Source organism: Maylandia zebra, linkage group LG14 (genome assembly GCF_041146795.1).
Source record: "Maylandia zebra isolate NMK-2024a linkage group LG14, Mzebra_GT3a, whole genome shotgun sequence".
Taxonomy (NCBI): domain Eukaryota; kingdom Metazoa; phylum Chordata; class Actinopteri; order Cichliformes; family Cichlidae; genus Maylandia; species Maylandia zebra.
The window spans coordinates 34,633,396-34,777,574 of record NC_135180.1 but is presented as its reverse complement, the minus strand read 5'-3'; the positions used below and the strand labels follow the sequence as shown (position 1 = coordinate 34,777,574).

The following is a 144,179-nucleotide window of genomic DNA, read 5'->3' as shown; positions in this document are numbered from 1 at the left end:
ATGATTCTGGACTGAGCTGACAGCTACTGTCATATATACAAACACAGGAGAGTGCTATGCTAGGACATTTCCACAGTGACACGATTAAAAAAAGCTATGTTTAGGAAACATTGATTTTGATAAGGTGACCACAACTGGGCCACAGCTCTGCCCTAATCTGTTGTCAAACACACACGTTCGTTGCAGAGATAATTACTCATCACTCTTGTGGTAAATTGTCATTTTTTATGTTCTAAAATGTCAAAGGTGTGTCAGCTGATAGATGAATGTTTCATGTTTCTGCTCGTTTTTAATATTTTCTGCTATTTTTGTTAATTCCATAAGAGAGAAACTAACCCCTGTAACCCCGGTGAAAGACAAAGCTTGGCATTTTAAGGAAATGAGCTATAGGTGATACAGGAAGAGGAGATGATGTGCCAGTTATGCAACACATTTTTTGGTTCATTCCTCAGTAGCTGTGAGCACACCCACTGTACTTTGATAAGATAAGATAAGATAAGATAACTCTTTATTGTCATTGCACAGTCATACATAGTACAGTAGTACAATGAAATTGGAAAAACTGTCCTACGTCGGCACTACATATAACACAACACGACACGATATGACACATCGCAACGCAACAAACAACACAACACAGTATATTAACTTAGTATAAAAAAGAAGAATAAGTGTATGTGTATTGCACACTGTTATTATTGCACATTAATTATTATTGCACCTTGTTATAAATATAAATATTATTGTTATCGTTTTAAACATTGTTACCTCCCCCTAAAAAGTCCAGGGAGGTATCCAGTCAGGTCAGCTATTTACATTGATCAGGGCTATTGCCCTGTTGTAAAAGCTGTCCTTGAGTCTATTTGTTCGGGACCTCAGCAGCCTGAACCTCCTGCCAGACGGCAGCAGCTTAAACACCCGGTGTCCTGGGTGTGTGCAGTCCCGTAGGATGCTGCGTGCCCTCTTGAGACAGCGAGTGCTGTACAGGTCCTTCAGGGAGGGAAGAGGATGTCCAATGATTTTTTGGGCCATGTTGATGACCCTCTGGAGTGCCTTTCTGTGTGCTGTGGTGCAGCTGGAGAACCACACACCGATGCAATATGTCAGCACACTTTCAATGGAGCAGCGGTAGAAGACGGTCAGCAGCTCCTTCTTCAGGTCCATTTTTCTGAGGATTCTCAGAAAGTGGAGACGCTGTTGGGCCTTCTTTAAGACCGCAGAGGTGTTAGAGCTCCATTGGAGGTCTGTGTCTATGTGCACACCCAGAAACTTGAAACTGGAGACCCTTTCCACGCACTCCCCGTTGATGCTGACAGGCTGCAGCTCGGACTTCCTCCTTCTGAAGTCAACTACCAGTTCTTTTGTTTTGGTGGTATTGAGGTCCAGGTTGTTGTCTGCACACCAATCTGACAGCCTCTGAACTTCAGCTCTGTATGCAGTCTCATCTCCCCCTGAGATGAGCCCCACCACGGTGGTATCATCTGCAAACTTGATGACTGTGTTGTCTGGGTGGGAACTAACACAGTCATGTGTGTACAGAGTGTACAGTAGGGGACTCAGTACACAGCCTTGTGGAGAGCCAGTGTTGAGGCTGAGGGCTGAGGAAAGATGAGGCCCCACTCTAACTCTCTGTACACGGTCTGAGAGGAAGTCTCTGATCCAGCGGCAGGTGGTGGAAGGAAGTCCAATTTCCAGCAGTTTATCTATTAGTCTGTCCGGGAGTATCGTATTGAAAGCAGAGCTAAAGTCAACAAAGAGCAGCCTGGCGTAACGGCCCTGCACTTCCAGGTGAGAGATGGTGGTGTGGAGCGTTGTAGCAATGGCATCTTCAGTTGATCTGTTAGCTCTGTATGCAAACTGGAGCGGGTCGAGTGTGGGTGGCAGGCAGGACATGATGTGACGTCGGACCAGTTTCTCAAAGCACTTCATTATAACAGGTGTTAGAGCAACTGGTCGGTAGTCGTTGAGGCTGCTAATGTTAGTACGCTTTGGCAGTGGGACAATTGTGGCTGACTTTAGGCACGGCGGGATGCAGGACTGGGACAGTGAAGTGTTGAAGATCTTAGTGAAGACCCCAGCCAGCTGGTCTGCACACTCTTTTAGGACCTTTGCGGTTACCCCATCTGGTCCGGTGGCCTTCCTGGGGTTCACTGCCCTCAGTGTGCGCCTCACCTCATATTCCTGCACTATGAGGCTTGGGCTGCTGCTGTCCGATGTTTTTGCTGCTGCTGCCTCTGGTCCCTTCACCTCAAAGCGTGCGAAGAAGTGGTTCAGCTCCTCTGCAAGCTCCGCGTTACCCTCAGTCAACGTGGTATTGCCAGGTTTGTAGTTGGTTAAGTGCTGAACTCCCTGCCATACCTGTCGTGAGTTGTTGGTGGTGAAGTGGTCTTCGATCCTTCTCTTGTACGCTGCCTTGGCCTCTCTGATGCCTCTTTTCAACTGAGATCTGGCTGCACTGTACTGCATACCATCACCGGATCTAAAAGCGGCGTCACGTTGCTTCAGCAGGACCTGGACCTCTTTAGTCATCCAGGGTTTCTGGTTGGAATACACCCGGAGATGTTTGTCCACAGTGACACTGTTGACACAGAAGTTAATATATGAGAGCACTGATGTTGTGTGCTCTTCAAGGTCCTGATGTTCGAACACGCTCCAGTCCGTGTTTTCAAAACAGTCCTGCAGCTGATGTGATGCACCTTCTGGCCAGGTTTTCACAGTTTTTGTGACTGGGGGGGCTCTTCTCCTAATGGGAGTGTATGCAGGGATCAACAGCATGGACATGTGGTCTGACAAACCTAGATGTGGTAGAGGGGTTGCTCTGTAGCCTTTTTGGATGTTGCTGTAGGCTTTATCCAATGTGTTTTTCCCCCTCGTTGCACATTTAATATGCTGTTCAAATCTGGGGAATACTGACCTTAAATCAGCATGGTTGAAGTCCCCAGCTATAATGTGCACTGCGTTTGGATGGGAGTTCTGCTGGTTGCTTATTGTCTTGTGCAGCTCCTCCATGGCAGAGTTAGCATTAGCATCGGGTGGTACATACACGGCCGTTACCATGACAACAGTAAACTCGCGAGGTATGTAGACGGGTCATTTGCATTAGCTAAATGTGTGACCTTTTGTGGCCTCCGTAGGTAATTCCGTTTTTACGTTCTTTGGCAAATTGCACCATTTGGTCAGAAGCTGCTGGTGTCACGGAAATATGTACAAGGTGATGTGATGGTACTATTCCAGAAAGCAAACACTCGAGTGACATACGGAGGCAGGAAAGGTGGAAGTGGCATAAATTACCAGACTGTCAACTAGAAGAACATCCTGTTTGAGAGCCTCCCTTTGTTCTGTTAGTTTGACTTTTAATTGCTGTTTCCTTTCACCTTCTTAGCTAGTGATAGGAAAATATATTGCACTTTATCAACTGTTGAGATTTCCCGGTGTGTTAAAATCTAACCTCAAAGGGTCTCGATGAAACACTATGACACTTCTCCTACAGCAACAGTGCCGAAGGGCATCTTGTGCATATCTGTGAGATACAGTATCTGTGACAAAATGGCAATATTTGACACCCTGGGAATAGGAATGGACACCTGTATTGGATAATTATTAAAATTCTATTGTGTCAGGCTTACAATAGAAGAGCAAAGCCCTGCAGTGATTATATTAGATGTCTAATTATAAATAAAGAATCTCTAAGACTCTCCTGTCCAGCTGGGAGGGTTTTTTTTATTTTCAATAAATGGAAAGAAACATGAGGAGGAAAGAAGCAAGACGAGAAAGGAAGGAAATACAAACGAAGAGGTTTGGGGGGTGCAAAAAAGAAAAGAAAAAAGTCAAGAAGAAATGCAAAAGTGTAAATGAAGAAGAAAGAAAACATCAACACTAAAAGACTTTTTACCTTGCATTCCTGAAGATGAATATTTATAATATGAAAGACAGTTTAGATGCGATCCCACTGAGCCGTTGTCTTGAAGACTCTCTTTCACAGCTGAGTTCACAGCACTCGACAATCAAAGGACTGTGATCACATCTGTCCCCACTGAGCACAGATGAAAGACTTCACTTCCTCATTAGATAACAGCAGGGCCACATGTCAGTGACAAAACCTTCACGTCTTAAACTCCCATCACAGAGCGCAGGGTTAGTACTCAAATCAAACTATGGAATCAAAGGGTAAGAAACTAAGTTAATGTAACATAAAGACTGTCCAGCAGCCACAGTGGAGTAACTGGAGGATCAAGTCTTGCTCACGGACATGCTGTCAGTCCTTATTTACAGAAGTAAAATAAACCAGAGTGACATGGGCTTATTTTCCAGCACGTCTCCGTTCTGTTATCTTTCTCCACTCAGTCACCACAACTATGGTTTGTAATATCAGCTGCAGATATTTATCATGCTTCATTTCCATGTGAGTGATGCACATGCATGTGCTTTCTGAGAAATGTATGCACACATTTAAGCCACCTGTCAGCAGTCAGAAGTTCTTCTTTCTGATGCAAAGTCAACACTCATCTCCAGTCACTGTGAACATGTTGCATTAACCAACAGAGCGTATTGACAAACACTGTTTTATTCTTTTAGATTTAAGATTTTGAACTAGTTAATTGTCCTATTGCTGCTGCTCATGTCATAATTTACAGTGTCAACATAAATGTTCGAATAGGTCCTGAACGTTAATAGTGCGTGGTTGGTTTTAATGAGCGAGTCCCTCTTTGTTTGCAATGTTCACAAAATGTGGGATGCATGATTCAACTTTCACAGTGTTTCACTAATACACATTTGGTGATAACATTTAAAAACCTTGCACAATCAGCGACCAATGTGATTAAAAAACTGATAGCATGCAAGCGTGGAGGCAACACAGTGGTGCAATGGTTGCCCAGCAAACGCAGTTGAAACAGTGGCGTTATCTCCTTGCTCAAAGCTGATTGCAGTATGAGGGCAGAAGCCGGACTATGTAAAAGGGCAACGCTGACGTTGTTCCCAAGTACAATAGAGGTCCGATGAGATGGTCTCTTACAACACAAGAAATATATTCCATGTTGTTGCAATGAAGAAAGGGGATGCGTACATCTAACATCTTCTTTCACAGTACCCCTAGCAACTTCTACATGTCCTCCTTCATTACATCCATGAACCTCTGTGAGGTCTTCCTGTTTTCCACCTTCTCAGTTCCATCTTCAACATCCTTCCTTCAGTATATCCACTATCCCTCCCTCCATTTCAACCTCGAATCTCTAACTTTGTCTCCAAGCCACTCAACCCGAGCACTCCTTCTGATCCTTCTGTCACAAATCACCCCTGACACTTATCTCCACCCTGCCTACACTCTTTTCTTCACTCGTCTTGTGCAATGGATGCAACAAATTGTGAGCAATGAATTGCACAAAAATCCCATTGAAGATGGCATGGTTGCCAGTGTCAGACAGGGTTCAGAAAATGCTGATCTACTGGGATTTGCCACTGGGATCATCTGTAGGATTTACAGAGATTGGCCTGAAAAGGGGGAAAATATTCAGTGAGCGGTGGTTTTCTGGGCAAGAATGCTGTGTTGATGCCAGAGGTCAGAAAATAATGGTCAGAAAATAACTGCTCTGCGCTGATAGTTAAGCAACAATAACTCGAATAGGAGTTAAGTGTAAAGGCTGAGCTCCCAGTTTACATGGGCTTGTTTAACTTAAACAAAAGCCTTCCAAGTGTGGCGCTGTCGCTTTTATAAACATCCAAACTTGGATTCCTATTAAAATGTAAATCTGCAGATTAGGAAGAAGCTTCACCTCACTGTGTCTGTTTATCTGTTCAGTGCACATTTAAATAGATATGATAAGTGCTGGCAAATATAGAAACTGAAAAAAATACCTCTCAGACAAATTCTTTGATGTCATTACCAGAGGGAGGGTGAGTTGTTTGTAGCTTCTGTTAATGTAGAGATAAATAAATAATAAAACAAACAAAAGTTTTTTGTAGTTTTAATAAATTCTCATTTCAGTTTTACACATGGTCTAGAAATACAGCTTTCTTTCATCCAGATAGCATCTTTATTTTCCCTTTCTTTCTTTTTCTTCCCTGCTGTTAGGCTCTCTGTGCAGTCCCAGTTGTATTAAAAAAAACTTATTTTTAAAAACGCCTAACATTCCTATGAAAAAATATTGCATAAGGTACAGTTATGCAGAGATGTTATGTGAAAGAAGATTTGAGGCCACAGGCTCAACAGGTTTATTAGTAATAAGGAATTAGAAATGTGTGTGCATGTATGAACAATGAAGGCCTCTTTCGACCTGTTTGGGGCAGTAGAGTAAAACACAGCAGTGTCTGATCTGCTGCCAGAGGAGATTAGGTCAAGGCAGCACTGGCAGCAGCACAATTACAATGTCGTGTTCCCAAGACTTACAAGGACATTACTGTGATTTTCAATCATTTCAAGGATACTAACTCCAAACCTTCGCCTTAATTAGTCATTGCCTAAACTAATTTTCCCTCCAAATGTAACCTCAGTCTAACCTCAGCATGTCTACAGCTTAAATATTATTGTTTCTCTTTATGAGGATTTGCTTTTTATCCCCATAAAGGAGAAAAGTCCCCATAATGTGCCTTAGTAAACAGATTTAAGTCCCCACGACACATCCCCACATGCTGCAACGAATCAAAGTGCCTCTCATTGTGCACCTGTGTTGTAGCCACCTCTGGCGTTTGTGGTTTTTCTCTAGGTAACCAACTCTTAATATGTCACAAAGCAACATTCAGCAGGATAACATGAAATGTAACATACTTTATTTTCATACTTTAGCGCACCCATACAAGTCAAAGCTTTTTACATCATTATAAAGTCAGTAGCAGCGAGTTGAAGTCATGTGATCAGTGTACTTTGTCACCACTTAATAAGATAATATATTAATATGTTCCTACTGCTTATGTAGGATGTTCTATGTTAGAAGACTACATAGTGAGCTCATCAGCAAAACCTGTAGTACGCTACTTTTGTTATAAGATATTCTGAGTGCATTAGATATGATACAGTAATATTGATTATACATTCAGATGTACAAAATAGCAAATTCTCTTTATAATCCTCAATATCCGTTTCAGTCTAATTTCATTTTCTATGATGTTTATACAGTTGTTCAGTGTTTATAATCTCATATTACAGTAGCTATTTTACTGGTAAGGTGTATGTATGTATTTCTTAACACTGATATTTATGTGACCATCGGTTGTTCTGTATTTTGGTTTGTAAACATATTAAAGAAAGAATATGGCCACAAAGTCATTTTTTCAGAAAATCTTTAAAACACTTTCATCTTTGCATAACAGAACCCCCCCCCCCCCCCCCCCCATTAATCTCAGCCTAAACAGGAAACTTAAAAAAGTTGGTTATAAATCTGTATTTGTGCTCCAAAGCATGAAGTGTGGTGAGCAAAACATGCCTTTAAGATAAGTCTAGGTTAGTTAATAGTTCATCTATCCATCCATTCTCTTCCAATTCAGGGATGCGTGGGGGTTGGAGCATTTCCCAGCTACCACAGGGCGAGAGGCAGTGTACAGCCTGGACAGGTCGCCAGTCTGTCACAGGGACAACGCATAGAGACAGACATCTATTCACACTCACATTCACACCTCCGGGCAGCTTAGATTCCAATTAACCTAACCCCACTAACTGCATGTCTTTGGACTGTGGGAGGAAGCCAGAGTGCTCGGAGAGAATCGACCCAAACACGGGGAGAACAGTGGCTTATAAATAAGTCAGATAGAAGAATTGAACTCGGGTCCTTCTTGCTGTGAGGCAATCGTCCTAACCACTGTTCCACCATGGTTAGCAGCAGTAATATAACCCTTTATTTATTCTTTCTTTAGTCTAGTGTCTGCGCCGTAATACGAGACAGTGGAGCATCTAGACACAAGATCCTGACCTGTGTCTGAGAAAAGGTCGGAGTCACGTGTGTGTGACTTTGTCTGAACTGTAAATCTAACCTTGAGAACAAAGATGATTTTGGAATGTGAGCTCCGCTTCTCACTTGTAAAAGTGCTGTTAAGAATAGATCTGAGATCTGGAAACAAGTTGAAAATGTTAAAACAAAGCCTCATTGCCAAGTGTATCATAACCGGTGGTAACAAAATATCATTATCCTGCTATGCAAAAGAAATCTGGATGCATACAATTGTTTCCACAATGAACTGCAATTAAACAGGTTTTTGCTTTAAGCATGCAAAGTAGATCTGAGTTTTGGATAGTGTTAGATTAGGAGGAATGTAAAAGATGAATGTAAAGTGTGTGTGTGTGGGTCAGTACTGAGGCACTAGGTGGCTGTTTGCCAAACATTCCTGTTGACAGTCAAACAGCGGAAACAGGAAGACAGTAACGCAACACTATCAGCCGTGCTGAAACACCTTGCACACTTCACAAAACAACTTGGCCTCTTCCAGGACACAAGCATGCACGCATATGCATACACAAACGCTCATAAAAAATCATCTAAACCACACAATGGCAATCTTCCGCAGGTACAAGCAGTTTTCCTGTGAGGCCTGTTCATTTTGTTAAAAACCGAGCACCCTAAGTTCACAGGGGAGGCTAAATTTGTGTTACACCAGCTTATTAGCACAGTTCATATGAATAATACTTTAAAGCTGTGTTTTATTTTCAGCTTCTTCACAAACCCTCATCAGTATCGGTGATATGTGAAGGTCAGCATCAGCGTGCTGTCACACCTTCTTTGTTTTCTTGTTCTTAAACCAGAGTGAAAAATGCCGTCTTTACTGTACACACTGTCGGGTTATAAATACATCCGATTACGATACGAGTTGCCAGGAGTCACAGCTAACTTGTTCAGTGGAAGTGCAGCCTTGTTATGTGCCAAATTGCAGTTCTGGCAATAAAATGAAATAAAACAAAGTCAGATGGTTCATCATCATTACTGGACACGCTGAACGTGTCAGTGATGATCTCAACAGTCTAGTTTAGCTGAGGAAAGAAGGAAGCCATGATAAAGTCTTTAAATATAAAAACAAACTTAAAGAATACTGAATAACATTTAGGTGAACACTTACACTCAGTTTACTGGTTATTAAAAACAAAACAGGTAGAATCCACAGCTCCCTTTGTATTATTTTGGAGACGTGTTATGTAGTGGAAATGGAGAGAGAAGTAGGAAATTAACCACTAGACATCCCAGAGCATCTTAGTGAACAACAGAGTCAGAACTGCTGAGAAACGCGTGCACTCAGGATAATCACAGTCAATATTTCTAATGGCTTACTGCTTAATTATTTCTCAAGCGAACTTTACATGAAAGACTCAGACATAAGCTGCAGTTGTTACTGTTAACAAACTGACAGCACAGCTACAATCTATGATAATGAAGTTAACTGTTTGGTGAAATTGGATTTACCACCCTCTAAAATTCTTATTTCACGGTGCATTTGCCAAATACTTTCACTCACCCTGGCTTTTCAAAAACTCGAGCTCAATGACAAATAATAAGGACAAGAAAAGAACTTGGGCTGCAGCCAAGTGGTGACAGAGAACCGGACACCTGATGACAGCAGAGTCACCGTGGCCCCTTGTTCTCGGTTTAGGCCCACCCATGTTCCCATGTTTCTGACATCAACTTCCCAACATTTATAACATTTTTGATAGTTTTAGAAGAGCTAGAGTTCAGCAAGTTCAATATCGTCACTCTTATTTTAGACATTCTTACACTGTTGTGTGGGCAGCTTGTTGATGGTGTGTCTGCACGCTGCTCTGTGGGACACAGATGATGTTAAACTGTATTTATTAGTATTTCCCATTAACTGTGAGTAAAATGCTCACTGTATTATCACTTCAACGTGATAACGCCACGAAAGATGAGCTCATTCCTTGTAGATTTTTAGCGTCCAGGATTATGAAATTTCAAGAAATTACAGTTCCTGAATCAAACGAGAGGACACAGACCCCAACCCCACCACCAACTATTATAACATGTACAGTACAGACATTTTTTATATTTATTTTTTACATTTTATATTTATAATTATCTGTTATGTTTAAATTATCATTTGAAAAAAAATGAAGGTTGTCACTTGTCACATACAAGTGTCCCCGGACCATCTAAATCACATCATAAGTAGGCACAATGCCCATTCTCCTTCTGGCTTCCTCACTCATCCCTTGTAATATATTTTAAATATGTTGAATTGTATTATTCTCACTTACATCATTTGGGGTTCTCTTCCATTTTTTGTCAGGTCCTGTCAATTCAAACAACCGCTAAGCTTACCTGACATTTATCTCGTACAAAGATACTGAAACGGCTTACCTGCTATGGCAGTATTCCTACACGAGCAGGGAAGACTTATCATTGAAAATGTTATTCCACTGGTACTCAGACAGGAAGTTCATTCTTCTCAGGCATTTTTTTAAAGGATAAAAGAACAAGATCTTGGGAACATTTGAGGGGGACTTTAAAGGTCTAGTGGGAACTGCAAGAAGCTTTGTACAAAAACAAAGACTAGATTGTATGAGCCACTCCTAAAGCATCACATTTCCATCCTACGCAGAAACCTTTACTCTATATAGTATTGTAACGCAGTGACAGCAGTGGTACGTAAGATTTTGACAAAGTTTGTGTTCTCCATTCTTTAAGCACCCCCATATGGAAAAGAAATAGTAAAAACTTATATGTGATTACTCATGAAAGTGGCCACTTTCTCATTACTTTCATACATTGTTTTAGTAAGTATCCAAAACATACAAGTTTCATTATATAATTTTTCAAGGGATCTTATATCTGTTTTCACTCTTATATGCTTTTCATACAAGTTTCACACAAGACAGATACAAACTTTATAAGATTTATATATATCTTTTCCATATGGGCCAATTCGAGCACCGTTTCAAAAGTACCGGTTTGGCACTGGTATCAAACCTAAACGATACCCATCCCTAGTCCTGAGCAGACACATTTTGCACATTTTTTACATTTTGGAGTGAATATTGACAGTCTGGCTGGCCCACATCCTTTTTTCTTTATGCTCATTCCAAATATGTCTACACACACATTATTAACAATCATATTAGTGATATTAATAAAGCTTTTCTATGTGTTTTTCCCTTCATCCCCCTCATCATCCCCCTCCTCATGTGCTAAGCTCACCCTTGGGATAAAGTAACAAAGCACAATAGGAGACTAGCAGAACAAGTTCTAAGGACCTGATCCTCACTTAATTCGGTCTCATGTACACTTGTTTTAACTTGTGTTAAACTTGAGGAAGGCTGGTACCCATTTGAATTCCCAAATACATTAAAACCCATATTTTTATTCTGAACTGTGAAGATTGAAATAAAGCCCCTCCTTCCCAAACTTTAAACCACCTCTTTACCGAGTGACAGTTTTGTAATGACTATTAGCAGGGCAACATTAACTTATCTTACTTAGCTTACCATGAACTGAAAGGCTGGGTGTAATTAGGCTCATGTAAGGAAAGAATACTGAGTTTATATTTTTTCCACAAAACATATTTAAACATCCTGTCTATCATGTAGTGACATATATCCTACAGCGTCTACTTCTAATACTAAATTATGTGTGTCTTACACTTGTAGCTTTATTGATTTTAATTTGCACACACCAAAAAAACGAAACAAAACACCAAACCACATCCGAGAGCATAGCAGTGACCAGCTCTGGTGTAAACAATGCTGGCGTCCTGCAGCTGCTGCTATTGTATTGGCTACACAGCCAGTGTTTATAGACATGGAGTAAGTCCGGACAATATCTATTACATTACTGGCAGGATGCCTCACTGATTGTATCAGTCCGTCCAATGAAATTTGAGCAGAGTCTATCACCAGTAATTGGAGTTTTATCTGCTGCTATTTTTATTCAGTTAATCATATGAGTTAAATAAGTAATGATTGATGTTAAATTGCACTTACAACATAAACAGACTGAGTCAGGGTGTTTCAGTCAGTATAGCTCCAGGTATGTCCAGGTATGTCACATGGTGACACACAAGCACACAAAGACATACACGGCCACACAATTCAATTCCATTCTTTTATATTTTTAAAATTTTAAACTACGTTAACAGTCACCTCGAGGCACTTTCTATTTTAAGATAAAGACCCGACAGTGACAGAGACAATCTAATGGCCCCCTTTGAGCGAGCACTTTGTAACAGTAGGAAGGAAAAACTCCCTTTTAACAGGAAGAAACCTCTTGCAGAACCAGGGAGGGGCACCAATCTACTGCAACTGGTTGGTGGTGAGGGGGCGGAAGATGGGACAAAAGACACAATGTGGAAGAGAGCCAGAGATCCTCGCACACACGCACTCACATACCTACACACACACACACACACACACACACACCCTCCTGGAATTGCCACATCTATCACAACTGCTGTCTTCGGCTCCTTGTCAACAACCAGTTTATCTGGTTGGTAGACCAACAACCGCTTGTCTGTCTGGAATTTAAAGTCCCACAGGACCTTTGTCCTGTTTTTCTTAATGGTGAGAGAGACAGACAGACAGACAGACAGACAGACAGATGGGCCTTCCTCGCTTACAGCCTTGACTGTGTGGCTGCAGTGAACATATCATTGAGATCCTTTACATACAAAGCCAAAGGTTTAAAACACTGCCTGAAGCATTGTAGTAAATGGGCACTCTGCACTCAGCTGCAACTGGGAGTCAGAATTGTGTTGCAATGGATCCAACAATCCTTGTTGATTGTTACGTCCCCGTTCAGGGAGATATTCATGCTTCATTGAAACTGTTTAAAGAAGGAGATTTGTCCAGTTCTATGGTTAATCTAAGATTCTGTTGAATTGCATTGTGTTACACTCAGAGATGGGCAGTAACGCGTTACAAGTAACGCGTTACTGTAATCTGATTACTTTTTTCAAGTAACGAGTAAAGTAAGGGATTACTATTGCAAAATCGGTAATTAGATTACCGTTACTTTCCCGTAGGAACGCTGCGTTACTGCGTTACTAAAACCGTGATTTTTTTTGCGAGAATGTCTCATGACAGTGACGTAAGCAAGTGCGACGTTGGTGACAGCAGCTGTGTGCAGATCAACAATGGATAATATATCGAGTGCGGGAGAGAGTATGAGCGTGCAGCGTTTAAAGTGTGGAAGTACTGACCTTACTTTGAGTTTGATTCCATAAAAAGTGACAAAAACATTAGCGTCCATCGTGCGTGGGAAGAAAACTTCTTTTTACAGCGAAAAAAACCCCTAAACTTCCGAGCAAGCACCGAGTAGCTACGACGTGATGGGAAACTCACAGAGACACTCACGCGGATTCTTCAACTGACCGCAGCACACCTACACCAGGGTAACCCTCCGCCTACCCTGCTCCTGCTTTACAGGTGAAAATAGAGCAAAAGGACCGCTGAGTCTTTGACTTTATTTATTTTCTGCTGTGTTTTACTTGCATCTGTTTGAAAGAGTGAGTGAAAACACAAAAAATATTTTATTTTATGTGCTGGAATGTGTAGAAAATAGGTTTAAATGTTAAACTAATTTATTCAAGTCAGAGAATGTTGCATATAATTAAATGTTTTGCTTGATGCATAAAGTTAAAAGATTAAAACTGATAAAACAAGTTAAAAAAAGAGACTTTTCCATTTGATTACATTTTGTATGATGGATTATGTAGAAAAAGTAGAATTGGGCTGAAAGATCTATCACTTTATCACCTCTTCAGGTTGTAAATCGTGTTTTTAAAAAGTAACTAAGTAACTAAGTAACTAAGTAATTAATTACTTTTGAAAATAAGTAATCAGTAAAGTAACGGGATTACTTTTTGGGGGGAGTAATCAGTAATTAGTTACTGATTACTTTTTTCAAGTAACTTGACCAACACTGGTTACACTAATGGTGTTCACAACACAAATATAGTCATAGTTTATGTAGAAGAACATTACTTTGAATTTTTTCCACAATTTGTATAATTGTAGAATTCCAGGTGAACCTCTGCACTTCTTTTTAAGCCCAATCATGTTGCTGATCCGCCAAATTAGTTGCAAATGTTTTTGAATCTTTCTTTTTGGGACAGCTTACTTTTCCAGTCTTTTGCTTCCTCCATGCCAACTTTTTTGTAAAGTCCTGCTTTTGTTGAATTCAAAATGAGCTAATATTTTTCTTATAATGGTGCAATTTCTCAGTTCAGACATGTGAAAAAAGGTCTATATTCTATTATATATAACATATGGATTCACAATATTTGCAAATCATTGCATTCTATTTTAATTTACAGAAACTTTGCTTTTACAGGATTATTACCAAAAATGATGCAAATAAACTTGCTAAGAGCTGATTGGATATAGTCTGAAGATTATAACTCCAGAAACATTTGCTAGTATATAAAATAACTCTATTACTTGTTCCATCGCATTTCAGCTTGCTGCCTTCATGGCATTTTTCATAAATCACATTACCTATATTTTAAACAGCAGAGACAAATAGAAGGAACAAAAATACAAAAACAACCAGCTTGATGCATCTATATACATACTCGTCAATGGAGCCCCCAATGAAGGTGGTCATTTAGCTTAAAGCCTGGCGTTCTTTACCAGGGATCAAGGACATGTAGGTTTACGTCTAGCTCTGCTGAAAACGCTGCGAGGGCAGCATGAAAATCAATAGCATCATTTTTTTCAAGCTTTGCATTTCTTCCAATTTATTAAAAGCTATTTACTGAGTAGTTCCTATCTTAGAAAATAGCCTGTCATCTTCTGCCTCTGTCCTTTTTGATATGTGTGATTATCTCTGTGGCTTTTGATGGAAGTAGCTCCAGGCAACAGAACACAATAAACTGGCTTGACATTAAAATGTATGGAACTGCCAATCAAATTTGTTTACTTGCAGGAACGCTTTTCTGTATATTTCCTCTTTGATCTTGCAAACCTACCTGACTTCCATGTTGGCATTTTGTTCATGAGATTCGAGGCTATAGCACTCAGGACTACCAACCGCATCAGACAAGACACTTGGGCTGCATCTCCAAGCTCATGGGTCTGAGTTTGAGACGGGTGTCCCAGAGGGGTCTTATTGTCATAATGAATTGTAAACACAAGGGAGGACAGTTCAGTGTCAGCTCCCATAAGTGTGGTGGGAAAGTCCCGGCATCACTCTCATGAACCCCGCAACAATAAGCACAGCAGGACGAGAGGAGAGAGAGCAGAGGAGGTTTGTTGTGAAGATCTTGACTTATCAGCGCCATGACAGCTAGTGCAGACACAGCGACTGGGTCAAGATGAACTGCCTGTGTTTCTTTTTGTGTATTTGTTGTCCTTTTGTAGGACGCTGGAGTTCAGCCTTCAAGAGAAGAGATATTTTTGAGAAGTGCAGACATCTTGTCAAGCAGTAAAGGGATGATGAGTTAGAGTTTCTGATTTGAGCAAATTATTTGCTACATGAAAAGATGGATACAGTCTTATGACTCTGTTTCCTCTAATCTCTGAAAATGATTTTCTTTTTCATATATTGTTTTTATTTTTTTCATGTTCTATACATGTGCAATACCATCTTTATTTTTATTTTATTCGACTACTGTGTAACAGACAGTTGGACTACAGGCTTTTTAAACATGGTCCCGTTATTATTATGATTTTCTTGTTTTCTATGTACATTTTTGTTCAGCATGTGTCATGTATCAACTGTGTGACAATAAAGGAATCTGAATCTTAAAAAAAGACTCAGTCATATTAAATTCATGGAATTTTTATATGGCAAGTACCTTGGCATTAACATAAGCTTAGAAATTGAGAAATGGATTTTGTTCGTGAAACACAGCAATAGTGTAACTGCTTTGATCGCTTTGAAGATCTATGACTACTCACAATTAGTTGCCATCTTCAAAAGGACTTTGTTGCATGACGGTGGCAACAAAGTGGTCTTTTAAAAAAAGGGGTCGAGTGTGGGGTCAGCCAATTTGTGATAATTAACTGTAAATAACTGGTAACCCACATAATAGAAATTGTAAATAATTGAAAACCCACAGTTGACAACCACTTGTTGAGTCCCCTGTTATATCGTCACAGAACAGTTGTTCACATTTGCACAGACTGGCAATAGACATGGGAACTAACTAATAACAAAGTTATTAAATTACTTTCACATTTCTTTGTAAAATGACCTGAAATGCATTGTTTCATAGTTGCCAGTTAACAAAATATAAACGTGAGGCTACAATCCCACACACCAACACAAATTCCTATCCTAATATGATTGTTCTTAATATTTAGGTATGGAGTTTAGGTATAAAACACCCAGCACGCCCCTGCGGGCGGTTTATCCTTCAAGCTCGGGTCCTCTACCAGAGGCCTGGGAGCTTGAGGGTCCTGCGCAGTATCTTAGCTGTTCCCAGGACTGCGCTCTTCTGGACAGAGATCTCCGATGTTGTTCCCGGGATCTGCTGGAGCCACTCGCCTAGCTTGGGAGTCACCGCACCTAGTGCTCCGATTACCACGGGGACCACCGTTACCTTCACCCTCCACATCCTCTCGAGCTCTTCTCTGAGCCCTTGGTATTTCTCCAGCTTCTCGTGTTCCTTCTTCCTGATATTGCTGTCATTGGGAACCGCTACATCGATCACTACGGCCGTCTTCTTCTGTTTGTCTACCACCACTATGTCCGGTTGGTTAGCCACCACCATTTTGTCCGTCTGTATCTGGAAGTCCCACAGGATCTTAGCTCGGTCATTCTCCACCACCCTTGGGGGCATCTCCCATTTTGACCTCGGGACTTCCAGGTTATACTCGGCACAGATGTTCCTGTACACTATGCCGGCCACTTGGTTATGGCGTTCCATGTATGCCTTGCCTGCTAGCATCTTGCACCCTGCTGTTATGTGCTGGATTGTCTCTGGGGCATCTTTACACAGCCTGCACCTGGGGTCTTGCCTGGTGTGATAGATCCCAGCCTCTATGGATCTTGTACTCAGAGCTTGTTCTTGTGCTGCCATGATTAGTGCCTCTGTGCTGTCTTTCAGTCCAGCTTTGTCCAGCCACTGGTAGGATTTCTGGATATCAGCCACCTCCTCTATCTGCCGGTGGTATATACCGTGCAGGGGCCTGTCCTTCCATGATGGTTCCTCGTCTCCCTCCTCTTTCTTGGGTTTCTGCTGCCTGAGGTATTCACTGAGCACTCGGTCAGTTGGGGCCATCTTCCCAATGTATTCTTGGATGTTCGTTGTCTCATCCTGGACTGTGGTGCTGACACTCACCAGTCCCCGGCCCCCTTCCTTCCGCTTAGCGTACAGCCTCAGGGTGCTGGACTTGGGGTGAAACCCTCCATGCATGGTCAGGAGCTTTCTTGTCTTTATGTCAGTGGCTTCTATCTCCTCCTTTGGCCAGCTTATTACCCCAGCAGGGTACCTGATCACGGGCAGGGCGTATGTGTTGATGGCCCGGATCTTGTTCTTACCATTCAGCTGACTCCTCAGGACTTGCCTGACCCTCTGCAGGTACTTGGTGGTTGCAGCCTTTCTAGCAGCCTCTTCATGGTTCCCATTTGCCTGCGGGATCCCCAGGTACTTGTAACTGTCCTCTATGTCTGCAATGTTGCCTTCTGGTAGTTCAATCCCCTCAGTTCTGACTACCTTCCAAGGACCCCAAGAAGGGACCGGTCCCCTCCAACTACCGACCAATAACCTGCCTCAGTACTACATGGAAGCTCCTGTCAGGCATCATATCGGCTAAGATGAACAGGCACATGGGTCAATACATGAGCGGGACACAGAAAGGAATTGGCAAGAATACCAGAGGTGCAAAACACCAGCTACTGGTAGACAGAACAATCAGCCGAGACTGCAAGACCAGACTGACCAACCTGTGCACTGCCTGGATTGATTACAAGAAGGCCTATGACTCAATGCCCCACAGCTGGATACTGGAATGCCTAGAATTGTACAAGATCAATGGGACCCTAAGAGCCTTCATCAGGAACTCAATGGGGATGTGGCGTACAACACTAGAGGCCAACTCCAAGCCCATAGCACAAGTTACCATCAAGTGCGGGATCTACCAAGGAGATGCTCTGTCCCCACTGCTGTTCTGCATAGGCCTGAACCCCTCAGTATATATATATATATATATATATATATATATATATATATATATATTAGGGGTGCAACAATACATGTATCGATATTGAACCGTTCGATACAGTGCTTTCGGTTCGGTACGCATATGTATCGAACAATACAATATTTTTAATTTATTTTATCAACTTTTCTTCTGACGATGCTGTCTGTGTTGAGAGCTCAGTGGATCTGCGTTCGACTACTCCGCCTAGGCTGCACTGTCGAGTGTAGATCCACTGAGCGCAGCACAAGCTAGCAAGACAGAAGCTAAGCTTGTTGCAACATGGCAAATTGAACCTCCCCCACCCTCATTCAGATCTGGCCTTTGGAACTATCTTGGTTTTCATGTGAAGCATGACCCTGATGGTAAGCGCGTCATGGACAAAAGTAAAACAGTATGTCGGATGTGCCGTCCGGCCCCACGCACGGGGCGATCCGCGGTAACTTGTTAACGGAGATTTGCCGTGTTGTGGCGTTAACATCATTTTAACGAGATTAACACTGACAGCACTAGTGGGAACAAAATGAATATGACTGCACATTTACGCCGACATCATCCTAGTGCAAAGACAAGTGGAAGCAGACAAAAACAACAAGCACGCATGCTACAAACTTTAGCCGAGTCATTTAGACAGTCGTTAGCACAGGATTCTCCTTATGGGGACCTGATATGTTTAATATGCTGCTGAGAATATAGCCCAGAAGAAGCGTATAGTATAGCTTTTATTTTGGAAAGAGTCATTTCTCTGTAATAAACTCTCTTTTCCAAAGATGAGGGATTCCTCAATCAGATAGATTTATTTTTTTTCAATTATTTTGTTGTTTCAGCAACATTAAATTTAAAAACTGTACTTTTGAGTTAAAATATATATTTATAATTTTAATAAATGACAAATTAAAAAGCCATGAACATTTTTTTGTATCGAAAAAATATCAAACACCAAAGTATCGAACCGAACTGTGAATTTTGTGTATCATTGCACCCCTAATATATAGTTAAATAATGAACACATATTAGCTTTTGCTCCTTGTTGCTGTCAGTGGCTGCTTTGGGCTGGATGTTTCATTTCTACTGGCCATCCAGACAGTCATTGCAGCACATAGCAGTCAAACTTTCAATCTGTCCAACTTTGCCTGCAGTGACCACTCTCTGCACTATAAAACGTACACAATATACAGCACAGACAACAGTGCAGGACGTGTGCATCACTGTTTTGGCTCATTGGAAAGTGGCTCCAAGCACAAGCCACTCTGAATTGCTGGCTAAGAGATGCAGGTTATGTAGTACCAGTTTTCTGGATAGAAAACATTTAACGTGTGGTCACTTGGGAATGGATCTGCTCTCCTCCATCTTAATACGTCCTAGCTATTAGACAAATGTTTTCATATGGTGCAAACAAGGCTAGTATGGAATTACCACAGCAGGTTTCTTAATCATCATTTACTTCCTTCCATATTTAGTGACAGATAATGTGAATGAACTGAGACAGGTTACACTTTATCCAGCAAAAGGAAACTACCAGGATATTTTTTTACAATAATCTTTAGACCCTCTGAAGTAACTGATCTTTTCAGATGAACCAAACAATTCTGAATAAAGCACGTTATTCAATTAAAAACAATGCAAAGATAAAAATGCAGAAAACGGATATTTGCTCCAAATAGAAAGAGGAAGGCAAACAGGAAGTCACTGCTTAAAAATGATTAATCAAAGCAGAAGACGCAAATGCAGGATGTAATAAGAAAATGGGAGAATGAAAAAAGGCGAAAAGACGAGTGAGGAGAAGAGAGATGAAGGAGAGGGAAGCATAAAATGGAAAAAGATCAAGCGGCAAGAGGAAAAATGATGACTGAGAGGCAAAATGGAGAAGTTTTTTTCTTTTAAGCCTCTGTTATAGACAGAAAACAATAAAGCATCCGAGTTTTATTTACAAGTGACAAGAAAGACAGAGGAAAAGGAAACAAAATGTTATGTGCACAAACAGGAAATACTGAGTTTCACATCGTGTGTCTATGTTTGGCACACAGATTACATGTAAATGAATGCTCAGTGAGCCAAGAAATGTGCCCCTCCCTGTGGAATGTGATCATTCAAAAAATGAATGCACATCTCAGTGTGATGTTTCAGCTGCGAGGAAAGAAACCAAGTGAGGAAAAAGAATACCCAGACAATCACAGACACTGAAAATAACCTTTCTGGTGAAAGAGAATGAGAGCAAACTGAGACATCTTACAAATGACTCGAGTTTCATTGTAACTGTAAACGCACAATGAATTTCCTGAGATTTAAAGGGTATTTTCACACCTGTAGTTCATTTCGTCTGGGCTGCATCAGTTGATGACTTTGTAAATTTGTAGCTTTTTTTCTGTGGCAGTGGCTTCTTTCACACACAGTGAACTTCAGGCTAACCACATAGTGTCACTACAAACCACGAGAGAACATTCTGCTTGCTTGTTGGCCAGATGTGTCTGAGGCGGAGGCAACAACAAAAAGTAGAAGAAGTAGAAGAAGTTTCCGTGTTGTGGTCTGCTGGACAACGTCTGGGCAATTTTATTAATTTTACTCTGTACTCTGCACGTCTATGCTATGCCACATCTGAGAATGCAAAGCATACCTGTTTACAGGAAGGTGTTTAATTCAGACTTGCTGCGTATGGTAGTTGTGTCAGATCAAGGTTGGGTCGCATTCTCGCCAGAAACAAAGTGATCTGTTTGTTTGAAACTAGTCTGAGACCACCTCATGCTGAGTTCAAGGATCTCTGGATTTTTCTATTCCTAGTCATTTGTGAAATGGACACAACTTTTGATCTGCTGTTTTGTGTTTCTGAGTTATTTGTTTGTTTGTTTTTCATATTCCTTGATATGAATCCTCCACCCATGTTATTTGTGACTCTTTAGCTGGCCACTCTAGAGAGACCACAAGTCCTTTAGTTACACATCCTGCTTTAGTGTCTTCACAACATACGTGCTGCAGGAATGTGCTTCCTATGTTTCAAACTCGTGCTAAATGTCACAAAAAAAGGAAAAAATGTCCATGGACACTAACAAATAAATTGTGTTTTCGTGATTATTTACAAACTGATCATTTGGCTCATCATTTTTTTCGCTGCTTTATCTTTCAAGTGAAATTTAGTAATATCTTTATCTGACGGTCACAGCAAAAACAGGTGAGAAATTACGCCCAAAACCACAGAAAGAGACAAAGAAAAGCTCATAGAAAATAGTGTCAGTGGTTGAGTTCTGCTCCAGTTGGTGAAACCACAGTGTAACTGTTCATTCAGGCTCAGCAGCCTCCAGATGGCTGAAATATTTTATTGTCTTCCTGCAGGGCTTATGGGACTTTACACTGCCTGGATGGCTTCCTATTGTAATTCCCTTAAGCGCCATTACTGCAAAAGAAAACTTTACCCACTAATAAACACATACAATAGCAATCCATTGTGGAACTGTTACTGTCTTTTGTTGTCGCATTAAATCATGCTTTGAAAGAGGTGCCATTTGGCTCTGTTCCAGTGATGCTTCTACAAATGGGCTGCAACTCAGTTTCTGTGAAGCACAGTTACACAATGCATGATAGTAGGAGTCAAATGCACATTTTGATCCAGCACGGCACCTGACAGGTAGTGAAAACTAAAAGTTTTGCCTGAAAAATTGAATTCAATGTCTTCTCCTTAATTTTTCAAATTGTAAAACAGGCAAAATCTGTGCACAAAGTGATTAAGCATGTATCTAAAAAGCACGGTGCTTATCTCTCCAAAAACAAGGGCATGAGTAGAAAAACAGTCTTTGGGGGGCATGAAGGGAGTTGTGGAAGCGGCTGACTGAGAACATGCGTGGAAGAAAACTGCCAGAAAACAGGAGGAACTGCAGAAAACTAACTTAAGTTTAAGACAGTCCTTAAATATCTCCCATCAGTTTGTGTGGGTTCTGTTTGCTTCCTTTCACAGGCAGCTTGCCTCGGGGCTGATAGAAAGATGTTCCTGTGATAGTCACACGGTTGGCTTGCAGCATGCACACATACATCTGCTCGGCCACGTGGAACCAGTTCAGAATGGGTGGAAAACTTGAAAATGTTGCAGTTACATAGAGTTTTCTACTAAAAAAAAAAAACATTAAAAAAACAAACACCCATCAGAGGCTAGAGTGAACATGAGTGAACCCATAATTAGTTTTATCATCCTGGAGTTCAGTTTCTTTTTTATTAAATTTAGTTTGATTCTTGCCTTTTGTTCAGTTTTCACCTTTATGTTGACAGATTTATATTTGGTTAACAGTTTATTGTTTATCTTTTTTCATCTTGTATCTCTCCAGTATTTTGGCTGCTGGATTATGGTGCGTTGAGTTTTCTTTATTTTGTATTTTGTTAATTTCGTCTTGATTATACTCTCAGTTTAATGTTTAAATTTTCTAGATGTAGTTTTCTGCTTCCCTCGTGTTCCTTGTATTTTGCATTAGGGGTCCTGGTTTTGTTACCTGTTTAATTTTGTTAGTTTTGTGACTTGTTTCTGTATTTAGTTTGACTTTTCCTTTAGTCTTGTTTCCTCGACTGTTCTGCACCTGTGCGTTCACCTTCCCCGATTAGCTCTGTGTGTGTTTATACGTTTAGTTTGTTCTGTTGGTTGTCACATCACACTGTTGCCCACTGATGTTTCCTATGCTCGTGTTGTTATCTGCGGTGTGGCTTCTGTTTTCACGGTTTTCTTCTGCTTTCTGAATTATTCCTACCTCACCTAGAATAACGGTCTATTCTTATTTGATGCTTGCTTGTGAGTTTTGTATTTGGGTCCTTGTTTACCATAAACTTGACAATTAATTCCATTGTAATTAAGACACAAGTGAAGAGGGAACACAGTTGATGTTACACAGCCACAGTCCACATAGGAAGGAGCCTGAACGGGTTGACAAATTGACAGAACTGTGGACTTAAACTCAAGAGACCACTCTTTGTTTCCGGTTTCAACTGAGAAAAAAATGTAAGTATTGTCCAGCTCTGATTATAATTACAACAAGAAGGACCAAAGTTCAAGTCAATATTTCTGTTAAACACTGTTAAGTAGAGTTAAATATCCTTATAAACATGAAGGCCAACGTCTTATTGTCTGACCCTAAACACACATGAAAAATATCTGTGCTATCTTCGCTGCTGCTCGTATCAATCATTAGATAGAAAGAGACAAATAAGCAATATTGTTGATCACATTGGATGACTTCTTGTATTTATGTTAGGATAAGTATCTGCAACTGTACAGTGACGCATGCTCTCAGCATCGTTAGTACTAAAATCACGCTGGTCCAAACAAAACTTTAAGTACCACTTTGACTGAAGATGTAAACACTGTAATAACAACACCAGCACAGCCTCTCTTCCTTCCTCATTTCCTCTACTGAATGCATATATGTGCCTAAACACAAAAGAGCAGCTAGCAATGATCTACATCTGCTCTTAGACGTGTTCTGTAGTATGGAACTGAAGGCACAGTTTTAAAGGTCAGGGGACCCGGCCTGTAAATTCTCTGCTTCTGTATACAGTGAGTCTGGTTTAACGATGAGCAGGTTACAGCTCTAAGGGTTCTCTTTTTGAAAATGTTTACCCATCAAGTGTTATATTACATGTTGATATATTACATTAGCATTTACTACAAGTTAACACTGTGGTAGTCCACTAATGTGACTGGACAGTGGTGTAAGTAACTTGAAACATTTAGTCGTTTGCTTGTCTATATTTTGTATTTTGTAAGTGCCGTGTATCATTCATTTATTTGTAATGGTTTAATTTATTTTGCAGTTTCTATCGACATACTGTGTTGTCTATTAGAGATAAGCTATTCAGCAGCATGTAGTATTTAAGATCATGTTCAGCTGCAAAAGTCGTGTACACATTAATGCATCAATCCGGTCTTTAAGGCTACGTCCACACGTACACGGGTATTTTTGAAAACGGAGATTTTCCGTTTTCGTTTTAAAAAATAATCCCGTCCACACATAAAGGCAGAAATGAAGGAAAACGCTGCTATGAACATGCCAAAGCAGCAGGTGGCGCTAGATTCCTAACCGTGTAGAAATGTTGGCCAATCAGAAGTCTAGAAGCCTCGGTGGGAAATAGTAAACAAAGCTGGGGCATAGAAGCAGAACCGAGTCGTATGTGTGGAGGGACAGTAACTGTGTGTATATGTAAGCATTTAAACACTGCAGAGAGTAGAATTAACAGTAACAGTATTGTAGAAATTCATTTCACCGAAACAATAACGTGGCGCACAGTGTGACATCAAAAAAGGCGCACACCTTTGACGCTGCGTTTTCTCCGTTTTTCTCGTCCACACGTAAATGCAAAAACGGAGTTTTCGAAAATATCCACCCCGGCAGGCGTTTTTAGAAATCTCTGTTTTCAGTGACCGAAAACGCCGTTTACGTTTGGACGAAAGGTGCAAACGCATAGAAAAATCTGCCCGGGTACGTGTGGACGTAGCCTAAGTCTGACGTCATTAACTGTTTCCAAACTCCGCTTCAGGTCCCAAAGCCAAACGAACACTGAGACATCACTAAGTTACAAACACAACAGCCTTTAAAAACACAGAGTATTTTGGAAGCAGGGTTCATATGTCATCACTTAAAGACCGGTTAATTATTCATTGATCCAATAATTGAATCTATTTGATTCTGAAGATGGCCATTCTAGAAGGAGTGGACATTTTATTAATATTTATTATTATGTATTTAGCGTGATTGTTATATGTTATATGTTAATATACATTATTACATTACACAATCTTTTGTATATTTTCTAAATGTTTATATTTTATTTTTTGTAGTGAAGCTTTTCATCGCTGGGGTAATAAGAATTTTAAAACATAATAACTGGATCAGGTGTTGAAGAGACAAACTTCCAACGTACACATTATTTTATTTGTGTTCCTATTAGTATAGTGTTCGGGTGATAATATGCACAACAATCTCCATGAGCTACCTATCAACTTGTTTAAATCTTCTCTTACAGGAAGTGCTGACAGACTGTTGTCACCAGCAGTGCAGCCGCCTACGGTCATAGTTATTACAACAATCCATCAAAGGCCTAATCCGTTTACAGGTGAGTCACAACAGACAGTGACTTCAGATGAGATTACAGCAAAGATGATTGGGTATATCTGGACCAACAAGCCAGACTGTGTTATTAGAAAGGCTCAGTCTTCAGCAAGGTAATCAGTTTTTGTTATATCTTTGGAGTAAAATGCACTACTATGGCATCTGACCCTGCAAGGCGTGAGTCAGCACAGTGCAGCAGTCATCCTATGTCATCAACACAGACCAGAACATGTCTGCTGTACAGTCTCGCATGTGCTAAATTTGTAAAGCTCAGCAAGAAGTTGTTGCACATTGTGCGTCACATCGGCCTGCACTGGTCCCACCAAGAAGAGTGTAATGTGTCAGGATCAGATGTGTGTGTGTGCATGCATGTGTGTGTAATGCTGTTGGCTCACCTTTGTGATTGTCCTCTCATTTTGATGCATGAAATGAACTGTCCGAATATTTGAATCCGGTTTTTAAAACTAAAACTGCACAAACTTCAAAACTTCTAATCTAAATTTCAACTTTGTAAATGCTACCTACCCATGAGTCGTTGGACCCTCGAATACATTTAAATATATAATTTTGTCTATAAACAGTAACTGTAAAATACAGACTTTTTTAATGTTTGAAAATCAGTATGGCATATTGTGTCACCAAAGCCAAATGGGTGTTGGAAAGTGACTATGAGCAGCATGTTTCTGGAAAAACTGCAAATCAAATCAGAGACGTTTTTTCGATATTTACCTCGAAGATTTATTGACTGTCCTTTCTGACTAATTTAGTGCTTATAGCCAGAGGCAAGGACACAACTGAGCTGAAAGTAAACTCAATGCACTTCCATACAGCAACTGTGCCTTGAATAAATGAACGATGAGGGAACAAAGTCTGGATTTTGTAATCATGTTACCGTGACGGCCCCTCCAAATTGGTCTATTAATTCAGCTGCTAAGGACGTGATCAGAGCAGAGCCATACTGTGATGGAAATAAAGAGGGACATTAAGTTTAATAGACTGTTAAAATGTCTTTAAGAAACAATGTGGTCAGTGCCATAAATAGCAGGTAGCCAAAGGAACGTGTCGGTCAGAAACTGAGCAGGAGAACATTAGCATACTAAAGGTGATCACAGAAGCTGGTGATACTCTGTCGGGCATAAAACGTATATTAGAGGAGTTTGCTATGACACTGGATAGCAAACTTTTAAAGGTTTACTAAGACATATAGTAACTCTTGGCTTTGCAAACCTTGATAATGATACACATCGTCACACACTTTGCGTTAGATTTATCGAACAACATCCAATTTGCATTACAGTTATTTGGTTTATGTGATCAATTGATCAGTCCCAGGGGGAGACAGAAACTCCTTTGGGTTTGCACCATGAAGGGCATCCTGCAAAATCTGCAAAATCAAATATGCAGAGTTTTCTGCGAAAACTGTGAATAAGGGAGCTTTATTTATGTACTTAATTTATTTTAGTTGTTTTTGCACTATATTTCAAGCAAAATCACTTTGATTAAAGCATAACAGCCTAACAAGCTCATTAAAGTTGCCACATTAATCATACTGGGCACAAAAAACAGCCCTGTCACCATTTATACCAGCACTGAGGGCATGGGTATTCAGTGCAGTCCAGTATTCTCCAAATTGTCAGTGAAGGTAAAGGAGTAGAAAGCATAGATTTTTTTTAATAGATTTCCCCAGGAAGTCTTATATTTTTATGCTGTTGCAGTATCATCCATATAATTTGGGAGTCTGAGTCTGCTCTAGTACATCTTTGTAGTAAAAATCGAAACAGTGGCACACTTGTGTCTTCAGCTAGGGCGTACGAGGTGTGGAACCTACACAAGGTTCCAAGAATTGGGAGGTGCACAACGTATCAAAATGGCACCAAGGTATACCTTGCACCATCAGATATAATGTCACTTTGGCATGCGCTGCCATTCTGAGGCCAACAATTGCGGGTGTAATGGGCCCTTAAATGTGGGACAGCAGAGTCGTGGGATGGTTAGCAATTGCTTCGCTGTGAAAAGAATGTGGTTGGACACCAGCCCGGGCCCTGCTGAATGAATTTTGCATGTCCTTTGGGTGCTCTGGGTTTTTCTTACAGTGACACATGTAAGGTTAATTAGTGATAGTACACTGGTACTAGGTCTTAATGGTTGTTTCTCACTGTGTTAGCCCTATGATGAAATGGCAACATATCCAGGCCTCCTGCCTAACCTCAACTGGTGTAACTTTTAGTCCTCCTCCAAAAACAGTTAAACAGTTAAGAAAATTTAAGTTAAAATATTCCTCATACTGCTGTGTATCTATGTATATAATTGATAAAACAAGTCTGGATTACTTTCACCTAAGTAGAAGATCAAGAATTTGCATGTGTGTATGGTTCTTGAAGGAGGCCCAGTGATCAGGAAGCCACGCAGACAGTAATTATTATGTGAAAAAGTTGTTTTCTGGGAAAAAAATAAAACATTTATTACAACAGGAAGCGATGCATCAAATTGGGATAAACAGAAGGAGGACTGCATTGGTAGGAATTAGTGGTGAGAGCCACACAAGTATCCTCCTTCATCTACATAAATCAATAGTGCTAATAATTCTACCTGCATTGTGCAACTAATAAGTAGTTTATAAAGTATGTAAAATAAACTCAATTCATAGTGCCAATGCTGAGGAAGAAATCCTAATAATCCTACATGTTACTATCCTGACTCTTGTTGATAGAAACCGGAACAACAAAAAAACAAATGAAACTCTCAATGAGTCAGTTTTTTCCACAACAGATCATCAATGAGACTCATAACGACTACATATGAGCAAACACAACTACATTATGAGAGAAAACAATAATCAGAACAGGATGTGCTGCTGTTATGGCACGTTCTGAACATGGCGTCTGTCACCACAATACATGTTAGATAAGATGACAGCGCTGCTGAGAGCTACAAAGAACAACAACCAGGAACAACCACATGATAACAGCTTCTAGCCCGTCATCAGTTGCCGTGCTGAGTCATTAGACTGAAGCCTGAAGGCCCGCGCTCCTCGTCATGTGGCCGTCTCACCTGGTTAACTATGCTCATATGTAATGTGTTTGAGAGAGCAAGAAACAGAAGGGCAGTGAGTTTTGTCAATTTCTCTCACAGGCATTGTCAAGTAAAACAAGAATACCTCTCTATGTATGCAGAAAAAACAACAACACTTACACACAGATGTTAAAAGAACAACAAAGATTAAATGAATGAAAGAAAAACAGAGCAAAGTATTCACAGCAGAGAAAGAAACATCCCATGTGTCTGAAGCACAAGTCTGTGATGTTTCAAACTGCAGTGTTTGAACTGACTCTAATTAAAAAGACATGAACAAGCTGCGTGTTTTGTTCTTACCAAAGACACAAAAATACAGGCCAGTACATAAATGGTTTTGATAGCTATGAATTGTTTACTCCATTGTAACAACCCTGTATGGGCTTTATCACTGACATGTGTGCTGGAGGTACAGAGGGGGTGTAGCTGGTAGCTGTCCGCTAGGCCTCGGTCTCAACTTCGATAATTTGAGTCAAACACTGTATAAGAAGTTTGTGCTTAAAATTTGGTGAATTCAATGATATTATTTAAGTCTTATATAGTACTACAGTTTTGTATTTAACACTAATTACAAGGTAGATATGTGCTGTATGTCTGTCTGTGTACTGCACCTGTATAGTTAGCTAAGCATGTTAGCATAAGCTAGCACAATATCGCGCCACCCTTAGCTCTAAATATACTCAATTTTGGCTGCAAAATAACCAACATGGCCAAAACGCTAATGTTGACACAATAGCTACATCCATCTTTTACAGTGCTATGACAAAGTATTTGCCAATTTCCTGATTTAGGTTCCACTTATGTGTTTTAAAAGATTTAATAAATGTTAATATTAGATAACCCAAATATAAGATAGCCCAAGTAAATACAAGTGTGTGACAAAGTAATTGCTCCCTAAACCTAATAACTGCTTGTGCCACCTTTAGCAGTAGGAACTACCGTCAAGTATTAGTGGTAACTGGCAATGAGCCTCTTATATCTCTGTGAAGGAATGTGGGTCCACTTTTCAGTGCAGAATTTGGGTTTTTTAGCCACATTTGAAGGTTTTTGAGTATGAATGGCCGGTTTAAGGTCGGGCTAAAGCATTTCAACTGGCTTTACAACATACTTGTTGGTATGGTATTTTTTTCCATTAAATGCTGTGTTTTTTATGCTAGATTAATGGGATCCAATCCTTCCAAAAAGTTCCGCTTTTGTCTTGTCATTTCACCCAAAATTTTCCCAGAAGTCTTGGTGATGATTGAGATGCTTTTTGTCAAATATAAGACAAACCTTGGTTTACTTCTTGGTCTTTGAACTCTTCTTTTTGTTTAGGCCAGCCTCCTTCTTATTGTTCAGTCACATTGACATTAACTCAGGCAAGTGAAGCCTGCATTTTATTAGATGTTGTTCTGGATTCTTTTGTGACCTCCTTGATGAGTCGTTAATGCACTCCTGGGAGTAATTTTGGTATGCCGGCCACTCCTGGGATGCATCACCACTGTTGCAATTTTTCTCCATTTGTGGATATTGACTCTTATTGTGGTTTGCTGGAGTCCCAAGCCTTAGCAATGACTTTATAATCCTTTTAAGATAGATTCCATTAACTCCGTTCATCTGTTGTTTGAGGTTTTTTTGGATCAATTGTTTATGATATGTTGCTTTTTGAGTTTATGATTTACCAAGAGGTGGAATTACTTTTTCACGTAGGGCAAGGTAGTGTTCGTTTGAATAGTTTTCTTTCCCTAAATAAAGCTAATCATCATTTAAAAAATTACATTTTATGTTTACTTGTGTTGTGTTTGAATAATATTAAAATTTGTTTAATAATATAAAACATTTAAATGAGACAAGTACACAAAAAAGAGAAAAAATGAGGAGGGGGCAAATTCTTCTTCAAAGCACTATATATGCAGTCTATGGGGAATCAGCCCTTGGGCTTCATGAACCATACTGAAATATGGATCCAGCCTTTCCTGGTGACTCCACAGTCTCCATCGCTAGTTTAAAGTCTTATTAAGTACAGTGGGATGTTCATTTTGTAAATTATGGTTTAAGAGTCAAACTCATTACCATAACAGCATGCATTATCTCTCGGTTTTGGTCAAAGGATTCTACACTATGCGAATACTGTTATTGTATGTACAGTATGTTTATATCACACTTATTCAATAACTAACAATTAAGGGGCGTGGCTACTGAAACAGGCTTGTTTTTTTCTCTAATGTAGAGCTCAGAACTTGTTCTGTACCCACAGGTTTCACTTCCTGTTTCTATGTGAGGCTCCAGGAAGCCTAAAAACTCAATCCACAGCCTTCTGCTGACCAGCAGCCTGTTTACAGCAACACCGAGCTATAAAATCAAACAAAGAGATATTCATCGAAGGTGAACTGGATACAAAAACAGAACAATCCTCTAGAAACCTTTTCCATATTTTCTCTTAGTGCTTTCACTGACTCATTTATTTGACCCTTCATAAACTTTTACTGTAATGGAAGTAGGAGTTAGTAGTGAAGTGAGGCTTCTTCGTTGGTTCTGTTAAAGTGGAACAACAACTAGAAACCAAAAAATGTTTGAGATTCTGCTGAAAAACACAAACTTTTAGACAGGACATCTATCCTGCCTAATGTACGATGCTACTTGACAAAAATGGTAGAGAATGCTCTCTGGTTCACACCATGAGAAAGTGAACTTGTAAACTTTGTTGTATTACAAATGCAAAACTGCCCTGGTGTATCTGGATGATTTATTGACTCATGGAGGAAACCAAATGTCTCTCTCTTGATAAAAGTGGGTTTGTATTTGTCCATACACAAACACAACACACTGAGTGGGGAATTTAAGTTTTGCATTTATGAATTACATCATGCCAACATAGATAACTCAAGAGAAATCAACACATCTAGTAGAGCAAGTGTTTAATTTGTGCATCTAGAGGAGAAATATTCATTTTTGACAACAATGACAACAAACTTTCACCCTATGATAGCTAGGACATGCTCCAAAGTTCCTTAACATGGTTGAGATGGATGGATTGGCAATAACCAAGATTAACCCATCGAAAATGGTTAGGCTAAATAGTTTATGATATTTTTTCTTTATTACATCACATATTCCCACATTCCTCTTTTTCAACTAAACAGAACACAAAGCTTCCAACTTTTTGATGCACAAACCTGATCACCCAAAATTGCTTTAAGGGGAAATACTTCTCAAAACCATTAATTTACTAATGTTTTAATATAGACAATGCAGCTAGCACATGTGGCACATTTGCTCAATATCCTCACCTTGCAGGAGGAAAAGAACTGAATGTGCACATTCAGGAGGAAAAGAAGGAGACAGGAATGAAGAAAAGCAGAAACTAGTAAAAAGAAATGCAGTCCAGACCCTGAAGCAGTCAGAGAGAAAGTTGAAGGCTGCAGGTAGTTAATCTTGGCTATTCATTTCATGCTTGAGTGCTCATGTAGCCATCAATGTGTCAGAGCCTTCGTAGGCTTGACTTGACACCCTGCAGGGAAAATTAATGACTTCATTAAAAGTGCCATGTTTTCCCGTGATCCCTCCCGCATCGAGCCTTATTGGACAAATTTGGCTTTGATCAGATGACCAGAGCTTGTTAATTTGTTTTCAGACATGCAGTAAGTGTTTTGTGTGTCTGCATGAATACACAAATAATTAACATGAGACTACATCCAATACATGAGGTAAGATGAATTACGTGTGTCTCTAAGGCTGAACACTTGTAGTCTATCGGCTTATCAATCAGGATCAGAAGGCTTTTAATGATACCCATGCTTATTGATATCGAAACTCCTCAGTAATGCTATTTGCACCATTCACACTATTTTGGTGTTGAGACAAAACAGTGTCAATGGTTACTTCTGACACACTGGCACACATACACTTAGATGCATCGGGGATAATTGTAGAGACATTTCCATTGATTAACTGCCATCTGAATTAGCAGATGTGCTTTTATACTGGTAAAAAAATATTTCTGCCACAACAGTATGGAAACAGGCACCTAATAATGAGATTCACATTGTTTTCTACACAGCAGTATGTTGCAGTATGCTGGGAGTGTTTTGCACTGTGCTGGTGTGACATGATGATTTGTAAACTAAGTCCTTCACTGCTCAGTGCACCTCAGACAAATGATATTCCAGTGGAGGTCTGGATGTGGAGGTGTCAGCAGTTTTAATAACAGGCTGCAGAAAACCTGCACTCATTTCTGAGGCAGCCTGTCAGACTAATCCCACTGAGGCCTGGTGTGTGTGTGTGTGTGTGTGTGTGTGTGTGTGTGTGTGTGTGTGTGTGTGTGTGTGTGTGTGTGTGTGTGTGTATGTACGGGGTTGAAGGCATTTTTCACGCTCAAAATGTAGTTTTAGTTTCAGAGTTACAATTAGGTTATGGTTAGATTTAGGGTAAGGGTTAGGGTTAGGCATTTATTTTTGATGGTTAGGGTTAGGGTAAGCGACTAGGGAAAGCATTATGTCAATGGGATGTCCCCACGAGGATAGCAAGGCAGACATGTGTGTGTGTGTGTGTGTGTGTGTGTTTGTCAAGTACACACTCACAAATGTAAGACTGTCTGAATTTCTGTTGAGTCGAGAGTATGTGTGGGTGTGTAAATGAGTGAGTATGTGAGTGATGACAGATATGGCTGGCTTACAATACACAGACACACACACACACACACACACACACAAAGGGGCCTTAGTTTGGAATCCATGCCTCTCTATGTAAACAAAACTTTTAAATAAAGTCATATAGAGGACATAAACTACTAAATATATGCATATAGAAATAAATTATTTGCAATAAGCATTATCAACCAGACACTTTGTAAATCCCAAACTTTACCCGACAGATTCAGCCAACTTTAAATCTTTAAACTATATCAAGATTTTGTTTCATTTGCATATTACGAGCACCAAGGTTTTAGACATAGAGAATGAAGACACATTGGCCTGTGTCACAGTGGTAAACTGATATTCAAATAGGTTAATAGAAGTTGGCTAAAAGTTGTTTAGCGAGTGTTTGGGGAAAGCGTAATGTCAGTGAAGGTCTACACTAGTTTCGATATCTATGTGTTTGCCAACATTGGTGGGCTGCGAGGACGCGGTTATTTCCTGAGGCACTTCCTGTTGTGCCTCATCTCATCTGATTGGTTAATTCTATTGAAGTTCATGGTGTTGAGTGATATGTAGAAGTCTTAAAAAGCTTTTTTTCCCCTCAGATCTAAGTACATGACATAAAATTAGACATCCTGCTGCCAAAGACGTAAGGTTTATGTCATGTATGGTTATTTACTAAATAATATATAAGTGCAGTTTAAAAATAAACTTGTTTTACAGTTACAACAAGTCGTGAGTTACTTGTTGATGCTCTAGCTGACTCAGATCAGCTAACTGTTGTTATTGTACTGTTCTAAACACGTAGTTTTTAATGATGGACAAACAACGCAGGATCAACTCTCATAACATGGTTGAAACGTGTTTCTCTAATCTCTTTCTTACTTTTTAATTTTTCACTTACTGGCCGTTATAAATGTCATATCTAAATATCTAGAAAGCTAATGACGGCCAATATATTGGTTGGAGTCAATTAAAAAATGAACTGAAACGCTGGGAAAGATGTCTATACCAAGTCAATAATGAAGCATAGGGACATAAGGGTAAAAAGTAACTTACTATTATATAAATTTACAACCACCTTTAAGTTATTAATATAACTGAAGATCCCTTCATGAAGATTACCCAGATTTGGTTCTTACTACAATAAAAGCCTGAGCTTAAAAGCTCCATCCACTGACAATATAAAAGATATACATATAGAAATAGCTAGTATGACTTCACTCACTGGTTTATAAAGTCTTTGTATCATAACCTTGGTGTTTTAAACCAGATATAATGAAAAGGGGTGCATTTACTATGGCATCACATGTTCTTGTTGTGATTTGACAAATCATTTGCCAGCAGACATATCATCGATAATCCTCCTTTATGATGCTTAGAATGGATGGTATTCCAACAGGGCAAGCAAGGCAAGCCCTGCTTGTTGTGTTACATCCGGTGAAATCTAACACAAGCATCTGCCATGTTGTTGCTGGAGTTGCTAAGGTAAACTCTCAGGATTTCTGACTGGCTAAAGCATTGCCCTGATGCCCCAATGGTCATTGTTTGGCCAGACAAACATGGAATTGTATTTGGCCTTGAAAATGTATTTATTTACCCATGCTGGCCCTTTGTTTACCCAATGCAGGGTTAGAGTTAGGGGTTAGGGTTACAGCTAAGTTATCATTTCTCAAACATTGGCCTTTCTGAACAGGTTTTTCAAACTAGCTATGTCAAAGTGCTGTGTTCTGTTAATCATTCTCTAAGAACCACACGTTCTTGTGATTGACAAATCATTTGCCAGCAGACATATCATCGATAATCCTCCTTTATGATGCTTAGAATGGATGGTATTCCAACAGGGCAAGCAAGGCAAGCCTTGTTTGTAGTGTTATATCCAGTGAAATCTAACACAAGCATCTGCCATCTTGTTGCTGGAGTAGCCTGTTGTTTCTCTGCTTGCCTTCATGCACATTGTGAATGAATCCCTGGTCTTTGTCAGGAACTGTTTGGAGACCAGAATGCTGGAACAGCTACTCCTAGCTATTGCTTTCATTGCTCTGAGATCAGTTGTGATCTGAGCGTTTCTGGAAATAGAGCTAGTGATAGCAAGTAAGTGAGCACTCTGTAATTGATCATTATTGTTCCGTCCTCAAGACTAAAGCTACGGGATGAGAGGAGGAACAATGGTATGATCAGGAAAAGACGAAGCCAAACAGAGCAAATTGTTTAATTAAGATTTTTATTAAAAAGAATAACGATACGGGAACACCACTATTTCAACTAAACAAAAGCCATCCACAAACTAAAATATCCTAACGATAGGCAAAAGAGATGGTTAACCAAATTAAAAGGTATGCTTCTGCTGCCAGCAAATACCTGCTACTCACTAGCAGCCCAAAGAAACCTCCAAGCTTAGTAAAAATAAGCAGAATATGCCATTAAAAGTCACCAGCCAAGACTAGTCCGAACACTGACTGAGAAGCTCTTCACAAGGTTATATACTGCTGTGTGGCTGATTGCTGCATGAAGCCAGCTGTCCACTGGCTCCTCGGGACACACCTACACAACGCGAAACCTGCTAGAGTTGTAACAATTAGGGTTGCCAAAAATCAATTCTCAGATACTAATCAATCCAAAATTTTGTTCAATTTATATATTAAAAAATACACTATTAACTAAACATTTAAAATCAAAGTATTAAGAGGCACCTGCATTTTGCATTCATATTGTATAACAAAATGAGAGCATGCTCATGCACAAGCCTTCCTCCCACAAAATATAAACCTAAACCTGTCCATATAGGCACATCATTCATCCATTATGTCTTCTATTTTGATCTCTGGGCCTCTTTCTGTTTTTGTAAACTGGCTACAGTCTACTTTCTTTCCTCAGGTATCATTAGAGTTTCATCTGATCATCTTTGGTAATCTATTATTAAAACAATCAATAGCCACAGACCTGATGAGGAACCTTGGAGAGACAGGGGAATATGAGAAAGAAACAAAGTGACTCAGAGAGGGATAGCTTCTCCTTTCCTGCACTTTAATTTTTCTGACATCATCAGATTGTCTAAGTCAGGATCATATGAGTTACTGAAATTAAGAAACATGAAGACAAAGTAGAAGAATGGGTAAGAAGAAAACTATTGATGAACAGAAAATGAAAGACAAATAGATGAATAAACTGGAAGAGGAGACAGGAGAAGTGGAAAAAGATAAAGAGATACTATGAGAGATAGAAAGTGTGTACGGCTAAATGGTTAGAAAAGGAGTTTTTGGTAATGTTATCTGGACAAACGATAGAGATAGAGCAATAGAAGAGATGCAGGAGACTGAAGATGAACAAGAAGAAAGAGCGGAAAAAGTTAACCTGGGAGGAAAAAAGGAGATAAACACAATGGAGGAGAAATAGAGGTGGCATTGATATTGTAGAAGTGGAGAGAGCTCAACATTTAATGGGGAAAAAAAAAACCGGCGTGATGGTTAGATGGTTATCGACCATCTGAAACTGCTCTAATGGTTGCCACAGGTGCTGCTGTCTCCTCAGTGGAAACATTAGTATGTGTGTGAAGGTGTGTGTGTGTCTGCCTAACAGGGCTAACAGTGTTTACTGACAGACAGCAGTGACCTCAGCACAACCTGGTTCATTTACAAGTGTCGTCAGACACAAACACACATTTAAACTCTGTGTCTGTGTGTCCCTCCTTCGTTTCCCTTTGTCCTCTCCTGTTTAAATTTCCCTCTCGGTCGACACACAGAGATGCGCTCCATTGCATTACGTTACTAAACTCACACAGCAATGTTCCAGGAAGGCCTTCAAAATATGTACATGCCAGGGTGTCTTTTTTTCCATTTAAAAAAAAGGAGCCACAAACTTGAACTGCCACTCAGTAACGCGTGATCAGGAACAACCTCACTTAGTGGAAGTGGCTGGAGACACAACACAACACCACAAAACACAACACAATTTTAAACAGGACAGTGGTTTGTGTGTGGTGGTCTTTTGTTTGAGGTGCTGGCAGATAAAATTATTATCATTTGCACAACAGTCAAGACACTGCCATTCTGCTAAAATCCTTTGCATGTCAGAGATATCCACAGTACTGTAACACAGGTCTAATCCCATTCTTATCACTTATGTACACTATGTATCCCTTAGTTCCTTTTGGTCTGTAATGTAGAAGCTAGCATCACTTTTAAACATGCAGCATAAAAAAAAGCCAAACCCTGATCTTTCCCAAACCCTAACCAAGCAGCTAAAGCGAAAGCAAACAGCATTTATTCACAAAGCAAATCAGGACAGATACTAAAGACAGCTTGAGGTTATCTGAGATGCCAGTAGCTTCTGATGAAATGTAACAGGAACCAGGAAATCCAGTCTAAATAGTAATAATGCATTTTAAGGCCTAAAAAAGTTTAAATAACAGCATGTTCTTCTATAACTGCAACAGCACTCTCTGGACTTTTGACTGGCCAAAGCATTGCCCTGATGGCCTGATGGTCATTGTTTGGCCAGACAAACATGAAATTGTATGAGGCCTTGAAAATGTATTTATTTATCCAATTTGTTTACCCAATGCACGGTTAGCGTTAGGGGTTAGGGTTATGGGTAAGTTATCATTACTCAAACATTGGCCTTCCCGAACAGGTTTTTCAAACTAGCTATGTCAGAGTGTTGTGTTGTTATTCTTGCCTTTTTGTTTGTTTGTTTTTTGTTTGCTCTATGTGTTCAAATTTTTGTAACCTGCACAAGGGATGGGTTTGCAAGCTGGTCTGTCTCTGCAATTTATAAATGCAGGGACCCAAAATGATTGCCAAATGGCACAAATGGAAATTATTGCAACACATGGAAAAGATTAGGTATTCTGCAGAGTACTAAAAACTCTATGAAACACTTCTTGTTTCCAAAAAGACTGTACTTGTGAGTTGTGACACTGTGTTGATTTCACAAGTCATACAAGCAGTGACCATTGCATCAACCATAACCAGAGTTTAGTGTGGAAAAAGTGGGGATCTGCATTTATAATGTAAAAAATACGAACACTATAGGGCCTATAATAAGTCTCATTTGTGTGGATTTCAACTGCGGTGCATGGGAAAACTGCATTTTTATTCATACAACATGGATTCCTCACTTAACCACCTTCTAACAACAAATGTTTTGTTATGCAGATGCAAGTCATGCAATATTCCCTGGTACTGTTCTTAAAGCAACTGAAAACACACCAGGCCAGTCACACAAGGTTTAACCTCAGTGGTTATTCGAGTTATTCATATTTTCCCAGGGCAAGACCAGTCTCACCACAGACAGGGTTTAAAAGAACAAGACAGCACGAATAAGAACGGCAAATAAAGTTTTATCTCGTTTTCCTTTGTCTTTTTGTTGTTGTTGCTGCATAGATTTCCAAAACAATGAAATTCTGTAACTAACACAAAACTTTATAACCATATTAATTCTTGTCCAACATCTAATTAAGGGTTATTACATTTTTTGCCCTTATCTTCATAATTAGAAAATAATAGGCTTCATCTAATTCATCTCACTCAGTTGATGAAGTAATGAGGCAGTAAAATGGCAAACCACTAATGTTGGACCAGCTAATATTTAAAATATTGTTCAATAAATGACTAACGCAAGTTACAAACCTTCTATTGCTTAAAGATATATTGATATTTCCGATACGCTGTGGAAAAAAACAGACAAATAATTATCTTGACAACCAACAAAGCATAAATTAGTCATAGGTGTTGTTGCTCCTGCAAATGAGCTCTTGACTACAGGAAAGCAAAAGCAAGCACAGCAAATTGCACTGGCCAAAAACAAAACTCTGCACAGGGACTTCCAATTAAACAAGTAGCTACACGTGGCACCGGACCAGTCTCAGCGTGGGTGAGAGTGGGTGGATTTATAGGTGTGACACAAAGCACTACTACGCACACTCGTTTATGAGTCACCCCCCTAATTAAAAACCAGGACTGTGGCACATGCCATCTCCAGAACAATCGTCCAATTAGGCACGCTGTGAACCCACAGGTTGCTATCTATCTACCGAAAATGTTCAGTCTGTACATCGTGGCCAGTAAACAAACTCACATGTTATTGTCTGTATTCTAAAAAGTTTTTGATTGTCTGTATAATAATGTTGGTTTAAGTGTTGATCAAACAGCACAAAATGCATCACTTATACTTTAGTTGTAGGTTTATTCTGTCAGGGAACAGGCACAAAAATTGATCTCATGGGAGAAAAGATGCTGTGTAACCAATTTAGGTACTTCCTGAATTGCATCTGCACACCATGGGCAGATACACGGAGCATTAAAACAGCTAACAAAGGCATAAAATACAAAAATATCCAAGTATTAGCGTAAGAGAGAGTACAAGAGAGCTCACTCTCTGGGCAGTATTTACTTTAGCCTAGCATGACACATTTATTTTGATTACACAAACATTATGTAGAGTAGGTAATGGATCATCTGTATTGATTGTGTTTATTATATAATACATTCAGAACATTTTTAACTAATAGGCAGCTCAGTCATTTTCTCTTGGCAAGACTTTCTTTAAAGATATTGGCCTTGAAGGAGAGGTCAGAGGTCACATGTGACACATTTTAAATCTTTATACAGTCCTTTCAATGTGTTGACAATGCACACCACACTTGTAAGAAACATAGTCTCTAAGTTATAAGGCTTTTTGTCAATTTTCAACCAATAAATCAGAATATCTTGGTGGACGTCAGCCGAATTTTAATGGACTGTTAACATTGATTTATTCAAAGCTATCGTGTTTACAAACATGTACACAAACGCTACCAGAAACATCGCCTCCTTGGTTGATGTAAACATAGTATAAAAGCCATCCTGCCCAACTCTCACTCACAAAGCACATAAACACTGTAAAACTTTGCATGCACACATTCCCCCGATTCAATAACTAGATCATCAGCATCAATATATAAGCCTACATAAAACAATCAGGTTAATTGTCAGGGTTTGCTGTGTCTAGGACCTCAACACAGGACTCGGAGAGAGAATAATTAACTAAAAGCAGCAGCTTTCTTGCAGGGGAACATTCAAATATGAAATACAGGAAAGCTAAACTAGAAACACAAAACTTAAACTGGAAAACTGAGAAACTAGAAAACAAAACCAGGAAACAGAGAACCAGAACGTTACCAGAAGCACAGAGGAAAAACACAACATGATGAGGGCAATGAGAGGATGGGGAACAGGTGGTAACACAACTGGGACAAATCAGACCCAACGAGACAAGGGAAGCAAAACCAGGCACACTGCACACAGGACAGGGACTATCAAAATAAAACAGGAAAAACACGACAGGCATGGACCTGACACTCAACAGATTGAACACGGAGCACAGAGACATGAGTGACAAACTCCGACATGACACACGACTGACCGGGGAGCAAGAAAATAAACATGAAGACAGAACTAAACCTGCACTAAACATGAGGGCCACAGGAACAAAACCCAAGAACTAGAAAACACAAAACAAAAAAGAACTCTAGAGCTAGAAATACTGAACCATAAACAAAAATGATGAACCATGATGAAATCTAAGATTAACAATAACACAAAACACTGGGTCACCGACACAGGACCGTGACATTAGTAGAGGGTAAAAAATCTTGACCTTTCTGATTTCTAAATAGCAAGACACATCTTTTACCTCATTTTAGTATGTCAGCTGCACACTGACTCTATTAACAGTTTTCATGTGATGTTGTATCATTAAAGGAAACGCCCACCATTAGAGGAATAAAGTAAGGCTTTATTCCACTGCCTGCCAGTTAATTTTACCCCATTTGTAAAAACAACCAACACATAACTGGCCCATAATGGTGGGTAGTTGTTCAGTTGGATGCGCTAAAAGCTATTCACAGGATAATGGCACTGCATGGAAACACACTTCTAATCTGCCACACAAGCACTGCAGACAAATGTTGTCAAATGCTGGTGGAGCAGAACAAACTTCCTCCTCTGTGCATGTGTGAAAAAGCAGTAAGTGTGGGGCCAAAGGAACCAGAGAAGATGTTGTACCAAGATAGTTAACACATAATATGCAAATATAAAATGAAGTGTGAAGCAATGACCAAGCAATTCTGTGATGAGCCACAAACTCAGATAAATAAGAGTTCTGATGTAAAGCTGCATTTAAATCCTCACTTCAGATCCACGCAGGATCTGAAGTGAGGATCTGAAGTCTAAGTCTTTTCAGAAAATTGCAAAAAACTGGAGAGGAAACCACACCACAACACTGTTATGTTTCAATATAATGTGATAATTTACCACGGTGGGTGGCGATCCTACAGTCAGGCTACTTGTTAGTGTCGTTCTCCAGCGCTGTAGCCGTTAATCACAGTGATTACTTAACCACAAAGGCTCTTAAGTGCTGCTTATCAGAGCTCCTCTGGAGACCAATTACACCTTCACTGCTATCTCGTTCACATTAACCCACCTCTGAAGTTCTTTTTTTATCCTCCAGTCCTCATCCTAACATCCATCTTCCACTTTCCACTCCCTTTGACCTCACCTACTTTAATCTCAGTTTTGTTTCTCCTGTCCTTTAAAAACTCTGTCCTGTCTACTCATTTCTCAGCTCTTCGTCCCACATCACCTTTACTTGAATCACATTTCTTAATCCAATTTTCTTAATCCTCTTTGACGTTTTACACAGATGAGTGAAAGCTGTGACTTGCTAGAGTTGTTGGAAAAGTGAAGAATAGCCCATACTCTAAACCCTAAAAGCACCAAACACTGTGTTTGTGCCAATCTTAATCCATCCAGTGAACTAAATATTGTTGGCAATCATAAAAACTATGGCACACGTGCACTGACAGGTGTGCCATATATGCTTTTTTTTTTTAATTTGTAAAAGATATTCACAAGATGAGTTAGACGGTTGTTTTTCAGCTGTGTTTTAACCTCACAAACAACCTGAAAATAAGATCAGTAAACTCTACTGAGCCACATAGAGTCCACTGATAGTGTTACTGTGGTTACGTTTTTGGTGTTTTTTACTTTAGTCTCTTCAGCTTCAGCGCTGACTAAACAATGTTAGTTTGCTGCTTTAATGGAGACTGATGGAATTTGGGGCTGAGATGACAGAGTTGGATAAGTTAAGACAGAATGACAACACAAACGCCCATCACAGCGTGAAAAGGGGGTCAAAACCTGGGTGTCATGTTTCTATCATTGCTGATCTGAGCTGGAACCGCTAATAACTGTGACAGCTGCAGAGTCATTTGACCCGGACTGAATCCCTATTATACAATTTCACACTGAAGACAAAAGTCAGATGTAAGTGGGTTTTTGTTCAGTGTTCAGGGTTTTTTAAAGGTCACATCAAAATCTGACTTCTAAGGGAAACCTTGAACCTTGAAGAAGGAAGGAGAGGAGAGATTCATCTGGACTAAGGGTGAAAGGAGAGGGCGTGAAGTGGTGGAAAAAGGAACTTCAGGTAAGTAAAGCTGGCGCTCGGCTAACCACAGTCATCCATCTGCCTTGAAGGTCGGAGCTAAACCTGCACAGATTATCTTTCCGGTGAGGTGACAGGGGTCAAGAATGAGGAGGGGATGTTTACTTGCAATGTTTTAAATCATGCACCAATACAGAAATGAGGGAGAATTGCATTTAAATTTAATGGATCATTTAAAAATAAATGTAATTTCCCCCTCACTGCTTTGTAATACACTTTAGGTTAATGAGCCAGTGAAGCAGGAAACCAGGAAAGGAAAAAGAGGGAAAGATGAAATACGTGAAAGAGAGGGACAGACTGACTGTATCCATCTTCACCGAGGAAAGAGAAAACAGGGGAGGGGGGGCGGTGCAGACACAGGGGAGAAGAAGATGAGATCCTATTGATTTTAACATTACAACTGTAGAAGTAGAAAACAGGAATTCTTCAGGAGGAACAGAGGATTCATGGTTTCAATTTTTGACTAAAAAAGACCATTAAGGTCCATCGAAACATCTCCCCGCATCCTAGTGAAGCATGACATTTTCTCCGAGATCGCTGTCCCTGTGTCTCTCTCTCCCTCTCTCTGCCTGAGGTGGCTCAGCTGCTCGAGTGTCTAATGAAAGTGCAGAAGTCATTGTAGATTTTCATACACAGATATTTTTGTAAATGCATATAATTGATCTCAAAATGTTCAGTTAAAAACAAAGTATCGATACCTTTCAGGAACTGAGAGCAAGAAAATCACTTCTGCATGTGAAGATCATTCATCACGCTTAGCATAAATCAATAATTCATCATTGGTCATTCATCCTCATAGTTTTCATAGCTTCTTGTTCTTTTTAAGATACACTACAATAAGTGGAAGATTATTGATTAGTGAATAAATCCTCAAATTCTTCTTTTAAATGATAAGAATTACAAGCAGTGAATTTCAGACTGACACACACAACACTCAGAGGTGAACCTACAGCACGCTGTGCTCAGATCACCTCTGACTCTGACACTTATGTTTTATTTTCTTTTGTTATCATCTGCATGTGACAGATTCAATTGAGTTTAATTCAAGTTTATTTATATAACACAGTAGTCGCCTCAACACACTTTTTTCCTGTAAAGATCCTAAGTAGGCCGAAGAATGCATGAATTAAGGACCAATCTACTGTTTTCTCTGCTAGAAGCAGTCTGTTTGCATTAGATGTAACCTCTGTGTGATATTTGTCATTTGAACAGCAGACTTTGGTACTGTAATACTAACTAATGCACACTCTCCATTGTCCTTTTTAAAGTGAAAAAGGACAATATTATTATTCATTTATGCACAACTGAGACATTTTCTGCTAGGGGTGATAAATGAGCTACGGGCTTTACTAGTACAGGCATCCCCCTTTAAAGTTCATAAACTCATTACAGAACGCTCCCAGTCTGCTTCAGCACACAATAAACTGCACTCAGAACGGTTCTTGACAGTGCCCAAGCTGGTTCTGCAACATCACAAACAGTGCATGGTCGCTCCCAGTTGAATATGGAGCTGGAGGGATTCAGTGACACAAGCAGCCAATTTAATCGTTCAATCTGATAATTTATTAATTGTCTGCTCTCATTACCCCTGGAGCTGTGGCAGGGACACTAGTGCCTGCTGTACCGCAATGTCAGTGGTGCCAGCTCAGCTGATTTCCCGCTGCTACAGGTTAATGGGATCACAAAAAATAACACCCAGAGTGGATGGGATGTTGGGAAGTTGACAATAAAAAGGAAACAGCAAAAACCGTGAATATGAATAGTAAAATCTCCCTTTATTTTATTTCTGTGCATCAAGAATTCTAGTTTTTTATATCACTATTTAATGCAGACGCTAAACTTTGTCGCGATGTCTGTGTTACAGGATGTGAAAACGGTGATCTAATGATCTATCAGGAAAAATCCTCAACGACCGAGCTCAGTTCTAGTTTTCTGTTGTAGAAGACAGTTTCACTTGCATTTAAAGCAAAGCGCAAATAGAGCGGTAAAGACGCTTGTCATTAAACGATGCGATGCTGTACTCACGTTTAGGTTCCTGGAGTCTTGGAGTCAGTTCCCAAAAAAGGAGACTATCCAGATAGGGGGACGAAAACTCGTTTAGTTTCATTCAACCTCCGCGAAAAATGCTCGGACAGATGGCACAGTGGCTGTGAAAGTACCAAACAGTGTGAGCACAGCGACAACAGCCGGCAGACTGAGACACACACACAGCCAAACACACACATGCACACACAGACGGAGTGAGAGGGAGAGAGTGAGCCAGAGAGAGAGTAACCGTCACTAAGTGAGACTCTAAGTTCCGCCTCCCTCCCTCTCTTCTTGTACTCTGTTACGTCGCTTCAATGCGCCTTTACATGAAACATTTAAATAAGTAATATTGTCGAGCAAAATATAATTTAGACAATAGTCCACAGAAAATTGAGATCTTAAAATTATAGATTCATACATTAATTGTTTGTGCGTGTGTGTGTGTGTGTGTGTGTGTGTGTGTGTGTGTGTGTGTGTGTGTGTGTGTGTGTGTGTGTGCGCGGATGTGCCTGCATGCCTGTGTTGTTGTGTGTCATTCCCGGTCCCTAAGGTTGTGGCATATGTTGATATATATAAAAAGCAGCAACTTATGACCTTTCACCTTGCTATATATAAACTTTGGAGTGTGTCTGCTTTTTTTTTTTTTTTACCTCTGTCTGTCTGTCTAATGCTTTTTTCACACATGCTGCTGCCCTGACCTTTTCTGAACATCACCGAGCAGAAGGGCATGTGAGATCGCACGCCCACTTCAGCTGTGTCTGAAATTAGCCAGTTTTTTAACTTAGCGGTCCCTTAGTACAAAGTTTGCAGGATGTGTAGCCCATGGTTTTGAATAATATCACTAATAAACTCACACATACTTCCACCTGCATTTTCTATCCTCTGTCTGAAGAACGCCTTTCCCCCCCATTTGGAAACAGTCAACAGTGTAAAATATGACGGTGTGATTTTTCTGAAATTTACCAATGTTTGGGCTTGAGTATGGCTTAACGTTCCCAGTATTAAAACTAGAAAAAGTTGCATTTCCTGCAAAAATGCAGTGTGAATGCTGTGTAGTGGAATCTGAAAACAGCAGAAGGAGAACTCCGCTGAAAACACTGTGTAGAAGCTGAACTCCGCTGAAAACGTCTTTATTTGAAAGACTACACTGAAGAGAGTCAAGAAAGAAAGACGTGAATTAGCAGAATTTCTGCTGAAAAGAGGTAAAGAAGCTGAAGTTTGCAGTGAAAACAGCTAAAGAAGCAGGAATTTGTGCTGGAAAGTATTGAAAAATGGAAAATTCTGCTGAAAAGAGGTGAAAAAGCTGAAATTTGTGTTGAAAAGAGTTTAAAAAAAAAAGTTGAACTGTTTACTGCAATTTTTTTTGTCATAAGCGGGATTTGCCAAAAAATGGCATAAAAAAGCTTAATATCTCAAAAAGTATGAAAGGTATGAGCACCAAAAGAGCTGGCATTAGCATGGAGCAGAACAGATTAAAGTTTAAATGTGGAAATCGGCTGAAAACTGAGGGAGTAGTTGACCAGCAAAGGTCGGAGCAACTAGAATAAGGTAGAATAAAGTTTAAAGAGAAACAGGATCTCAATAGTGTGAATGCCTTGAGGACTGCAGATCCCCATGCACTAATGAGAGGTGAATGAATTGAAAAAGGGGGCTGGGATGGGGCATAAAACGAAAACAAACAGCTTGCAGTGCAGGGGGCTCATATATAGACAGAGAATGTGTGCGGTGTTGTCCCACTCATGAAATCCAGTTAAATGATCTTCAATTCAAAGGATCTTGGAGTAAAAAAAGAAAAAGTCTCACTTGTCAGTTTGGCACACCTGTCTGCCACAGATATGATGCAATGTGAAACAATATGAGATAACATAGTGCAATACTGTAAGATGCCTCACAATGAGACACATTACCATGTAACAGAATGAAATATGATGCAATGTCATATGACAACATATCATACTATACCAGGGGTGGGCAACTCCAGGCCTCGAGTGCCGGTGTCCTGCAGGTTTTCGATGTGTCCTTGATCCAACACAGCTGATTCAAATGGCTAAATTACCTCCTCAACATGTCTTGAAGTTCTCCAGAAGCCTGGTAATGAACTAATCATTTGATTCAGGTGTGTTGACCCAGTGTGAGATCTAAAACCTGCAGGACGCCGGCCCTCGAGGCCTGGAAATGCCCACCCCTGTACTATACAGCAGCGGTCCCCAACCCCCGGGCCTCGGACCGGTACCGGTCCGTGAGTTGTTTGGTACCGGGCCGCGAGAGTTGAGGCTCAGGTGTGAAATGTATGGTTTCGTCACGGTCCTGGGTCAGTGACCCAGTGTTTTGAGTTTCTTGTGCCTCTGAGTTTTCTGTATTATGTTCTTAGTTCTCTTTGTTGTCCCAGCTTATTCTTTAGTGTAGTGTCTTAGTTTGGTTTTCTTGTATTCTGTTTAGTTCTCTGAGTATTTAGTAGCTGCCCTCTGTGTTTCTTAGTTGCTCTGTCTCCCTTGGCTAGTTTGCATCTGTGCTAATTCCTGTTTTACTTTGAAGGTCTGTGTCTCATGTGAGTGTATCCTACTTTGCTCCCTTGTCTCGTCAGTTCTGATTTCTCCCAGCTGTGCTCTCCTTCTGTGTCTCATTCCCCTCGTTACTTCCCAGTGTATTTAAACCCTTGTGTTTCTCTGAGTCAGTGTCGCGTCGTCCCTCATGCTGTGTGGATCTCCCTGTGTTTTAGTTCATTGTTTCCCAGTTTAGCCTATTTTACTTTGTATGCTCGTTTTTCTGTGATCAGCAAAAAAAGGCTGTGATTTTGAGTTCATCCCCTGAGTCTGAGTCCTGCACTTTGAGTCCTCATCTCCTGCCTGCCACACAGCGTTTCATGACAGGTTTTCAGGGTTTTTATCGGTTTTGAGCGTTATTTTGTTATCGTTTTTATCGTTAACTCGGTTTTCCTGGGTCTTTTCACGTGTGTTATGAATAAATCTTCTTTTTTACGGTACCGGTACTAGTTTTATTTTGTTGCATTTATCCGCAACACTTTAAAGGCTGGTCCGTGAAAATATTGTCAGGCATGAACCGGTCCGTGGCGCGAAAAAGGTTGGGGACCGCTGCTCTACAGTGCAATATGACCTAATGTGATACAATATGATGTGATGTCATAGACTAGGATATGATGATATGATACCACACAATACGATACAATGCAATACAATTTGATACGATACATTCAAAATGTCAAACCATAGAGAATTGTCGTGTCAGTTTAACTGAAACTCTTATGTGTTTTACTGACAGCTCCATTAAATAGTCCCGATCAGGACTCACAAATCTCAGCATATTCCTGGAAGGAGATTGATAAATCTACCGGAATGGATGTGCACAAATATGTCTGCAGCCCCCCAAAACAAACTAACCACAACAAAGAGTGGGCATCCACTCCAAGGGGAAAAAAAGCCCTGGCATTATATTTTTTTTCTCCTGTGTCTCGTGGGACACATAAAAACACCTGGACGTGACCACAAGGTAATTAAAACAAAATGCACCAACACAAGCATAAATGCTACAACGTCAGCTGTTTACGTGGGATAAAAAGCCGGGACTTTTTCCCCTCTCAATCCCGGCTCTTTGTTGTGGTCAGTTTTGGGGGGGTTTTCGGGGCCAATCACATTTGTGTATTCTGATAGTTTCTGCAGTAATATGCTGGCATTTGTGAGTCCTTACACTGATGCTATGATTAATATTCCTATAGTGAGATGATGATTGTTACCGTCACTGATAACTTCAAAAACTGCAGCACTAGAAACACACAGGACAAATTGACAACACTGAACAGACCAATCACATTAGATGCAGACTGCATTAATATGACGTGTAATTAAATTTGTAGTGAGATGCACGTCAGGTTACGGCGTGGGGTTTCAGAGGAGCTACATGGTAGATTTCCTGCCGATCCATAAACTCCCAATTAGTGCTCTACAAAGATTCACTGCAGGAGTCTGTATCAGACAGCTGTTTGGAGTTCTGCTTAAAGAAAAGCTGATTTTTTTTTATTGGCTCATTATAACAGAGAATCTTTTGTCTTCATGCCTCTTGAGTTACTTTCGGCAATCTCCAAGTGGGCTGTCATATGTCATTTACTCAAGAGTGGCTTTCATCTAGCCAAACCACCATGCAGGTCTGACGAAGTGCTGCTGTGATTGTTCTTGCATCTGTTTAAGGTTTGTGCTGAACAAGACTGAAGCACTGCTCTTGTTCTTGTTTACAAGTTTTTTACAAAGAGACGATTTTATGAAGAGCGCTGGTGATCCTCAGTTTATTTTACGTTACAGTCACAGAAGCTTTTATTTGTGTGTGTGTGTGGAGGTAGGAAATTTTTACTGCAGGCTGTGTCATTTTGTGCAATAACAGGACTGTTCTCTGGACATGACGGTCTCTTATAACAGGCACTTTCGTGTCGCTTCTACAGTCTGGAGATGGGGGACGATTGTGTGGTTTCTGTGGGAAATCACAAACTGATGTCTGTGTGTTGCTACGTGGGCTTCCATGTATTTTGTGTTTGATGATTAACATGTGTGAAAGATGTGGGAGGATGTCTCTGTGCACCCTCACTCCTTCTGCAGTGCCTGTCAAATGCTTATCAAGCGTGTCAACATCAAATCTACTTTTTGGGTGAAACACCACGAACACGGTGGAGGACATTCTTGTTATTCTAACCCTGTAAAGGTGTAAACAGGAATAATCTGGTGCTTCAGTACTAAAATGATTTCCTGTGGGGAACTCTTTAGAGTATTTTGAATCTTTATGAGAAATGATGTACCGCATGGTGAGAAAATTAATGACATCTAACTGCTGTCAAAAAGTAAATCATTTGTGATTGAACTGTTTTCTGGAAACATGGCCTCATTTCTGGTTCAATTGACTTATCGGGCAGGAGTAAATAAAAGATAAAACATGCCACCCTTTGATTGGTGCAGCTGATTTAACTTTGCACAAATAAGCAATTAAAATTTTAAATAGACTCTAAAGCTCTTTGTTTGGGTTTCATATAAAAGATTACAGGTGCTAATAAGCATCATGCATCGGAATTATATTCATTAGGGAAAGGTGACTTAAAACACTAAAAGCACAACTTTGACTTTCGGTGTAAGACATACAATCTAATTTCTTGTGAAGATGTAAAACGTCTCCCACCAGTCAACTCTGTTTATTTACATGGTTGATCGCACTGTTTTTCCCGTTATCTGTTGCTATAAACATTGCAAGATGCTCCCAGACCTTTATAACATCTTTGTTTATCTACTTAAGTATAATGAAGCAGTGTACACGCTCGCTCCAAAGTCAGAAGACAACAAAAGGCAATCACAGATTTTTAAAATATTGAATGCATCAAAAAGGCAAAAATTATATTTGGTTACAGGGAAAATTGGTGAAATGAAAAAAACATTCTGTAAAGTTCAAGCACCAAAAAAAAGAGCTTATAGTTAAGCTGAGGGAAGATATTATTATTCACTGTTTGCCTTCAAACATCAACATCATCACAGTGTATCTGCTAGCTAAAGGTCCAGCTGCTGTAGTTCCCAAGCAGACAAAAGAATGAGAGCTTCTTCTCTCAGAGAGGGAGAAAGATGTAAGAAAGACCGGACACGAGCAGTTATATTTAAAGGTAGGGACTGCTTAGAGGAAATTTAAAGCTTACATGTAATATCCCAGTTCTTTAAATCAAAGATTGGTGAAACATCCTGCAAAACAAACTAAGGTATATGAACTTTGTGTTATTCAAAGGTTGCATCAGAATACAGTTTAGTGCTGTACTGTGGCAAATTTAGAGAAATGCACTGCATTTGACTGGTAAATGGTAAATGGACTTGTTCTTATACATTGCTTTTCTACTCTGAGTACTCAAAGTACTTCATACAACTTGCCTCATTCACCCATTCACACTCTGATGGATTCATCGGAGAACAACCTGGAGGATTAGTATCTTGCCCAGCCTTCTGATTGGTAGATGGCCAGCTCTAACTCCTGAACCACAGCCATTCTGTTGAGCAGCTGTGGTGTTCATGGTCAGTGTTAGGGTAAATCCAGCAGCGATTAATTTGAATTTAAGGTGATGATGCTTAGCTTCATTCACTGAATTCAGCCTTTATACCAACTGTATACTGTCTTGTATAAAAACAGTATAAACAGCATACTAAATAAGTCAGCTTTTGCACAAGCATTGTAATAGTCATAGTTTATTATATAAATAATAAACATTTCTAATAAACATTTACATAAACTGTTGACGGCAATATTATCTACCCAGGTGTAGAGGGTTATTTTCAACAACCTTCGTTCCAGTCTTCTTCCAGTTTGTAATGTTAAAAGTGTTATTAATCACATTAGCAGGGGCTGAAAATTGTAACAATTTTAGAAGTAACAATTTTAAATAATGTATTTTCCGCACTATAAGGCGCACCTAAAATCCTTTAATTTTCTCAAAAATCGACAGTGCGCCTTATAATCCGGTGCACTTTATGTATGAATTCTGGTTGTGCTTACTGACCTCGAACCGATTTTATGTGGTACACAGCACTCAAAAATAGATCAAAAAATGTTTTAGTACGACTTTGGTAAGCTATGAAGCCGCACCGCTTCATGGGTTGTCAGAGCATTACAGCTACGGTAGTCAAGAGCCTCGCGGGTCCAAAACTCCGTCCGCTTCAGGTCCCAAAGTCAAACAAGCACTGTGGCATCACTGAGAGTTAAAAACTGTCTAAATTCTTTCATCTTTAATAAAATGATCAGCATTGCTGCTTTATCAGGTGTAACAATTGTGTTTAACATCCAGGCATCCATGAAAACAGAATTTATTAAATTTAACGGAGTTAGACATTAGCAGGAAGTTAGCTCGCTAGTTTCCACCTAAACATGATATAGCATGTTCTGACTGAGAGATTTCTGAAAAAAATAAAACGTACATCTCTGCTATCACTTCTAACATGAATGAAGACAGAAAACTAAACAGCAGTGACTTTTGTAGGGTTACTGAAGTTGTGCTAGCTGGTATATAACGTTATCCTACGTGATCGCTAGCAACACAGCTATGTTAGCATAACATAAACACAGTGAAGCTGGAGGATTAATGCTAACCTTTTTCCACTCGATAAAAGTTAACATGAGGGTTCCCAATGGTTAGGGACAAATGCAATCACATGGCAGGATGCTGTAAAGAGACCAAACCTCAGTCAGGAGAACAACTGAGATAATCCATCCACGATACGAGGTTACTCATTAATATACTGCAACAACATGGGGATAGAGCAGCTGCTAGAGAATTCAACATTAATGAATCAATGGTACGGAAGTAGAAGAGGCAAGAAGAATGAGTTGAGTAAAGTTTGACTTATCTGACTGTTTTGCTTGATTTAATGCGCCTTATAATCCAGGGTACCCTATGTATAAAAACAGACCCGTTCATCAAAGTGCGTCTTATAATCTGGTGCCCCTTATGGTCCGAAAAATATGGCAGCTGACTGTGGATAAAAATGACTAAAAACTGAAGATTTCATGCAACAGTGTACTACTTCCTTCACAATCTAGCAGAATATGGCTCTTATGGATTGCATTTATATAATGAAGCTGGCAGCGGAGGAACTGTGAGATGTCTATTCCTCAAACTGAGAGTCTGATGGACTTTCCTTCTTGGTCAGAGGTACACTGCAGCTTTCCACCTCTGTGCTGTTCTGTGAATTTAGGCAGTTTTAAAACTATTCTGGCAATTCCCCTGATATAACAGCGTTTTGTTTTTGAAAAGAGGTTTTTTTGTTTCCTTTTTTTGGCAACTTTAATCAAACTGATGCTCCAGATACTCAACTAGTCAAATGTATTATCTCAAATGTAATCCAACGATTTTCTTTAAAAAGCATGGCTCTTTTCTAGTGACCTCTGACTTTCGAGCAGTGGGGTGGATGTCACAGCTGGAAAAATACAGGTATGAGCAGCTAAATGAGAAATCTTGCTGTGCTTGAATGATGTGCATCTTTAGTGAAGTGACCAGCATTTCACTTAGTTGAGTCATCACTGGTGATGTTACGTGGCCACTGTTTTCTCAGTCTGACCCCAATAAGCAGCTGTTTCATCCACTGTAAAAATGTTAAATAATCACTATTGTTGAATCGTGTTTTCACATAAACTGCATCTTGAAACTGAGAAGGCCAAAAAATCTTTTGGACAATGTTTGCAGCTTTTATTTCGTTTTATTTATAACGTCACAAGATTAGTGACGTTGCAGATTAATAAGAGGACTGAATCTTTTCTCCACAACTATCTTCCATTGTATGAGTAATGTAAACTGTGCCGGTTGAACATTCCCTTCCCAACTTTGTGTGCTTTTGTCGTGGCATTATGTTATCTAAAGTGCTCACATCAGCATGTACTTTAGTTTCTCCACATGTGTCACACCCTTGAGCAGTACCAGCTCTGTTGAGACAGGTGGAGTCTCCCAAACACTGGAGTGGATCCAGATCACCATGAAACACAGACAAAATAAACACCCTGCAGAGATTAAAGCTTCCTCTTCATCTGGGGCCAGTCCACAGCATTTTTCAGGAAAACCTGGTGTATTTTCAGTGAGGTGGGTGAGCCTGGAACAAAACTCTTCTGTAATACAGCATATTCATCTGCAGCCCTGGAATAGCCATATATTTGAGTGGGAAATTTGAGTCTACCACTTTGGCCCATGTTACATATAGAGGAAATGGAGTCAGTTGACTGATCATGGCAAACTTTGACCTGACTGAAAATATCTTAATGAGATGGAGTGGCATGAAATGTGACAGACATTTTTGAGGCTTCTATAGTCTGGAACCTTAACCAAAAGAAAGTGTGAGTGCCACATTCTGGTTTGACTGTGTCGTCGTGCTATCTACAGCACTTTTTGAACCCTAAACATCTGACCACTTATTATTCTAAATTCCTGCAGTGAAGATGCCAGCTTAAAATGCATTACCGCTAACAGCAAAACAAAGATGATGTGTGGTTTTACCTGAAATGTCTTAAAAAAATTTGTCTGTTAGCTACACAATGAATCACAATGAGGCCCTATCCACATCATTGTCATCATGGTGACAATTGAGGGCATGAATGCATTTATGGAAGAACAGGACTTGACAGACAGCATGTGAGCATATTAACATGCAATGTTTGTATTAATTATAATGCAAAACTCAGTACCAAAGCTGCACAGTAAGTCTGGATCTCTTTGAAGCTTTAAGGCTTCGTGCAAAATAAATGTAAATGCATTGCTGGAAAATGCTAACTATGTTTTTTTGTGTGTGTTTAGTCTTGTTTAGGTTCACACAGCTCAAGCTCAAGCAGACCTGACCTCCAAACTCCTGCTTTGACTAACATATTACATCCTATTGAAAAGTATTTGATGTTTTGGAGCTATTTTCATGTCAAAGCCGCCTGTGCTCTGTGCTCTGTGCTCTGTTTGCCTTTCACAACAACAAAGTACTGAAAAAAATCTACTAATTCTACATGACAACAAAATGGTATCGATCGAGGATTACGTGCAATCTGTTCCTGCAGCCATAAAGCTGTACAGATGCTTACAGTACATAGTAGTTAGAATAGAAGACAAGTGCTGCGTGACTCTTTTATGCAGCCACTTGAATCCTACAGTACATAAAATGACTCCTGGCGGTTTTTTCCGCTCTGTGGGTTGACCAGCAGACAGACTGCTGTTATTAAGCAACACCCCATACATCAACACACTGCTCAACAGGCTGTCGGCAGCAGCTCAGACACCCCGGTGGTAAAGAATGGAGAGCTCAATATGCTCTGCATTATCAGCCTTCTCCATGAGCTCTTCCTCTTCCCAGCTCCATTATGTCTTCTCCTCTTCGCTCCTTAGATTTACCCCTCTGCCTCTTTCAAACACAACTACCTGCTCTCCGTCCTTGTGAAGAACAGTTTCTTGAGGTAAAGATGGGTAGCGTTGCTCCTCCTAAACGATGCAGTAAACAAATTGAAAGAGCATGTCAGTATTTGAACACACACCAACATTTCATGCACTAATTTTATGACATATTATGTCACTTTTATCATGTTTTGATTATCTGACACCCTCCTGCTCAGTCTGTGTCCGTTATTGTTTTGTGTCTGGAATATTAATTGATGTTTTGATAAGGCCAAACACAGCATCTTGGCAGACCCTCCAGTGACTAAACCGGAACAGATCCACGGATGGTAAACAGTCGAGCGGTGCAAGAGTTCAGCGTGTAAGCGGCTAAAAAGCTTCCAGTAAGTGATATGTGATTTAGTACTTACAGTTTCATGCAAAAAAATCAAAATATTTTTAGAATTCCTTGGAATGTTTTTAGTCAACTTCCACCCACATTGTCTTGACTCCCCCCGATAATCACATGAAGTAAATGCAGATTTTACTCTGTAATGACTATAGGAAACGAATACTATAAGAATGCGTCTCTCCAAGCGTTTAATTCTGGCATAAATTGTGAAATCTCCCAGTAAAAACATGTGCAACTAAAACAGGAAGAGGACACGAAAGAAGAAATAACATGGAGGTGATGATCTATTTAGGGTTTGTGTAAGTGATCGGGAACTGTGAGTCAGTGTAGTTTTAATGAAATGGTCTGCATGTGTGTCTGTATGTGTGCAAGTGTTGTAGCCTCAGGGTTGTATCATTTGCGGATGAGACCCCAGACTGTCAGAATCTTCCATCCTGTGTCATTTTGTAGGGTCTCTGAGAACGGCTCCGTCTATTCTCTGTTCTCACGACTTGTTTCCCATCAGAAAAGTGTCACATTTTTCATGTTTTTGTGTGACTTATTTCTTCTAAGTAACTCCTTCACAGTTGTCCCTCAGACCCAACAGTGTGGGTGCAAAGTGGTGCAAAACGTACATTTTGTTTGGATGAATTAGTTTTGTGATGTCAGATGATTAAGTGATTGTTGGTTTCTGCAGTTTTGTCTCGAGGTCAGTCTGCTCCGCTTTTTTGTCCTAATTTAAGTATATTGTTGCTCTGTTGGTCCCAGCAGACAGACACCAGTGGTATAGTTGGATTAAACCCCACTCTCCAGTCAACCTCTCCGTTGTTCTGCTGTCACAGTGAAGAAAAGGCCAACCAGACCAGACTGAAAATCAATAAATTGCAGCCCATGTCTTCCCTGATTTGCATTAAATCTGCTAATATAGTTGTGCTAGTCTCTCAGTGTTTGTCACGAGACACAGATGGCTCTGTCTCCTACGGCTAAACTGCAGCCATGCAATACGATCATTTTCCTAATTTCCTTAAATATTTTATCCAACTGCGGTCACAGAGGGTGTGTGCCTATCTGTTTGGGTGAGTTACACCCTCAACATGTTGTCATTCTGTGACTGGGCAACAGAGATAACCATTCACACTCACATCTTCTGCCACTTTAAGAAAACAGGAAGCAGCTGCCAACCAACTCCAGTTTTCAGCCCTTACCTCAAAGGACACCAGAGGACACAAACCAAAGGTGACCTTAAGGAAGACATTGAGACCTAACCTTATTTTGTGCTCATGAACTGAATCGGCCTTTTAAGGAAATTAATGACTCAAGTTTCACTGAAGCAGAGAAGGCCCCTGGAGTTTATTTGTGTGCAGTCTGTCATTTTCTATTTTTGATGTCAACAATTTCACTGCACATTTTCCAGTACAGGGCACCTACACAGGATCAATTCTGTTTCGCAAACCAAAATTTGGACCATTCAATATGCTCACCCCAGGTTTGAAACCCAAATGGTAAACAGGCTGGTTCTTATGCAGTGCTTTTCTATTCTACAAGAGCGTTATTCAGGCATTCACACTTGCTGATAACTCCATCTAAAGAAACTCAAGGCTCAGACTATTTTGGCCAGCCAGAGAACGAACCACCAACCTTGCAGTTAGTAGATGACCTGCTCTACCTCCTGTGTCACAGATGAGGTGTCAGTGGGAAACACAATCAGCACGAGTGTCTTGAAGCATGCGCATTGATTAAGAATGTACATACAGGGAGTGCAGAATTATTAGGCAAGTTGTATTTTTGAGGAATAATTTTATTATTGAACAACAACCATGTTCTCAATGAACCCAAAAAACTCATTAATATCAAAGCTGAATGTTTTTGGAAGTAGTTTTTAGTTTGTTTTTAGTTTTAGCTATTTTAGGGGGATATCTGTGTGTGCAGGTGACTATTACTGTGCATAATTATTAGGCAACTTAACAAAAAACAAATATATACCCATTTCAATTATTTATTTTTACCAGTGACACCAATATAACATCTCCACATTCACAAATATACATTTCTGACATTCAAAAACAAAACAAAAACAAATCAGCGACCAATATAGCCACCTTTCTTTGCAAGGACACTCAAAAGCCTGCCATCCATGGATTCTGTCAGTGTTTTGATCTGTTCACCATCAACATTGCGTGCAGCAGCAACCACAGCCTCCCAGACACTGTTCAGAGAGGTGTACTGTTTTCCCTCCTTGTAAATCTCACATTTGATGATGGACCACAGGTTCTCAATGGGGTTCAGATCAGGTGAACAAGGTGGCCATGTCATTAGTTTTTCTTCTTTTATACCCTTTCTTGCCAGCCACGCTGTGGAGTACTTGGACGCGTGTGATGGAGCATTGTCCTGCATGAAAATCATGTTTTTCTTGAAGGATGCAGACTTCTTCCTGTACCACTGCTTGAAGAAGGTGTCTTCCAGAAACTGGCAGTAGGACTGGGAGTTGAGCTTGACTCCATCCTCAACCCGAAAAGGCCCCACAAGCTCATCTTTGATGATACCAGCCCAAACCAGTACTCCACCTCCACCTTGCTGGCGTCTGAGTCGGACTGGAGCTCTCTGCCCTTTACCAATCCAGCCACGGGCCCATCCATCTGGCCCATCAAGACTCACTCTCATTTCATCAGTCCATAAAACCTTAGAAAAACCAGTCTTGAGATATTTCTTGGCCCAGTCTTGACGTTTCAACTTGTGTGTCTTGTTCAGTGGTGGTCGTCTTTCAGCCTTTCTTACCTTGGCCATGTCTCTGAGTATTGCACACCTTGTGCTTTTGGGCACTCCAGTGATGTTGCAGCTCTGAAATATGGCCAAACTGGTGGCAAGTGGCATGTTGGCAGCTGCACGCTTGACTTTTCTCAGTTCATGGGCAGTTATTTTGCGCCTTGGTTTTTCCACACGCTTCTTGCGACCCTGTTGACTATTTTGAATGAAACGTTTGATTGTTCGATGATCACGCTTCAGAAGCTTTGCAATTTTGAGACTGCTGCATCCCTCTGCAAGATATCTCACTATTTTTGACTTTTCTGAGCCTGTCAAGTCCTTCTTTTGACCCATTTTGCCAAAGGAAAGGACGTTGCCTAATAATTATGCACACCTGATATAGGGTGTTGATGTCATTAGACCACACCCCTTCTCATTACAGAGATGCACATCACCTAATATGCTTAATTGGTAGTAGGCTTTCGGGCCTATACAGCTTGGAGTAAGACAACATGCACGAAGAGGATGATGTGGACAAAATACTCATTTGCCTAATAATTCTGCACTCCCTGTATAACCCTCATCTCTGTTTGTCTCTTTCATCCACAAGAGCTGAACATCTTCAGACCCTTACATCAGAGTGTGTCTAAGATGAAACTGATGTTGGTCACAGCCAGTCTCTGTATAGCACATCTGGGTCCAGCTTTCTCGCTCTCTAAACCTCTGGAGGACATGTGGTATGTATAAAATGACATTGGCTGTGTATCCCACACAAATGACTTTGGGATGAAATCCACATCCAGAGCACTTTGCAGCTTTGAGTCTGTCAGATGCTGCTGCTGCACATAAAACACATGAACCCTCCACAGGTGGGCCAAGTGATAAGATTGATGTATTACTAAAAATAATTATTTTAATCAGTAAGACACATTTGAAAGACAGTGCAGTTCATCTGTGAATTATTTACACTCACATACATCAGCCAGTTCATAGTAATGTGCCGTGAAAGCATAATGAATCAGTTAATGGGCAAACATTATGTCTTTACAGACAGATTTTCATGGTCCGATCGGTCAACACAGAATTAGCATTAGCACTGCGCTGTGGGAAGGATTTAAAGTAAACAGGTATGCATATTCATGTAGCTCCAGTTTCTTCCTGTAGTATGCACGACCCTGTCCTTGAGTACAGACCCAAAGTAAACTACAAGAAGCTTACTAAAACACTTGGAATATTTTATCTTCCATCTTCGAATGTGTCTAATAAGCCCAAGCATTCCTGTCTCTTCCATGCCCCCTCCTCCTACACATCGATGTTTATTATGTTAACATTTAGGGTCTTGTATGTCTCGGTCTCATCCTTTCCATGTACAGGAAATGTGCGTCCCCCGTCGAGGGAGCTCAGCAAGAATAAAACACTTGCTGGTATCTTAATAAAACTGAATTAGCGATGAATCATCCCCAACCATGAATCATACATCAATAATACCTCCACCACCTACTGCTACAGCCCCTCCAGAAAATTGAATGTTTTCAGAGAATCTAATGCCATTTTTAGAAGAACCCACCAGAACAGTAAATACTCACAGATTGATCATGAGAAAGCAGGCCTCGGTGATCCAGAGATAAAAAGATGATCTGTTATCAGTGACTGTAAGGATGCTAACCTGTTACGCTTTACTTTGTTTACAGAATTCAGTTTAGTTTTATTTATACAGCGCCAAATCACAACTACAGTTTCCTCAAGGCGCTTTACATTGTACCCTATCAATAATACAGAAGATCATGTGAAAGTGTTTTTCTATAGAAGGATATAAGAGAAAGAATAAGTCTAAAAAAGAAAAATAACAACATGAATAACTCTTTATCAGTATTCAATCATTTTACGATTTTGCTGAGTTAAGACAGGCTTTCTAAGTATTTGGTTTCAAACTGAACTATTTTCAGCTCACGGGTCTTTACACGAGTCATGCTACAAAAAGCTAATTCTGTCATTAGTTTGCGTCTGCTTCTGACTTTCATTGATTTTTTCTGCAGCTTCTAAAGTTCACTTTGTAATCACTTTGTCCACACCAGTATTTCTCTACAGTAGCATTAAAGCTGGGGCAGGCAAAATGCTGTTTAGTGTAATTGGAAAAAAGAAATCTATAATACTCATTCAAGACTGCAATTCAAGTGGTTTTAACTAAAGTGTTGCTGGTGATAGGGATCTTTGACAATCAAAGGTCCTCAGACCAGATCGGAAGAGTAGTTTGTGTTGTATAAAGACTAAAGAGCATGCAGGAAATACAATGTGATAGTGAAATAGATTAATTAGAAGATTTTCACTTTTGTGAGTGACGTTCAGGTCCGATGCAAAGCCAAAAGCTGATTTAATAAATGCTTTATGCAGGACTGAGAGGATGTATTCCTCCAGTTCTTGAGCTTATTTTAACCCTTCTAGTTAAAATCACAGTCATCACATGATCATTTGGCCTCATGATTTCATTATATTTGTTGTCATATCACAGTTGAGTTATGAAAACAAATATAAACTACAAATATAAATAGAAACAAGTGTTATTGTATTTAATCGGGTAGAGCTGGGTATATGTTGCATATATCTTGTGAATGCCCTCAGTAATGCATAAGGTCAGCTGTTATGTTCATGTAGGACACATCAGATATACTTATACTATATCGTATACTGTAAGTATACGTCACGATTCTGTAGTCCAGCAGCAATAACTTAAATTAACAATTTCAAGGATGAATTTATCAGACTCTCACATTATTCTGGATGTTTTCAAACACTTATTTATGCACTCGTGTCCTCAGGGGTCACAATAACATTTCAGCCAGAAAGACTCATGTTTGATTCTAAAATACTAGGATACTGAGGAGTTCATGGTCCGCTGCTACAGTCTAATGCAACCGGCTAAGGTCCTGTGGCTGCATAACAAACTCAAATCATCACCCCTCCACCACCGTGCTGTCAGCTGGTATGAGATGTTTGTGCTGATATCTACTACCAGCATACTGATATGACCTGACAAACAGAGCTGATATGTTCTATTTTTTGTCTCACTGCGTATTTTGGCCAAACATTTCTACCTTGTCCAAAGGACATTGTTCCAGAAATCTTGTGGTTTCTTCAGATGCACCTTTGCAGTCTTAGTCATGCTCTCATGCTTTCTTCAGAGAGAAGAGGCTTCCTCCTCACAAGCAAGTCAAATGACTTGCTCAGAGCATTTTCTAATTATTCTACTATCATAAAAAAATAATGCTCACTTTCAGCCGTTGCCTGAACACCAAAGGGATTTGTCTCTCCAAAACAGCAGCCTTTCACTTGCTTAGTGAATGTGTAAATCACTACAATCATGACCTTTAGCATGGTAACTAAGGCCTGGAGAGTCTCCAATGGAGCTCTTGGGCTTTTGCAATATTCTCTGAGAATTGCACAGTCTGACCTTGGGGTGAAATTGTTGGGATCATGGCATTGTGTTAACACACAGAGGTAGTGACACTTGCTGATCATCAGTGAATCTTGTGCATTTCATTAGTAGTACCTGGCTGCTACTTTCCCTCTATGGGCATATTTATTTTTTTTTTTTTCAGTACAGAGTATAGACTTCTGCAAAAACGTTGTATATCAAAGGACTGTATACAAACTACTGTAATTTCTGTTGATTTTATCTAACTGCCCAAATTTAATTCTTTCGCTGGTGCAATTAAACTCACTATCTTAACTCTGAAGTTTTATGACCCTATTTATATATTTATATGTCCCACATATCCAATAAAAGAAGGAATTTAAACAAGACTTGATAAAAATATAAATCTCTCAAGACCGGTTGCATTCTCACCTACTGGGCAACAGTTGGTAGGGAAAAGTGGGGCTCAAGTTAATAACATCTAAGACAAGAGAAAAACTAAAAACAATCAAATGCAAATACACAAAACAAACAAACAAACAAACCCTTAAACACGTAAAAATAGTAAAATGAAAATGCATACCCACAAAAAAATAAAGATTAGGAACCTACCAGCACAGAAAAGAGTACCATGAGTTCTCTATGCTGACTGGGTTTTCTAATGAGATTAAACTATTTTTTTTAGAATCCTTGTGAGAGAAGATTGCATTAGGCCACATGGAAATGGAAATGGAGGAAGGAGTCTGCACTTTTCATAAGAGGACAGTACATTTGTGCCAGCAGCAGTTGGGGCCTGTTTGATAAACCGTGCCCTGTTTCTTCTTACGAAGGGAACATTGGATATAGGTAAACTTGACCGTCATTCTGCTGTTCTTTGGATAAACACTGGAATCATCTTCTTTGGGTTTCCATTTCATGCTTTTTAAAGTAAAAAACTGCAGAATTGCTGCTGTACATCATAACAATGTTGGAAGTGTTGTTGCAAATAACCATCACTGATTACCACTGATACCACTGATTGCTGATTTCCTCTCAACTATCCCAGTATTCATGTCAAATATTTTCCATCTGTTATTAATCATATGAAAATGTATGTAAATCTGATATCATGAGCTTGGTGAGTAATGTGTTGCATTTAGTTGCTTGTTTATGTGAACACTAATTGACACAGAGGCACAACCAAGTGACTGGGATAGTGCACATGAACATCTGTGCCACATATGGACTACTAAGTACCCTAGTCCCGATGGAAGACGCCCCCAAAGGTGGTTGAGAACAACAAGGACCTTCATTCCAGACAGACAAGCATCTGTTGGCCAACCAACCACACATAGTGGTGGCTGAAAAGGAACAGAAGACCACAGTTGTGACAGATGTGGCAATCTTAGCAGAGAGCAGCATCAGGAAGAAGGAGCACAAGTAAATGGTTGTTCCAGTCGCTTCCATGGCCACACATGTATAAAATCAAGTACCGTAACTAGGCATGCAGACTGCCTCTGCAACATTTGTAAACGAATGGGTCCCTCTCGGGAGCTCATTTAATTCAGCGTGATACCGTGACAGGATGCCACCTGTGCAACAAGTCCAGTCGTGAACTTTCCTCACTGCTGAATATTCCACTGTTAGCGGTATTTTAACAAAGTGATTGAGAATTCCAGCGACTCAGCTGTATTAGGCAATGTAAAATCACGGAGGTCTGCAACTTTCTGGAGAGTTAATCGCTATAGACTTCTAAACTTCATGTGGCCTTCAAATTAGCTCAAGTACAGTGGGTAGAGAGCTTCACGGAACGGCTCTGCATCCAAGCCTTACATCACCAAGTGCAATGCAAAGCGTAGGATGCAGTGGTGTAAAGCACACCACCACTGGAGCGGAGACATGTTTGATGTGTCCGCATCAATAGCAGTCTTCACAGAAGTGCTTCTGTAGGAATAAAATGCACTTCTGGAGATTCACAGAAGAGTTGAAGCTGCTATATTAAACCCTGTGGATTCAAGATGGGATGTCACTCAAGTTCATATGCATTCAAAGGCAGATCAGTGAATACTTTTGGGAATATTGTGTTAGTTTTTATTCATTTACATCACTGACATCAATGCATCATGTTCGGCTTTTTGGCTGATGAAATAAAGGGGGGGGAAAAAAGCATCATGTGCATTTGGGTAAAAACTTTATTAACAAAACAAGAAGGCAAAGCACAGCCCAAGCATCCATGGCACAGCAGCCTACATTACCTCGCTGTCAATCACTAAAAGTGCCACGAGTATAATAATTCTAACATCCATCGTTGTTACAGTTAAATATTAAAATAACACAGCCACTCGGATATACTGCATAATATATATTTACTCTAAAGACCTTTTAGACAACATCTACAGGAGGGGAGCCCAAGTCATGCTCATTCTCTTGCGCTGTAGCGCCATCTAGTGCCATCTCAGCACATTTACAGTAGTAGTACAATCAGAAACACAACAGCCCAGCAGTAGAAGGAGAAATCAAAAGGCTCGGGACAAAACAGACACTTTGTACCGTTTACAATCTCCAACAGCAATCTGTACTATACTTACAATCTGCACCTTAAGAGTATGGAAATGCTGAGTGATGTAACAGTGAAGAGAAGAAGGCAGAGGGGTTATTATAAGCATTTTAAAAGGAAGATTTCACCCATTTAATGCAATATTAATTTGCTCAAATGCAGGCCAATATTTATCACTCTTTATGGTTTTAGAGTATCACACCTTCATGTGTTGCTGTACTTAATCTTTGCACAAGTTTGAAATTTTATCTGTGATTTTCCAGGTGTAGGAAAGATCACTGCATGTTCACAGGGATCTACTCCACACTCCTGGGGGAGAAAAAAAACAAAATCTTGCACTCCTAAAAGGTTCATGTTTTAATTCTGTTATTACAAATCATGGATATTTTACAGCACTAAATAAAATTTGGTTTAAATTTGATATGAAAAAATTTATCTAAGTACCTCAGTTCAACGTGTCACGCCTCCTTTATTTTTGTATTGTGTTAGTTTATACACCCCAAACAAGTTTCAAGAAATGTACACTTTATGGAAACCAACGTCTGAAAAATACCATCATGTTAAACCCTAAAATCTTAATGTATCTTTCACCCTCATTGTGTTGCATGCATTTAAAATGGTTAACAAACTGCAGTATACATGATCTTAACCTTGCTGACAGGCTTGTAATTTAGAACAGATGTACTTCCCTTTAAAGGGTTGAAAGAGTTCAGGCTCAGTTAGTATTAATGGAAAAATTGCAGATTTATTGTGTTGTCAGATGAGGTGGATTTGCAGTAGTTGATTTATTTATTTATTTTTTGTAATGGTAAAAGTTAGTAATTTCCTCCATTACAACAAGTAATTTCTCTACAGTCTATAAGAAACAGCAGTACACTTTAAACTATTCCAGTGATACTCATTTGGTGTCACATCTCTGGGTTTCTCAAGTTACGGTGGTGCATTTTTTCTTTTCTTTACTTTTTTAAATTCCAGTAGGCACAGAGGAGCTGCTGCCCCGTGGTAGCCCGAGGATAAAGATGAGGTGAAGAAGATGTGACGAGGGTCAGACAGGATTCCAGTGGAAGTCAGAGATGCAGGTGTATAATTTTGCCTAGGCAACCACCCACTGCAGGATGCTGGTGTCCTTCCCACCAGTGGAGATCAGGTGACTGTCATCGTGCAGGAAGGCAACGTTGGTCACGTGACTGCTATGGCCACCGTATTCTTGACTTGGAGCCTGGATAACAAAGCAAAGCAGGACAAAAAAAAAAAGTTAAGGAGTAATTAATTAAAAGTGAACAACATGCTCTTTTGGGAATTTTAAATGAAAGTTTCACGGTTTTCTTTATTTGAAGGATGTATAAACTATATGCACTGTTAACCTGGTGGATACATTACTGCACTAAATGCTCGGTTTCATCCTACTCTGTGCTTTGTAAGATGTCATGGAGAGCAAATGATAATATAGTCATAATAATCCCCAATCACCTGCAGTTCAAACCTTCCCTTTTGTCAGGGGCAGCCAATCATAAGAGAGTTGACCTAAGGAAGGAGGAGCTAAAACTGATCCTTCCAGACTCAGGATGAACTGAGGTGCTTAACCAAGTACAAGATACAAAAGTTTTATTTTGAACTGTGACTCAAGCAAAGATTCTCTAGTAGAGTCCAAGAGCAATAACAGAGTTTAAGTTCTCCATTGTTAATAGTAACCCTTTTCTTTTTCTTGTTTATGCATGTGTAAATTTGTGTGCATCATAGCCAGTGACATCTTACTCAGATAAAGTTGAACAATCTCATATGGGAAGTTATTTCAGCTGCTGTAGTCTTGCTAGAGCTGCTGCTGCCCCTGCAAGCCACTTTGCAACCCATCTCGACCTCAACTCCATTGATTCAATAGGAGCCTGACTTATTTAATCTACGAATCCATGCTCTCCTCTTGACGGGGGCTCTTATTGCAGCTTTAGATTTATTTGCATGGAAGCTACAGGAACAGCGGTCCAATACCAATAATACCAAATATAAACTACTGGAGAAGAAAATTATCTTCTTTAAACAACGTTAACCTTCTTGGTCACATAAATCACCTCATGAACCTTCTAAGTTTCAATAATCATGAAGGTTATTTGCAATGAAAAACAAATGTATAATGTGGGGGTTTTACATTCGTACCAGCTGTTCATGAAACACAACTGTCTGGTTTAAGCCACTAAACACTCATTTTCATTCCAAATCTGTTTAAAATATGTTGTAACTTTTTACAGCTTGTGATTTTCTGCTCTAATGGCAGCCAGTTTGTCTTAATGGACAATTTAGTTTACAGCCCCAGTTTAGAAGGCTTTAACTGAAAACTTGTAAAAAAGGTGTCTAACAGCCTGCAACGGTTTGTGAGCACAATATAAACACCTGGCAGACATTGTGCACATTACAGGCCTGATAATGATAAGGTATTCTGTTATTTCTGCTGAGCTTTCATTGGGTTTCCCCAGTGTTCATTAAAACTTAATCACAATGCAGTTGAGAGACAAACACCATAGCTACGTAGTTCTGGCAGTGTTGAAAGTCAGCGTGTCTGCGAAGTGGAACAAATTTCAACACGAGCATACAAACACGCAGACCCCGGCTCTGATGTGCTTTGTGTTTGTCACTGTGAGTTAACATGACTGACCCTTGGTTGAGAGCAGGGGAAGGAGAACAAGTGCACTTTGCCAAAGTCATCAGCAGAGGACAGCAGGGATCCATCATGTGACCTGCACGCAGCATTGATGTCTGTGCCATCTGCTCCATCTGGCCAGATTCCTGCAAGACACAAAAAGACAAAAAAAAAAAGCTGCGGCCACATAAAAACACCGTGCTCTTCTCCATCAAAACAAATTCGCAAGAAGAAACGACTGTGTGAGAGCTACGCTTGCTTCAGGCAAACATTGCAAAATACTAGTGTGATAAAATAGATGAATTTAAAAAGTTTTATCAACCTACCAAACGTGTTGAAGCTCAGAGTGCAGGTGGAGGTGGCCCACTCCAGGTTGCGCACTGTGTCCATGTTGGTCACATGTTTACCACTGGATGCCTCCCCTAAAAGCCGAAGAAACCCCCCCAAAAGATTCCTTGACATATGAACATAACTTTGAGAAGTCAGTGATATGAGTTTCATATTTTACCAGATTCCTATATTGACAGTAAAATCAGAGGGTGGAGCTAAAAGTGCACATGAACAGACATGAAGTATGACTTACAGAAGAGGATCTCATAGTCTCCTGAGTTGGTGACAAGGTACTGGCTGTTTTTCGACCAGTCCACATGGGTAACAAAGCTGGAGTGTCCCTGGGGAAGAGGCAGATCATGCAGAGTGACGATTGAACATTTTTTGGTAAAACTCTCTTTTAATGTTATTGATGTTAATTTTGAGTGAAATTCTCATCCAAAGAACAGCAATATATCAATTCACTTTTCAACCTCCATAAACTACTTAAGCCTTCAGACACTAGCGATCTGATTTTATGAAAAGAGATCACTGTAAGAATGGGAATTCATTTACAAACAGACATTTACAACTGGCGCTCCATGTGAGCATCTACTTACAGTGCATTTCCCCACACGGCTGTACTTTCGGCCGTTTTCAGTTACAGCATAGATGTAAACAAAGTTATCATGGGAAGCGACAGCCAGGAAGTTACCGTCTGCAGACACAAAGTGAAGTTAGCAGAAAATCAATGAACTGAAATATGAAATTTTGTCTGAACTTTAACATTTTATGGATCTGTGTCAGCGAGGTGAGCAGATGATGTTTTACCCGGAGAGTACTTGACATTGGAAATGATCTCATTGCCATCTGTGTGCATAGAAACAAGATCCCGAGTGTCAGTGTCCAGCACCAACCACCTGCAACACACAAGGCAGAGATTTGGAAAAATGCACATGACAAGGATCCAAATAGGAAGGCTTTAATATCTCCAGCATTAAAGGAGATCAGTGTTAGTGAATGTTTTGTCAATGCTCAGTTTCTGAATTTTAACTTGTTTCAGCTGTAAGGCTCACTTTCCAGTCATGGTCCCCACAGCCAGAACAGCCCCGCTGGGATGGAAGCCTGCAGACCTCCCTGGATCCTAAAGCACAGAGAAGACGACATACTTGTTATTTAGTACTTGTGATTGAACGGGAAGCTCAGTCCCTAACGCTGTCTTCATTCACAAAAATCTTCCTCACCTCGATGGTCTTGCTCCACAGGGGCTGGTGGGAGTGGGCATCCCAGAGGTGAACTTGTTTGTCCTGTGAGCAGGTAACAAACTGCTCCATGGTGGGATGGATGTCCAGACCCCACAGCTCATCGGTGTGACCCTGTAGCACATCATATCATTTCTTATTTAAAATGCAGCATGCATAAAGTTAAAATATTTGTTAGTAGTCAGCCTGTGAATGTTATCAGCATGTACCTGCACAATAGGTGTTAATGTATCAGGGAAGGCAGCTCTGATGATTGCATTCTTGGTGGTTCCAACAAAGAGTTCTCCGGGTTTACCTTCAGCCAGAGCACGAACAGGACCGAAGGACTCTCCCACCTGGACACACACATGCAGCACAGAGTCAAAGAAAGCACAATATTCAAAACATTAAGTAATAAAACTTTTTTTGGAGTTATTTACTTGCAACACAAGAGACACCCACTGACAGTTTAATCACTAAACTGAGAAAAGTTTAAAATAATATTTAAGTGGGTTCCACAGAAGTTTCACGACCTCCGATTTCCCCTCAGAGGAGAATTCGCTCACCTCCATCGTTGCCTTTTTTCTGTAATCGTGGTCCCACAGCACCACCTTGCGGTCTTTCCCCCCTCCAGACACCATGGTGCCGTCCTTGAGAACACACACTGAGAAAATGCCGCCCTCGTGCGCCGCTGACACCACCTGGCTGATGCGGGTACCACCTGTCAGACGACACAGGGAATCAGAGAGTGAGCAGCAGATATCCTGCCTCTTTACATTTGTGCTTCACAGTAATGATAAATGAATGATTTCATTTAAAATCCAGACTGCCGTATCTATGTCAGATGCCCCACCCCCCATTATCAGTGGCTTGCTGATCTTATGTCGTGTCTCAGTCTTGAAAAGATCCACCCAGAATTAAAAGGGCACATTTGGTAAAATCTGGGGTCTTTTTCTGACAAACTTCTCTAACTTTCAATTTAAGGATGTTCCTGTTGACTAACAGATTTGCTTATTCCATCGAGGGCCGATGACCTACAACTTTACTGTGTTAATGGGAATGTGAAGCTCAGTTGTGTTGCTGCTAACTTAGTGTCGTTTGCAAGGAAAGGTTTTGTTAGTACCAATCGACCCTTCAGAGTTCTGGAGTTTTGTTAATTTTTTTAACCTATGTTCTAACGTGAGAAGTTCTGTTTTGTATTCAATGTAACCAGTTTTTGTGTTTCCCTTCGTTTTTTTTCTTTTTTGTTAGCTGTATCCACAAATGCTTAATTTTATGTTCTGTTATTCCTGTTTTATTGAAACAATCATATATGAATATAAACGTGTTCAAACCTTCGTTAATTCAAGCAGCCAGGATTTCTGTGATTGGCGATTGAATCTCTAAATTTTGTCAAAAAAGAAAAGAAAAAAAAAAAAAAGCTGGATCAGAACTTTCACTTTGATCGTACCTTTGGCCCAGATGTAGAGGTTCCCACTGGAGTCTCCTGTGATGGCGTCTCCATTCTCAGCGAATGCCACACACAACACATACTTTGGTTTCTCGTGTTTCTACAAAGCCAGACAAATAAGGATTTCAAGGACTACAGAAAAGACTGCTGTCATAGACTGCACCTTAAGAAATAAAACTAAATATACAGCAGGGTTTTAAGAACAAACAACTTGTGTATAGTTGCGATACCTCAAACAGGCCCTGTCTCTTGGTGAGAGTGTTCCCCTCCATGGTCCAGAAGTTGATGTGAGATTTTCCACAGGTAACAATCAGGTTGGTGTCCATGGGATGAAACACAGCGGCCAGCACAGAGTCATTGGAGCACTGCAGGGACAGAAGCCAGGAAGCTATTGTTTCATTCTATTTGCTATGTTCATGAAAACATACCATTAAAATCCTTCATCCATGCATGTTATCAAAAAAATTTAAAACCAGGAGATCAATAATGATACAGCTGTATGAATGAGATCAGACTCAGGTGGCCATACCTTGACTTCAGCCAGCTGCTTCTCCTTCTGCCAGTTCCAGACTGACAAGATGTGATCGTTGGCATCATCCACAGCGCAAAGGAAGGTGCCGCCATTCTGGTGAATGAATGAATGAATAAATAACTGATTAAATCTTAATAAAGCATGAAAACATAGAAAGGGGCCTGAATGACTTGTGTAAAAACTGGGTATTTGGATAAGTGCATAGTTATTGGGATTGTATTATATTTTGCAGGAAGCATTACACTTGCAGTGTTATATATAGATCACATCATGAGTCTGGCTGACTAAAGCATTGATTATATCTGAGCCAGAACTATGACTCATCAGTTTAACGGGCTTCTTACTGACAAAGACATTAACCATCGCCTGCCAAAACACACTCAAGTAACGTTGTTAAGCCTGTGATTTATGACACCGACTGACGTAGATGATGGATGTAGAAAAACTGAGACACATAAATAGTTGGCTGATTAAATGTGAAGTTTTAGGGGAATATATGTCTTTACACTAAAATAAAACACCTCCAAATGCATCCCCTTTTTCTTTAGAGGTCATTATTCATTGGTGTAATTCCCTGAACTAGAATGATGTTGACACCTCTAGTCTAAAAGGGTGAGACGCTCCTTACCGACTTTGAGAAAGCCACACAGGTGACCGCTCTATCGAACACTCCCGTTCCAAGCACATGGAGCGTGTTGAGGCTCACAGAATCCCAGACGCGAACATGGGGAGCCAGCAGCTGAACAAACACACACAAAAAAAAGAGGAGACATAGTAAAGTTGTTTGATTCATATCAAACCTTCTTCTGGTTTCCACAAAAAACAAAACAAAACTTTATTTGAAGTTTTAAAGCTCTTTCAGTTTCATATTTAGTGATTAGGAGACAACGCTACGGCAGGATTGGAGATGCTCGCAGTACCTTTCCATCTTTAGAGTTTCCAGCCACTTGTCCTGTTGCTATGGTAACCATGTCAGGATGCACACTCAGGCTAAGAAGATATGAGAAAATATTAATTATATTTGTGGCTTTGTGATTATTAATTCTCATTCATTCTGCTTCTTTCACACGATGCCTTTAAAAATGTTTATCGTGACACACGCCGTTTTCTCTGGTCTCTGACTTTTACAGGAAATCTCGAGTATTTTTCAGAAGCACGTTATAGACACTTGACACGTATAAACAACAGCCATATAAACAAACCGATTGACTCACATTTTCCAAGTCAATAAAAACAAATATACAATATTTATTTCAATGTGAATCATATTTTGCATTTCTAAAACACAAAAAAAATGACAACGTGAAGAGGCGGATTCCACGTGACGGCGTGGGAGAGGAGAGCACGATTGTTTCCCTGCAGAGCGGAGTAGCTTTCCCAGCATGCCCCAGGGGGCCTTAATGTTTACATCCCAGTGTCTCCAGGCACAGGATGTCAACTGGTGCTCATTAAGTACAGCACAAATTTCACTGATGGTAAACACAGAAGCTGTCGATGACGTGTTACGCAAAAACAAAAACAACTTCTGAGCAGCTCGTTTCTCTCTTTGTCTCACGTGTGGGGTCGAATAGAGTTTTGCTTTTTTACATTTTCTTTTCATTTTAATTTCTTTTGGGAGGAGATTTGCTCATTTTAGCTTCATTTTTACTGTTTAAAGAGGTTTCCTCTAGTTTTTATTCATTTGAATGATGATTGTTATGTTAGTTCTTCTGTATGAAAAGACATAACATCAAGTGAGTCTGTTTAAACAAAACCATCTATATCACGGTGTGTTAGTTAAACACAGCTTTTGATCAAACGGGATCTGTTTACAAGACTTAGAGTAAATGAGGAAAGCAGAGATGATGCAGGAAAATGCACAGTCTCTGTAAAGATTAAAACACTTTAATGGCTGCTCTCATCAGCCTGCTGTTTTCTCACCATTTGACGTCATCGTTGTGGCCCAGGTAGTGTCTCTGCTGCTGCTCCTCTGTGTTGTACAGCACCACCACTGAAGCATTGAAGTAGACAATCTCTCCCGTGGGAAGCAGGTACAGGTTGGAGCGGCAGTCACGACCACGGTAGCCATAACTGGACCACGGTTAGATTAAGGAAGATGGCTGATGCTGGACAGGATTACCAGAATATTCAGCAATTTTATTTTATATATTTTGTTGATGCTTCTTACTAAGATAACTTAGAAACACCAAATCTTATTTTTTGTAATTTCTTGGTTTTCAGAGATACAGTTTGTGCTTTCACCCCTATTATTTATCTTACAGACAAATATGTGTCAGAACAGCTGTGAAAACAGAAGATATGATCATTAGTTATTAGTTATATTAGAAAAATGTACTCCCACACCGGAGGTCACGTCCATTACGTTTATATGGTCTAACAGGTTGATTGGTGAGCCACAGACAGTTGCATGTTGTATGAATCACAGCAGAATAAATCTAAATAAACCTAAAAATAAAGTAACGCTAGCCTGAGTCTATTAATAAGATATTTTAAATATCTAAACCATCTGAATCTTTAAGTAAACTGTTCGTGTACTTCTTAATTTCTCTCTGTCTGGATCAAGGATACACCCACTGCAGTTTGAGCTTATGGTCAGGCAGCGCCACCTTCTGGTCAAGGCTGTAAGTCCCCTTCTGCTGGTCTGGGACGTGCATGGTGACGGGACGGCCGCGGAGGAACATCCTCACGTAGCTGTCCTCTACAGTTAAAGAGGGAGGGAGGAAAAGCAAGATCACCAGTTAAAGAAAGAGAGAAGGACAAAGTAACACTAGTTTTGACCTCTGTACCATCACCCTCTCTAGCTTTGACAGCATTTTTTACTAACTTTATAACCAAAATGATTTTGTGTCAGTAAGAACATAATTGATTGAAATACTTCTTTAAGTTTCACCCCAGTAATGCCAATTTGAAGACAGCGGACGCAGCAGGAAGTCTAGAAACCTCCCAACTCAACACCTGACATCAGAATAATTTTTCCTTCTTTGGTGCTTGGTATAAATTTTCAGACACTTTGTGATTAAATATGCATACGAGGCCATCTCTCTCTAAATTTGTGCTACTTTGCATGCTTCAGAAGAGAAAATTAAACACTGAATAAAGCCAGCTTCATAATTATCATGTCTCTTTGGTGGCACATTAAGACTTCAAAATGGAAATGAGGAAATATTGTTAACAGCCTCTCACAAAAAATCCTTTCAGAATACAGACAGGACTAAAACTGGAAAATTTGTTGTATGCAAGTGTTGCTGAAGTTTTTCTAAAAGACTTTAAATCCATGTAATATAAAGTTTATACCTTTTTTTTTTTTTTTTAATTGAATAAAAAGCAATTTGCTGGTATAAAATGTAACAAGGATACAGTAACGCAGCATAAAACTTTCATAGCTGCTTCCTTGCATGTAGACGATTATCTTTTCATATAAAGTCTTGCATGCAATGAGGCATAAGTTTAATTAATTTGACCTAATTTGCATAAATGTCCAACAGAAAAAAAACAACGACGTAAAATAGCAAAACAGCACACCACCTCACAATTTACCAGTGCTTAAAAAGATGTCACATTTTTGCTTGTTAAATATATATTAATGGGAAAATGTATAAACAGACAAACAGCTTCACATGCTTAAACACTTTCCAGCAATTACAGATCTTTTGTTTTACAACGTATTCAAAATCTCCAGTAGTCTCGTACTCATCTTAATGGGAGATCCTCTGCATTTCCAACATCCTCTAAAATAATTAAAATGGGACATCACTATCTCTAATGAGAAAATGCATTTCTTTGAAATGACAGTCAGAAGAATCCTTCAAGAGTTCTTCGAGGACCCCTGAAGGCTAATTGAGTTTCACACATGAGAGGCTGCTCATCCCCTTTACAGCAAATTAAAGTGTGACAGTAATTGGAGGCTGAGACATAACAGCTAACGCAATTATCACACACACGCACACACACAGAGAACAGTACAGACAAAAGCAAAGCAATGGTGGGATTAAAATTTTATTTTACCTGCATTGAAAGTGCATTCTTTGGATTTGCTGGAACACAAAAAGAAAAATGGTGTTCAATTAATATTATTTTGCACATTACACGATAAACAGCATGAAGGTTACAATCATTTTCCGAAAGTGCTGAGAGGTGGGTATATTATGTCTTTATAAATTATTTACTCATGCTACATCTCTTACCCACAGTTAATTGAAAATAGAGGGCAGACACACACAGAGTGTACCACACATGTCCAAAGATGTGCACAACTTTTCGCCTTCAGAGGATCAGATGATGTAGTCTGAAGACAGGATTTAGACCCATTTATTTAGAAATCCTGTTTGAATATTACATTCACACTAAATACTATAAGACCTAAAATGTGCAAAGTGAAAAGCATATTTTTAACAAAACGAGTCATACCTGACACGCAACATTTCCAGTATGACCTTTGAGAAAAGTGATTATTTACACTCCTTAGATTATTTTAGAAACTGCACCACTGATGGCAAGGACTATAAGCAGAGGCCTGAGGAGCTTTCAATCAGCCCAGACATGTCAACAACCAGCTGACAGTTGAGGCAGGAACTGGAAAGATCAGATCTGGTGCATACGATTATAGCTACGATGCAGTATGGCACACTTTAATGTAAATAACGTCTTCACCTGAGAAAAGAAATAGTGGTGCTGTAGAGATTTCTGCGGGTAGGTCATTCATAGGATGGATGGCTTTGACCAGTAGTCTGGTCAAACTCATGCCGTGTCAAAAAACATATCAAAGAATATCTAACAGATTAATTTTCTTTGAACATTCATAGAAAAAACATAAAACAAAACAGGAATTGGGGTATAAATCGTGCGGCTTTGTTGTGGTTCACAGTTATCAAACACAGCGACTGGTCTTAAAGGTTTGATTAGGATTTAAAGGTTCATTTCTTATATTCCTAGAATATGAATATAAACTATCACCTGGGAATAGTAAGTAACAGGCCTGGATACACAGAGGACCAGAAGACCTGATACTGAAAGGCTGGTTTGATAAAAATTTGATGAATTTCTTTTATCCTCAACTTGGCGAAACAAATAAAGCAAACAACAAAGTAGCTTGTATTTGCCCCGGGCCGGGCAAGTTGATACACATTTCTTTAACATTATCTTTGATGCCTAAAACTTTCCAACTTGCTAGTTCTGCTGTGTAAACAGGTTTGTAAAGACGAGTCAGCAGACACAAAGCAAACAGAAGTCCACTTGTATTCGCAGACAGTGTCAGTGCCTATCAGTTAAACACACGGAAGATGTGAAACAGTGTGACAGAGAAGCATCGCAGTGGTCAGAATTAAAAGATGCCACACAGACAAGCTAAATGCATTTACAAGTAAAAATGACAACCGGCGAGTCAGCCACTCTGCCAGGATCCGTGATTAGACCTGCCAATCAAAACCTGCCACATCAGCGAGAGCTGCAGATGTCCCTGAATCTGCTGTCACCCAATCAGAACTGCCTGCCAAGCATTTCAGCGCATGCTGAGAACTCAACCTAACCTGTCTGGATGCTATCAACCAATCGGGATGTTGAAGCGCTGCCTCGGCTGACAGCTGGATGTCACCATGGCAACAGCAATAAAGGTAAGGCTTGATACGATAAGAGGGAAATGGATGTTTGGTCCTCGCAAAGCAACAAGCGAATCAAGAAAGACGTGCTTGACTTTTCTGAGTATTTCTATGGAAACACAGGCAAACAAATAACAGCAGCGAACACACTTCTTCTCATGTAGATTTATTGTACAACCACAGAGCAAGTCATATAATACAGAAGAGTACTATGAGGAAAACTGCAGTGACACAGAACATTTGTCTCAGGTTCACAGATAAACAAAGATAAACCACTCAAACTAGAATCAACATCTTACTATAGCAAAGTTAGTTTAGATTTAGGTTTAAATCCAATATCTGTTCAGGCTCATAAGGGAAGAATGTAATAAGCAGGCACTGAAGATCATCACCAACCACACATGGCTGGTCTGAAACCCTGAGTACTCACTAATAATTTCAATACAATATCCATTTATTTGCTGTACTTATTAAGTTATCCAGCCTTGATCTGTTATGCATGGATCTGTAGGAGGAGTATGACTAAGAAAAACAAACAAACAAAAACCTGGAATGTGTCTTTTTCAACCTTTTTCATTTTTCCAGTAGTTCCACATTAGGTGAATGATTTTGGACACAAGCTATCTTTTGGTTCCTGGTGATATGCGTTTTGTGAGGAGACATTTTGCCACATATTCTAATCACTACCTCTTTGAACATTTATGTCAAATATGAGGAAACTCCCTGAAGGCTTTCAAAAGAATTGTTAACACCACAGAGGGAAAACCTGAAAGCATGAAACCTCCATACCTGGTGGGTCGGTTAAAAAAAAAACAAAAAAACAAAAAAAACAGACTAGTTGACAAAAAGAAGCTTTACCAAGGCTGCATTATGAAAGTAACACATAAAGACACTGAGTGAGTGGGAAAGACTGCGGCATACAAACATGAAAAGACCCCAGGCTGTGCCGTGTGTATCCTGATATTTGTTTAATGGGGAGTTTACTAAATAAAATCTTGACAGTATTGAGACATATCAATAGCTCTCTAAGCTTACGGGTCAACTGAAACAATGATTTGAGATTTCTTTTATAGGTTCGTTACAATGTGAACAAGGGACCTATGCAAAAAGAAAACAGGAAAATGAGATGAGAGCCTGCGTGTGTGTTTGAAGAAGATTAAAGGACAGCAGAGCAAACAGACGAGTCATCCGAGGGCCTGTGTGGCGTCTGTTGTGTCTCTGGGCAGTTAGAGGCGACCAGGAGGGGTTTCGGCTCTTTAAAGCAACCACATAAAGCCCTGTTTGTTCCTTGAACTGCGAGCATGTGTTTCTGTTTGTGTGCATGTGTAAGTGTGGTCTGCCAGGAAGATGAGGCGTGGCATGGCTCTGGCCAATAACAGAACACAATTGATCCAGAACCTGTAATTATGGCGGTCCATGCTGCGCAACTGGCAGCCGGACAGGGCTCATAACTCTGCCTCTACAACCCAACGGCAGCGGCCGTCACTAGTCACCGGGTTTCCAGGCAGAGGGAACGCACAAACAGACCTCTCATTAACATGCAGCACCGAGGGTGTAGTTGGCCTTTTCTGTGGGCTCTCTGAAAACACAAAGGGTTCTTGTAAGAACCAGAGGGCACTAATGAGCACCGGTGCATCTGCAGAAAGATTAAAAGGACCGACATTTTTGTGCTGGGCCACTTGTCACTTTGAATATATTGAACTTTAACCACTTTTTGCAAGCAACAAAATCAGGATATTTTATCCTAAACTTAGTGGTTTGAAATAATAAACGGATATTTTTACTCCTGCAGATCAAACTTGCAAAGAGCATTTGTTTGGTTATCATTTTTTGCTGTTTACAAGAGACACCTTCTCTCTTTCTTATAGGAACTCTTAAGTACTAGTTCCATCCATCTGGGAGATTAGAGTGATGCACACAGGGAGGCAGAAGATGTTGTGGTCCGAGTAATGGGACTCATCCCCCTGAACTGTGGTGGGAGTGGTGGGAGTGGTCAAGAGTGCATGCATCCATTTCCTGCTCAATTAGGACTTAAGTACTGCAGCAGCTATAACAATAGACATGAACATAGTTGACTTTCTTCATATTTTCACTTGTGCGCAAAATACATTAGTGTATTTTGTTTTAGTCATAAACTAATCAACTCTGACACTTATGAGGCATCAGACAGTGTCCAGATAGCAAAAGGGGAGGAAGAAAAATAAGAAAAATCTGCATTTTTAATCCAATGTTATGCTTTATTCTGATTCTAACAATCATTAGAGTTTCATCTAACCAACTTCAGATTTCCTGTAAAATTATAAACCTCAAAAAGCAAGAAGGAAGGCACAGTTTTTCCATGTAATGCATTCTAGATCCAAGTGATACAAACACAAAAAGGAGATGACAGACTGAACGTGATATGAATCTTTTCCTTTTCCGTAGTGTATGCAAACCCTGTACAATACTCGTGCTACCCTAACTTTGAAATGACTTATTATATGAAAATAAAGACAGACACATTGATGTTAAACTGGTTCAATGTGGTGCAAAATAGTCCTCTCCAATCAGACACATGCTCAGTATGTTTGCTGCATGTAGAGCAGGATGTTCAATCAATGTTATCAATGTTTCTGCAAGCTGTGCAGAATTGATAATGGTAACATCAGTCCCACAGCTTCCCATCTCTGGTCATAATGCTACAGAGGATTACAAAACAAAAGTCTTAGTAGCATTTTGAATTGATGCTCAATTAGCTACTTTTAACTTGTTTCGGAAATCAATGAATTAATTTGGAAAACTTGAAAATTAATTAGTATATAAAAGTGCACCAAGCTCAGTAGCAAATTAAAGTAGAGCAGATGATGACGGGTACTTTGTAAAACCTGAACATGTGTAATATTCTTGTTGAAGTTCAGGGTGTCCAGTAAAGCAGGAGCTCTGTCTGATCTGCTGTCAGAGTCAGTCAGGTTTAACAGAATAATGAGTTAGCCGACAGATCTGCTGAGTACAGAGCGACTGGTCCGATGTCACATCACATTCACTGAGTCCCATCTGTCTGTGTGCGTTTCATAACCAGGCAGAAATGTTCATTAGCAGCCAAAACAGCAGCTTACGCCTAAAATGGTTTAGCATTTGCATAATGTAATGAGTTTGTAATAAAGAAATACACTTCAGGAAAATAAATATTTTCACAACAGCCAGATAGATGGTTTTTACTTTGAATGCGGTTGTTATGTGAATGTTAGCTAAATAAATAAGCATTTGTAACTCACCTTATTCATATTTGTTTGAACCAAACATTTAAAACTCAAAGTATCACACAGTTTAGCATTTTTTCATAAGACCTGCCCCTTGCCATTAGGCTCATGGTCGATGAACTCATCAAGCTTTGTTGTTTTATTCATGTAACCATGCAGCTGCCCCTCCCCACAGCCCTGCAGACAGAGAACCCGACTGCATCTAATGGTTTGCGTGACAACGGTTTCAAAAAGCAGCACCACTTCCCCTGAATGTCTTCGAACCTAAGCACTGACTGCTGACTTTGTTTGGAGTGAAAACAACCAAGCATTTCAGAGGGTAAAGCCTGAATGCATTTACCTACCAATAAAAACTGTATTTAATTTTCTTTTCATTTAAACTGCAGCTGAGGGACTAGTTGTAACAAAAACAAGTACCTCTCTTTATAAAAGCTGTGTATTCATTTTCCATAATGGAGATACCAACCAGCCATCCAAGGTTTAAAGCTACACAGTTTCCTTTATGACATGCAAACAACTTAGGTCGTAATTAGCATGTCTTTGCCTTTCAAATGATTCCCAAATATACCATCTCTGCTTAAAGTCTGCTTCTACTCAATTCTAGTCAATCATTGACTACTCATTGTAAAGCAGCAAATTACCTGGGTGATTTCTTCATGTCTGCAAGGTTTCCGTTACACTAAACGTCAACACTGGTGAGCAGTCAGAGCGATTCTTCTCCTGTCCAAAGCCACACCAACACACGGACTTCCTCCTTCACTCTGCAAACTTTTAGCTCAGCCTGAAAGGTCATATTATCCAATCAGAATGCACTTCCTTATTGTCCAGGCACACCCCTTTCTGCACAACTACCACGCCTCCCTTTTACCAAGAACTGTTAGAAACATGATACATCAGCAGAATGAAAGGAGTAAAGGAGACAGTAGAGGAGAGGAGAGAAATCAGGTCATATCATCCAATCAGAATCCACTTCCTTACTGTACAGGCACGCCCCTTTCTGCACAACTACCACACCTCCCTTTTACCAAGAACTGTTAGATTAGATTAGATTAGATAGAACTTTATTAATCCCTCGGGTGGGTTCCTCTGGGAAATTCGATTTCCAAAAAAGCACAGCACCGACAGAAGTTACATGTTAAACATGATACTTGAATGAAAGGAGTAAAGGAGACAGCAGAGTAGAGTAGAGTAGAGTAGAGTAGAGCAGAGTAGAGCAGAGTAGAGATAAGGATCAGAATCAGGCCGCCAAAGACTATAATCGAGTCCACTGGATGCTTTGGAAAATGTTTATTTAGACATTTCTGGGTTTTTGTTTTTGTTTTGTTTTGTGGGGGTTTTTTTAAACCATGGTTACACAGCAGTAAAATTCCAATTAAGGACAGTCAGTGAAGTAAAGTTTTACTTTACTTTTACAGTTTCTTCCAATTTGAACCAGAGAGTTCTGCTAACAGATTCCTTTAATCTACCACAGCAGCATTTCTTTATCATGTAAAAAAACTGACACGCACTGCTGAAATGCATCTTCTTTTTCTTATATTAAGATATCGCAGCGATTAAATGTGTAAAAAACTTCCTTGAGCCGACAGGAAGCAGAGTTTCATTGGTCTGACCCACCTAAGATTAAAGTAGTTTGTATGTGGCCCATTTTATGCGCTTTCTGCAGTTTTGTCAGTGGTGATCACTGTGGTCATTATACATAAAAAAATCAACAAACAAACACCGGTGCCTTGAAATTCCCCCCAAAATTGTGCTCTCTCTTTTAAATTGCCTTTTCAAAAATGTAACTATGCCCTTGTCAAAAAAAATAATCCTATTAAAGAGCAACATTTTTATTGTTTCCCAGTTTTAGATGGTATCAACACCTCTGAGAGGATGATTTAAAACAACACGAGTAAAACCAAAGACTGAACTGATGTATGATGAAAAATCCATCCATTTATCCATCCATCTTCTTCCGCCTATCAGGAGCCGGGTCGCGGGGGCAGCAGCCTAAGCAGAGAAGCTCCATGGCCTCCTCCAGCCTGTCCGGAGGAACGCCAACGACACTGAACCTACTGTTATACCTAAAATACTATGATCTTCTCTAGATACTATATTAGGACTTAAATTTACACTGACACTGCTTTCTTTATAATAACAATTTTTTTGCATTTTTCCAGGATGACAATGGAGGAGAGTATCTCCACATACATTGTAAAGGGTCAGGTTGCTTATTATTTTACTCGTTCTTCACCGTTTTTCCAGCATCTGACTGGGACAGACTGCCAGACTGGTTCAATTACTGCCACTTGAGTCTGCCTACAGACAGAAGACAGTGCAGCGATAAGACAGCTCATTACGACTAACCCACTGAACTTCATCACAGTCCTTCTGACCCACAGTTTGTTAGAAAAAAAGTTTTCAGACTGGTTGTCATGGCAACGCAGTCGAGCAGCAATCTCCAGGGATGAAAAATGAAGCCTGCTTGGATGTGGTGAAAACTGCAATCCCTAAAATGACCACTTGAGACAGACTCCCATGCTGTAACGCCCAAACCTAATGACTTATAATGACTGTTTTTCCACTGCAAGGCTCAGCCTCACAGCAGAACCATACTTGCCAATCTTAAGACCTCAGAATTATGGAGGCATTCAAAAAGGGGAGTGTAGGTTATACATATACAAAAAAAACTGGCATTCTACAGTATTTATTTATTTAACACTATTTATTTAAAGTTAAATGTCACCGTTATTACTGTCCCCAGCCGGGGCTTTCCAAATTCAGAGGCTGCATCCACGTGAGGACCCCTCCGTGGCTTAAGTGGGCCAGGTCCTCTAAAAGCCAGGTAGGCTGGAAGTGAGTGACTGTGACGGTCTAGCCTTCAGAATTACGTCACGGGCTTTCTCGGTGGAGTGAAACTCTGCCGTCTGCTCCTTGCTATCCAGACATAACCGGACGCTGGCGCAAATTTGGGACCATCTCACACTTCTGTTTTCTGTTTGACGTTTATTCAGCTGTGCGAAAACCCCTGGAGGAACACACCCCCCCCCCCCCCCCCCCCCCCGAGGGATTAATAAAGTTGTATTTAATCTAATGTAATAACTTTAATCTCAGCCAAACCGTTTTACTGAGGAACAAATAGAACCTTGAAAAAAGTCAAACAATATCATTTTTAGGTTATCTAAGTGATTTATATATCATGTTTAACCTGAGTAGCGAAAGACCGCGGGGGTTTGAAAACGATGTGCCGGGAGTTTGCTGTTCTCGCCGGCTCAGATATTTGAAGTTCACACTGCTACATTTCCTCCTCAAAATGTGCTAAAAGTTTATTTTGCGATCCAGAAAGAGTAATAAAACTAAGTAGCTGCCGCCATTGTTGGAAACTGGAATTGGCTGGGCCGCGCTATGAATTCTGTTATATGGTTTTTCAATTTTGTTGTCCAGGTGGAAAAACAGGAGAAATTCGGGAGAATGGTGGCTCCGGGAGATTTTCGGGAGGGGCACTGAAATTCGGGATTCCCCCGGAAAAATCTGAAGGGGTGGCATGTATGAGCAGAACATGTGCAGCATTATTTTGGTAGATTTCCCCTAAAGGACAAATGTAGAGGTAGAACCTTTCTTATAACTCACCCATGTAAGCATTAAGGCTTTAAGTTATGCATTATTAGGGATATTTTTGATAAACCTGTGGGAAGCAGGAAGGCTTTTGGCTCTCTGCTGGATTTCAGCTTCACCACTTTGACTCGCTCTAAAATATTTGTGTGTTGTTGCCTTTTGGAGCACTTTTATTGCATTATCTGACAAACAACAGGGTTTACTCTGTGGTCAGTACTTTAGTGTCCCAAACATTAAGAGTTGTCCATAGATTTTGCATTAAACGTCTATGTTTTCACACCAGCTCTCAGATAAAGGCTGTTACCTTTTGCCACCAGAGGAGCTGCTGGAGGATGTTGTTCGACTCCGACTCTCCGCCCCCATCTCTCTCCTCACCAGGGTGAGACGTTCTGTGGACATACTCTTTCTGAAGAAGGGAAGAGGAGGGAGAACTCTTGATGTTTTGATGAACAAACTGTAACATTACCATTTTTACATGAAGTTACAATTGGGTTAAAAGAGGATTAAAAACAACAGTTGATTGCTAAGTTAATGCCTATTCAATTAAACTTAAAGTATCAAACAAGAGAAAGTAAAGTGTACTTGATGATGCTATTTTACATAAAAGTAAATTAACTTTAACTGTCAATTAAAGAATACATCAAATTGCAGTTCCATTTTTATTAACGTGAATAGGGGATTAAAAAATAGGACACCCTTGCAAACGAAAAATGAAAAGTCTTGTTATGTTGTGTTCAGCATCTTTGCTTTCCATTCTTAATCCTACCTCTTTATAGACTGTAGCACCTCTTTCTTTGGAGATGAAGGCGAAGAAAGGAGACGTTTCTGTTGAATGTAGCCATTACTCAGAGGTCGGGAGGGAAGAGCCTGCAGGAGCTGTCGCACTGAAAGAAAAGAAAATGCCATGAGCACAAAGTGCGTACAGCTTCCCAGTTCCAGACCCCAGTTAAACTTTTAATTTACCACTTCCAGATCAATGTCATCAAGGGAAACAGAAGATTTCTATATTTGGCATATAAGCAAATGTGATTTGCATGCTCAGCTTGTTCAACTGACAACACAAAGCTTTCATTTTAGCGGTGGCTGGCCATTCTGACTTGTGACAAACGTAAATTAAAAGAAAGTATGATTTTATATCAGCATGTATTTTTTGTGAATAGTTTAGCAGTAGCAGGATTAAGTCAATTTAAGGTATTTATATCATTTCTAAATACTAACATAGTAAAAGTTAAGAACTGCAGCACAGATATAGTTGGGATCTGAAACCACCTGATTGGAGAGCAATGACATTTATCTTGGAATATGAAAAGCAGCAACATATTTCAGCTTTACAGAAGCACTGATGTTACCTACCCTTGGTAGGTGGTGCCGCAGCTGTAGTGGCCAGAGATCTCCTCCCAGCATGAACGCCTGCTGGTTGCTTCCCTTGGCTCTGCTCCTCACAATAGCCGAGCCGGCGCAGGGCATCAGCCAGAGCCGCCTTCAGCAGCTGGATCTCGTCCTCTTGCAACTGCAGCCTCTGCTCCAGGTGAGACACCCGGTCCTCCATGTCCATGTTACTGCTCGCCGACACAGTGTCATCTGGAGAGTTTAAGTGTTTAACCTTTTAGTTTTAATGAATTCTAGGGGTTATAATGTAGATTTTAAGAGTTAAACCATAGAGATAAAGGAGTCACATGCAGCTGCATATGGGATTGTGAGAAAAGAATACTTAATAAAAAACTTAAATAAAAAAGAACCTAAAAATGTTTACAAAACAAACAAACAAACAAATATCACAATGAGTTTTCAGAACTTGAGGTGCACATTTTTTAATTTATTTTGGATTTTCTCTAATCCACACAGGTTCAAAAGTATACATATACCTTCAAACACCCACTAATATTTGCTTAAATGTCCCTTAGCAAGTTGCACCTCAACCAAACCCCTTTGGTAGCCATCAACAAGCTGCTGGCATAATTCTGGCTGCACATTTGACCAATCTTCTTGGCAGAATTGTTATAGTTCACTTAAAGTGATTGGTTTCTTGAATGGACCCCGCTTTTAGTCCACAAACTCAGTTGAGCTTAAAAGTATTAATTTTGGAGCAGGAGCTTCTTTCTTGGTCAGCACTTTCCCAGTCTATGGTGCTTCAAAGCTCACGTTAGACCTTCAGAAAATACTGATTTCCAATTCAATTAAGTTTTATTTATATAGCGGATTGGTCTCAACGCACTGTATATTGTAAGGTAAAGACCAACAATCAAATGACAACCTTTGAGCAAGCCCTTGGAGACAGTGGGAAGGAAAAAAATCCCTTTTAACAGGAAGACACCTCAGGCAGAACCAGGCTCAGGGAGGGGGGCTTTCCCAGCTTTCAGAGGATTAGTGAATTCAGTGAGTGCTGTCAAACAAATCTTTTTTATGCTGACAAAGAGAAACTACCAACTGTAGTCAATTATGACCATTAATGAGACATTAATAGGCCTTGGTAAGTTACAGGACACTATAGAACCTTCAGTACTACTCATTAGTGAGTGCACGCAGCCTGGAGGTGGACTTTTGATCCTGTGTGGATAACAGAAAATCAAAAATAAATCCCAACATGTGCACCTAATTTTCAAAGTCATTAAAGATGTGTGTCGTACAATCGTTCCATGCCGGAAAAAGAAGAGTTCAAAGAAATCATTAAAAGCCCAGGATTACCATGACATTCATACCCATGATAAGCGCATGTAAACTAATGACCGCAGCTATATACGGGAACTCTTGGGGTTATTCTTTAAAAGCAAGCATCTGTTTCGGTGTTATGGATATCCACTGCTGTGGCTGCTGCTTTGTAAATCAGTGGTGTTAAATTTCTAGGTGGGGACAAGAGCTTAAAGGTATTGTGACCATTTTCAATAATTTAGACTGAGAATGAGTGTAAATGACAGAAGAAGAATAACAGCAGGAAGGAAAACCAATCAAGGACATGCAGACGGGGAGGAAAAAAACAAAGAGGGATAAGACAGAGAAACTAAGCTTTTTTATTATGTTTTTGTGTATTAAAGAGGAAATTATGAATATTTAAGTTCTAATATATTAGAACATTTAGAAAATGGGGTTTCACACTGCAGGTCAGAGAAATCTGGAAGCAGAAAAACAAACTAGCTCCTCGTTTCCTCTTCGTAGATGCATTTTTTCCATGAATAATATTGGCAAGTTCTCAGCGCAGATAAACATATTACATTATCTGTGGAGCTGCAGCATGAGGACAGTAAATTAAACTGCATTTATTTTTCCAGAAATGCCACCACAGGCACAGACTTTTTATTAATACATTACTGTAAGACAGTGACTTAACAGCGTTCTTGGAGACTATCCTTTAAACTTAAAGGTACCCTGAGGATTTTTATCAACCACAGCTTGCTGTGTGGAAAAATCTTTTGATTGGCAGACCCGACATGTTTGTGCAGTCTGTGCATTTGTTTGCAGCATTTGTGCCTTTTTTGTTTATGCAACCACTGCTGACAACTGCAGAGGGCAGTAATCAGAGGAAAACGACTGCTGGCTGAAACAAACACGGATGTGAGCGATGAAAACATGAATTCAACATGACTGTAAATTTGTTACTCAGTCTTTTTGGTTTGGATATGCTGTATAACACTTTTGTTTCCCAAATCATTTACAGTACAAACAGCCTGGTATAGTGACTAACTGGTTCAGTGTGAAATGTGATATTTCAAAATGAGTATTTCAGTAAATGTATGTATTAGTAAAAACATGCATTTTTTAAAGCAATACTTTTTGCTAATAAATACACGTACAGGAATTCATATAAGCTCCTGTTGACCTCAACCCACACACATCCACCAAGCTGACTACCTCCGGTCCTCTCCAATTCCTTTCAGCCTAATCGCACATCATCTTTCCCCCCACCGTGATGACATCATCGTGGGCTGGCGAGCTTATCAAAGGTAAACTGCCCGGTGTGGATTATTTAAATCTGTGACCCACATTATCCGATTACAACCCGATAAAGTGAAAGACAAGTTTTCAGTTGGACACATCATCACAACTGTTCATGAGGTCTGAATTCTGATCTCACGGCCACCATCTCCAGATCAAAAATACATATTTCCATTCATACGTTAATGCTTTCAAAATCTTATAAGTATGGAAAAAGAAGGAGGTCCTGCTTCAGCCTGTCAAATGGACAGGCTGAATAGATGAGGTGTACCCAACAAAGCAATGTGTGAGTGTAAGATGATAATTATCTTTTATCTTTGAGATCTAGTTTCATTAACTGGTTGCTGAAAGACTGAAAAGGGTTTAAATGAATGTTAATAGGTATAATAAAGATTTTTCTACTTCACTGGAACAAACAGTGAGATCACAAACAAAACAAGCAATATTTGTAAACATCAGGTATTGCTCCAACTTTACACAGTGGTAGTAGTGTGGAAAAGACAGCTGAAGCTATCGTTTATTTACAAATAATTCAAATATCACCATAAAACAACAACAAAAACAACCAGGCTGCATTAAAGATGCATATGCAGAAAAAAGACCATGACATGTTCATATAACCCAGAAATATCATAAATGGAAAAAAATGAGATGATCTACCACAAACTTCCTCCCTGATCCGTGTTATTTTTAAGTCATCATGTGATCGCAGCATTTGTGCAAAAATGTTTATTTATAAACTTGCAGTAAAAGAGCGCCACTCTTCAAAAAGGGATTTTATACTTTACACTGCTTCAGCACAAGGCAACACAATGCTCAGCATTGTAAACTGAGACACAGGCAGTACTGTTACCCTTACTGTATTACATTTCATAGTCAAATGACACAGGAAGAAGCCATGAGGAAATTAAGCTTCAGATTTACATACAAACATGAAGTTCAGGGGAGATTTGCATGGCAGAGTTGACCTACGCAGACCAGCATCTAAGGTAAGATTGTCTCAGGCCTCCATCATTGTTTCTCTTCTTCAATGAAAAAGCAGTTTGGGTCTCCCTGTTTAACACAGCTAGTCATCATAATGACCTAAATGTTGGTTTTGACAACTCAAAAATAAACAGGCAAAGTAAAAGAACCATCACAGTTACTATAACTCACAATACTTACAAAAGTCCATCTACAAGAAAGAAGCAAGAAACTCTCCCGCTGGCTTAAAATGCAGTTATATTGACACATTGTATAAATTAAATAATGTCATTTCAGTGTCACCAGGACATAATTACTGCATGTACAGAGTTGCCACTCAGCCCCGATAGAAACTGTTTACAATGTTTGCTGACTTTTCCCCCAAATAATGTTTTTTTTGTTTGTTGTTCTTTTTAAAAGGAATGAGTACAAATAATTAAAACAAGCTGAAAATGGAGACACAAAACTAGGAATAGTTGTCAGCTGAGAGGGAGAAGCCAGAATGTAGGTGGGAGGAGATCACGAGTTGAACTAACCGAGAAAGGATGAAGAGGTGGGAGAAGAATGATTCATTTTTATCTGACTACTGCAGTAATCACGTTTATCTAAACTACTGCAACTACTGAGTGCACTTAATTGAGGAGACAAACAGAATGAGGTGGAAGGCAGGAGAGACCGCTGCAGAGACTAAATGAAAGAACCTAGAATGAACAGTTTTGCCTTAACAGGGCTTTGTCTGCAATCGTCCAATACTCAGACAGCTACAACATGAACTCCTTAGAATATAAAATACTTTCCTAGTTTGATTTTGGATCATATTAAGGGTATGAATATTTGTAACTTAAATTCAGGTCCCTAAATCAGAGGATTTCATCTCCTTTACAGGGGCTATTTTAGCACCGCTCACACAAGCCTCTTCATGTCAGAGCTTTATCAGCTGGCAACAGATTGAGCTGAGCTTCAGTCGTGTAATCTGATGCTAATGTGCTAACCTTATTATGTTGACATACATGGCAGCCATTCATGCGAGCATCTCGTAAAAGTGTTTATACGAAACTTGTAAAAAGCATTTAATATTAAAAGACACAAACTGCTGTAGGTTTATTTGTTGTTTTCATAATTGCACTGTGTGCTGTGCTGCTAACACTGGTCATAAAGCTGCTAACATCAGCTTTGTGACCATCCATCCACTTTCTTCCATTTATCCAGTTCTGGCTGGAGCCTTCCCAGCTGTCACAGGAGAGGCGGGGTACACCCTGGACTGGTCAACTGGATTTGAACCCAGGACCTTCTGGCTCTAAGGAACAGTGGTAACCAAGGTACCAACATGGTGAATATTGTGATGAAAAACAAAATCCACTGGTTTTGGTCATATGGTCATGAAAGGAAACATATTACACTTGTTTCCAGCTTCAGATTTTATTGGAAAATGCATGATTGGCAACTTAAAATAATCCATATTTATCCCATAATACAGTGTAAACCTCCAGTTTAAGCTTTGCCTGAAACCACTGCTTTAACCCAACCTTTTCTGACTGATTGCTCCTCGCAAACAAGACAGCCTCTGCCCCTACTGTACACTGATTTTATTTGAAACTTTGTCCACGTTTAATATGAGAATACACATTTGTAAGAGTCGATACTGTGCACCTATATGATGTGTACAGATCTAACTTTATTCCCCTTGAGGTGCGTTTGTGTTGCTGCCTGATGAGTTGCAGAGTTTGCACTAGACTTGTTAAATGTTACTTAAGAGACAAAGTAATCAAGGAGGCATATGGTGGCACAGGAAACTGTAAACAAAGAGAGATCAGCAGAGTTCACCTCTGCTGATTTTATCTCATCTACTGACAGGACACCTGTTTAAAGAGCGCTGCAGCACCGGCTACTTTTCAATTTGCCCTTGAATCATCACACACACGCACACGCACACACACACACCTCAGTGGTATTCTCTTGCTGTCATATAAACCTAAGCCCGGATCTATTTGACATTCAGTAAGCATTACACACACAATACGAGCTAACTTCCATCTCCATCCCAGCACAGCACTGTACTTTAAGCAAAGCTGACGTGAGGATAATACAGACATGGCTGCTATCAGGGAACAGAAACATGCCGACAGATGGAAAAAGGTAGTAGACAAAAGAAAAGGATGGATGGAAAAGAGAAAGTAACAAAGAAGAAATCAGAGGGAATGGAGTAAAAAGAAAAACAGATGGAAGAAAAACGTGGATGATGAAATTCAGAGGAATGTGTAAGTGTGATCCTGTCAAAGAGGTAGGGAGGTCGGCACAGGACAATAAGAAGACTGTTGGCTGCTGGAATATTTATGCTGCAGTGAAGTGATGATGAAGGTGGAGCTCGACGTGCCTACCTGCCATACTGCCACACTGAGTGCCTGGTCACTCCTCCTGTCAATCAACCAGTCACTCAATCCACAGAGCAGTCAGTCAGTCAGTCCACTTGCCCTCACTCTTCCTCCTTAGAGACTTCCTGGACTCCCACTCCCTCCCCTTCCCATCTATGACCGGTGCTTGCTCACCCTCTCGCTCCCTCTCTATCTCACACACACACACAAAAATAAATCATCTGCCATCCTCTTTTGCTGACCCACTCCTTCCTCCACTTCCTCCTTCCTGGGCCACTCCCTCTTCCTCCTCCCATCCCCTGCTCCGCCTCTCTCTCTCTCCTCTTTTTTTTTCTACTCCTTCCCTTACATCCCTCCTCCTGTCTCATTAATTAGCTACAAGCAGAGAGAAAGCCGAGGCAGAAGGGGTGGAGCCTGGCTTAGGGCCACACAAACACACTGCACCAGCATCAGCATCAGCACAGCCAGGCACCACCAGGAAGAGATGCTGCGACGTCCAGGATCAATGACATGCACTCACACACCCACATAAAGGATACACACCACATGAGAATAAATGCCACCACTGTAGTCTGTGTCCTTGCAGGTAAAAATGTAAAAACTGTCCAGTTACCATGCAGTATATTCTCATTCAAGATCTACATGCACTCATCTGGAAATGTTTCAAACTGGTAACAAGAGTATGGCCGATTTTGGTGCTTTAAAAGATGAGTCTGTGATGTTCTACAGACAGGAAAAGGTCAAAACCAATGATAACAGATGGATTTCCAGTCTATGTAGCTAAAGTGTGACACAGCTTAATCTTCTGTGCTGCACTGTATGCTGTTGCAGCCTGCTTAAGGGACGATAGATTATAATGCCAACACCCCACAATATTATAGAGAACTCCACTCCTTGCATGATCCCCAATGAGCAGCACCTGGTGAAAACTGGGAGGAAGAACCTTCAACAAGAAGAAACCTCATTTCACAACATAAAATATGTGTTTGTGAAGTGTTTTCCTCACCCTATACCAACATTTAAATAAATAATACAGTAAATCTTACATTTTAAACACTTGCCATTTGAATTGAAACCTCAGCATACCATGAAGAAAGGAATTTTTCAGCAGACTGGTGCGTGACGCTTTTTTCTTTTTATTGCCACTAAACAGAGTTTGCAAATGGCAGCTGTGCAGCATACAGTATGCCACGATTGACGGGTTTGTCGCTGTAACGCTCAAACATTGCTTCAGCCGCTAGTCATTTCAGTCTTCAGCTGGAGGAACAGACTGTACTCTGCACTGGTAAAGTGGCACTCTGCAGGTTGCACAGCATCACTTTGCACTGTAAACGTGGTCCAGATGTCAGTATGGATTCATGCACTCATGTGCGTACTTTCGTAGAGATAATCAGAATCAGAATCAGAATACTTTATTGATCCCTGGGGGAAATTATTTTTTGTTACAGTGCTCCATTTTAAACCAACATTAAGACAAGACAGACAATACGCTAACTAAGAATAGTACAATATATACATATATATACATACATACATACATAAGTCACTTATAAATAAATAGTTGGAAAAGAAACATGTGTAGCTGTAGCAGCAAACAGTGTGTTAAGTGGATGCGTTGTACAGGGAGATGGCCACAGGCAGGAATGATTTCCTGTGTCGTTCAGTGGTGCTTTTCGGTAATCTCAGTCTCTCACTGAACGTGCTCCTGTGACTGACCAACATGTCATGGAGTGGGTGGGAGGTGTTATCCAACATTGTCTTTATCTTGGACAGCATCCGCCTCTCCGACACCACCTTGAGGGAGTCCAGCTCCATCCCCACAACATTGCTGGCCTTACGGATCAGTTTATTGAGTCTGTTGGCATCTGCGACCCTCAGCCTGCTCCCCCAGCATGCAACAGCATAGAGGATCGCACTGGCCACAACAGACTCATAGAAAATCCTCAGCATTTTCTGGCAGATGTTGAAGGACCTCAGTCGCCTCAAAAAATAGAGACGACTCTGGCCCTTCCTGTAAAGTGCTGTGGTGTTTTTAGCCCAGTCCAGTTTATTGTCAATGTGTACTCCAAGGTATTTATAGTCCTCCACAATGTCAACACTGACCCCCTGGATTGAAACAGGGGTCAAGTGTTTCCTGGTCTTCCTGAAGTCCACGATCAGTTCCTTGGTCTTTGCCACGTTGAGCTGCAGATGATTCTGCTCACACCACGTGACAAAGGAGTCGACCACAGCCCGGTACTCTGTCTCATCATCCCTGCTGATGCATCCAACCACCGCAGAGTCATCAGAAAACTTCTGAAGATGGCAGGTCTCTGTGCAGTGGCTGAAGTCTGTGGTGTAGAGGGTGAAGAGGAAGGGGGAGAGGACAGTCCCCTGTGGTGCCCCTGTGTTGCTAATCACCTTGTCACCTTGTAACAGGTGCATGTTGTTAAATACACCACTGCAACAAAGATGACTCATAAAATATGGATGTGCAAAGGGAAATGGCCCATTTAGAGTCTTGTTTCTTCAGATAAAATAGTGAGATATGAGATTTAGTTAAAAATCTTTTTCATTCCCCACTGATGACCAAATTAAATTTGCATATGAAATGCAAACTATTATTAAAACCGGAACCCAAATAACAAAACAAACTAAATTGCTAGTTAGTAGCGTAAACCTCCTGTCGACTCTAAAACAACAGCACGGAGAGAAGTGAGGCACACTGAAATTTATTGTGAGGCCATTAACGACGTCTGTGTGCAGACTTTAATAGCTGAGAATCACTTAATGCCTGTACAGTGTGTCCTCATATGTCTCTGTGCTAAAGTGTCACAATATGAACAAGTATATTCGATTCAAAGGACAACTGTGCAATTCTGAAATGAGCTCAAGAGTAAAAGCTCTGAGGACTGAGACAGAATGTATAAAGAAGCCTGATGTGTTGTATTTACCTCAACAGCATCATTTAGATAAAAGCTATAAAACCTGTCAGTACTGGAAATGCTAAACTAACTCATTATACTGCCCTACAAATAGAACATCCAGCTTTATTGGAGCCAGACGTTCAACATGTTCAAAGAGACTATGTGTTTAATTTGACTAGAAAATTTTTTAAACACTGGAGAATCCAAACTGCATTTGGCTCAAGCGTTGACCAGGACATGACAACAGATCGGATGAAGATGGAGGATCTCTGGTTACAGCAGTGAGAGGACAGATGGCAGATACAAGAAGATTGACAGACAGGTCAAAGGAAAGGGAACGAAACAGGGTGCTTCAATAGACACATAAAAGATTACACATTTTGGCTATGTTAAACTCTCTAGAGCTTCCTGTTGCTAACAGAGTCTACTAACAGAATTATAACACACTCTGTTCTCCACTTAGTTCATTCCTGTCTACCTGCAGCCTGCTACCTGCAATAAGACACCTTCATGTTATTCTTATGACTGATTCACACTTCACACAGGCATATTTCAGCACCTAGTTTAAAACTAAACACTGTTTATTGTCTGACTGCAGTATCCAGACACAGATTAAATACTGTGCTTCACCCTGTTGACCAAGGAGGGTGCAAATTACTTCTGTTTTTGCTTTCAATAATTTTAGCAGTAGAGTCCCCACTCAAAGTCACAATCCAAACCAGCTAAAAACAACCCCATGGCATGTCCGTGCATGAAAATGCTGTGGTGAATAGCAGGTAAAAAAAATACAGTCTGAAAATAATACAGCAACCATAATGTACGAAATCTGCCTGCATTTAATTGGATGAGAACCTACAGCCTTCATGGCACACTGTGACACCTCATTAACGTACCCACTTGTCCTTCAAATAAATAGTCCAAAAAGGAAACTTGTCAGTTTTATCAGATGACAATAACCTACATATAAAAAAACAGCAATGTATTCATATTATTAACTGCTGATTTAAATCAAAGTGCTATTTTTGTTTTAACATTTAAAGTGAAGAAGCCAAAAAGCCAGTCATTATGCGTCCAAAGTGGTCCAAATAAAGCAGTTGACCCTCAGCTGCAGGACCAGCTGTCACTCAACAAGCCTCCACTGTAACTTACAAGCAAAATTTTCCTCTTTTTGTTTTAATTTGAGCTCAGCTACTGTGAAGATCAACGAGCCGAGGCTGTGCATTTGTCTTACAGTTTAACTGAAATCGTTATGATCCAGGAAGCTGCAGGAGGCTTTGGACCACCGCCTCCACCAAATGCTTTGATTGGCACATGCTCCTTCTTGGATAACACACATCACAGCTCTGATCAGACTCTCACGACCCCTCACTGTCTCCCCACCTGCTTCTCAATATGGCTGTCTGTGAAGTTTAGTTGACTGCAGGGTTAATGCAATCCACAGATACTTCCCTAAGATAACAACAGTTCAAACGCCTTAAACTGCTCCACTGATGGTATTCGCATCTCCACATGAATCTCTCCACAGAGACAATTTGTCTAAAACAGCCTTAGAAACTCATCACCACCTCGTACGCCTGTCACAATCCTCCAGCGTGACCACAGATACGATCTATTCTAGCAGCATCAGGCGAGCATTTGCATCATATTTGTTAACCAGGATGTGACCGACACAGGCAGACGAGGCGGGGGGTAAGGAAACTGTCAAATGGCCATGAGTGTAAAAAATTAAGCTGCTGATATTGCGAACAAGACAAAGTTCCTATTCATGATGGCAACCACAATCCCTCCACCACTTTAGTGCTAAAGGCAACAGGTCAATTGTATTTCTAACAGCGGTTTGTAGCCCTAAAGTGTGGTTCTTCACTCATGTAAATGACTTAGTGATGATAACTCAATAAATTTTACTCTGTAACTATTAAAAACACAACGCTGTCAGAAAGAGATCCTGAAAGTGTCAAACAGCTGAGAACTTTTGAAATGAATATAAGCCATATCTAAATTGTAATAAATAAAATAAATAAATAAACAGATTAAAATTATCGAAACCTTTGTGCCTTCAAACGCAGTTCACTTAAAATGTGTTCATCTGTTTTTATTGTTGCAACTAAAAAACTGTACGTTGACAGCTATGTACATTATATATACACGCATATACACATAGTGTGTGTGTGTGTGTGTGTGTGTGTGTGTGTGTGTGTGTGTGTGTGTGTAAGAGCCAGCAGTAATCTAATATGATAAAAGAGTAAAATCATACAAAGCTCATTACACAAACACAAACCACGTAAGCAAAATCAGAAGACACTAAATATTTTCAACATCTCTTCTGATATTTTTGAAATATATTTTAAAACGTCCTCTAGAAGAATGCAAAAACATGTTTGTTTGTTTTCTCGATTTTTCTGAATGAAATTGGAGAGCTGTGCAGCTGTCTGGACGGCGGTGGTTTTTTATTTTCCCCCTGTTGTGTGTGATGGAGAGGAATGAGAGGCAGCTCACCGTTGTTGCAGTACTGTAGCAGCAGGTTGGTGCTGTCATACAGGCTCCCACACGAAGCTACCCGCTCCGACATCCTTTCCTCCTTTTGTTATCTCTTCTGTTTTTCCAACTCTCACTCGTCTGCTTTGTCCTCCTTTCACCTCTCTCCCTCTCTTCTTCACGCCGTTACCCCTTTCTGTCTCATCATACAAACACATACACACTTTTACCTGCCTCGGCTCTCCGGCTATTCCCGCTCCAGCCTTACTGTCACCGTCAAGTGCAACCTGCGGGACAAACTGCACTTCCTCTGCCTGCTTTCAAAGTAATATTCAACAATGCTTCTTAGCCACTTAATATGATTTGGAAGACTTATGCGATTGTGATGTCAATTTTGGACTAGATTAAATGTAGATTTTAATACAATATCAAAACAATACAGATTCAAATTTTATATATTTAAATATATATATATATATATAGTCACCTTAATTTATACAAATGACAAAGACTCTGTAGTGAAGTTATTTTGAAACACTATGTAACTTAAAAGACATTCAATTCTACTGGTCAGCAGGATATAAGCAGTTTAATCTGACTTTTCTTCTTTTAAGTAAATAAAAAGGTAATTATCTGTAATGTTTTAAATTCATATTTCTGGGGACATTTTTATTTATTTTTTGTTATCTTTTTTACATTACTTTTATTTATTTATTTACTTTCTTTTGTTTTTCCTTAGTTTTGGGTCTCCTTTGCGATGGGACCCGCTTTTATTTTGAAGGGAGAACCATGTTTCTTCCGGCAATAATCTAATTGACATCTTCCTGTCTGTCTGTCTGCCTTGTGTGCCGCTGTTCCTATAGCAACAGCCTCTCCGGCAGCTGTGGTCCGGGTAGCGATCATTGGCGGCAGGAAAGCTATACAGTTTGTAGAGTGTAGAAAACACCGAACTAAATGAAACAGGTTTGTGTTTGTGAGACGGGAAAGGTGATCGCAGGGAGGCGTTGCGTTCCTGAATAATTGACGGAGAAACGGTGAGCTGCACCTGGCACACGTGTTTACAATCGATGCCAGAAACCGTTGAGACAGAACTGGAGGTTGAACCTCTTCCGCTGCAGCCTCTGAACATGTTCGGCTGGCAGTACCTGCTTTTAGTTACGATTATTAACATTTCGACTTACGAATGAATACCTTGGGGTTTTTTTTTAAGAGTAAGTAATAAAATCATAATTTAATAAATTGCCCTATGATGATGATGTTGATGATTATTATTATTATTAGGTAGATGCTTTGGGACAAATATTGAAAAGAAAGAATGCTTTCAAAAACTGTATTAATGTTTTTATTGCTAACAAAGCAAAACACATTTCAGTTAGCTAAAGGACACATTTTGAATAAATATAATGATTGGTTTAAAATGCAGACTGTATGTGACTGAATTTCATCACCAGGCCTCAAATGCATAATTAAATGAAACTAGATTCAATTTGATAGAGCACGAAGAAATGATCAGCATGTCAGAGAAGCTGACTTGTCTTGTGTCTGTTACTGACAACTTTGATCTAATACTTTTAAATCTTTATGGTTGGTTAGTGCTACATAAATAAAGGTGTTTCAGTTTGTCACTGATAATTTATTTGCACACAGTTTAGTCTGTTGAAATGAGTCAGTGGCAGTACAACTTTATTAAATTGATTTAATCTCAAGCTCCAAGGCTATCCATTTTTTTTCCCTCTCAGGAGGGTTTGTTTCCAGTTTTCCTTTAAATGACATCAGAAGTCATATTGAGATGGTCTGTGGGCTGATCCTGACCTTCAGATCTTATTTTAGTCATACAATCTACAATCAGAAGCCACCTTCCATTGTAACACTCTCGTTAAGAGTTCAGCTTTTCAGACAATAAATACCTCTGTTCTTTATATTGTAAAGCAAACCTGTAAAACACTTTGGAGCTCTTGAGTAGATGTAGAAATTATGAAAATGATTCATCTCAATCGCTAGTCAAGTAGATATCAAGTTTGATTTTTAATCGCTCATGTACTCGTTGTTAAAGATCAGCAGCACCTGGAAGAAAAAACTGATGACGTTGAAGGAATAAAACTACAAAATGAAGTCGTCATGTCTCCATGTTACACTCTTATGTCAAATAAAAACAATGCATTTTAATTTTCATACGCATTTATTCACAGATGAAAAATATGCACTCTCCTCCACAGGAATGTGTAACAAGATTTGGTAGACCAATGTAACAGTGCTTCTGAGTGAACTTGCATAACTTTGATGATTTTATTGCAATGAACCTACTCCTCACCTTCCTCATCTCCCTCCCCATCAACAGAGTCAACTCCAACCTCTTCATAATCCTTCTCTAGAGCTGCCATGTCCTCTCTAGCCTCAGAAAACTCACCCTCCTCCATTCCCTCACCCACATACCAGTGAACAAATGCACGCTTGGCGTACATCAAGTCAAACTTGTGGTCAAGTCGTGCCCAAGCCTCAGCGATGGCGGTGGTGTTGCTCAGCATACACACAGCCCTCTGGACCTTGGCCAGGTCTCCACCAGGAACCACAGTGGGTGGCTGGTAGTTGATGCCGACCTTGAAACCGGTGGGGCACCAGTCCACGAACTGGATGGTGCGCTTGGTTTTAATGGCAGCAATGGCAGCGTTGACATCTTTGGGCACCACATCGCCACGGTACAAAAGGCAGCAGGCCATGTACTTGCCGTGGCGAGGGTCACATTTCACCATCTGATTGGCTGGCTCGAAGCAAGAGTTTGTGATTTCTGATACAGTTAACTGCTCGTGATAAGCTTTCTCTGCAGAGATGACGGGGGCGTAGGTGGCCAGGGGGAAATGGATACGAGGGTAGGGCACCAAGTTGGTCTGGAACTCTGTCAGATCAACATTGAGGGCGCCATCAAAGCGGAGCGAAGCAGTGATGGAGGACACAATCTGGCTGATCAACCTGTTCAGGTTGGTGTAGGAAGGACGCTCGATATCGAGGTTCCTACGGCAGATGTCATAGATTGCCTCGTTATCTACCATGAAGGCACAGTCAGAGTGCTCTAGGGTGGTGTGGGTGGTCAGGATGGCGTTGTAGGGCTCAACCACAGCAGTGGACACTTGGGGAGCTGGGTAGATGGAAAACTCCAGCTTTGACTTCTTGCCGTAGTCTACAGAAAGGCGCTCCATCAGCAGGGAGGTGAAACCAGAGCCGGTCCCACCGCCAAAGCTGTGGAACACCAGGAAGCCCTGAAGACCAGTGCACTGGTCAGCCTGAGGATGGAGAGGGAAAGACAAAGTTCATGCGATACAGTTATCTAGTTTACTTTGCCGATAATGGCTCTGAATTTACCCACCAGTTTGCGAACCCTGTCCAGAACAAGATCAATGATCTCTTTTCCAATGGTATAGTGTCCACGGGCATAATTGTTAGCTGCATCCTCCTTGCCAGTGATCAACTGCTCAGGGTGGAACAGCTGGCGATACGTCCCAGTCCGCACCTCATCTAAGGAAACAGACAGACAGTTATTTAAACTGACTCACATACTGCACTGCTACATTTAGCCAATGGTAACAACGCTTACCGATCACAGTGGGTTCAAGGTCCACAAAAACAGCTCTAGGGACATGCTTTCCAGCTCCAGTCTCACTGAAAAATGTGTTGAAGGAATCATCTCCTCCGCCAATGGTCTTGTCACTGGGCATTTGACCGTCTGGCTGAATGCCATGTTCCAAGCAGTAAAGCTCCCAGCAGGCATTCCCAATCTGGACACCAGCCTGTCCAACGTGGATGGAGATGCATTCACGCTGTGGGAAGAAAGACAGGTCACTTAGATGTTCACACTTTTTTCACTACAGATGATATGGGTACCAAAAACCTTATCACTTTTTCCCCCTCCCGACCTGTTCACCATTTATCCAGGTCAAAAACCTAAAACCTAAACTAAAGAGCAAGTTAATTCAAAAGGTGTCTTAGAGAAGATAGCTACCCAACAACTGAGCACAGAAAGCAGTTTGTGAAAATAAATGGTGGTTGCTCCTTATGTATGGACATTGCTTGTGGTGTACCCCAAGGGTCAGTTTTGGGTCCAAAATTCTTCAACTTGTACATTAACGACATCTGTAAAGTGTCCAAAGTATTAAAAATGGTTCTCTTTGCTGACGATACAAACATTTTTTGCTCTGGTGATGATCTGCAGAATTTATTGGAGGATATGACTAATGAAATAAGTAAAGTGAAGTTCTGGCTTGATAAAAACAAATTATCATTAAATTTGAATAAATCTAAACTTATGTTATTTGGAAATAGTAGTTTAAATACAAATGCAAAGATTCAAATAAATGGTGTTGATATTGAAAGAGTCAGTGAAAATAAATTTCTGGGGGTAATAATAGATGAAAAACTTAACTGGAGAGCTCACGTAAGATATGTTCATTCCAAAGTATCACGAAGCATTGCAGTACTAAACAAGGCAAAACAGGTATTCGACAGAACATCACTTCATATTCTCTACTGTTCACTGGTTTCACCATACTTAAGCTATTGTGCAGAGGTCTGGGGCAATAACTATAAAACCACATTACATTCACTTTTTACTCTTCAAAAGAAAGCAATTCGAATCATCCACAATGCAGGTTATAGGGAACATACAAACTCACTATTTTTGCAGTCTGAAATATTGAAAATTGACGATATAGTGAAATTTCAAACAGCACAAATTCTATTCAAAGCAAAAAATAAAGAACTGCCAGGTAATATTCAGAGTATGTTTTTTTTGAAAGAAGGAAGTTATAATTTAAGGGGTTTTTGTAACTTCAAAACAATGAAGGTACGTACTACAAGAAAAGGCTTTTGTGTTTCTGTTCAAGGAGTGAAACTATGGAACAAACTGAATATGGAATTAAAGCAATGTCCAAACATAAAACTGTTCAAAAAGAGTTATAAAAATATGATCTTCTCGATCTATAAAGAAAAGGAAAATATTTAAATTAAGTGAATGTCTCTATTTAAAAACAAACAAACAAAAAATTCATGATGTGATATTATAGTATATAGTATATCAGAAATCTGTTCACTATTTTTATTACAAATTATATCAGTAAGGAAGCTGACTAAATATTCACTGATAATTTATGGGACAGGGGTGGGATTAAATAAGTGTATACTTCTTCCCACTCCCTTTCAACATGTAAATTAATCAGAATGTTTTTTTGTATGTAATTTGTATAGTATATTTTTTTTCTCTCATTTCTTTTCTAAATGTACTTGTATATTGTTCACATGTTGAAATAAATTACCAATCAATCAATCAATCAATCAATCAATCAATCAATCAATCACTAAGAGCTTTTACAGTCCAGTGGGACGCTGGGCCAGATGTTGTCACTGACTGGATATAAACCACACCTCTCCGGTGCACAAAAGGCCGAACGGAAAGCGGGGAGGAATGGGTTGTCACAACCACCAAAAATGCGCAAAGTCATCTCCCCACGCCCCAAATCACAGTTATACCCTCCAATCTTACTGATACCTAAAATTATGCGACCTGTCTGATTATCAAAGAGTAAAACGTAGTTCCGTATACTGCCTTCCATGTTCCCGTTTTTACTTTTCGGTTTAAGGCAACGCTTCCTCCCTCGTTCCTTAGAACAGCAGATTAAAAATTGCGCACCGACATATCATCAATAACCAACTGCCAACATTTAGCAGCGGTTTTTAAATTTCTTACCATTTTGTTCGTTGGTCCTTAGAGTAAAGAATAGGAAGAAAAACTCGACAACAAATCCTCCAAACCAACCGTTAGGAGCCGATCTAAGAGGAAATAATGACGCAGACAGCGCTTTCGCGCCTGGCTTGCGGACGGGACCGAACCATTTCTTATAAATTAGGAGGTGCGCGGATTACAATATGCTTAATTTTATCCAAAAACAAAAAAACTAATCACTAGATTAATCCAAAATAAAGCAAAATGCGTCTTCTATTAATTATATAATAAAAAAATGTAAATTTTAAACGTACAAATATCTTTAATGGCTCCCTAATTTCTAGACCCTTAGATTCGCCCTGACTTCCTCGGACCGCATTTCTAGAATCATTTTACGTATCGCCTCCTGGCGGTTTGGATGATAAATGTAACTCATGTATAACTTTTAACAATTTGAGTACAACCAAGTAATTAAAATTTTAATACAGTATTAGTACAATAAAACTGAATTTAAAAATGTGTTTCTTTCTGTGTCTTCATAGCTCTGCCTTCAATTACATACGTGAAAAGATGAAACAGCCAAACAGGTCACACTGCGAAAAGAAATCGATCAAGACTATTGTTCTATGCAAAAATACAAAGGTGTATCCCACCAAGCAATCCCTTTGTATAAATTGATGTGTTTTTGTTTTCTTTCTCTTTTTATACGTATTTATTTTCTTCATAAAAACACAGTATACTCGCTGCTTCACATTTACTCACATTTCCCTTTATATTATTATGTCTATATTATTGTGTTGTCGTTCAATGATCACGTTGTTTACAGAAAGGTTTTTTTAAGCCAACAATACGAAGTTCAAAATTATGAAAACAAAACAAAACAAAAACTTCCCATCTATATGCCGCTGTTCCTATAAGCAACAGATGCTCCGGCAGTCCGGGTAATGATCGTTGGCGGCAGGAAAGCTATACAGTTTGTAGAGTGTAGAAAACTGCGAGCTAAATGAAACAGGTTTGTGTTTGTGAGACGAGAAAGCTGATCCTAGGTAGGATTCCTGAATAATTGACGGAGAAACGGTGAGCTACACCTGGCGCACGTGTTTACAATCGATGCCAGAAACCGGTGAGACAGAGCGGGAGGTTAAACCTCTTCCGCTGAAGCCTCTGAACATGTTTGGCAGGCAGTGCCTGCTTGTAGTTACGATTATTAAGTAATTTCTACTTACAACCACTTAAAGTATTTATTTGTTTACTCATCTTTTTAAAATAAATATAATTTAATTGATCACTTGACCTATTTACTAGGTATATCTTTTTGGGGGAATATTGCCCAGAAATATTACTTTTAAAAAGTAAATTGAATCAAAGAATCCGTCCATCATTACTAAAAGATGGTATAATGAAAACTTAAAATAATATTAATATCTCCGTTGGGTGGCGGTAACTATTTCCCAAATCATTGTCCTTTAATTTAATAATAAATTAGTGTACCAGTGACTGTATAAAGCACACAGCCTTAAATATATTTAATATTTAATACTGTAAGCATGTGATTAATTCTGTTTTGTAGTTTCTAAGTGTGACCACTGTGGGGAATCAGCATGGGTGTTTGATAACAATATACAAACATGGAAGGAGGTAAGAATTTTGACTGGTATTTAAACGTTCTGCCAACTTATTTTTAAACAAGATAACAGCGGCAGTATCGACAAAACACACTTCAGTTATCTAAAGTAAATATTTTTTAGATGAAATAATATGATTGTTTTATATGCTGACTGTGCATGTATGTTTAAGATGTATTTTATTTTCCATTTTTCTGTGGTGGCCGTTCGGGATAGAACTAAAAAAACATTACGACACATCAGCATATACTGCCGGATGCACACCTTTGATTCCCAAATTAGTTTTTTTTTTAAATATTATAGACTTTCCACACTAGGCCCCAAACACATAATTAGATGAAACCAGATTAAATTTTACAGCCCCAAGCAACTGCTGTTTTATGTATTTAAATATTTAAGGTGTAAAGCTTTAAAACTGTTCTTAACAGTTTTTGAGTATTAGTGTGTTACACCCCGGCCTAGGCAACCGGGGTGCAACGCAGAAAAATAAAAAAAAGAAAAATAAAAATAATCCCAAAACGAGATTTAAAGCAAAACACCACATTTATTTACATCACCAAACACCAGACGTCAAACTATTTACAACGGGGGGGAAGATCGCGACCATGACATACAGAAACACAGGGCTTAAATACATAGAAGGAGCAATCAGGGAATGGACCACAGGAGGGAAACACAGCTGGGGCAACTTAGACCTGACGAGACAAGGAAACGTAAACTGAACACACTAAAATAACACAGACTTTCAAAGTAAAACAGGAAACACATGACAGTCACACAAAAGCAACACACCGACAACACCAAAACGTAACAGTTCCCCCCACCCAAAAATCAAACATGTAACCCCAAGTGAAAATGTTTGATCAAAAGCGGATGAAGGCTGGTGGAGGCTGGCGCGGTCCCACTGACCCTCCAGCAGACGACGAAGGCTGGAGCGGTCCCTCGGACCCTCCAGCGAAGGCAGACGAAGGCTGGAGCGGTCCCACGGACCCTCCAGCGAAGACAAACGAAGGCTGAAGCGAAGGCAGACGAAGCTGATGGAGGCTGGAGCGGTCCCACTGACCCTCCAGCAAACGACGAAGGCTGGAGCGGTCCCTCGGACCCTCCAGCGAAGGCGGATGAAGGCTGGAGCGGTCCCACGGACCCTCCAGCGACGACAAAGGCTGGGGCGGTCCCACGGACCCTCCCCCCGGCGAAGGCGGATGAAAGCAGACGAAGCTGATGGAGGCTGGAGCGGTCCCACGGACCCTCCAGCAGACGACGAAGGCTGGTGCGGTCCCCCCGGACCCTCCAGCAGAGGCGGATGAAGGCTGGAGCGGTCCCTCGGACGCTCCAGCGAAGGCGGATGAGCAGCCCACCAGCTGCACACATGGACCCGCAGCCCACCAGCTGCACACACGGACCCGCAGCCCACCAGCTGCACACACGGACACGCAGCCCACCAGCTGCACACACGGACACGCAGCCCACCAGCTGCACACACGGACACGCAGCCCACCAGCTGCAGAAGGCTGGAGCGGTCCCTCGGATCCTCCAGCGAAGGCGGATGAAGGCTGGAGCGGTCCCTCGGATCCTCCAGCGAAGACAGACGGAGGCTGAAGCGGTCCTCGGACCCTCCAGCGAAGACAGAAGGCCGAAGCTGTCCCTCCTTCGGACCCTCCAGCGATCCCGGACGAGCCCCCATATGTTACACCCCGGCCTAGGCAACCGGGGTGCAACGCAGAAAAATAAAAAAAAGAAAAATAAAAATAATCCCAAAACGAGATTTAAAGCAAAACACCACATTTATTTACATCACCAAACACCAGACGTCAAACTATTTACAACGGGAGGGAAGATCGCGACCATGACATACAGAAACACAGGGCTTAAATACATAGAAGGAGCAATCAGGGAATGGACCACAGGAGGGAAACACAGCTGGGGCAAATTAGACCTGACGAGACAAGGAAACGTAAACTGAACACACTAAAATAACACAGACTTTCAAAGTAAAACAGGAAACACATGACAGTCACACAAAAGCAACACACCGACAACACCAAAACGTAACAAGTGTTTTAAAAAAATTAATGCACTGACACCTTCTCTTTAAACAGCTCATGTACTCTTTATTAAGCAGCACCTTAATAAAAGAAAGTGCTGATATTAAAAGAACAGAACTACAAAACAAAGTGGTCATGTCTCCATGTTACACTCTCACATAGCATTAAAACACCACATTTATTTAAAGTTGAAAATTATACACAGGAATGTGTAACAAGATTTGGTAGACCAATGTAACAGTGCTTCTGAGTGAACTTGCATAACTTTGATGATTTTATTGCAATGAACCTACTCCTCACCTTCCTCATCTCCCTCCCCATCAACAGAGTCAACTCCAACCTCTTCATAATCCTTCTCTAGAGCTGCCATGTCCTCTCTAGCCTCAGAAAACTCACCCTCCTCCATTCCCTCACCCACATACCAGTGAACAAATGCACGCTTGGCGTACATCAAGTCAAACTTGTGGTCAAGTCGTGCCCAAGCCTCAGCGATGGCGGTGGTGTTGCTCAGCATACACACAGCCCTCTGGACCTTGGCCAGGTCTCCACCAGGAACCACAGTGGGTGGCTGGTAGTTGATGCCGACCTTGAAACCGGTGGGGCACCAGTCCACGAACTGGATGGTGCGCTTGGTTTTAATGGCAGCAATGGCAGCGTTGACATCTTTGGGCACCACATCGCCACGGTACAAAAGGCAGCAGGCCATGTACTTGCCGTGGCGAGGGTCACATTTCACCATCTGATTGGCTGGCTCGAAGCAAGCGTTTGTGATTTCTGATACAGTTAACTGCTCGTGATAAGCTTTCTCTGCAGAGATGACGGGGGCGTAGGTGGCCAGGGGGAAATGGATACGAGGGTAGGGCACCAAGTTGGTCTGGAACTCTGTCAGATCAACATTGAGGGCGCCATCGAAGCGGAGCGAAGCAGTGATGGAGGACACAATCTGGCTGATCAACCTGTTCAGGTTGGTGTAGGAAGGACGCTCGATATCGAGGTTCCTACGGCAGATGTCATAGATTGCCTCGTTATCTACCATGAAGGCACAGTCAGAGTGCTCTAGGGTGGTGTGGGTGGTCAGGATGGCGTTGTAGGGCTCAACCACAGCAGTGGACACTTGGGGAGCTGGGTAGATGGAAAACTCCAGCTTTGACTTCTTGCCGTAGTCGACAGAAAGGCGCTCCATCAGCAGGGAGGTGAAACCAGAGCCGGTCCCACCACCAAAGCTGTGGAACACCAGGAAGCCCTGAAGACCAGTGCACTGGTCAGCCTGGACAAATATAAAGCAGAGATGTGTTTCTGTTAGAGGAGTTAACCTGTGGAATAGTCATGACAGTGATTTAAAAAGGTGTAGTTCATTTTCCTTGTTTAAAAATATGTTTAAAAATAGAGTATTAGAAAAATATATATCAAGAATGAAAAGAGCAAAAAAACCCTCTTGATTCTTTTGCTTTGATGTAGTTACTTGTGTGGTGGAAAGTTGTTGTTGTTTTTTTTTTCTTGTTTGTTTGTTTTTGCTTTGTTTTATTATTTGCTTCCAGCCCTGTGTACAGGAGCTGCATGCAAAAAGATCTTTTGTTAAAAGGGTTGGCGTAATAAGCAAATGCTTCAGCCAATACCTTTTGATTAGCCTTGTCTCATGCTTTCTTGCTTTGTGGTAGATCTTTGTTCTGTCTTCACTGAGATATTTGAATGCTAATCAATAAAAAATCAAATCAAAAAAAAAAAAAAAAGGATGGAGAGGGAAAGACAAAGTTCATGCGATACAGTTATCTAGTTTACTTTGTCGATAATGGCTCTGAATTTACCCACCAGTTTGCGAACCCTGTCCAGAACAAGATCAATGATCTCTTTTCCAATGGTATAGTGTCCACGGGCATAATTGTTAGCTGCATCCTCCTTGCCAGTGATCAACTGCTCAGGGTGGAACAGCTGGCGATACGTCCCAGTCCGCACCTCATCTAAGGAAACAGACAGACAGTTATTTAAACTGACTCACATACTGCACTGCTACATTTAGCCAATGGTAACAACGCTTACCGATCACAGTGGGTTCAAGGTCCACAAAAACAGCTCTAGGGACATGCTTTCCAGCTCCAGTCTCACTGAAAAATGTGTTGAAGGAATCATCTCCTCCGCCAATGGTCTTGTCACTGGGCATTTGACCGTCTGGCTGAATGCCATGTTCCAAGCAGTAAAGCTCCCAGCAGGCATTCCCAATCTGGACACCAGCCTGTCCAACGTGGACGGAGATGCATTCACGCTGTGGGAGGGGGAGAGGGGGGGAGTCAATTAGATGTACACCTTTTTCTTTTAGATCAGAGTAAAGGGACACAAATTGAAAAACTGCATACATGGGAACAATGCCAATTACTCCTTGCTTTTTGGGCCAAACAGTCTTTAAAAAGTATCCCAATCACAAGCATACTAGTCTTCACTTGACTGTTTTCTCCATACATTGTGTTGCTATGCGACAAATCTTTCCTTCCTTAACTACCGATGACGTACGTGCTGTTGAAATTTCAAAATGTGCGCCCTTTTCACTTGGAATCTATTACTGAAAAAACGCTTTAACGAAACCGAATATTCAAGTGATCGTGAACAAAACAAAACAATTCTCTCCGTTCACACTTCAACCACTATTTTTTTCCCCATATCTGATCTGCTCACCATTTACAAGACACTTACTAACCTAAAACACAATAACCCCCCCTAATCATTTATATATTTAAACCACACCTCTTGCATAACCATCACAGAATAAAGTAAATGTCAGTGTAGAGACATCATTTTCCCATTTCTACTTTGCAGTTAAAGGCAACACTTCCCTCCTCGCTCCTTAGAACTGGGAGGAGGTCAGAAAATGCGGAAGAAACATATCGCCCGTAACTGACTACTAAAAGTTTGCTTTTACAAGGTTTCTTACCATTTTGCTCTTTGGTGTTTACGCTAAAAAATGGCTGAAAAATCTCAGTCCTACAAACCGACCGTTAAGCGTCGACGTAACAGGAAATAATGAAGCAGATGACGCTTTCCCCGCCTAAAGAGGATTGAACCATTTCTTGAACAATAGGGTGGAGGTGGATCACTGGTATGCTTAATTTTAACCCCCCAAAATTTAGAAAAGAAAGTTAACCGCCAGGTTAATTCTGAATAAAGTAAAATAACGTATATAAATTAAAATATAATAATTTAACATTATAATAACTAAAAGCGACATTTTTAGTGAATCTATATCTTTCTTAACCCCCCTAGTTCACAAAGCCTTAGAATCGCTCTGACCACATTTCTATAACGGTTTTTACGTACCGCCCGCTGGATGTTGAACGTAGTCTAACGAGCTTGGGAAAAAAGCGTCTGGACTTCTTTAAGTTTCTTGAAGACGTTTCACCTCTCATCCGATAAGCTTCTTCAAGCTCTAAAGTTCTCTTAATTCCATGTATATACTAAGATCACTATCAAGTGGCAAAGTTTGTTTTTAGATTAATTTCAAAACTATAAAGTTTATTCAGTCTACTATATCTATTACGATCCATCCAAATACTGTTTTTCTAAATACCCAGCTGTAGATTTACCCTACCCTAATAATGCTTACTGTTCTTATTGCGCCTTTCTCCCTTTTTCCCCTGTCTTGGCCAGAGTGATTGTTGTTGTTATTATCATAGGTTCTTGTAGGTATTGTTTTATTGCCTTTGTTAATAATAATAATAATAATAATAATAATAATAATAATAATAATAATAATAATAATAATAATAATAATAATAATAAGAAGAAGAAGAAGAAGAAGAAGAAGAAGGAAAAACTGACCTTTACCTCGCAAACCCGAATGCGGCTGCGCTTTGTTATTGTCACGTGACCTCTGACGTTTACACAGCGCCAACTTGTCGAGTTGTTACTGGTAAATGCTAGAAATGATGAAATATCTAGTAATACGTTTTGCTGACGTTTGATTAAGAGTTATATAAGTGAAACTTTATGTTTTTTATCAGCGTTAAATTGTGCTCACCTGGTTAAACACCGGGCTGACGTTAAAGTTTGCGGTAGCGAAAGTAACTGAACGAGGAAGCGTTTCCAACGATTGTCAGCGCTGACAGTAAGTTTACTTTTAGTTCCCCGTGAAGTGAATGTCATTGTATGTTGTGGGGCATTTTATTCTTTAGTAATGGAATATTGTTTTTTCCAAAGAACATCAGCATCAGCGTTGTTAAGCTACTGAATGTTTTAAACTGACTTGCAGACTTTTTTCTAATTGCTAATTATTATTGACTGTATCTGTTCAACTACAATAACATTAACCAGAGGGATACCTTTCTTATACTACTTATATTACTACTTACTACTACTTATACTCTGGATCGCGGTGTTGGGGTTGTATGATATCTAAGGCTGTGTGTATGGTTTGACTGTACATATGCACCGCCATGTGACTGACATTTCCTGAACATTTATAAGCTCATGGGGGAAGGAGGACTCAGTCTTTAATAATGAATATTAGTTAAATTTCTTATGTGTTAGATATCAGCAAAAGGCATTTTAACTCATCATATTAAAGCACGACAAGCAGTGGTATTCTTTTTCTTATAAAGGCTTCAGATCAAATCTACAGTCTGGACTTCTGCTAGTAATTGAATTAATGTGAACTGTAACCACTTGAGCTTTCTCTGACATTTCTTTCTAATTTCTAATGTTTGTGTTTTGTTTTAACAACAGCCCAACACTTCCTTATTAATACAACTAATAGTCTAGTAGAGGGAGTTTCCGTGCATCCGAGTCTTTCAAAGCTGATACTCAGAGATTGTGTGAGCATTACCATGATTTAATCTTAAGCCTTTCTCTAATAACTTATAAATGTGAATTTTATGGTAACCGAAAATGTCTGAAAAATAATCAGGCAGTTGTTTTTCCCTAGGTTATTTTCAGTATGCGAAACAGACAGAGGGGATCCCAGCTGGGCTTGCTGCTCCTTGCCTCCCAGGTGTTTCAATTGGGTCTGAACAATATCCCTCCCATCACTCTGGCTGTCCTGGCTCTCAATGTGTACCTTTACCTATTCCCTGCTGCCCCACTGTTTCAGGTAAATACACCAAATACACTTCTAATGATGGAGACAGAGTTTGTCCATTTTTAATGTCGACCAATATTTATACAGCACAAGGTTGGCTATTTTGTTTTATACAGTGCAGTAGCCCTGAAATAATTGTTTTAAACTGTGTTACTAAAATGTTAGAATATAATCAACAAGGAAGATATTATTACATTAATGGGAAAGTTGTTTATCAAGTAGAAAGATTATGTGCAGATCTCATAATAACTAAAGTATAATAATAATAACTTTTTATGATAGTATTCTAATTAGTATTTAAAAAATGTAAAAAAATGTATTATCTCCTAATTTCCTAGGCCTGTGTTAGTGTGCAGCAGGCCTACTGGTTTAAAGACTGGCGCAGACTCCTGCTGTCCCCACTGCACCATGCAGACGACTGGCATCTTTACTTCAACATGGTGTCCTTCCTCTGGAAAGGTAGAAGGCTGGAGCAACGGCTGGGTGGGCCCTGGTTCCTTTACCTGCTCTCAGTGTTCTCTCTGCTTACTGGACTGGTCTATCTAGTGTTGGAGGCGTTGCTAACAGAGCTCATGCAGGACCAGTCGTACAGCATGGCGTGTGCTGTTGGCTTCTCAGGTATAAATTATAGGGGAAAGTTCTATAATCCTTTATGTTGTAACTGATATAGAAGATTTGATCACTCTATATTTGTAAACATATATTGTATTATCTTCCTCCATATGTCATGACCAACTATTTGATCTTTTTTTCCGAAAATGGCAACATTTCCTTTTTCTTGTGTATTTATCTTTGCAACGTTTGTGCTTCTAGGTGTCCTGTTTGCTTTGAAGGTACTCAATAACCATTACTACCCCGGAAGTGTGACCTATGTGATGGGATTATCTGTGTCTAGTCGCTATGCTAGCTGGGTAGAGCTGGTGCTTATCCACATAACATCACCCGGGTGAGTTACCTGTCTGTAATTCGTATCTGTAAATTAATTAGGACTATGGATTTACTACACAGTTAAAATATAGAGATACCAGTGTGAACACTGATGCACCTAGCAGGGCAACAGCTCTTCTGCTTTAAAAATTGATTTTCTATTTCAAATTAATTTGAATTTGAATAATCCAACATCGATTCATTAAATCCTGAAATGCATTTTTAAATGGATTTTGCCAGAAGCATCAGAATCTCAGCTAAAACATGGCATTGGGTGTTGAAAGTAGACATCTGACAGATTCCAAAGCTGCACGTCACTCTCTGACCAAAATTCACTGAACCAGCAGCAAAAGGAGACAAACCAGACTTTTGAAAAACATTGCAATGAATTCCCTCTTATTTTTGCTGTTTTGCTTCCACCACGATAAAATTGCACTTCCTGCACAGCTCTCTCTCAGTGTACTTCAAGACCAATTCAATACCAAAGAATTTTCAAAGTGTCACCTTTATTTTTATAGTTATATTGAGTTTGTAATTGCAGAGAAATAGTCGATTCACTTTGGGCATGCTATTTTTCAGCAGGAACCTTAGAAAAACTCCTGGGGCTTAAACTGTTAAGCCCCAGGAATAAAATAAAAAGTGCAATATTGTAACTGCTTTAGGATGTGTTATTAATTTGAAAAAGAATATATTTAATTTACAAGTTTTAGAGGCTTCTTTCGACAGTACAAATCCAAGATAAATTATCATAATTACAATATTTCTGAGTCAAAATTGAATCGCATTTAATCCAATTCAATCAGGATCTTGTGAATCAGAATTGAGTCAGTTGTAGAAATCAGTGACAATACCCAGCCCTACTTGCAAGTGGATATAAAAAGGGGATGGGGATGTTTAATATATTTTTTAAATGGTACCTGAAAGAAGCATTAAGAAGCACAAGTACTCCGGTACAGTCGCTGAACAGAATCAGGTATTTGTGTTACAGATAATAAAAATGCAAAACGGGTTCCTCCGAAAATGGCTCAACTGTTCTCTGTTTTTTTTTTTTAATTATATTTTAGTATCAGTCAGTATCCACAGAGGGTAAGGCTACATGATGTCATTTCATGATTGAATCAACATACACATCGACTTCTCTCTAATCTAATACTGCTCCAGATTCAGATACAATTTCTTCTGCTCACTGATGTGTGATTAGTATGCAGTTAGGCTCAATGACAATTAGTAAATTAGTAAATGTCCAAAAATGCTGCAGCAAGGCTTCTGACGAAAACATCGAAATACTCACATATAACACCGCTGCTTATACAGTTACACTGGCTCCCTGTCGAATTCAGAGTCCACTTTAAGATTCTGGTTCTCACATTTAAGGCTCTTCAAGAACAAGCACCATCATACATCATTGAACTCTTACAGCCCTATGCCCCTAGTAGGTCTCTGAGGTCTTGTGGTCAGGGCCTACTTGTTATTAAGTATACGTGACTGAAAACTAGGGGTGATCGAGCTTTTGCTACTGTGGCCGCCAGACTGTGGAATTCTCTTCCTCAGAACTTAAGATCTGCTGATTCACTGATTACTTTTAAAAAACAGCTAAAAACACATCTTTTTAAAATTGCATTTGGTTAACTTTTGACTGTATTTTGTCTTTTTAATCTGTGCCTATACCTTGTAAAGCACTTTGTGATCTCTTATCTAGAAATGTGCTATATAAATAAAATTTTACTTACTTACTTACTAATGTTTTATTTTAGGAACCTGTTGTTTGAGGTGTTGAATTAAAATGTCCTGTAGATGGCAGTGTTTGATTAAATAGCAATAATCTATGCTTCTCTTCTTCAGGACCTCTTTTGTTGGTCACCTGTCAGGGATCCTGGTAGGTCTCCTCTACACCACCGGACCACTGAAGAAAATCATGAAGAAATGTGCAGGTCTGAATTCATGTTTTTTTTTTTTTCTCACCTGTTTTCTTACATTTATATTAACGCAGCCACTCATAAGATGGCAAAAACACAGTGGACCAAAGTCTAAAGATTCAAGTGTGATAGAAAATATGTGATAGAACACTAGAGTCAGCTTTGAGAATTAATCTATGTACAAATATAAATATTTGTCAGTAACACTGTTTGAAGTAACACTGAAGGGCTCCCACATTGTTTCCATTTAAACAAATCAAATCAAATCACTTTTATTGTCACATCACATGTGCAGGTACATTGGTACAGCACATGTGAGTGAAATTCTTGTGTGCGAGCTTCACAAGCAACAGAGTTGTGCAGAATACAATAATTTTGCTTGTTTACATTATTGTATTCTGCACAACTCTGTTGCTTGTGAAGCTCGCACACAAGAATTTCACTCACATGTGCTGTACCAATGTACCTGCACATGTGATGTGACAATAAAAGTGATTTGATTTGATTTGTTTAAATGGAAACAATGTGGGAGCCCTTCAGTTGCTCTGCTGACAAGCCCCTGGGGGGAGCTACACCGGAGCTCCCTCAAATGAGAGCAAGACTTTCGTAAATGCAGCTAAACTTTGTGAGGCGAATTGAAAGCTAAATTGTCATCAGGTGATAGCTAGTGTCATTCTTCGGTTGCTCTAAACAGAGAGGTTGGTCAATAGGTTCAACCTAAAGCAAACTACAAATGGACTAGATCAAGCTTTCTTACAATACCTTTCCTACAAGTACCTGATATTTATATAGAATCTGCTTATTGAGAGGAAAACTGAAATAATCTGCATATATTTTCACCAGGGTTTGTGACATCGAATGGATATAACTCACAGCCCGGTGCCTACTACAGATCTTCGGGCTACTCGGGTATGATGGCAGAAAATGACTGTATACTGACTAATATATTGTAGGCTTTGCTGTCTTCACGGGATTTACAGACAATAACGAGAGTATACAATATGCCAGACTTAACCTGGTGTGTATGTGTGTCTCAGGCTACACTGGCACTGGTAGAGGACTCTCAGGAAACTATCAGTATGCACCAGGTTACACAGCAGATGCATCTTATACAGGTGGACTGACAGAGGAGGAGCAGTTAGAGGAAGCCATCAGAAACAGCCTGAATGACAGAGGTAAGGCAGGAGGGGACAGTTTTGATAAGTGGAAAAGGGTTAGAGTGATTTATTTTTTTATATCTATCTGATGTCACTGGTTTATCTTTCTTTTCTTTTCTTTTCTTTTCTTTTTTTAGGTCAAACCCGGCAGAGAGGAGCCCCCCCTCCTTATGGTTTCCACCTCTCCGAAGATGCCAGAGCTGAGCAAATCAGGCAAATGAGACTGAGGAGGTTTGACAGATGAATGAAACAGCGGCAAGGAAGAAGAATTTTTTACTGAAAAGTTCCAAATATTGCAACCACAAGCTGAGGATGAGTGTCCTGAATAAGAAGATCCAAAATCACAGGCTGACATATTTAAGAGGTCTTTGTTGTGTGGCGCTTTTTGTTAAGGTGGCACTAAAATGAATTAATGTCACCTATGGAAAATGGCTGTGATGCTTTATAAGAGTTCAAAGGCTAATGAGCAGTTTTTCATCTGTCTGATGACGCTGAAGACAACTTTAGATGCACGTCGGTAGCAGAGATTAAAGGTAATATTAGTTTTGAAGTAGGTAGCAGACATGGTATTAAAAATGCTGTTTAATGCTGCTTTACGTCTATACTTGAGTTGGAGAACTGCAACAAGTCTTACTTAAACACCACTATATTTACTCCAGTCGGCTAGTGTTCTTTTTTTCACACAAGCAATAAAGACGAGACAAGGTTTTGTTTAAATGGCTACAAAATGTTTACTGTGATATTTCAGCATATGTTCATCAACTTAGAGATCCAACGACAAGACAATAGAATCAGAGCTATTATCCGTGTGCTCCAAACTTCGGAAAGCCGTGATTGTAAATTCTAAGAGTCTGGATGATGAAATCCACTGACATCTGAAACATAATGTTGCAGGAGCTATCCTGGAGGTGAGCAAGACTTCTGATCTCAGTAAGCCTTTACTTATATTACTCAACTACAAAAGGCAAAAATGAAGCTGGTATTAAATTTTAAATTATGTCTTTTTTTTAATTTCCCCTAAGATCCCTTTAAATTTTTAACAGGCCAGTATTTTCAAGAAAGTTCAGCAAAGTTCAGCAAAAGATATGAACAATGTGCTCATGATGCATTCGCTCTTCAGTAAAGTTTACTGGTTATGTCATGTTTAAGTTCAAGTCATTTATCATTAGATTGCAAAAATATGCCACATTGGGCCAAAAGTTTCTAAATTCTTCTTGATGTTTTTGCTTTCTTTTTTGTTTTCTTGAAGTTTATAAATGTTATAAATGTTGCTTTTTGGTGCACAAAACATCTGTTTTCATGAATGCTCAGTATGTCTTTGCAGTCGTACATTTATTTACACATACTGCTCATTCACTCTTTTGAGTTGAAATAATCCATGTATACCTACAGCCGAATTACATCATGTATTAAATATTTTTATAGGAAATAAAATGGAGTTATGTGTATTTTTTTTAAACAAAACAAATCCAACACCATAATACTCTAACCTTTGTAAAAAGGCACCGAGCTAGACTGATGCTGTCTGTAAGTAAAGTTAGGAGGGAACGTTTAAGAAGTACATTGCTGGCTCAGATTTCCCCTAAAACCCTGAGGCATGATGGGAAGTAGGACAGCTTAAAAATTAGAGCTAAGAAACCCAACGAACCATACCTCAGCCCACATGGGTCCAAAACCATAATATTACAGTAGATTTGATAAAGTCTTACCATTTCAAGTGGTGAGAGGTTCAAAAGGTTGGGCATTACACATCCGGGCTCACTATCACAGTAGGTGGATTTAAATATTTTTATATCAGATGTGTGCTGACAGTTTACATAGATTGATTTTTGCAACCTGCCAAGAGGAGCGTGGGAGCTGAACGGTGCAGAGGGGGCCTGGCAGAACATGAATGAGTGAGGCTGAAGAGTGACAGAGGGGATGACAGGATGGGGACGAGGAAGAGGTGTCTGAGTTGTCTGTCTGGACCGCGGGTGCACATTAAAGGCAGTTGTTGGCATGTTGGCGGTTCTGTTTCAGTTCGTCATCTCACATCGCACCTCCTCTGTTAACAGATCTGACTGATTAGTTCTGTGAAGAGCTCCACCTGCTGTGACACTGTCACTGAGCATTAGAGAGGAAACAGTAAGAAATGCTCATCTCCTGATTCACCCATGGAGGCTGAGTTCGGCTGAGGATTTAGAGAGGTTCAGCGATACATACACACAAACCAGATGATCCTAAATCAAAGGTTTGGAGTGTTAGATATGTGATTTTTTTTTTAATATAAAATCATTTTATGTGTTGCCTTGTGGGTCAATTTCAAACCACCGGTGACCAAACACACCATAAAATTTCTTTTGTAAGTGGCCAAAGAACCTGGTAGTGACTAGCCTAAAATACCCGTCAGCTCTCTGACTGTGCTTATTAGCCAAGCAGGGCCACCTGGCTAACACATTCTGCATACCCACTCTAATCCACTAGAAAAGAAACACCCACTCCAGTCGATCCGGCGTGAAGGTCAATTTGTCTTTGCATCCGCCAAAGCCAGCCGAGATCACGATAGAGTCCCACGGGACCAGCGCCACTGCATAAATGAAATAAGCCCATGCTAAAAGAGGAAGCTCTCATTTTTTTAATGACTCTTCCCCCTCCCCACTGCACTGTGATTAACTTCATCACACTCAAATCCTGCTCAGCAACTCGTAAAGTCTCGTGGAGAATGGTATTAACTTGTGCAGAGGTATAAGCCCAGGGATAACTTTTAGAACAGTTATGTCACCCGTGTGCCAGAGTTACATACTGGGGTGAAATCTCCCTTATCACTCCAAGTCCACCCTTAACCTCACATAGTTTCCTGCTGATTTTGTTCTCTGCTTCTTCTTCCCTGCCCCGCAGTAGAATGATGTGGACCATCCTTTTTCACGGTCAACAGTCCTGCACGCCAACGCGGGTATTTTTTAGTTATTTTGATTAAAGAAACAATAAGCAAAAGATTCCTGATGCAGGAAATGTTTTTCAAACACACAGTTTTGATATGTGGTCAATCAAATAATAGGAATGGTTTTGCACTGTCTGTAAATATAGGCACATGTAGTCTAAAATAAGTCTTTTTCATACAAAGATTACCCCTACTTTGAAAAAATGTATAAAAAGCTCTTGAGATGGAAGATTATAAATGTATACAGTGTGCAAATACTAATAACACTAGTATTTGCACAATCTTGTAATAGTAGTGAACTATTCTTTCTTTTAGTCCTGCTTGTGTTCATTATGTAGCACACAGTATATAAACTCCAGTAACTGTGTATTTCAATATTCTGTGACGCATACAATACGATACCTGTGTTCTGCAGTAGGCTAATGCATCAGTGCTCTTTATTATATGAATATGTGATGAGCGCGTTATGTCTCTGTGTACATTGGAGTGGTTTTCCAAATCTGAAACTGAACTTTGCAGAATGCACCTTGTATGTTTAAAAACTGCCTGCCTAGTGTTAGATTTCTTTTCAGCCTCTCTTTCTGGTGTATACGCTCAGCTCAGACTGCACCGCAAGACCAGCCAGGGAAATGTGTTTGCTCACAACAAAATGTAGTGCACGCTCTAAAGATAGCGAGGCAAATAAAGCAAACATAAACACTGACAGACACGTAAAAACATGGAATTGATTGGCTCCCTCGAGCACAGCCAGCTTAGAGTCTTTATTCTTTTTCAGTGGTGATATTTGCTTCAACTTGTCTGCTTCAGCCCTGAACTGTCCACCACTTGACTAGCTTCTCGACAGCAACTTGAGGGGCTGACGGGAGTCCTTGAGTTGAGCCTATCATGCTCACTCGTTCCTCTAATATCAAGTCAAGTCTACTCTTACACCTACTTTTTTTTGCACCCAGTTGCCTTCTGTGTTGCTGTCACACAATCTCTCCCTTTTACATTCCTGTCTTTTGTTCTCCCCTCCATCTCAGCGTGTCTCTCTCTACTGCTTTAGGAATTTTTTTCCTTTGAATTTTGATTCCTCCCCAGTGTCTCTCCACCCACCTTTTCTAAAAACTCTCTTTTCCCCTTTCCTCTGTGCATCTCACTGATGCTCTTCTCTGCTTTTCCCTTGATGTTTTTTTCCATTTGTCTCTTGATTCGTCTCACACTATCTAGCGTTGGTTTTGAACTCACTAGGTCTCTCTTTTTCTCAGTCTTTCTCGGTTTCACATACGCATACAGACACTCTCTTCTCACAAGTTGCCTGCAGATCACAGTTGGCGTGTCTCTCAGTAAGCTGCAGAGTTACCAAGCTTCTTGATTCATACCAGCTATCTGGGTGACCCATTTCTGCACAAGCTCACAGTGCTGTGTTTTTATTGCTTTAATTCAACAGTACATCTACAAGTAAACTACCTCAGTGTGGTTTTCTTTCTGATTATCTGAATTTGGGTTTGGCACATTCAGTGGAGTACGGGGAGGGTGGGGGTGGGGGGGGGGGACGACCGCATGGTCCACCATGTGGAGGTAGACCTTGTTATGAGGACTATACTAAACATGCTAAATAAAGTCATAAAGCATATTCATTCAGCTTAGTTTGGGTCCTGATCATCCATGAATCCCCTGCATTGACTCTGTGCTCAACTAATGCTGTGCCCTACAGTTTGGGAACCACTAGTACAAGATAAAAAAGGATAGAACCCTTTTTGCTATTTTATAGCTTGATTATAAATGATTAACTGTATTTTTTATCTGTACATATCTCAGAAAAAACATATATAAATTAAGCCCATGATACAGTACATGCAGTAAATACCAGAATAAGGAGCAGCAAAAAGTAATCATGAAGATCAAGATCAAATATTACATGTTATTTAACCATCACATAATGCTAATAGCTAAAAGACATTTGGAGTAACGTGACAAATGTGGATACCATGAGAGAGCGAGGCAATGCCACAAAATATGATGGAGCAGTTTTTATGTGAAATAGTCTGCCCTCATTGGAGCATTTAACTGTTTTAACATCTTACAAATATATTCTGTAAACCTGTGGCTTCTAATTTTGTTTGTAGAATGATCCAGAGTCTCAAAAGCCTTTGGAAGATTATTAAAACAGAACCAGTGTACAAACCACAAGTCATATTAAATCTTACAAAGGTACGTAAGAGCAGTATCGGTAGAGTATCCTGGTCTAAAACCTGACTGAACTTTATATATTAGCTGGAACTATAATTGAGGAAATAATCATTCAGTCCCCTGCTGAATGTGTAAGTTTGCTAGCTTAAATGAATAGTCGCTAACTTTTTTGGTATTTAATTTTAATGAAGAGAGACACTCCAAGACCACGAGAGACCAAAAATCCAGAAAAAAACATGTCATTGAGTGAAATAAGTATGTAATCCTTTACATCCTAGCCAGAATTCTGACTCCCACAGATTACCCACGTGGCACAGAGATTTCAATCAATCACTCAATCACTTATTGATACTCCTGATACCAGCTTGTTACATGGATAAAACACACCTGTGAGAATCAGATTCTTACATTCCAACCTCTTCACCAACATAGTCAAGACCAAAGAGCTATCACAGGACATCAGGGACTAGATCAACCTGCAAAGGCTGAAATGGGCTGCAAGTCCATCAGCAAGAGCTTTGTGAGAAAGTGACAACTGTTTCTGCAGTTATGTAGAAATGGAAAAATATAAAACGACCAGAAAGGTGATCATGAGCAGATGTGACATCTTGCATCAGCTGATCTCAAGAAGTCACATGATAGGGTGAGGCAAGGTCTCACAATGTTTTTACAGGAAACCTTTGCCGACAATGACCCACACCCTTTTCCCACCTCGGCTCATGTGATGAGACACGTGAATAATGGGTGAACTTCCACTTGGACTTAAACACCTGCTCTCCGCCATTTGGTCTTATAACTGAAGAAGGTTCTGGGATGAGAGGGTGAAACGTCTTCAAGAAACTTAAAGAAGTCCAGTCGGTTTTCTTTCCAAGTTCCTTAGGATGTAATTAGGCAGCGCCTGCAAAACACCATCCAAAATGTGTCGATAAAATTTAATCAGCTTTCATTTTTTATATTTAAATTTACTGACTTTATGCGTAAAATTAGAAGACATTTTTTTGCAGTTTTGTTACAATAAAAAATCATAATAACACAGGCTACTATAATTTTATTGCTGGTTTCTCATTTCACCTGCTCAGTAGTGGAAGATCTTATTTTAAACCGAGAACTAGAGAAAATAACAGGAACGCCACGTGAGAGAATTTAGTATAGAAGCAGAACTGGGTTACTGTCTATTCGGGCTTTGTGATTTTAACGACATGTGTGAAACAGATGTGTAAAAGAAAAAGAAAAAACTGTTCAGACTCCTGTGGTGAAATTATCAATTAAAACTGTGCCACGTTTTGTGACCTGCTGTAAAATCCAGTATTTAATGTTGGATAATTGCAGCTAATTGGGTGCCAGTAAGCAGACACCCCACCCACCACCACCCTGACCTGCTGTAAGTGAAACGTTGCCGGATTGATTCCTGCGTTCCTGATGAGGGCTGTACACACTGTAGGGAGAATTAGAGGAAATAACAGAGCACAACAAACAAGAAGCGCTTAGAGAATAACAAGAAAGCGTCGTTTTTCTTTGCTTCTGTTGCCGCTGCTGCGTTTCCGGACTACCTTCACCGGGGAGAGGATGCTGCATCCCCGGAATCGCTGCCCTCCGCTCATTATCCGCACAGTCTCCTCAGTTACGTTTCACTGTGATTAACGAGTGTCGGGAGTAAAAGACGACGTGCGAACAAGACAAGGAGCAGAAATTTGGAGTGAACATTAAGAAGGTTTTCATTGAGCATCCGCGAGAGAATTTTTTTGCGCGCTGCCCGCTTCAGTCGCATCACTGCCGACTTGTGTTAGACGCAAAGGAGAGGGTAAAAAAAAAGACACACTTGATATTCTCCTCTCTGTTAAATTATTTAGGAGTATCTGTTCCTCAAGCCCAACATATGCTCGTATCTTTGTCTTACATGATTGTAAAGCAAGGCTCGAAGTGGCGGTGACACGGATGAAAGCCGATGGCCAGGCGCCCCGAATTTCATCAGAAGGGGGATGCAACCTAGAATAACCCCAGTGTCAAATGGTAAGAGCGCAGCTTATGTCGAGAATCCGTGCACTTGCTCAGAAGTGGAGAAAAAAAACTGTGAGTTTCTGCAGCTCTCGTAAGGTCTGTTGATGTGAATTATCCCTGCAGCTTTCCACGCAACGCAAGGCAAAGAAGACCTGAATCTCGACACGTTACGGGGCGAGTGTATACTGCTGCGGCTGCGGACTGAGACAGCTACACACACCGCGGTTGAGAGCATTGCTTTCTGTCACACTTCTCTGAAGTCAGGGTGAAGGGCGCATGCATAGTTGGCGCATTGTAACTATAACGCGCCTCAGGTTTCTCCTGAGACTGTCCCTCCTCCTGACCTCTTACGCACTGGAAGCCCGGACACTGGTGACTTTTTAATGGCTTTTGTGTTCAGAAGATGGAGGGTCTTACTGGTGCTGAACGTGCTCGCGGTTGCCGGGTTCATTACTTTCTGGGCCAAGTGCAACAACGCACGCAGCATCCAGACCACCGGTCCAGAGGCCGCGGGTGATGGGAAGAGAGCCCGGGGCAACGGGACGGCACAGGGGCCCAGCGTCAGCCATGAGGTGCTGCTGAAAAGGCTCAGCTCTCTGGAGGACGTGGTGTACAGGCAGCTAAACGGTAAAGAGCACGTTAACATTTAAAGTGAAAGAACGTGTCAACTTGATTTCCCCTCAAGGAATCTGAAAAAGTTAAAAGTCAGTGTTGTCTGACTTTTTTTTTACTCCCTCTGGAGCCCTGACATGACATGTTAGAAACTAATGAATAAGCCTCCCTGCATTGTCCCTAATATTGTCTAACAGTCAGCTGCTGGATCTGGCACTCCTCTCACATTATTTCAGTAATTATGGGTCATGCATGATGAGAGTGTGCTCTCTGTTAGAAAGTCTACATCTACTGAACCACTGAAGAAAGAGTCAGCAACTATCAAGCATATTTAATACTCCAGCTTAGAGCAGCAGAGATCACCAATGGTAATTAAGTTTCCAATAAAACGTTTAATTTTAAATACAAGTGTGTCGGGTTTGGGTTTAAATGGATACATGGGGCTGTTTACAATAGGATCCAGTGAATTGATTTTCCCTGCAACAGTAGTAAGGTTATCCAGAATTGTACTTTAATTAATCTCTGAAAAGACAATGTCTTTATTGCACTCCGGGAGGTTAGAGTTTAATGTTAACTTCCGAGAAGGAGCTTTCAGGGTTCTGGTGTCTTCAGGATGCCGGATGTTTGCCAACACAGAGGTTCAAACACTGTGAAGGATGGTGTGGTATGTGTTTGTTCTCTGTCCCCCCTACAGACAGAGCGAAAGCTTTAAATCCTTCACTTGTGTAGTTTAGCCTATGTTTAGAGTTTAATTTTCTTCCCCATCATTAAATGAAGGCTTACTGACCTCAGAATGGATAGGAGGGTTTGGATTGGGAATATTTCACACATCCTATTTGTAAATTGTGTCCATAGATTGAAGATATTCTCTGTGACTCTGTGCCAACTCTGGTTCTAATGAACTCGGCCCAGAAGTTCACCTGTTTTGACAGCCACTGACAAAATACTGTATATTCATGTGAGTTTGGAGCTGTGATGGTAAGGCAGGCTATCAGCTGTGGGCAGTATAATGCATTACTGAGAGGAGAGTGACTCAGGCACACTAAAGGATCCTGACATGTAATCTTCTCTTGTTTGCCTTGCTTAGGTCTGTCCAAATCTCTGGGCCTGATTGAGGGCTTTGGGGGTCGGGGTAAAGGCGGCCTCCCCGCCACGCTGTCACCGGCTGAGGAGAGTGACGCTAAATACCTTAGGGAGAAGTACGGCTATAATGCCTACCTCAGTGACAGAATTTCTCTGGATCGCACAATACCAGACCATCGGCCTAGCAAGTGAGTACAAGTCAAGTGAGGAAACTTTAAATTGCGCTTCAGATGGTTGAGTCATCCAAATTTTACATTTTTTTCTTTGCTTCTGAGATAGCCTCCTCGAGCCTAACACAGTGGACACGGTTGACGTTTCACTTGGGGTCGTTTCAGCATTAAAAAGAAAATACATGAGCAGCATAATTTTTCCATAATCAGTGTCTCAGTTGCTTTGGATAATGTAGAACTCCCTGAAAACAGTCCTAATTTTTATTTTGCTCCAGTAAAAACTGATGTACGTGTGGATGTATGAATAAATTCAGTCTCAGATAACACACCTTTTAATGTTAATGCAGTGTTATTTATTTTCTAAATATAGCCCCCACACACACGTCAGTAATACTCAGCTAATGAGTCTTAAAACTTATTGCCTGCATTATCCAAATGTTGTGCTTGCATACTGAAGATGTTGACTTTTTTGCGACCATATGTAAGATTTGTTTTTCATTTCTCCCCAGAAAATATTCAGTTTCACCAGAGTTTCTCTACTCTCGCAGATCTTGTCTTAACTTCCACTGTGCCCCTCAACTCCCTTTTCATTATGTTATTTCATCTGGTGAAATTGCAAGCTGGAAGCACTTTGATATTTTTATAGCACCACCCTGCTTTGTAGGCATTAGATAGGTTCATTTTCTGATCCTTAGTCATCTGTTAAGAGGAGCCCAGAGCTGTTGAGGTTCGACGACTCATAGATTTTATCAACTCTGGAAATGCCATCAGCTGCGAACTTCAGATGAGAATTTTTGACCTGCCTCCAGCCTTACGACTTAATGACTTCTCACTATTTTATAGCCCAGCCCAAATGTTTGCACATGCTCCAGTCCTATTTCTAAGATCCTAAAATAAAAAGTGACGTATATTTAACAACTGAATAAATGATTGCTCATTGGTTTTGTTTGTTTGTTTGATAGCAGTATAGCTCAAAAAGTGAAGCATGAATGTGCATTAAAATTTAATTTAAGGGGCTGGCTTAACGTAGAAAGGATTGACTTCTAGAGTCGGCCTGGTTCTGGATTCTTTACCATTGTGAGGTAGCTCAAAATGTAATTTTTTTTTTATGTTTTAAAAAAAAAAATAACAAAAACTATCAAATATCAATAATAAAAATGAGAGACTTTATCTTGATGTTTTTAAGGCAATAACCGAAACAAATCTGAGTCTAGATATTTGTTTGAATCCAAGGATCCAATTTGTTCATCATGGAAAGGTGTGCATCAGAGATATGCTGTGTCAAACTGCTCTTTGTTGAATAAGTGAATTGATAAACGTGTGATTTTCCCAGGAGTGCCCACACTTTTGCATAGAGCACTGAGGTTGGCCTTGCATTAGCTGATTGGTATCAGCTGTTTCATTCATGCTTCACAGTAACTGAGTAATTCACATCTGTGTGGCAATCAGCAGACTAGTCATGTCTAATCATATCCATGCATGTGTAGAGCACAGCCATTATAAGGGGGCACAGTGGTGTAACGCAGCTCTCCCAGGCAGCCTCATCTGTGCTCGATATGCTATAGTTTTGCATTTTTAGTTTATCATAGGAAAATCCCAACCCTATAGTATTAGGTAGTAACAGTATATGCACAGAGGTGCAGAGGTTTGGGTCGAGTATGTGCTTTGGTGGTTCTCTTATTGTACCAGCTGCTTTTCACAGCATACATGAATCCTTTGGCTCATTTTTCCATATATTTCACGTCCCCCCCTTTTAGTCTTTATTACTCTCCCCCAGCCTCTTATGCTCATATCTGATGAAGTTGCACTATAAGTCTTGGTTTGACATCGGTCAGCAGGCGTTCACGCACACATTCACAGTGTGCTGTGTGTGCATGTGTAAGTCAGTGCCTGGGTACAAAATGCTTACCTCACGTTTGCACATGGTTTTATTTATGTAATGACTGCACGTTTCTATGTGTATGGTCTTCATGTCTTATCGTCATATACAAACAGCCGTGTGTATTATGTCTTCAGTAATTCTTAGTTAAGGGTTTGTAGCTTCCAGCTAGCTGATAGTGAAGCAAGTCACAGACCCTTTTTTTGAAAATCACTGATGACAAGAAAGACTGGATCCTTGGTCTAGATGAAATTCCAGTGCCCTCATTTTTCTTCTAGAAGGTCTTTTATGTTGCTTCGATCAATGTGGCCAGTGAAGCACGTTGGGGTGCGGCATTTTCAGACATAGACAGCATGTAAGCTGGGGTCAGAGGAGTCTACTCTGTTTGACTGAAGGAGATTGTGGAGAAGTATGAGAGGAGCAAGAGAAACAGAAATAGGAAAAAATAAAAACAGCATTTTAAATGATCTTCTGTCAACCTGCTCAGCTTTTCTAGGGTTATTAAACTTGCTTCTCTTTTCAGCAATGTGGTACATGTGTAGAAATAAAAGTGGACTCGTACTGCACATCAATACCGATCATAGATGTGACAGCATTAGTTTGTAGTGATGTTAAGTCTGATAAGTGCCATTAGGATGGCCATCAGCTGATGAGCTGACTCCTACAGCCATAATCACAGTCATACTCAGATTAATCAATGAAGCTGTACTTGTAAAGTGACAAGTTCACACTCCCACTTTTGCAATCATTCATGCTGTTCCCTTCTATCTCCTACACACTGCTGGAACTGGTTACGCTGATTGCACCGTCACTGCCTCCTCCTGTTCTCAATTTGTATTAACAAAATTGCTGTAGTATCTCCTACCTGCAGTGTATGTACATGCAGTATATCCCCTCCATGATTGTAATATAGGGGTTTAAAATATGTTTTTGGACATTTTATATTTCCACTAGACTGTGATCATGTTTGTAGTTTTTTTTTAAGCCTTATTCATGTGAACCTAAGGGATCTTCTGGAATCCTCTCTGTCACATATACGGCACAGTGCAAAAAATATTCAGATGTGCCTAATTTTTAAAAACATTTTGCTTTCAAGGAGCCAGATTTTCTTTTCGTTTAGTTGAATCTTTAAGAATCTAAAAGATAACAAAATCTGATAGGTAAAAATAACATTTTGAACCAACTAGGTGGTTCCCAAAAATCTGGCGTGCTGTGAGTCCTTAAAAAAATTGAGGAAACTGGAAAAGTAGCAGGACTAAATAACTCTGTACAGCAGATGAACTGTATCTGAAAATCATGTCCTTAAGATGTAGAAAAAGATAAAGAAAAGCAAAGACCTGAAGTACCTGAGAGATGCACTGGCCCTTTAATGGATCCATCTGCTGTTTGCTGAAGCCTCATCAGAAATGGTCTCAGTGGAAGGCTGTCAGGAAGCCATTTTTAGTGAAGAGAAACAGGGAGAAAAGGCTGAGGTATGGTAAATTACACGAGAACTGGACTATATCAGTGGCAACAGGTCTTACAGCATTATGAATTCATATTTGACATTTTTGGTTCAAATAATTGTTGATATGACTCCAACAGAGGGTGTTTACATCCGTCTGTAAAACACGATGAAGGCTCTGCCAGTGGTGTTGGGAATCTTGAGAAAGCTGATGGAAATATGAACCACATATTAAGATTTTCATCAATCATGCAGTCCCAGCTGAAAAACATCTAGTTGGAAAAGGCATATTTTTATTAATTACGACAATGATCCCAAACACACGGTGAATGCAGTAAACGTATACCTAGATCAGTCATGGATTGGCCTCCCCAGAGCCCAGACCTCAACATTTATTAAAGCAGTGTGTTCAGGAAAGAGAGAGTTCAGGCTATGTTCGATAGTAAAGGTGGCCATACCAAATATTGACTTTCAAGTACATTTTTGCCTTATGTACTGTATTTCCATTTATGTTTGCACGTTTCAGTGAATTGCTCTGCCTATTTCCCATTTTCCCAGCAGAATATAAAGAAATGAGGATGCCTCAAGACTTTTGCAATATTGTATCAGAAGGAGAAAAAAAGTGACAAATGTCCCAGTTCTTCGTGGTTAATCTTGTTAATGTTGCCTTCTGTTTTCTAATGGTTTCCTGCCAAAAACCCTAAAAAAGTGTTCTCCAACCTCGTGAATTGAAAACACTGGATTTGTTATAGAATAACTTCTAATTAGCTATTATTTCACAGAGGAAATAAGATAATCGATAAAAGAAAAAAAGATGTGAAAAGGAGACAATAAAAGAAGCCCCTTCCTTTCCCACATGTGCTAAACTTAGAGCCAAAGCCTCACCCTGCCGCTTTCCGCTTCATTAGAGTTGTTTAAACAAAACAACTTAAAAATAGGGTTTCTATCTGAAGCAGCACATGCAGTTAAAAGGCCAATGTGGAAAAAAAATCCTTGCGATTATAGTTGAACAGGAAGCGGCACTTGCTCTGCCTTTCAGCCCCATTGAACAAGACGTCAGCAGCTCTATGGAGGTAGTTTGGTCTTTTTTACAAATTCAAAATTAAATATGCGAGCACTCAAAAATTAAGGTTCACTGAGAAATGTCCTCATTTTTTAAAAAGAAAGGCATATTCCTTGTTATTTAATATAACATTCAATTGATCAGAAATGTTAGAAATCATGGTAAATGGGCTCATCAATACAAAATCATGATTGTCTTTTTAATTGTATAACTTTGTAGACTAATTTTCCCAAACCATCACTCTAGTGCTCCACTGGCACCTCGTATTACTTAATGCAAGTAGTTTACAGGTGTTGTGTCGTGTCTTTCTACAGATGTAGAAAGGTCAGCTACTCAAGAGACCTTCCCCAAATCTCCCTCATCTTCATCTTCGTCAACGAGGCTCTGTCGGTGATCCTGCGCTCAGTCCACTCAGCTGTCAATCACACACCGGCGCACTTGCTCAAGGAGGTCATCCTGGTGGACGACAACAGCGATGACGGTCAGTATAGATTAAATATTTTCTTCAGCTAATACCAAATAAGAAGAGTGGCTTTTTCGCCCTCTGATTAGAAGATGGTTTATAGTGAGTGAAACACAGAATTTCCATCTAAAATCCACTGAGTCATCAGCAGGATTTCTACTGAAAGCAACAAAATACACATCAAATTGTCATTCAGCATCCCAGAAATAATTATCTTATACAATAAGTATCATGTAACGTGAATATAATTATATAATTAAGTTTTATATTATAAAACTGAAACTAGTGAGTGAAAAAGAGAATATTTGAATACTTTTTCTCATACAGGCATCGGCATATGAAAACAAATATTCTTGTCAATGTTACAAAGAAATGATTTCAATCTGTCAGCATCAAGGATTCCAGTTTTTAGATATATGTGTAGTATTTTCTTTATTTTTACTTTTTTAAATGCTTCTGAGTTTGTGTAAGCGAGTTTTGTAGATTGAAGTTACAACCAGGCAAAAGACTTGTTTTACAAATGTCAAAACAATCATTGGAAACTAGGGCAAAGCATTACAGCCCTCTAAAACCAGTATTGTTTGAAGATTATTGCATACACAGTCTCCTATAGAGCTACCCTCTTTGACTTTGGCATGACAAATTTGTGTCCTAATCTGACCCAGCTTCACTGTGATAAAGGAGCTGAAAGCAAGACATAAAAGGACTTTAATAAACTAAATATAGCAACACACCAAAGCACATTTTTGTTCCCAGTAATTATGTTTTAGTAGACATGGCTACTGTTGAACCTGGGCTAGGATTGAGGGTGGGAACAACCATAACTATGCAGACATGTACATTAACTGATCATTTGGGGCAGATCACAATGAGACACAAACACACTATAAATGTAACACAAAGCATGTGTTCATACTTTTTTCATGTCTGTTACACTTAAACATGCAGATATATTGAAACATTGTTTCTAAAGGATGAAAGGCATCAGACTTCTGATGGGGCTGTGTTTGCATGTCATGGGGACGAGTGTCTCCTTGACAAAAGCTGTGGTCATTGCTTTTGAAAAGAGGCATTTTCTGAGGTGACTGATGGTGTCAAGTGTTTGTGGAGGCAGACAGGCAGATAGAGGCAGAACACACAATTGGATGTCACAGGAGAGATGTCTCTGTCATATTTACCGGGCAGGGTGAGAAGATGAAGAGACGGCAAGGGATGAGAGGAGGGCGAGGAGATAAATCGGGAAAAGTGAAAAGGAGAGGGGAGGCACAGCAGAGATAAAGAGGTGTTGGTGGAGAAAAATAAGAGAAGAGGGGATGACGTAGAAGACAGAAAAGGTCAAAGAATGAAGAGAGCTGAAGGGTTTGAAAACAGGCAAAGTGAAAGGAGGGGCAATGAAGAACAGAGAAAAAGGGAGATGAGAAGGAGAGGCTCAGAGAGCAAACCAGGCTATTAGAGAAAGTGGCATCAAGAAAGGGAAAGGATGAGAGACAGGGAGGCTCTAAGATAAATGAGGTCGGACAGAGAGGAGGGGAGAGAGCGCAGGCAATGAATATCTAGAAGAGGGAGAAGAAGCAATCTAACAGAACGGAAAGCAACAGAAAGCAAAGAAAAATAACAAGGAAACAGGAAGAAAGAGATGAGATAGTCGAGGCTTTAGGGGATAAGGCTGCCAATGTCTAATTCATGTACTGTCAACAAATCCATGAAAAGATCAAAGCCAACAACGCCTTAGTCTCACACCCAACACTTTCTGACTTCCCTACCTTTTCAGTTTCACTCCCCAAGCCAATTGGCTTTTAGTGTCGCAAATACATGATTTCATTCTTATACAAAGGGTACATCATTTTCTAAAAGTGCTGTGTGCTGAAGTTTTTACAAAATGTTGCCCAAGCAGGAAATAGAAAATTGGACATGGGTCTTTGGTTCTGAACTAGTTTCATTCGTGATTCATGTTTATCACATTTTTGGACTTCTTTGTGTATTTTTTGGTGTAATTTATACTCCAAGAATCACCTTGGCAGATGATTGTTGTCAGTGCTGTTTGTCTGTAGCAAGAATACACAATAACTACCTGCTGAGATTTTATAAAACCCGGTGGAGTGGTGCATCGCGGATAAAGAAAGAATAGGAAGAAATTTTGCTGTGGATGTGGATCGCTTTATTTAATGGAAGTGGATGTGTTGATGTGGATCGCAAAAACTAGTCTTAGCCATGAATGTGCTGTCTGAGTGTTAATTTCTTTTTGGCATCTGGTAATGCAGCAAGTTATACATTATCAAGAAGCATGTGTGACAGTGCAGCTTACAGATGTATTTTAATCATTCTTATAAAACAATGGGACTTAGTATAAGAAACACGGAGCTACACAGTGGGAGAGTGAAAGGACTGAGACAGCTGAGGCGTTCTCTCACTTGACACTGCTGGTTGGCTGACAGCCAGCTATCCATCACAAAGAGGAAGACATTGCAGTGGCGCACAGGGCGAGGCGAGCTAACAAATAGTGCTTACCCCTCTTACTGCCTGAAAGACACCCACCGCCATGCTCTTGCCATATATGTTTGTATGTGAAAAAAAACACGCATGTGAAATGAGTTTGTGATGAAGAGTATGTGTGATAAAAAAGAAGTACGAGAACAGAGAGAAAGAAATGGAAGACAGAGCACGAGAAATGTGTTTTTCTCTGAAGGAATGTTGCTCTGTGTGTGTGTGTGTGTGTGTGTGTGTGTGTGTGTGTGTGTGTGTGTGTGTGATACAGAGGAAGAAGGGCTGTGAGTGTTTTGGTCCGGAGGGAAAAGGCTGATGAGTTGATTGAGAGATCAAAGGTGGCGCGGTCGTTGATGCTCAGGAAGCCGTAGACCCCCGTTGGTGTTGTTTAGAGTGAGTTGGAGCTTAAAACAGCACCGCAGGGAGCTGAGTGAGAACTTTTATGTCATCTCTCTATTTGTATGTGTGCTTCTTTATTTCTTTATTTATAAACTGTGTTGTTGTGGTGATGAATTTGTATGTTTTTTATGTTTGTTTTCAGCTTTTGATAGTGTAGCAAAAGCTGACAATAGTTGGCATACATTAGTGGTTATTTAGGATAGGATGAGCTAATAAGCCGTCATGTCTTTGTATTTTGCTAGGAAAATGGGAAATAGATGTAGCAGTTTACTGAAACTTGCAAACATAAGATGCCAGATGCATCTCTCAGGTTGTGTGTCAGTTTTTTGTTATTTCTTAAGGACACAACTTTCAAATTCTGTTCGTCTGCTGTAGATGTTTTTATTTAAGCTGCCAGTTCTTTTGTCCTCTACTTGTTTAGTTTCTTGACATATGTCAAGTTTTTGGCTAATAGCTCTTTGCTAATCACCTTGCTGGTGTGTTATCGTTGTCATTTTTTGTGCAGGAAACAAATTGTGTATTTGTGACAAGCTGCTGGTAATGTGCCAGTAACGAATTTGTCCCTTGAGTTAGGTGCCTTTATTATGTGTGAATGATTCATAGGAACAAACAAATAAAGGACTGCACTGAAAATTATAATAAAATGATGTCCAAAGAAAAATTTGAAGAACCTTCAGAAAGCCTGAAGAACGTGAAATAAATTACAGAATTAAAAGACAGTTCGGTTCCTTGGAAGCAAAATGTAAAGACAAAATGTTCACACATGACTCTATGCAACTACATAAGAGCTTTAGGATTGTCTGAAAGTATTTGTTTGGGTTTTTGCTCGTAATTATCTGCTCCACTCTATGTTCACCTGTTCCTTATTACCCGGCTGCTCTAAAGTGATTTCTGCCAATCTTTGTCAGCTCATCTGTGAGCTTGTTTCACTCATGCGCTCTGCAACAGTCCCTCATGTTATTCTCTGCTTCACAGGTTTTTTACTCATTTTCCACCCCTTGGGCTTCAATAAAGGGATCAATAAAGTATTCTGATTCTGATTCTGATTTGTTCTCCCAATATCAGCTTTATTTAAATAAGCTTTCTTTATGGTGGTTTTGCTGATTTTGTGTATTCATTTGGAAAAGCTTACAAACCTAACACAAATAATTGGGGTATAACCCTCAATCTCATTGGGCCTGTTTGAGTGCACTTATGTCAACGAACTTAAAAAGGGCTAGTATGTGCACTTTGCTAAAGAAATGCTTTGATTATATATATACAGTAGGTATATTTTCATAGGTATATTAAATATTTTTTAGTTCTTTGTCTCTGGACAGCCTAAAATAAAAATAAAAAACACTGCTTAGTGCTTAGTGGGTTGCCCTTTGTGTTCTTATCATGTTGTTTCACACAACCAATACTAAGGCTTGATGTGAGGTTTATAAAGGAGTGCAGGCTGCCAGTGAGAGAAGTGAGACAAAAGAGTTGTCATACTGGGAATGGTTGCTTAAGCTCACTCTGCTGTCCTTTCATATTTATCGACATGAATTCCAATTATTATGATTGCATGAAAATAATTATGCAAGCTAGGCATAATGTGTCAGGCTTTGATTGTTGCTGCCAGAGGGGACTCTGGAACAGCATTTTTCTTTTTTCCTCCTTTCTTCAGTAAAGAGGGCTGCAATGGATCTGATGTTAGAGAAGCTAAGAAAAAAATACAAGCACTTTCTTTAGCATGTAGAGATTCTTCTTAAACTCGCCAACTTAGCTGCAATGGTGATATATTCTTTTCAGGCTTTATTAGTCCTGACATCAGATCAAATACTGGAAAACTCCAGCTGGCAGACTGTTCAAGGATACATGTGCAGATTATAAGCTAAACTGCAGATTCAAAGATCAACTAAAGATCAGTCTTTATAAGCATTTCTGACTTGTTTTGTTTGATGTGTTATCTTCATTTTCTGAACTGTAGAGCAACTGAAAGGTCCACTGGAGGAGTATGTGAACAAACGCTATCCCGGCCTGGTGAAGATTGTAAGGAACCAAAAGAGAGAGGGATTGATCAGGGCCAGGATCGAGGGTTGGAAGGTAGCCACTGCTGAGGTGACAGGATTTTTTGATGCCCATGTGGAGTTCACCCCATCATGGTGAGTGGGTCCTATCATCTAGCGGGAAGCACAGTGTTATTAACAGTCAGGAGTGAATTTTTGGTATTTGGAAAAAGGCTTATTTTAGTGTAAATTAAAGTGAAACAAAGCATTCAAAAACAAAAATGACATGTACTCAAAATTAAATCTGGAAAAAAACATATCTTTGCCAAATGTATGAACATTGGAATAACTTATTCATGATAACAACAATGACAATAATAGAGCTTTGGGTATCAGTGTTAAAAGAGTGCTACAAAGTGCAAAGAAACCATGGAAAGAAAAGACAAAGGATAGCTGAAGCTGCATAAAAGGAAGAGCCAAGCTATTTCACGCCTGAGAAGTTTTAAAATGAGACACTTGAGGCTGTGGGATCAGGTTGAACGGATTTTATTTAAAAAAAACATCACAAGCACACATAAAACACACACCAAAACAGGACCCCTCTTGGAGAACTTGTCGTAAAAGTAAATTTTTAGTAACCATAAAAAATGAAGGTTTTGTACTGATTCAAAAAAGCTGAGCGCTTGGTGGTGAACTGAATCAAAGGCTAAATACTGTCAAGAAATTAGCATGCAATGAGGGATCTTATTAACCCCGCTAAGACAACTGCCACATCCTGTTGATGTCTTTTTGTGGATCTCATTTTCGAGCTCAGTGCATAACTTAAGGTATACCGTGCAGTTCTCTCACTGCCCCCTGCAGAGCTCAACTCGGCTGAATCAAACAGAATTAGTGATAAAACTGGGACGACACAAGGAACTTTCTATTTGACTGAAGTGGATGAAAAAAGTGGTGCTCTTAAAAGATGTTATAAAATTTGTTTCTGCACAAAGTAAAGTCAACTAAATGTGTGAGTGTGTGTGTGTTTGCACTTTTTTCAGGGCAGAACCAGTTCTAGCTAGAATAAAAGAAAACCACAAGAGGATTATCTTGCCGTCAATCGACAACATCAAGCACGATACCTTCGAGGTGGAGCGCTATGAGAACTCTGGCCATGGCTACAACTGGGAACTGTGGTGCATGTACATTAATCCACCCAAAGAGTGGTGGGAGGAGGGAGACATGTCTGCACCAATAAGGTACGCCAGCTTCTCCCATTTAAACGTGAACACAGATCTCACACTTCTGAGATGTATTTTTTTCCACTTCTTTAAGATTTTCAATAAAACTGCCACCAAGTTCTTTTTTTAGTTTTGGGGAAGATTAGGGGAAAACAAGAAAAAAAGCTCCTGATGGGAAACCAGACTTCATTAAAGCAATAAAAAAATTACAGCCTAAATTAGAGAGTGGAGAGTGAAAATAGGATTTTAATTATCTGATTATCACCCATATATTTGTGTTAAATTGGATTTCCTTCCATTCTTTAATTAAAAATAAGAATAAATCGCATGAGTATGCACAAAAATGTTTAGATAGGCTGAAATATAAAGTGTGAAACTTTGCATAGTGGAGATTTGGGTTGTAGAAAAGTACTCCAAAATAAACATCAGATAAAGCCACAAAAAAACACATTCTGGTGTTTGCAAACGCTCAGTGTCACATGATAGTGTGTTTTCCTGGCTGCAGGACGCCTGCCATGATTGGATGCTCCTTTGTGGCCAATCGGGACTACTTTGGAGAACTCGGTCTACTCGACTCAGGCATGGACGTCTACGGAGGGGAGAACATCGAACTAGGCATCAGGGTTTGTGTGTCACCCAGTTTCCTCTTGTTCCTGCTCCCTCTTTACCCCTGTAGGTTTTAAGTGGAGCAGTGGGCACCGTAGCGTGGCACCACTGATAAATGAGGCCCCATTAAGAGTCCTGGAGGACCAGTCCTGTGTGAGCAGCTCACAGCAGGGCGATGGAGATAAATAGGTCACGTAGAGCAGGAAGGTTGGAGTTTGTTTCTGTACATTTTGAGAGATTGGAGAGTCTTTTGTTTTTCTGCAAGGTTATTAGATTTTTCCTGAAAAAATAACGTCAAACATTTTCACAACCCGAGTGTGTTGGCTTTTATCCAGCAAGCTAAACAATCAAATATTTTTAGAAAGACAAAAACTTGTCTTTGAGTTGACTTGGTCATAACTTGAATCTGAAATGGAAAGTTCTTATATCTTGTCATCAAAAATATCAAGATTCCCCCCAAAATTAAGTCTAGATAAGTAAACGTGTACAGATGCAATAAAACAGCTAAAATTCAGCTTCAACGCACCTATAAATATATTACAACTGCTGGAGATGAAGTATTAGCAAAGACATGAATCTAGCCCACAATGTCACATCTCAAGAACCACATTTCTTTCTGTTCCTCTTTTACTACAAAGCAGTGGGACACACTCGCCCTGCGACAACAACATTTCTACATTTCACTACAACCCTTACAAGAGGATTGTTTGGATGTGTCCAGGGAGAAGGCCCTCATTCAGAGAAACTCTTTCATAACAAGCACTTGAATCAATGACTGTTTGGGTTTTAACAGGATTCTTGGGATAATGAATGTTAAGCGGTAGATATCAGCACCTCTATGGGGCAATTTTGCATGGTTGTTGTCCAACATCTTTTACATGAAATCATAGTACTGCTTATTTATCTTAGAGTGTGGCAGAGAGCAGTAAAATGTTTTTTTTTGGCATACCCTCTGTTGGTTAGCAGCTGTGTCCTTGGGTAACAGAAACACATAGGTTATCTTTAAAACCTATGTGCCCATTTTCTGTTTGTAGTGCTCCTTATCTGTGGATGGAACATGTTTCATATTGTTCCCAGTGTGAAGAAAGACTGACGGACCTACTTTTTATCCAGTAGGAATGTTTGTCAGGAGTGAAATAGGTTGCATCTGTGCAATTGTTTGGTGACCTGTCAGTTTGAAGTTTCTGTTACGCTCACATCACTTTGACGTGGGTTCAGATAGCTTGGATATCCATGTCTTCATTATGTTCACAGCAGAAGGCTCGTGGGTTGGACACACTCAGCAGATACTTTATTAGATACACCTTGTCAGTATTAGGTTGGACACTCTTTTGCCTTCAGAGCTGTTTTAATTCTTCATGGCATAGATTCAACAAAGTACTGGAAACATTCCTCAAAGATTGATCGTGGCATGATGGCCTCATGCAGTTGATGCAGATTTGTCAGCTGTGCATTCACGATGGGAATCTCCCATTGCGCCATATACCAAAGGTGATCTATCGGATTGAGATCCCCTGACTGTGGAGGCCATTTGAAACCATTGGACTCATTGTCATATTCAAGAAACTACTTTCCTGTTAGCTCACAAGAGTAGCACCTGATATGGTCCTCTGCTGCTCTAGCCCAAATTCTTCAAGGTTCACGGTTCAAAGTAATGCAAAAGTGGTTTTTAAGAAGAAGTTATCTGTTTTACTGTTGCCTTCTTATCAGCTCAAAGCAGTCTCTGGTCGGGTCTGGTATCAACAAGATATTTTCACCCAGAGAACTGTCTCTCATTGGATATTTCCTCTTTTTTGGACCATCCCTTGGGATAACCCTAGAGATGGTTGTACAGAAATATCCTAGTAGATCAGGAGTTTCCAAAATACTCAGACCAGTCCTTCTGTCAACAACAACCATGCCTAACGTGTCTTAAATCTTCTTTCTTTTCCATTTTGATGCTCAGTTCTTCTGTGAGTACCCTGCCGAGATCCACTTTCTGGGTAAATTATTCATTATGAGAGCAGTTAATCTCCTTTTGAAGCGTGTGGATGTGCACAACAATTCTACCTAACAGTGAGAGGTCAATTCAGGGTCCAGTGGTTTGATCTCACTCACAGTCCTGCATGAATGAATTCACAGCACCATGTCCTGTTCTCATCTGTTCTTCAAGGGGTTTTCCTCTGAAGCCTCTGTGTTTGTTTAAGGGTTGTGTTTTTCTGTGGCTGGGATAGTTCCTAATTGGTCAGTTGCTGGCTTTGCACATTTGTTCTCCAAACCTGCAGAGGATACCTCAGTCTTGACCTGCTGATTTTGATGGCTATCATTGTGAATGAAGTAAGGATTACAGCTAGGTCATTTCAAATTTGGATTCCACCAACTTAGAGATTATAGCTACATGATGCCCTTATTTGGGCATGTCCATTTTTCCTGAGGTTGTGTAGAAGCTTTCGGAAAAAGGGATGAGTACCACTGGCTGTTTCCAGAGAGGATCCTGGGAGGAAGTTATCTTGTTCAGCTTCCTATTTCTTCAATAGCAAATCTGCTAGGTCAAAAAGCTCTTTTTTAAAGTTTTGCAATAAGAGCTGTTTCAGTAGCTCTACATGCACCATAACATTGTTCTAGCCATTCTGATATCATTTTCAGCTCAGCTGCTGGGTGGTTTGTATGAGGAGATAATTGATTCAACCTTCATGCTCTGAGGTTTCTTTTCTAAACCACTTCACAAGCAGGTGAAGCTCTTCTGCTGCAGTTAATTCTTAAACCTTTAGCACCAAAAATGAATGATGTCCAGTAGTTCTCCACTTTATCATTAAACTTTCTTTGACCTCTGTTAATGAGAAGCAACAAAAGGTGGCAGAAGAAGAAATACTCTTGTACACATTTAAGGCTATTCATCATCTCTCTCCTCCATATCTCTCTGATCTGGTTCAGATCACTGCCCCATCTCGATGTCTTAGATCTTCTTCTTCCCTTTCTCTCTCCGTCCCCTCCCCCTGTCTTGCCACCATGGGGAGCAGGGCTTTCAGCTGCTCTGCTCCACGACTCTGGAATTCCCTAACTCCTGATTTAAGAAATATCTCTTCCGTCTCTCTCTTTAAGTCCCAACTCAAAACTCACTTGTTGTCTTATGCTTTTATGATTGTGTAAACTGCTTGCTTTTATGCTTCTTTTTTTATTCTGCCGTGTACAGTGTCCTTGAGTGTTCTGAAAGGCGCTTTCAGATAAAATTTATTATTATTATTATTATTATTATTAAGGGTTGCAATAGTAACTTTAATCATTTGACCAAGCTGTTGTTGTGTAGCTCTTGGGGCTATGCTAGCATTCATGTCTTATTGTTCTGGCCCGCTGTCCTACATCAAAGCTGGGAAATAGCATGGTGAACTGTAGAAGATGTTTTGGCCACATTTCAAGCATGACTTGGGCTTCTGACCGTCTCTTCTTGTTGATCTTTAATGACATGCCTGGAATCATCATGGTGTATTCGCTGACTGGGAGAGTGCCCTGGATGATACGTTGTCACAGCAAACAATATAAGTAAAAAAACATGCATTTATGTATGTATACTCACAGTTGGAGCTTAAAAGTTAACCCAGTCCTGAAGTGCCGAAAACCTCAGCTCCTCTTGATGCCTCTTAAGGTTGGCTAGAAAAAAATGAATAAAAGCAACAATTAGATATTTTTTATATAACAGAAAAGAAGAAAAACCGAGAAGGACTGCTAAATGTACAGATATAGCTTTCATTAGTTCCAGCACAAAGAAAACACGTCCTTCCAGGTGCTCTATGCTCCAGCTGTTAGCTGTAATTGACTTTATAAATCAGGACATCGCGGCGACTGTGCATCTGCCTATTTATATTTCCTGCTGCCCAGCAGCCAGCAGTATATTATTGTGAGCTTTAATTCATACTCCTACTACCCACAGGTGTGGCTGTGTGGAGGCAGTATGGAGGTGCTGCCTTGCTCCAGAGTGGCTCATATTGCACGAATGAAGAAACCTTACCACAGTAACATAGCTTTCCACACACGCCGTAATGCCCTGCGTGTGGCAGAGGTCTGGATGGATGAGTACAAGTCCAATGTCTACCTGGCCTGGAACATCCCCATGGAGGTGAGAACGGCATTTTTCTGCAGCAAGACCTCTCTTAGAGAGGATGCTGTCAGTCATGCTTGTCTGTTTGTGACTATCAGATGTCCATGTTCAGAGCCAAACAGTTTTTCTTTTGGTTCCACAATTTATGTAGAGACTTTAGGCATAATAACTTCCTTTGCTCTTGCAGAACCACGGTATTGATTACGGAGACATATCACAGAGGGTTGCACTGAGGAAGAGTCTGCAATGTAAGAGCTTTCACTGGTACCTAGACAACGTTTACCCAGAGATGAGGAGGTACAACGATACGCTGTTCTACGGTGAGGTGAGCCATGAAGGACAAAGACACAGGAAAAAGTAACAGTTTGTAGATGTAAGATCTGATGTACAAATTAAACCACTGAAATTAAATAAATGAGACTTACAAGTTTCTTAGGACTTTGTGTATCTCCTCCACAGACCAAAATATAACAAGAAAGCAGGGACTCAGAGAGCATGTACATCCACATCTTCTCAGCTGTTAATAGAAAATAAATGAGATTTAGAACTTTGTCTGATCCACACTGACACATCCTTGTTTTTAGCCTTTATACATTTTTAATCAGTAATTATTTTGGGGAATATTCATATTTTATGAATTATGTCTGACTCTTTTTTTTGTGTATTTAAGGTCCGCAATTCTAAAGCAAGCCACCTGTGTATGGATCAGGGTGTGAAGGAGAACCACACAGCCACCCTGCACCCATGCCATGGGTGGGGTCCTCAGGTACAACACTCTTCCTCACCACCATACTAAAGAGTATACTCCATCTTTTTCCAGTTGCTTTGCTTTCTCATGAAAACATACAGTGAGCTTCTCCGGTGATGTGATTTGCAGCTGTGTCTCAATCACAGGCTCAGCTGAAATCCTCCAAGGAGCGAGTTCTGCTGTCAGAATAAAATTGTGTCTTGCACTTTTTGTGTTGAAGCCCTGAGTCAGCCAGTGTCAGCTCTTCATCCCTTCAGCCCTAAGGGCCTCTCTTTTTAGCTCACAGTGGTAAACAGGTGCTTTAGGCAGAAAGTCAAGGCTTCAGTGGTAAAATGCTAAAAGAGCTAAAATTTCAATTCAATTCTGGAAAAATGAGTGCCGCATCACACTTTCTTCACAAGACATGCTTCAGTTGCATTTTTTAAAGTTATCCTTTTCATGGAACAAAAAGTCTTCAGTTTTTATTAGACCACCAGTTTTTCACACTTGCACTTCCACGGAGATAAAAGCGACCCCATGGTGTCTTAGCGTGGGTTCTCTCCAGGTAGTCCGGCTTCCTCCCACAGTCCGATGACATGCACGTTAGGTTAAATGGTGACTGGCTGTAGGTGTGTATGCAAAACAGAAATAGCACATAAGTGCATAAAATAAAGTGCGATATGAATATCTGTGAAAAGATGAATGTAACTTGTAGTGGTCAGAGATACTAGAAAAACATTTTAATAAATACTCTGTTCTTAAGAAGAAGCAGTGACATCTAGGGACCACAAGTGGGATTTTTTAAGATTTTGAGTCCAAACGCTGTTAAATCACCTAACTTTTGTATGATGTACTGCAAACAGGATGCAGTTACTCTGCAAAAAGACCCAAACTGGGCTGACTGGGTGGTTGATGGAAAGCTTTATCTTTATATCTTTTGCAAGGCATTGCAACCACTATTCATGCTTTGTTAGGAACAGAATGCGATATAAACAATTTCCCAATCAGTCTTTATCGTCAGCACACTCAAAGCCTCAGAGCTTTAGATGCAACCAAAGGAACTGTTTTATCTGCACTGCTAAAGTGGAAATTACTATTAATCTGAACGAAAAAGCTGAAGTGAAAGACACAAAGGTTAGAAAACAGAGCGGGAAGAATCTGACTCACTTCTGCTTTTTCTTTCTGTCAAGTTGAGAAAACTGCAGAATTTGGTGTATATAAAATGTTAGGGCTATATGTGGGTTAGAACTCTGCTGAAACAACACTGTGATTAGCAGTGATGTACAGGAACATCTTTGTGTTTAGCACTCAGTGAAGAACAAAGACATGTTTTGCCTCTCAGCAGTATTGGGAACAACACCATCCTCTTGTTCAAAGCAGCAAAAAAAACCCCAACAGCTTGCATAATCAAGGAAAATTCCTGCTAGTTTACCTTCAACTTGTACATCATCACATACTTATTTCATCGTTAGCTAATAAAGAGAACAGTATTCACTCAGCCAGTTCAGTAACTTTCCGTTTACTGTATGTGTGACGTATCTGTTTTTCTCTTAGTTAGGACGCTACACTAAAGAAGGTCAGCTGTTTCTGGGACCCCTAGGCAGCACTGGTGAGGACACTCGTTGTGTGGTGGACGATCAGATCAGCAACTTTCCTCAGCTCCTCAACTGTGAAAAGGTGACCAACGTGAAACAGAAGACATGGCATTTCTCTCAGGTCAGAAGTGTAAAGAAATCTCTTTTTCAATGATATAACTGAGTGTTTATAAGAAAAACTAAAATTTACTGGCATAGAGTTGAGAGGAAAAGTATCTATATGTCAGATTTTAAAAGGGACCTATTGAGCTCATGTCTGGGTCCATTCTTTTTTCTCTTGGACTCTAATATGAGAGTAGCTTTGCATGAATCTTCATTTCTCTCATACTCAGCATTGCTGCAGCCCCGTAGTTCATGCTTTATCTGACAGAACCGCCTTTATATTCCGAATACCTCCGTTGAAGCCACCTTTCTTTGTGTTAAAACCCTCACAAACAGAAGGTTTTAACACCGGGGCCAGTAGGACTTCACAGATAGATCTGTCTGTTTGTGATGACTATATTAGGATATCATCTCTGCTATTACTGAAATCAAAGCAGTCTGGTTAACGGGGATTATTTGCACATAAACTGAGACTTTGGCTATGATTAATATGAACAATAACTGTTGTAAAATTATATTTATGCTAGAAAATAAGGGCTCCTCTTAAGACAACTAAACCCAGACTGCTTAAAGGGTAACAAGCGACTCAATATACCTTTTACTTTGGCATTGATTCTCTTTTTCTTTTAATGTGAAAAACCTTTTGTAAGTCAATTTTCCATTGGTCTTTTAGTTCTGTTTGGGTAACCTTTAAAAACTAAAGAGTCACAGCCTGTAGCTGTCTTTGCACGGGAAGAGGAGAGCTTGAACAGTGATGCTGCAGACCTTCTGCCACATCGATTCTTTGTCACACAGCAGGACAAGCAGTGAAGAGTCCTGCAGACGTAGAAGTCTTAGGGAAATAGGGAGACCTTACTTATTTTATATAGATGTAAGGTAAAAAGTTAGTGCCATTTGTTCAAGAAAGAGGTTGCAACAGTTCACATAAGGCCCGGTCTGGTTACATACTGTTCTGTCACCATCACGCATTGTTCACAGACCATCTGTGAAATCTGTTAAAACCAAAGTATTGTATCTCCTTCTGCCTTGCAGAACGAATTGATCATAAATCGGGCTACTGGACGCTGTCTGGAGGTGGTGCCGGCTAATGTTTACTTCGGCCACCTGCTGGTCCTGCAGCCCTGCTCGGGGCAGAGGTGGACCATCAAGAACACTATGAAGCAGTGATCGCCTGGCCAGTTTCATTGGGACCAATTACAAAGGCTATTTCCAAGAGCTGTCACCTGACGTTACCTTGGCCAGTGGACAATCAATGATGCGGGGGCTCCTTAGCTTTTGAAATAAGACTCAAAAATAGATGGCTTTAAGGAGACGAGTGATGAGGTGGTTTGGAAACAATTGATGTTTTTTTGTTTTTGTTAGTTTTTAAAAAAAACATGGACATTCAACGTGGTGAAAGTTTAGCATGAGGACCATTTCTCTATATGAATTTTACAAACTTTCAATGTGATGTTGCCATAATTCCTGTGTGCCACTTCTTTACAGTGTTTAAGTTTTAGTAGACATTTAATCGACCAAAAGCGTGCTCTTTCTTATGTGAAGGGGAAAAAAAGTTTCCATCTTCCATCAGTCTTTCTGCAATATTTCATTCTTACTGACGTACTTTGTCTTTTGAGATATTAAAAAAAACCCAATAAAATACCTGGAATTAAATTTCAGTTATATGCACTGATCAAACTACATTTGTAGTTTTCAACATCATGAAGGTTTTAGTCTATAGCTGCGGTCCTCAACCTTTTTTGTGCCACGGACCGGCCCTAAATAACTAAAATGTGTTCATAACACACGGGAAAGACACAGGGGAACTGAGGTAACGATAAAAACAATAAATATGAACGATAAAACGAAGAAAAAAAACCCCGGTAAACCATAAATTGCACACCTGAACCTCAACACTCGCGGCCCGGTACCAAACGACTCACAGACCAGTGCATGGCTCGGGGGTTGGGGACCGCTGGTCTATGGTACTTAGAAATTAAGGAATGGCTACTCGTGACAGGAGAAAATTTTACACAGTTTAGCAAAAATGCCTGAAAAGTGATTCTTATGTTTTTCAGAAAATTCAAATCCTTGTAAATATTTATAATTTGAAGAAAAATATGCTAAAAATATTACTTGGTGTACTTTTTTTTCAAATCACCCCAACAAGGACTTTGGGCTAAATCTCACTTCTATGTTTTATAGATTCTGACTTTTATTGCTATTTTTCCACCAAGCATTCTGTAGCATCAGATGCAATATATCTCGTAGTATGAAGTACTGTAAGCAGTTGGGTACAAAGTTTCTTTGCGCTAAGTTAATTTATTTGGTTAACTGCTGTGTGCCATAACTACTGAAAACCTAGTCAAACATAGGAAGCACTTTTTGGACAAAGGGTTGGAACATGAACGAGAGAGGAGGATTGAATCAGGAATGCACAAAAGTACCAATAGTGGAAACGCAGGAGGCCTTAAAGGCTGAAATTATTAACGTACTGAGATGTATATGATGTCATATATTAAATTGCATAAGTGTGATCAGCTGGATTTTTGCTCCCAAGATTGTCTTCCAATAAATAACTGGTTTCCTGGGTTGTGCTTTGTTACTGTGTTTTAGGATACATCTGCAGTCTTTAAATTCGTCATACTTTAATTAGTATGCTTATTTTTTTCAGTTTAATTTTATTTTCAAGCTTGTTTGTAATTTTTTGCTGCTAAACTCATGCTTTATTTTGCTTTTCTGGACTATAAATAAGGTAGAGACAGCAAAGATGAGCTACCATGCTGGGCTGCTCTCCTTTTAACTGCTCCATCCATTTTCATGGTTGTGGTCAAAATATTTTCCCCATGCTGTGAGATTAGTCCTCAAAATCATCCCCCAAAATAGACTACTTCAAAAGAGATTTCACCCTCAGCTTCCAGCTGCATGGCATCTGCTGTAACTTACACCAACTCGACTTAAGAGTACTTTCATCACATTTTTTATAAAAGCGCTTCTACACAATATTACCCAGCCACAAATGAAGTAGCCAGGTGGCCGAACATTAAAGGGACTGTCCTATAAATGACAAGTTATGGGTTCAATCCTGAAGCAACCATATGTCCTGTAAATAGTGTCCTTGAATCAGACACTGACCTCCTACTGCTTACTCTCGCTAAACTGCTCTGGATGAAGCATCAGCTTAAATGCTTAAGATGTAAATAAAACAGGAGGAGACTGCTGGGAGCACAAGGGCCTGTTTCTAGCAGAGAGGGGGAGAGAGGAGTGAGGCGGCTCTGAGGGACAGAGCCTGCATGCTAACATAACACTGAATGCTGATCAGACTCTTAACGAAGAGACTGCTCATCGTTCTCTGGCGTGAAATAGGATTACCATATGTTGGTTAAAGTCCTGCTAAATGTAAGCCAGCAGTAAATACTAACAAGGACAAACCGATCAAATAAACTCGCTGCGTTACTTAGATAAGGTTGTATTTATGGGGATGGAAATTTGTATAATTTGTAGATTTTAGCATGTAAAAAAATGGAGCTATTTTTAAAGGATGACAAAAAATCTAGAAAATGAATGTAATTCATTGACATTATTGTATCATAGTTTGCATTGTTCTGACCAGCAGTGTCCTGCAGCTCCCTGTGAGCACTTAATGAAAGAGGTTATGGTTTAATGTCAGAGCAGAGAACTCACAGTTGTCAAATATGATTTTGCTCTAATATGCACCATGTGGCGCTGTATGTTTTCTGTGATTGGAGGGTAGTGTCACTGCAGCTGTCACCCCAGCCTGCTCTCTGCTCTGCCTCGGGAAAAAAGCAGCAGAGATACAGATGTAATTACTTGACAGAACAGCAACACTGTATGAAAATGTGACAATTTCATAAAACCCACTGCAGCAAGGGTAACAGATGATACAACACACAATACTGTGCACAACTCTTTAGGCACAGATGTTGGCAGCGAAGCATGGTGAAGCATCCCGCTGTTTTAGTTTTTGTTGTTTTGGGGGTTTTTTTTGCAGAGAGCGTGTCAAAACTAGAGACTAGAACTACAATTAGATCTTTTATCATGCAAAATAATCAGATCGCTTAAGTTCATTCTGTAGCGTGACAATGACCCCAAACAGAGCCAGAGTAATAGCTTCAGAACATGTACTGAATGTGCTTTATTAAAGGGTTTTATCAGACTGTGATTTACGTTTACTTCACCTTATGTGTTCATTGTTGAGTAAAAGCTATTGATACCAATTATTTT

The 144,179-nt window shown here is 40.0% G+C and overlaps 6 protein-coding genes across 13 annotated transcripts in view; 2 read left to right on the top strand and 4 right to left on the bottom strand.

The window, feature by feature from the left end:
- Positions 1 to 44,552, bottom strand: part of gpr4 (G protein-coupled receptor 4) — a 52,744-nt gene extending 8,192 nt beyond the window's left edge. Inside the window, exon 1 of the mRNA XM_004569594.3 lies at positions 44,343 to 44,552. The gene's annotated coding sequence lies outside the window, so the exon portion shown is untranslated. The remainder of the gene's footprint in view (positions 1 to 44,342) is intronic.
- Positions 44,553 to 62,908: 18,356 nt separating this feature from the next.
- eml2 (EMAP like 2) lies at positions 62,909 to 94,799 on the bottom strand. 2 transcript variants are annotated; one of them, XM_004569590.6, is made up of 22 exons: positions 94,550 to 94,799; positions 83,236 to 83,463; positions 82,649 to 82,766; positions 82,187 to 82,288; positions 73,461 to 73,489; positions 72,024 to 72,153; positions 71,376 to 71,525; positions 70,376 to 70,445; positions 70,084 to 70,194; positions 69,453 to 69,548; positions 69,154 to 69,288; positions 68,924 to 69,023; positions 68,040 to 68,194; positions 67,704 to 67,829; positions 67,477 to 67,608; positions 67,309 to 67,376; positions 67,064 to 67,152; positions 66,853 to 66,950; positions 66,507 to 66,594; positions 66,250 to 66,345; positions 65,939 to 66,069; positions 62,909 to 64,510 (listed from the first exon to the last, which is right to left on the bottom strand). In XM_004569590.6, the coding sequence occupies exons 1-22, from the start codon at positions 94,620 to 94,622 to the stop codon at positions 64,385 to 64,387; spliced, it is 2,451 nt and encodes an 816-aa protein (XP_004569647.2). In that variant the 5' UTR covers positions 94,623 to 94,799; the 3' UTR covers positions 62,909 to 64,384. The 2 variants fall into 2 exon arrangements, with proteins under 2 accessions (XP_004569647.2, XP_004569649.2); XM_004569592.6 differs by lacking the exons at positions 82,187 to 82,288; positions 82,649 to 82,766; positions 83,236 to 83,463; positions 94,550 to 94,799 and adding an exon at positions 78,930 to 79,075.
- A 1,889-nt stretch (positions 94,800 to 96,688) lies between these two features.
- Positions 96,689 to 100,412, bottom strand: LOC101480465 (tubulin alpha chain). The gene is made up of 4 exons (XM_004569593.6): positions 100,263 to 100,412; positions 98,118 to 98,340; positions 97,890 to 98,038; positions 96,689 to 97,806 (listed from the first exon to the last, which is right to left on the bottom strand). The coding sequence occupies exons 1-4, from the start codon at positions 100,263 to 100,265 to the stop codon at positions 96,829 to 96,831; spliced, it is 1,353 nt and encodes a 450-aa protein (XP_004569650.1). The 5' UTR covers positions 100,266 to 100,412; the 3' UTR covers positions 96,689 to 96,828.
- A 3,536-nt stretch (positions 100,413 to 103,948) lies between these two features.
- LOC106676044 (tubulin alpha chain) lies at positions 103,949 to 106,942 on the bottom strand. The gene is made up of 4 exons (XM_014411867.3): positions 106,832 to 106,942; positions 105,946 to 106,168; positions 105,718 to 105,866; positions 103,949 to 105,175 (listed from the first exon to the last, which is right to left on the bottom strand). The coding sequence occupies exons 1-4, from the start codon at positions 106,832 to 106,834 to the stop codon at positions 104,198 to 104,200; spliced, it is 1,353 nt and encodes a 450-aa protein (XP_014267353.3). The 5' UTR covers positions 106,835 to 106,942; the 3' UTR covers positions 103,949 to 104,197.
- A 762-nt stretch (positions 106,943 to 107,704) lies between these two features.
- On the top strand, positions 107,705 to 114,404 carry LOC101479118 (rhomboid-related protein 4). Of its 5 annotated transcripts, none has more exons than XM_004569589.2 (9): positions 107,705 to 107,806; positions 107,898 to 108,001; positions 108,818 to 108,982; positions 109,309 to 109,588; positions 109,784 to 109,916; positions 111,740 to 111,828; positions 112,657 to 112,722; positions 112,851 to 112,988; positions 113,108 to 114,404. In XM_004569589.2, exons 3-9 carry the CDS (start codon positions 108,830 to 108,832, stop codon positions 113,212 to 113,214), a joined length of 966 nt encoding a protein of 321 aa, XP_004569646.1. In that variant the 5' UTR covers positions 107,705 to 107,806; positions 107,898 to 108,001; positions 108,818 to 108,829; the 3' UTR covers positions 113,215 to 114,404. The 5 variants fall into 5 exon arrangements, with proteins under 5 accessions (XP_004569646.1, XP_076729536.1, XP_076729535.1 ...); XM_076873421.1 differs by adding an exon at positions 108,619 to 108,707 and having other exon boundaries at positions 107,714 to 108,001; positions 109,320 to 109,588; XM_004569588.2 differs by adding an exon at positions 108,619 to 108,707 and having other exon boundaries at positions 107,718 to 108,001.
- A 5,052-nt stretch (positions 114,405 to 119,456) lies between these two features.
- On the top strand, positions 119,457 to 142,525 carry galnt17 (polypeptide N-acetylgalactosaminyltransferase 17). Of its 3 annotated transcripts, none has more exons than XM_004569586.3 (12): positions 119,457 to 119,863; positions 119,976 to 120,687; positions 121,760 to 121,943; positions 126,626 to 126,792; positions 131,612 to 131,786; positions 132,671 to 132,868; positions 133,356 to 133,473; positions 137,364 to 137,549; positions 137,719 to 137,856; positions 138,202 to 138,297; positions 139,813 to 139,974; positions 140,988 to 142,525. In XM_004569586.3, exons 2-12 carry the CDS (start codon positions 120,444 to 120,446, stop codon positions 141,120 to 141,122), a joined length of 1,803 nt encoding a protein of 600 aa, XP_004569643.1. In that variant the 5' UTR covers positions 119,457 to 119,863; positions 119,976 to 120,443; the 3' UTR covers positions 141,123 to 142,525. The 3 variants fall into 3 exon arrangements, with proteins under 3 accessions (XP_004569643.1, XP_076729534.1, XP_004569642.1); XM_076873419.1 differs by having other exon boundaries at positions 119,972 to 120,687; XM_004569585.3 differs by having other exon boundaries at positions 119,457 to 120,072; positions 120,184 to 120,687.
- Positions 142,526 to 144,179: the final 1,654 nt, after the last annotated feature.

Excerpts from the sequence above, each read along its gene's own strand:
- eml2 (XM_004569590.6), bottom strand. The coding sequence starts at position 94,622 with ATGTCGGAGCGGGTAGCTTCGTGTGGGAGCCTGTATGACAGCACCAAC. Across the intron at positions 82,767-83,235 it reads TGCGGCACCACCTACCAAGG|TGCGACAGCTCCTGCAGGCT; the intron begins GTAGGTAACATC and ends CTTTTCTTTCAG. Across the intron at positions 68,195-68,923 it reads CCTCTACATCTGGGCCAAAG|GTGGTACCCGCATCAGCCAG; the intron begins GTACGATCAAAG and ends GTCGTCTGACAG.
- LOC101480465 (XM_004569593.6), bottom strand. Across the intron at positions 98,039-98,117 it reads CCTTGAACCCACTGTGATCG|ATGAGGTGCGGACTGGGACG; the intron begins GTAAGCGTTGTT and ends CTGTTTCCTTAG. Across the intron at positions 97,807-97,889 it reads TGGACAGGGTTCGCAAACTG|GCTGACCAGTGCACTGGTCT; the intron begins GTGGGTAAATTC and ends CTCCATCCTCAG.
- LOC106676044 (XM_014411867.3), bottom strand. Across the intron at positions 105,867-105,945 it reads CCTTGAACCCACTGTGATCG|ATGAGGTGCGGACTGGGACG; the intron begins GTAAGCGTTGTT and ends CTGTTTCCTTAG. Across the intron at positions 105,176-105,717 it reads TGGACAGGGTTCGCAAACTG|GCTGACCAGTGCACTGGTCT; the intron begins GTGGGTAAATTC and ends ATATTTGTCCAG.
- LOC101479118 (XM_004569589.2), top strand. The coding sequence starts at position 108,830 with ATGCGAAACAGACAGAGGGGATCCCAGCTGGGCTTGCTGCTCCTTGCC. Across the intron at positions 109,589-109,783 it reads GTGTGCTGTTGGCTTCTCAG|GTGTCCTGTTTGCTTTGAAG; the intron begins GTATAAATTATA and ends TTGTGCTTCTAG. Across the intron at positions 111,829-112,656 it reads AATCATGAAGAAATGTGCAG|GGTTTGTGACATCGAATGGA; the intron begins GTCTGAATTCAT and ends TATTTTCACCAG.
- galnt17 (XM_004569586.3), top strand. The coding sequence starts at position 120,444 with ATGGCTTTTGTGTTCAGAAGATGGAGGGTCTTACTGGTGCTGAACGTG. Across the intron at positions 120,688-121,759 it reads GGTGTACAGGCAGCTAAACG|GTCTGTCCAAATCTCTGGGC; the intron begins GTAAAGAGCACG and ends TGCCTTGCTTAG. Across the intron at positions 133,474-137,363 it reads ACATCGAACTAGGCATCAGG|GTGTGGCTGTGTGGAGGCAG; the intron begins GTTTGTGTGTCA and ends TACTACCCACAG.